The sequence below is a fragment of the Diceros bicornis genome, chromosome 36, assembly GCF_020826845.1.
Source record: "Diceros bicornis minor isolate mBicDic1 chromosome 36, mDicBic1.mat.cur, whole genome shotgun sequence".
Classification (NCBI taxonomy): domain Eukaryota; kingdom Metazoa; phylum Chordata; class Mammalia; order Perissodactyla; family Rhinocerotidae; genus Diceros; species Diceros bicornis.
This window is the reverse complement of record NC_080775.1, coordinates 6,549,914-6,694,092: the sequence shown is the minus strand read 5'-3', so window position 1 is coordinate 6,694,092 and position 144,179 is coordinate 6,549,914. Positions and strand designations below refer to the sequence as shown.

The 144,179-nt window shown below is 41.3% G+C and overlaps 3 protein-coding genes across 4 annotated transcripts in view; 2 read left to right on the top strand and 1 right to left on the bottom strand.

Moving 5' to 3' along the window:
- The first annotated feature begins 18,526 nt into the window (after positions 1-18,526).
- On the top strand, positions 18,527-18,976 carry LOC131398887 (calmodulin-A-like). The gene has a single exon (XM_058532816.1). The coding sequence runs from the start codon at positions 18,527-18,529 to the stop codon at positions 18,974-18,976; it is 450 nt and encodes a 149-aa protein (XP_058388799.1).
- Positions 18,977-46,117: 27,141 nt separating this feature from the next.
- On the bottom strand, positions 46,118-119,523 carry NET1 (neuroepithelial cell transforming 1). Of its 2 annotated transcripts, XM_058532354.1 has the most exons (12): positions 119,281-119,523; positions 92,836-92,902; positions 88,410-88,469; positions 53,062-53,169; positions 52,467-52,634; positions 52,008-52,070; positions 51,576-51,672; positions 51,362-51,438; positions 50,407-50,664; positions 49,539-49,709; positions 48,369-48,555; positions 46,118-48,026 (listed from the first exon to the last, which is right to left on the bottom strand). In XM_058532354.1, exons 1-12 carry the CDS (start codon positions 119,406-119,408, stop codon positions 47,620-47,622), a joined length of 1,791 nt encoding a protein of 596 aa, XP_058388337.1. In that variant the 5' UTR covers positions 119,409-119,523; the 3' UTR covers positions 46,118-47,619. The 2 variants fall into 2 exon arrangements, with proteins under 2 accessions (XP_058388337.1, XP_058388338.1); XM_058532355.1 differs by lacking the exons at positions 88,410-88,469; positions 92,836-92,902; positions 119,281-119,523 and adding an exon at positions 58,439-58,666.
- An 11,665-nt stretch (positions 119,524-131,188) lies between these two features.
- The window catches only part of TUBAL3 (tubulin alpha like 3), a 14,212-nt gene continuing 1,221 nt past the window's right edge, over positions 131,189-144,179 (top strand). Inside the window, 5 exon segments of the mRNA XM_058532815.1 lie at positions 131,189-131,236; positions 134,999-135,278; positions 142,074-142,126; positions 142,128-142,230; positions 143,612-144,179. The exon segment at positions 143,612-144,179 is cut by the window's right edge and continues 1,221 nt beyond it. Coding sequence (XP_058388798.1) covers positions 131,189-131,236; positions 134,999-135,278; positions 142,074-142,126; positions 142,128-142,230; positions 143,612-144,179 — 1,052 coding nt within the window.

Genomic DNA, 144,179 nt, shown 5'->3' with positions numbered 1-144,179 from the left:
AGATGGACTTATGCCCCCAACTCCCTGCAGCCTGTCTGGTCACGTGGCACTTGTATCTAACTCGCTGTTTATTATGGTCACCACCCTGGGACTCTGGCACGGGCTTCTTAGAGAGAGGCCAGAGCACAGTCGAAGTGATGAGGGCCAGCAGATCTAGGGGTGAGCTGGGACTTCTCTCCTCAAAGCCAAATGTGAAAGTTAGGCAGACAGTCTGACCAGCAGCAGTCTGTAGGGACCAGGCAGAGGGACAGAGCAGAGGATTCAGAGTAGAGGTGGGAGGGGTCCTGGGAAGGACTGGAGCGTGGCCAGAGGACCTGTGGTTGGGCCTTCAACGTCTCCCCTTGGGGGTGGGCTCTGCTCGTGTGGCTCTAAGGCCACTTTGGGAAACATTCAAAAGGAAGAGTTAAAATAGACCCTTGGAATCCCCCTGCTCCAACCACACGTCCCAGGATAAGCTCTGGCTGTCTCTTGTCCCAGGCTGTCTTTGGGGTCTTTGGTCTCAGCAGCTAAAGTTTCCATCAGGACCTCCCTAAAGTCTCCTGGGAAGGTCCAGATGCCTGAGTTTGCAGGGGGTCCACGGCTTATGTTGTCCTTCTGGGATCTTTGCAGTTCACAGTCTAAGAAACAACAGCAATGATGCAGAAAATCAAGGGCCATAATGATGAGACATTGATGATGAGAATAACAGTGTTGTTCAACCTCATCTGGGACAGCAGTGGCATTTGAACTGTGCACATGGTATCGACCAGCTACTTCTGCTGTTTCTTGCTTTCCAAGGCCCGCATAGACTGATAGTAAATGTGTCTTGCTCTCTGTTCCAACTTATATTGACCGTGGAGCAAAATAACACCTTCTTAGTCACCCCCGTTGCTAGGAGAGAGTCTTCTCAACAAATGGCAGACTTTCTGTGGGAACCAGGGGTCCTGGGCCTTCCCCTCTCACTTCCCCACCAAAGGCTGTTCCAGATTCAGTGCATGACCCAACTCTTGGAATGACGTTGGTCAGTCTTGTGTGAATCATCAAGATTCCTCCAGGGCTGTCCTGGGCTGCGCTGGAGTTTAAGTTCAAGGAGGAGATTTTTGTTCTAGATCAGAGAAGTGAGTTGCTTCATTGAAATCTGATAAATAACCAGATACGTCATCATTTAGGGGGCTGGTGCACGAAAACGCCTTTCCCTGAGCACACAGGGCCATTGCACGTTGCCTCCTCCTCAGTCGTAAAGTGCAGGAGTGGTTCACTTTTATGATTCGAGGCCTCACCTGCAGAATGAAGTCCACCAAGTGTGGAGGAAGCTGAACAATCAGAAACAGTCAGGTCCCACTGCTCAGCAGGTGGCTGGTTTATGAGGTCAGCCCCCGGGGTGCCCCACCCTGTGCCAAGGCCGCCTTTTAAGTACCAACAAGCTCCTTAGCTACTCAACTGCTGGGGCTAGCGCCTTTGTGTCCTTGAGCACTTCAGTCAGTGCATTTACGAAGAGGCAACACGAGGGACATGAAAATGGCCTGTGTTTAATTCCTGACAGCCATTTTGATTAAATCGGGATTAAATTAAATGACCACCCAAACCAAAGCACACTGGTAATAAATCTCACAATAAAAGCAGCCAAACAAGTAAAAATCTCTTCTGGGACTTCCCACTTTCCTGGGAAAAGGGCGATTTTTCGCGCTACGTGCTGGCACTGGTGACTTTTCCCAAGTAGCTTACCTGCACCCACTCGTTGCCTCCCCTGGTCTGCGAGCAGGTGAAGGGGTTCTGGGGTGGCCTTGGGGGGCAGAAGGGGAAGGTGGAGGGCAGGGTGGTGGAGGGCAGAGTGGGGAGCAGAGTGTGCTGGTTCTGGAAGGGCTCATTTGTATGACCCACTGGTCTTTCAAATTGCATATTTGTTGTTTTGAAAATGATTGACAAACAGAGAAAATATTAAAGGGGGTAATGTTGCTGAGGGGCGGGGGTCACATGCTCTAGGTCTTCTGACACCAAGATACATTTGATAATTGGCTCAGAAGCCTCGTCTGCTTCGTTAAGCCCCATAACCACAGGGGTGTGGTAATTATCATCTGAGAACTTCCCTGAGGGGCATGGAGCTCACCGACAGGCAGCAGAAGCTTTGGTTCCAAGTTCCAAGCTTTGAAGTTTATGATTGTGAGGAAAAGCCTTGCATTTAATACAGGAAGACCTGTGTGTGTGTGTGTGTGTGTGTGTGTGTGTGCATGTGGCTCAAGTGTCCCTGTGTGCACGGGTGTGCCTGCTGGTAAGCACATGAGGTATGGAGAAAGCAGGAGGGTTTGGGGTGTGAGCTCGGTACCTGGATGAGTGACTTGAGGGAGGCGAAGAGGTTCGGCAAAGGCAGTTCTGGTTTCACCAGAGCTCACCTTGGAGTCATTCATCCAGTGGTTTTGAACTTGCTCTTTGAAACCCTTGGACTCTGCAAAGGTCCTTCCAGAGCTGCACAGAGAGAGAGGGAAGGTGAAGGGAGGCCCGGGGGGCCCAGCCTCCTTCTTTCCCCCACCACCAACTGGTAAAGCTCGCTTTTAACTGCTTCATACGTGTAGGGCGAGTTGCAACTCTTATGGCTCAGTGTCCTCGTCTGTAAAATGGGCACACACGTAGCAGAGGGCACTATGAATTAAGACATGAGAAGGTTCAGAAGGGCAGGTGGGACAGTAAGAGCTCAGTAAATATAAACTATTATTTATCATACAAGTCAGTAAGATTTCATTTGAAAAATGGCTTCCACTGCTAAAGAAATTCCGAAAGCTACCATCCGGTCGAATCCCTCATTTTCCAGACAGTGTAAGCCATCAAATTTAAGCATTTACCCAGGACTTTACATCTACTTAGTGAGGGACAAAAATGGGCCGAGCAGAAGGATCTCCTGGCTCCAGTCAGGCCCTCTGTGTGCTGCCCAGGACAGGCCACCCAGGAACGGGGCCTGGGGTGCATTTCCAGCTGCTGAGGGAGTCTCTCGTCAGCCTCAAGCCCCTTGAAGGCAGGGAGAGTGTCTTGTTCATCAGAGGTTCTCCAGGTCCAGCATAGCCCCCGGCACACTACAGGTGTTCAAGAAACATCTGTTGAATGGATGATGAAGGCTTTGACCAAGGTCACATGGCTGAGTGCAGACCCAGCAGGGATAGAACTCCAGTTTCCTGGGATGAACGAGATTAGTGAAATTGGCTGAAGACAATGGAGGGCCTGGTGCCCAGAAGTGGTGCTGTGTGGTAGGGGACTGGCAGGATGGCTCACGACCCTGGTGCCATTGACCACATGGTCCAGCATCCTAGCGCGAATCAGGAGTCTTGAGGTCCAGTCCCAACTCTGAGATTGCCACCAACAGAAAACCCTGTGGCGTTTCTGCATCTGCATTTCTGCATTTGTACAAGGAAGAGAACAGACAACCCCTGACCTCATCTCTAAAGGAATACGTTGATGATCAAAAGAATCTCACCTGAGACGAAGCGTCGCATGCGGAGAAGAGGCCAAATGTGGTGATTCAGAAAAGGGACGCCCCTGGGAAACGTGGCAATGTCCAGGAGGTGGAAGGGTGTGGTGTGGGCCAAGAGGACACAGTGAGGAGGTACCGGGGAGTGGCAGTCAGCGAGGGAAGGAGGGAACTGGTGTGTGCTGGGTTCTGCGAGTTCTCCTTCTCTCTCTAGTCAAGGACGTGCCCTGGGTGAGCATCAGCTGCCAGTGGAGCTTGCTGGATGCAGGAAGAAGAAGAAACAGGCCAAAGAACTAGAATGAAAGAAGGAAGGAAAAAAACGAAAAGATCTGACAGGTGTGGCTTCTCCTAAGAGCTACTTGTGCTTACTGCAATGCCTATTCGCGAGAGTCCTTAAGAAATGAAGAGTGAAGACGTGCCGCAGAGGATGGAGGAGGAAACCAGAGAAAACACACGCTTCCTTCTTTGAGGAGCAAGGACGTGGTGTTGTGAGGCTGTGTGTCACAGGCCCCAAGGGAGAAAAGACTCCTCGGGGACCCTGAATATGAATTGCGTTGGGATGGATCCAAGCGCATATCTGAAGGCCTCCAAGTCCCTTGGATAGGAGAAGTTTGATGCGCATGTCTGATGGACAGAGAAGTGGATTTTGATTTGCAGAATGGATCAGGAGAAAGAAAGAACTTTAAGTGTTGGCAGAGCTTTGTATCTCATTCATTCATTCAGCCATCCATTCATTCATCAAATTACTGTGCTATTGTGAGTACTTTCTGCTGGGCCATGCCCGGCCTGAGGACACAGGATGGTTATGACAGTGCCCCCACTGTGAAGGGGCTCGTGGTCCAGCTACACACATTAGGAACAAACACCATGGGTGCTTAGAGGATGGGGCGATGGACTCCATGGAGGAACGAGAAAGGCTTCGCCCAAGGGGAGCTGATGCTTGAGCTCCATGAAGTAAGTAGGAGTGAGGATAGAGCATGCACTGGGGGTGGTGGGGAAGGGCTGCCTTTACTGTCAGGCCTCAGAGGCACAGAGCATTTGGGTGGACCGGCAGGGTGGGCTCACAGAACTGCCAGCATGATGCCTGAGGAGGTTTCCATGAGAGACCACGGATGTGTCCAATAATACTGCCGACTCTGAGAGAAAGGAGGGCTGAGCCCTGCGCAGGGTCTGCCCCGTAGAGCTGACTTCCACTCCCCACCTTCACCTGCCACCCTACAGTTCCTCAGCCAGATCCAAAGGCTTCGTGCCTGATCTGAGTTCTTGGGAGAGAAGGGATTAGAAGCTGGAACCGCCATTTTTGCTAATAAGATGCTAGCAGGAATCAGCATCTGTGTGGTCTCTATGTAATCAAGTGGAATGCACAAGAGACGTTCCTCCTTTCGCCTGCTGGAAGCATGGTGTGTGTCTATCACCAGCTCTGGAGAGCAGCCACTTTGCTCCCTGAGAAGTTGGGGTATGAGCAGCTGACCCCTAGACCTGACAGGGGTGAGGCTGGTAGCAGCCTTTGCAGAGGGAAGGCTCTGGAACAGAAAACCCTTGGTGGGCACCATTTTCATACGAGAAAGGAAATGGAAGATGTGTGACATGTAAAGGGCTGGGTGGGGCTTTTTGTGCTGGCCGATAGGGAAAGGCCCCCAACGCTGCTCTCCCCAATTCCCACCCCAACATCTTTTTAAAAATACAATAGGGAGTTACAAAACTATGGCATATATACATGCCTGGAGGAAGGAATTGCAAATGCATCTTAGGGGAAAGTGGTATGGCTTGAGGAAACAATCAAAATGACTGTGAACTCAAATATTTAGAAATGGTTTAGAAGACTTTAGCTCTAAAAGAAAGTTATTTCACTGTAAATGATAACAGCTTGGAATATACTTAAAAAAGGGAAATGGGCCAGTATAAGTGATAGGATTTATGTGCAGGAAAACGGAGAGTAAGCTGTAAAAATATCGGCCCTTCTGATTCTGCACAGTAAGAGGATGGAGGCCCTGTGCTGGGAGGAGTTAGGGAGGTGAGGAGGGGGGAACTCCTGCTACAATAGCAGAGAAAGATATTAAAACTCTAATAAAAGGGAGGATCAGGGTGGGGAAGAAGCTCTGCTCTCTTTTCAAGATGCCAGAAAGTGGTCAGACATGGTGAAAAAAATGTGAAAAAAGCTCTTAAGGAAGAGTTCAAGGCAAGAGATCTTTAAAAAAACAGATCGTTGTCTCCACGTGTTTAATGGTGAGCACTGACATTAAAAACACAGGTGAGGAAATTGGAAGAAAAATAGGGAAAAACCAAAGCTCAAATAAAGAGATTTGCATAAACAGAGACAAGGATATCAAGTAAGAGAGAAGGTCAAGCGAGACTCAGAGGGTGGCTTGTCACAGAATGTTCCAGAAGATAGGAGGATAATGGTCGACTTAAGTAAATACAGACTGATGAAGGTGATACTGAAAGGATAATGCAAATGATAGCATTCTCGGTGAAATTGTTTCCAAGGATTTCATAGAAATGTATTGAGAACTGTCTATGGACCAAGTACATTTACCGAGTTATCTGATTTAAAATTTAAAACTGACTGTAGGGGCTGGCACGGTGGCATAATGGTTAAGTTCACGTGCTCCACTTCTGCAGCCCAGGGTTTGTGGATTTGGGTCCTGGGCGCACACCTATGCATCGCTTATCAAGCCATGCTGTGGCGGCATCCCACATACAAAGTGGAGGAAGATTGGCACAGATGTTAGCTCAGGGACAATCTTCCTCAAGCAAAAAGAGGAGGATTGGCAGGGGCTGGCCCTGTGGCTTAGCGGTTAAGTGTGTGTGCTCCGTTATTGGCTGCCCGGGTTCGGATCCCGGGCACGCACCGATGCACCACTTGTCCTGCCATGCTGAGGCGGCATCCCACATACAGCAACTAGAAGGATGTGTGACTATGACATACAACTATCTACTGGGGCTTTGGGGGAGAAAAGGGGGAAAAATAAAGAGGAGGACTGGCAATAGATGTCAGCTTAGGGTCGGTCTTCCTCAGCAAAAAGAGGAGGATTGGCATGGATGTTAGCTCAGGGCCAATCTTCCTCACAAAAAACAAAAACAAAAAAACTGACTCTAGTCAGTTAAGAGTGTTGCCAAAGCCAGGTAGTTGGTGAGAGGCAGAGCAATGATTGAAACACCACCTCCTTCTGGTACACCCTGTGGTCCCACTGTCATTCCGCAGCCCTCTGCCCTTCTGCCAGATCAAAGACAGGTCCCTGACCAGTGCTGGGCATCGACTGATGCCAGGACTGTGCTTTGTCACAGGGTGCACTGTGAGGTTGTGGCCGCATGGCGGAAGCCTTTGCTGCCAGCTCTCACCAGGCCCCCAAGTGTTGCTTGAGTTGTGCTTTGGCCGTCTTCAAAGGTGTAGGAAGGACACTTGAAGTTATCAGATATGGAGAGGCACTATGATGCCTGGGCTCTGGAGCAAGGTGACCTAGATTCAAATTCTAGGCTCTCCCGTGAACGAGTTACGTGACATCTCTAAGCCTCAGTTGCTTCATCCACAATGTAGGAATCAACAGTGAGGACAAGACGAGGTCACACATCGAAGCCCTTACTTAGCAGAGCACCCGGCACACAGAAGGAGCTCAGTATGTTAATATGAATATCACCCCTCTCCCTCAGGTAAATGGGGCAGAGGCATCGGTGTGGCTCTACCCAGGTTAGGCAAGGAGGTGTGGTCAGGCTGGAATGGATAACTAAGTGAAAGATAAGGCTAGGGTCAACTGATGTGATTGGACACTGATGCAAAAGGTTTTCAGAAATCCCATCACCAAAGGCGGCAGGAATACCAGGGGCCAGGTTATGTCAGGCACAGAATTGTGCTGCGACCAGGGGACTTCAGACAATAACATAAATACACCACCGTCACTTATTCACCACGGACCAGTTAAAGCCAGTGTGAGGCTCCAGAGCAGGAAAGAACGACCTCCCTGAAGAAGGAAGCAGGATGAGAAGGAAGCTCTGGTTCTAAGAAATGCAGTTGGCTGGACAAGATGGTGGGAAAGAGAGAGAAGGCCGGTTAGTGTGGTACTCAAAGGGCCTCTAGAGCCTTATCCTAAGGAAAGAGGAGACACAACAAGTCATGTCAATGAGACTGAAAATCCTCTGGGCCAGTGGACACATGAGCGCTTCTTAGAGTGTAAAAGAGGTAAGAGAAGTGAGTATAGGCGTGGAGCCTGTCAGAGGGAGAAAAGACTGAGATTAGAGGGAGGTGTGAAAAGTACAGGACATCTGGATTTGCAAGAAAGTCGTATATATCCATTCGGAAAATTTTAGTGGTGGATAAAAATTGCAAATATGTACATATCTTTTACAATGAAACATGTATCCAACAACAGGGAGATCCAAGAAGAGACCTGAAAAAATGTCTGTGGCTTAGAGTCTTGGCAATAAGATGTTAAACCCAGGGCAGTGGTGCTCACACCCTGGGTAGCAATAAGGGGTGGGTGGGTTTTAAGAACTATGGGACATCTGGTTAGGACCCGGAGCCAAATGCACGTGGAAAGTGATTAATTCGTAGGGCCGTGAGGCTGTGATAAATGCCAAGTCATGGGGTCACATATTTTTCTTCCAGCTTCCCATCTGAGGGCTCAGTTCCTTCCCTCTGTTCCTCAGTATCTCAGTTTCTGAAATGGGGTTAACTGTGGCCACTGTCACTGCCACTGGCCACAGGAGTGGGAGGAAAGGGTCATTAATAAAGGAGTGGTAAGCATTGTTCACACGAGATGAGGGAATGTTGAGCAGGAAAGCACATTTCTTCTCCTCAACCCAATCATTTCATAGTCTGAAAATCCAAGGACCAAAGAAGGGGCTGGGGTCTTTGCAGACCACTGGCATGGTGTCTCAAGTCAGCGGAGATGGGCAGCGGCTCTGGGACACATTCAGTAATTGATGGAGGAGGTGGAGTGGGACACCCCACCCTGGAAGTGAGGGCACCTAGCGCGCTGAACGCACACGTCTTGCTCCTGAGTCAGGAGCATCAGTACTCAGCCTGACTGGCTCATGTGCAACGACGCTGAGGAATCCTGGCCACGGGTAAGATGTGGGCCTGGAATCAGCCAGCAGAGGGTGAGTCTCGACTCTGCTATTGACCTGATTGTGTTACTTAGTCAATTTCCTTGACCCCCCTCCCCCGGAAGCTTCATCCGTGACATGAGAGTTGAAAACAAACCCTGACCATCTCCAGGGATTGTAGCAAGGACGACCCATTGATCGTTGATCCCTTGCCCATTCTTTGAATGGGTACCCAGCTCCCACCATGTGATGAAGGAAACAGACCACCTCATCTTGGGCCTGGTCAGGGAGACAGGAATTAAACAGAAGCCCACACTATGACATGACAAAGGCTACTGAGGTCATGTACCAAGTGCTACGTGTGAAGGAGGGCAGAAAATGGCCTGAGAAAGGCCTGGACACGGGATAGGTGTTCAAACCCAGAGGCGGAGGGGCCCGGCCCACCCTAGGAGGACAGCAGAGGGGGCAGTGTGGGGAGGGCAGCCTGTGCTGGACTTTACTCTGAAGGCAGCAGGGTGGTTTTTGGGGGCAGTGGTCTTCCTACCCTCTGCCCCCAGGCTGTTCCAGGCTCTGCCTCCACAGTTGACCTCTTGTTGGGACATGTCTTGGCACCTCTTCCTTTCGACTGCAGACGTCTGGCTAGAGCTGCTAGCAAACCCCAGCTTCCCTCCCTGGGCTCTGCTGGGAGAGGAATCTTCAAGGGCAGGACCACATCCTTCTTTCCTCCGCTCCTCTCCCAGGAACACAGCACTATCCTATTGGAGCTCAGTGCCTGCTCTTACTCCCCCCCCGGATCCCTGGGTGGGGGGCAGGCACAGCTCCCCAAGGAGGGAGCATTTGGCAATTCCTGCTGCGTGGGATTTCTCTGCAGGCAATGGGCATCTCTGCGGAAACAGCTCCAGATGAGGCAGTAGGAGTGGTCTGTGCTGGTCCACCTCTCCCCCAGGAACTGGCACGTCAAGGACTTCTCCTAGAGGATGACTGAGCCTTTCCATGGGTCACCAGGAGTCACTCCTGTCCCTCAGGTAATGGGGCAGCAGCACATCGTTGGGCCCTGTCCAGGTTAGGCAATGATCTTGTCAGGCTAGAGAGGAGCTGGTCGGTCCTGCTCTCCCAGTTCCAGGCTCCGACCTAGTTTAAGCCAGTGCCCTCTGCTGTGCCATACCAGTGTTCCCCAGGACAAGCACGGAGGAGACCAAGTGTCAGTGGTCTTTTCACTCCTCATCCTCTGTTCTGTTAGGATCATGGGTTTGTTAGTCCACGGGGCCCATGGTCCTCCCGTCACAGAAGGCACCCTGTGTCCCTTCCTCTCCGACCACACATCTCATGGTCTTTCTCTCTTCTCTGGGCCTGTGTCAGATTCCAGGATCATTATCTTCTTCCTTCACACCATCTGTGTCAAGAAGAACCTCATGTGCCAGCCCAGGGTTTGGAGGTAATGAACATGTGAGGCCTCTGAGAGTCATTCATTTACTGATGGTCGTCTGGCCCAGGGCCCGTTGGCTCCTGTGAGGAAGAAGAGAAATATAAAGAGGATTAAACTGAGGATGACAATGGGAAAACCAACCTTTCACCTCTATAGGCTGTGTCACAGGCTGCAAAGCATGGCCACGAGCACTTTTCCACTTAATTCTCAGCTTTCTTTTTTTTTTTTTTTTTGGTGAGGGAGATCAGCCCTGAGCTAAATCCGTGCTAATCCTCCTCTTCCTCAGAGGAAGACCGGCTCTGAGCTAACATCTGTTGCCAATCCTCCTCCTTTTTTTTTTCTTCCCCAAAGCCCCAGTAGATAGTTGTATGTCATAGTTGCACATCCTTCTAGTTGCTGTATGTGGGACACGGCCTCAGCATGGCCGGAGAAGCGGATCGTCGGTGGGCACCCGGGATCTGAACTCGGGCCGCCAGTAGCTGTGTGCGTGCACTTAACCGCTAAGCCATGGGGCTGGCCCTCCACTTAATTCTTACACGGTCTCGCAAGGTGTGAGGTTGCATACATTCACATCTTTTAAAGTTGATGATACTGAAGCTCTTCATAAACTTCAGGAATGCTGTGCTTTCTCTTGAGCTCTGTTCCTCTTTCTAGGCCATCTCCTGACCCAAGATGGCTGACTGAGCATTAGCCACCAAGTCTACATTCGGCTCAGCAAGGTGGAGATCAGGATGAAGAAAGTCCCACATCTCTCCCAGATGCCATAGAAAATTCTTTTGCTTACATCTTATTGGCCAGAAATTATTCACATAATTATACTAACAGGGGAAGTTGGAAATTCATACTTTATTCTTGGAAGTCTCCAGGTGGCCATGTTTCTTGTTAAAAATAATGGGTTTTATGATGTTAATATTTTACCGAAGAACAGCTGTTAGTGTAAACAATTGGTTGTTTTTGCCACAAAATTCCAAAGAAACTATTGCATTCTCAGCACTACCTAGTGTTTAAATGAAATGTTCAATTTTTTCTTCTAAGTTCTTACAATAAAAATGTGATTGTTAACAAAGACATCAATTTTTCTTTCTTTCTAGGCACTTTTTCTCACTCACATATAAGTTTTTTATTTTTAACATAGTCAAATATGTCCACCTTTTCTTTCATTACTTCTAGGTTTCCAGAATTATTTAAATATATTTCTGCTATCTTACTTCTCACTTTGCATGTAGTTATTTACATCTAAGCTCCCCTGAAGGATTTTTCTTTTTTAGAGGTTGTGTTTTTTCTTTTTGCTGGGAAAGAGTCACCCTGAGCTAACATCTGTTGCCAATCTTCCTCTCTTTTTTTTCCCCTCCTCAAAGCCCCAGTACATAGTTGTATATTCTAGTTGTAGGTCCTTCTAGTTCTTCTATGTGAGGTGCCACCACAGCATGGCTACTGACAGATAGGTGGTATGGTTTCATGACTGGGAACTGAACTGGGGCCACCAAAGCAGAGCATGCCAAACTTTAACTACTAGGCCATCAGGGCTGGCTCCCGAAGGATTTTTGTACACGTGTGTCATGGCAGTTAATATGATTGTGATGAGCACGTTGCTTATGTCTTTGTGTAACAGGTGGATTATTTCTTTGTGTCCTGGAACCTCTGGAAAAATGGTAAAGAAGCCATAGTTAGCTTTTGGCAACCTCTACTTCTTGGGGGTCCCCCTTCCCTACCACCTGCCTCTCCAGGGACCCTGAGACCCTGCTCTTCCCACCTCATAGGAATCCTGGCTCCCCACTGTCCCCTCGACTGCCCCAGGCTCTAGCAGCCATGCTCCCCTTCTTTCTAGTCCCTTGTTCTGTACCTGCCTGTTCTGAAAGTCAGTGCCTGGTCAGGTGCCCAGCCATGATGAAAGGTTCACCTTCCCAGTGCGAAGTGAGTATATACAAACTTGACAACTGTTTTTTCTGGAGAAGGTCCTTTCTTAACTCTTTGTATCTTTTATAAAAATGATGGATGATGGTAAAATAAAAGGTAGTCACTTTTTTAAATGGCCTTAACTTGGCAAAATAAAATGTGGGCATTTGTGTTGTTTTAATTGTGAGTGTGAGTGTGCATGTGTTCAAGCGAGTATAAGAGACAGAGGAGAGGGAGAGGGAGAGAGAGAGAGAGATGCACTAGATATTGCCAGGTTCTATGGGCTGAAGGGTTGTCACACAAACACTCTGGAAATGTTCTGTTCACCAACACAGGATGTTCTGACCCGCCTCGTGTGGTCACTTACACAGTGAGGGGGGCATATTTCTATAGAGACCCCATTACCCTCTTGCCTGGTTCTCCTTAGGGCAAAAGGAAGGGTGGATTTCCAGGGTGAAGGGGTGGAGGGATGGTGGAAAAGACGTCTTGGGTTCTCCAAGCGAACCTCAGTTAATAGGGAGAGAGACCCCACGCCCAGCTTTGTGAGCATTGTGCCCTAACTCACTCTGTCCGAGCAGCACATCGGGACACCTGGGTGTGTCACTGTCACTCCTTTAGTCAGCAGCAGTGTCTTGGGTTTGCTCCCTTCCTTTACTTATTTATTACTAGGTGGTTGGAACTAGTAGAGACCAGAGCAGAGATAAGGGGTGAGATGCTGATACGCACGTGTCTGTGTGGGAATCCCTGCTTTGATCCAGTGTTCAGGCTTACAGCAACGTCAATGCTTTAGGATCTCATCCTCAATCCAGAAATATATTAGAAACACCACCCTCACAGCAATTGATTTACACTGTTTTTAGATTAAAATTGATTTACAAGCTTAGTTAACTTATTTTTTTTCCTGGGGAACTTTGGGTTCTTCCTTGAGTTTTGTCAATAATAGCTGAGAAATGAAGAGACGACCTCTGCAAGACTAACAGCTGGCCCAAGACAGGAGGTGGGAATGATCAACTAGAAAAATTACAGCAAACCAGGACTGTCTAGTGAGTGAGAAACACATGGCATGAGTCCCTCTGGGCAGTGGTACATTATGACAAGACTGGCAGTCTTACTGATCATCTCCAACCACTGGAGTTATATTTCACCTAATTTGTTTAAAATGACGGGAAGTAAAACACATAATACACCTTAGAAAGATTTCCACCAAATATGGTTAAAATGAAAACGCTTGGTGCTTACAGGGATAAGTTTCAGTATCTGGGAAAACACTTTACTCAAAGCACATCATGCAGAAAGTGCCCATAACTAGTGCCATTGTCATTGGGGCCGGGTACGTGTGTGGACGATGAATAGAGAGCAATGTGTGTCCTGCCAAGTTCCCAGGTGTGTCATTGATGGAACAAAGGAGGAAGGACTGCTCTTGCCAACCATCCTGACACGTCTAGACGAATCGTGGACACTGAATACACAGCAGCCCAGGCCAGCAAGCAGTTCTGAGTGCCAAGCAACCAAACACACAAACCCTAGAACTCACAGACTTGTGATGTATCTCTTTTGAACATAATCTCTATGAGAGTAGGGTCGCTGCCCTTTCCCAGGTGACCCCCTGGAAGCCCAAGAATCACACCTTTTCTTGGACAGAGATCTAAAATGGAAAGATGACCTCCAGCTTCTGCGTCATCCAAACATGATCATTTCCTGTAGAATGATGTTCACCTATCGAATACCCTCCACAGCCAGGACGCCGCTCTGCGGCAGGCACCAGGAATAGCAGTGGTGAGCAGGACAGACCCTGTCCCTAGTATCAGTGTGATCAGGTGTTTAACTCGGCTTAAGACTTTCTGAGAACTTAGAAGAGCCACCTGGTCGGCTTCAAGCATGCTTGTCCTTTGACCTGGAAGAAGACGCCTGGAGGAAATGGAAGTGTGATGTGGTACCCAGCAGAGAGCTGGCACTTGGGTGAATGAGTGACAGGAATAGCTACCATTCACTAAGTGTTTACTCTGTGCCAGGCACTGAGCTGATGCTTTCTCTCAGCTCCTGTAATCCTCTCAACACCTTCAAAGCAGGTACTAGCGTTTTCTCCTTTACCAGACAGGCAGCTGATGCTGGGGCGGTGGAGTCACCTGCTCCAGGCTACACAGCCTGTGATGTGGGAAGCCAGAACTCTACCCCACAGCCGCCGGGTTCCAAAGCCAGTGATGTAACCACATGCTGTGTGGCCTCCGTGGGGAACGTGGGCTGTGTTTAGGGGTACGGGCACACGGGGGCTCTGTGAAGGCAGAACCATCACTTGCCATTTCTACTGCTCACTACTGAAGAAAGGCCTGATGGAGGGGGTTCTGTGGAGCCGGTGTCACAGCTCTGTGCTGTGATATGCAGGGATTCCCACCCAGGCTCCTTTCTCGTGTCCCACCGGTGGGATTTCCCTGGGCAAGGTCGGGGTGGTGCCAACAGCGGGACTGGCTCAGGGGTGGGGGACAAGCAGGTTGTAGCAAGTCAGAGGACCCGGAGTCTCCCCGACCCGTCTGACGGGTTCCCACAAGTGTTTCACCCACAGAGCCAAACAGCAGTGGGAGGGCTGGAGTGTGTTTTGTTCTGGGGAAAGCTGGAGCTGGCTTCAGCGCTGGTTCCACAGCACTGGTTCTAAACCCTGAACAGAGGGATGGCCACCTGCACACCTCCTCCCAACACACACACTCACATGCACTCACACACACACACGCACACACAGCACACTCGCTCTCACACACATACACACACTCACAGACACATCACACTCATACACCCCTACCAGCACACATTCACGCTCACTTGCACACCTCCTCCCAGCACACATTCTCACACAGCACACTCACTCTCACACACACAACTCATGTACACGTGCATGCACTCGCTCACATGCTCTCACATACATCACACTCACATGCTCACACACTCTCACACTCAGACTGTCTCTCACACCTCCTCCCAACGCCCCTTCACACTCATTCGCACATCTCCTCCCAACACACACAACTCACTCACAATTTATATACCATACAGTCACACATACACACTCTCACACACACTTACACATCTTCTCCCAATACACACACACACACACACACCACACTCCCACATGCTCACTCACACATCCACACACTCTTACACTCTTTCTCCCGCACTCCCACAAACCCACACTCACTCACTCACAACACACGCTCACACACACACTCACGACTACTGCATGAGGCTGTCGATGAGTGATCACTCCCCTTCCTCGAGCAGCGGTGGCCTGCTGACTCTGTAAGCGCCCTCAAGGACTCTCCTAGCCCACCTTGGAGAGGGTTTCATCCTTCCTGTAATAGCTGCAGGCGTCTCAACCCCCCTCAATGAAGGGGACCCTCTTCACCTCTGAGACCATGGCCATTCTCACTAGGAAGAGTCAGAGTTTCCCTGGCAACAGTGTCAGGGAGATAAACTGAGAGGGGGCAGGAGACAGAATGTGTCCTGAGTGGGAGAGTGGACCTCCAACAGGTAACACCAAAAAGGCTCAAGTCTTTCTCCAGCAAATCTGCCCACTTCTCCTCTCTCAGCCAAACCACATCCTTCTCCTTTCTTGTTGGTTCCAGGTGCTCCTTTCTCAGCAAACCTGTCTCCCCATTCAGGTGCGGTTATTCTGTGCCCCATGACAGCTTTCCTTTTTCTCCCTCACACACAGCTCAGGGAGATAGCTGCCTCACTGGAGCCCATGTGGGGCATTCTTCTCTCCTCTCACTTGTCTTCTTGTGCATGCTTCTTACGTGGCCCCCAGTGTGGGGGGGCTGAGCACGTGAGAGTCTCCCAGCCTGGGGCTTCCTGGGTGATGCACACCCTTGCTCCCATCACATACAGCGAGCTCAGCAGGAGGTGCAGCCCATCGATGCACCTTAGCTATGAAGATGCCATGAATTTGAGGAATTTCTAGTTCTTGCCCACTCCCTCCAAAGAGCTGGGCTGGGATCTGCACCGAGGCTGCTGTATATTAAACCAGCAGGGGAAGAAAGGGGCTTGATTAAGCTTAATTAGGTTTTGGCAACAAATGCCATGTTGTCCCCCTTTTCCCAGCCCTGAGTTGGACTGTCAGACGCCCTGTGGTGTTGGTTACCCATGAGCGGCTATCCCTGAAGCTGGCCCAATGTGGCTGACTGCTTGCCACAAAACGATTTCTCTGTTATTCATGCTCTGAAAACAGAAAGCACTGCATTGGAGAGGAAGCAGGATCCAAAATGCTGGGGTGAGGATGGGGACGTAACCAACCAGAAGTGTGGCTCTCTCCCCAGATTTGTGGGGGGCCTTGGGCATAGGACTTTACCTCCTGAGACCCCATCATGAATAATAATCATCTTCCTGTCCCGTGACGACACTTCACTAGATGCTCTTTCTAAATAGAAGCCTCTGCTCTCTGCGGAAATGCGTCTTAGGGCTGACTTCCAAAGCCAACAACGTTCAGAGCCTTGGACTGTTTGATGTCACTAAAACCTCCAGGCAGACAAGTTCATCAGTTCAATCAAGAAAGATACACTAACAAAATCGAGAGCAAGGTCTCCCTTCAAGTGGATATTCTCTTGAGTGTTGGCTTACATCAAACACGGACCAGCTTGCTACCGAACATGAGGTTGATCATAGAATAATAACACCTTCCGTTGATGAAAGATACGTTGATCCTAAGTGCCCTGATTAGATATGGTAGGTGTATTATCCTATTTTATAGATGAAGATATTGAGACACAATTTAAGTTCCCAAATCAGCGATGGAGCTAGAACCCAGCTCAAGTCTCCTGATAGTGTCTGAAAACTTCTCTGTTGTTTACAGTGTATTACTTAATACCAAGGGAAAATAAGAAATGTATTAAGCATTTTGGATTTTTAATCACCAGTCCTGCTAATACGACGAGAAGAAAAGGAAATTTAAAATATAGATTTATATCTTCAAATAATCTTTAAAAAAATAAATAAATGATCTGGGTTGGTCCTAGTAATTAGGAGTTCCACCCTTTCCTTGTCGCTTATGAAGTAGGAGCTTCCCCATGCCCATTTCCAGGCGGACCCACATTCTCCACCAGATACTGGTCATCAGTTTCATTGAGAAATCGATTGCCCAATATTTATTGAGGTCTCTGTACTATTCCAGCACAAAGATGAAATAGCAATCCTTCTTTAAGACGTCTTCATAAAAGGAGTTAGATACCTGGAATGTTTTCCTTGGTGTCTCTCTCTGCATCTGGGTCCCCTGGACTCGGGGTGGGCTGGGGGGTAGGTGTGTAATGCCGAGGGTAGGGGGAGGTGTTTGCCTGGCTGCCTTCTAAGGAAGGAGAGAATCTTTGGTCTGTTTGATGGGCTGAACCAGAAAGAAATGGAATTTATAAAATTTCTCAGGAGAAGAGTGAAGGAGTTTATTCCTTACATGCAGGTAGAGGTGAGGGGAAGTCATGGGAATTTATAGGGATTAAGAGAGGACTTGCTTGAGAAAGTCAGTGTGGGGACTCCAATGCTAATGTCCCTTCACAGCCTTGGGTCTCACTTGCTAAGCAGTTGGGGACAGTCCCCAAGGGCTGAGCTGTTGGTCTAAACTCTGCCACTCAGAGCAGTGGGCAGAGATGATGGCCTTCCAGAGAGCAGAAAGACTGGGCCTGGGGGGTTCCCAGCCTGGGTTTCTGTGCTTAGGGCTGACTCTTAGTAAACTTGCAAGCAAGGCCAAGTTCACAGTTTCAGCCACCTCTTTCTATATCCTTCTACCCCCGGCATCTTCAGGGGCCACCCGGTGCTCTCCAGTCTCCCCAGTTCTCGGGCAATACTCCTCTGTGAATGTAAACGAATCCCCCACTCCTTCCCCAGTGTCTACATGGAAAGCCTTGGACTAAACCATAGAATGGAATCGAAGGAGTCATGGAGCTGGAGGAAAAGTATTCTGTGGGGCAGGAAGCCTTTTCCTCACCTCTGAAACCACACTTGGAACATTCATTTAATAAACAATTCTCAGCACCACCTGTGCACTGGGTTCTGAATTCATCCGGCTCCTTGTTCTCTCGAAGCTAAAGGCAGCTAGCTGCATCCTCCATCTGCTGATCCGTTGACAGCCCTGGACTGGGAATTTGACAATGCCCTTGGTTCCACCCTGGTAGAATTCCGCTCAGTTCTACCACCATCTGCCCCCCACCAGCCCCACCCTGTGGGGCAAGAGTTGGCTATCAGCCCCAAGAGAGGAGAACAGGAGCACCAGACACAGCTGTCTGGGGCCTGCTGTGTCTGCTGAGGGAGGCTTCCTTCTCCTTCCAGCCTTAGGATCTGTAAATTGGGGAAGTGGTCTTGAACCCCTCAGCTTGGCCAGGGTCTCTGTGACGGTCACCTGGGTAAAAAGCTTCTGGAGCAGCGTGGTTTGCCGTGGGGGCCGGGAGAGGGTGGCAAGCTTCAAGGGCCCCCACGCTGCTTCCCTCCAGGCTCTCTTGGGCGGGCCCTGCCTGCCCAATTCCTGCATTTCTTGTCTGCAGCTGGCCTGTCCCTCCCTGGGTGAGGATTTCGCCTGAGGACGTGGGGAGGGCGGGGAGTCTTCCCCCTCCCTTTGCTTGGGTTGTAGAAAAGGAGGGGTTCCCATCCATGGCAAGGCTGCCGCTGGTGTTCTGCCCTCACACAGACGCAGCCTCACGTCCTAGCCGGTCCCCAGCTCTGAAGCGAGCCCTTTGAGCTGGTTGGCAGCAAGCGACATGGCCAAGAAGCTGTCTAAAGAGCAGGAGGCCGAGTTCAAGGACGCCTTCTCCAAGTTTGACAAGAATGGGGACGGCACCATCAACACCCAGGAGCTGGGCGCCGTGATGCAGACCCTGGGCCACAGTCTCTCGGAGGCTGAGCTGAAGGAGCTCATCGCCATGGTGGACACGGATGGCGACGGCGTCATCAGCTATCAAGAGTTCCTGGTGGAGATGGTCCGGAGGATGAAGGCCTGGGGCAGCGAGCAGGACATGCGGGGGGTCTTCAATGCCTTCGACCTGGATGGCGATGGCTATATCAGCGTGGACGAGCTCAAGCAGGCCACTGGCAAGCTGGGGGAACAGCTTTCCGAGGAGGAGCTGGACGTCATGATCCGCGAGGCTGACGTGGACCAGGACGGGAGGGTGAACTATGAGGAGTTCGTGCGCATCCTCACCCATCATTGATGCCCTGCCCTGGCCTGGCTCCTCCCTGACTCTGGTTCTAGTGCCTTTTCAAGGCCCTGCTTTGGTAGTGGGGATGTGAAGAGAAAGTCTGGGTGGTGGACGGGAAGTTACCAGACTGGTGGGAAAGCCTTCTCTTTCTTGGGTCTGGGTTCTGTGCTGTCGGGGGCTCCCCAGGAGCCCCTCTCTGCTGCTGAGACCCAGGCCTGTTCCTGCTGCTTCTCCCCACAGCGAAATGGGGTGCTTCCTACCTCACAGGGCTGTTGTGAGGAACCCCAAAGTGACATGGTGGTTGAAATAAAAGAACATGAGCTCCAAGGATGGTTCGCGCTGGTGCTTGAATGTTTGATGGGGAGTGGAGAGTCAAGGGCTCCAAACGGTGGCATTTGGGATTCTTGGAACTTCTACCCCTTTACTTGGCCTAGTGAGAGAACCAACCTTAGCGGGCTGGGTGGTCCTGCTCTTCCTCCCCTCTGAGGACGGCACAAGAGGGAAGGTGCAGGAGTGGGATGGCTCGGGATGCGGAGGCAAGAGGCGCGTTTCTCTGGCTCAGGGTCTGCCTGAGCTTCTGGATCAGGACCAGAGGCCAGAGCCCAGACCTCAGGCCTGGGACACCACCTATGCCAGCAACAATAAAGTTTATCGTCCTTCGCATGTAGCCAACTATTTTTTAGGCTCAAATTTTTAAAAAAAGTGTGTGTGTGTGTGTGTGTGTCCTGTATTTGAGGTGCGGGGTCTCGTAGATTTGAAACAACACGGGTGGGGGCCCTGGAGGACCAGGCCTACCTCACTTGAATGCAGGTGGGACAGTCGGGAAGTGGGAAGACCAGAGGGCTGTGATGGGGGATGGCAGGGTTGGGTGGCACTTGAGTTAGGGGCTGCTTGCCGGTCAGATGCCAGGGGACACGGCTTAGGGTGGAAGGTGTTTCCAGGCTGAGAGCGGGTCACCTGTGAGAAGTTCCCTTCCTCTGCTGCCCCTGAGGCCCTAGTACCCTGCTGCAGCCCCTTCATGCCCCCTCTGTGAGTTGGGGGCTCTGAGGTTCTCTCCAGCCTGCGGATGCGCCCCACGGAGGAGCTGGGAAGAATCAAGAAGACAGAACTGGGAGGTAAGGGTCGGCCAACCACCGCCCTGCCCACCCTGATGTCAAGCAGAGCTGCCATTTGAACTTGGGTCTGTGCTATCCCATGTGGTTTTAAAAAATTAGACCCATTGAAGGCTGCTTATCACAACCCTGAGTCTCTGAGGCTCCCTCATCCTGGTTCTCAGAGATGGTTTAATCTGAGCTCCTCATCTTGCAGGTGAGGAAACCGAGGCCCAGGAGGTCAAGGGACCAGTCAGACTTACAAGTAAGAAGCTGACTTATCGGTGGCATCGGATTGAAATCAGAGGCAGCAGGGGAGACAGAACGAGCACTTGGACTTGGAATTCAGAAAACATACATTATTTTTCCAGCGTTATCTGCCACCAACTGTGCGATTCTGGGGATCATTTAATGATGGGCTGCTGCTTCCTCCTTCGTGAAATAAACTCTTTTGTTTTTGTTTGACTGAATGAAATTTTAGCTCAACCTCTCAGTGATGGCTGGTATCTTGTCCTAGCTTGTGCCGAGTCAGTGGTTCTCAGCTCAAGATGGGGAGAAGCAGAGCCAGCTTTCCTGGGGGGTTATTGCAAAATACCGGTGCCCCGCCATTTACCATTGCCCCCTCTTTCTGGCACATGTGCTGGGTAAGTGACAGAGCCTGTCCCAGTTTATCCCCAGAGGAGTGGGAGCAGGGCCAGGCCACCAAGGTGGGGCTGCTGCATTCATGACTTTTTCTTTTATTTCCCCCCATTCGATGTTTTCAGTGTGTCACTCCGGTCTCCTGGGACCCTCATACGCTGCTGCCTCGTTCATCCTAGCCCCATCCTCAGAGCCTGGCTGGATGCAGTCCCCTTGGCTATATACAGTGAGGGGAGGTTCTGGGTTTGAGGGCTGGGTGGTGGCCCGTGGGCTAGGGGGAGACTGTGAGAGAAGAAGAGAAGGGATTCCATGGTCCCTAAGGGTCCTGAGGGATGGCAGGGGAACGGGTTGGGGAGGAAGATGACTCAGGTATGGGATCTAGGGCAGATGAAGACTGGAGATAGGGAGATGGGGCAGAGGCAGCTGCCAGACCTGCTGTGGTGACCTGAGGAGGGGTGGGATGGCAAAAGTACTCCCTGCGTCCAGGATGAGGGTGGTTCCCTCCAGAAAGTCCCCATCCTCTTAGGGACATAGGTCACAGAAGTCTGAGTCTCTAAATTAGTGATTCCTAATGCCAAGCTGGTCCAAGATGTTGTTTTCCAGGCTCTGTGTGGAAATGAGAAAAATAAAGACTTTTTTGATTAACTCAAATGTATTCAGTTTTTTAAAGTCTGAGAATATGCTCGTTTTATATTTTCTGTGTTAAATGTCCTTTCTCTCATGAAGCTACTGTGATGGCAGATGATACTTTTGTGGAGTTATTTTTTCTCTCTTGTTCTTACTCTGAAAAATGGTGAGTCCTACAAGTGCCCCAAATTAAGTTTTCCTGTCCCCTAAGGTTCAAATGTCTGAGAACAACTGCTAGAGTGTAAGAGCAATTTTCTTGTCTTTAAAAAAATGCTTTTTTTCCTTGACTTTGAAGAAATATGTGGCACATACAATGGGAACAGTAAACTGCAAGTCCAAGACTGATGGTGCCTCTGGAGGAGGAGGAAGGGATCAGGCAGCACAAGAGGCCCTCCATTGACGCCTTGATGTTTTGTTTCTTAAGCTGGCTGATTGCTACATGGATGCTAGATATTTCATTCTCCGTATTTTTATATATCTAAAATACTTTATACTAAAAATAATGCATACAATACCTGGAAGATTAGAACTTGCAGAGGGCAGGAGAGAAATGAAGCCACTGGCGGCCCAGGGAGGTGGGAGATCTGGCTGGTATTAGAGATGGGACGTTGGAGGCTTGTCACTGATGGGCTGTTCCTGCAAAGGGCTTAATGGGGCCACAATGCAAGAAGAAAGCAGAAGAAACTTCTCTTTATCTATTGCCGCAGCAGAACAAAAAGGGAATATGAGGGTCTGGGAGAGGAAGTGACTCACTTCAGTTCTCGAATGAGAGAAGGACCTGGAATGGGAGCCATCTGCCCAGCAGGGCTTCATATAGCCTGCTGAGGTCTTTCAAGCAGAGATTCCTGGGCTGCTGGCTCCGCCCCAGGAGGAACAGCCCTGGGAGGGGGCTGGTGGAGAGGGTTGATCGGGACCCACAGGGCGGAATGTCTTCTGGAAGCTGGCAATGCTGAGTTGTAGTGACTTTCTCCTCGCACCTGGCTCTCTGCAGATACATAGAAATGGCTTTAGCGTTGACTCCATCGCCTAGAAGACCTTGGCGTGTGGAGCCCAGGTTACACTTCCCCCGTGAGGTTCACGAAGCAGAAGCAGCCCTGCCCCAATCTAGGACACTGAGCAGAGCTGGCGAGTGCATGAGAAGTGTCTGAGGAACCGCTGCCTCTTCAGGTCACTTTGGGCAAGCCCAGTTCTCTGAAAGCCACTTCTCTGAAAATCAATTTGCCAAGACTAGTTCCGCAAACGGTCAATTTGCTGGTATTTCCCAATGTACCAAAAAATTATTTTTGAAAGCACTTTATAAGGATTACAGAGATGCATATCGGATGAGATGTTTCAACCGTTTTTGAACATTTCTCTGAAGTTTTCTTTGTCCAGTTTAAAATTTTAGTGTCGTGTAGCTTGACGTGTGGCTTGGTAAATCATTTTAGTTACAGTCAGATCACCTAAACATTGCTCCACAACGTGACAAAAATGAAAGTTCTCTGTTTCTTTTTAGTACGTTGGGTCTATGATTTTGGGGAAGGAGGACTGATTCGTTTCAAAATTAAGTAGTTGTACACGCTTTGAATGTCAAGGATTTTATGAATTATAGATAGAGCAGATTTTTCTCTTCTGGTAGATTTTCAATATAGACTACTGCTTTAGTACTTCTTTTAATTCACAGATTTATTAACTGGCTCAGTCAAATAGATATTTTGCATGCGTTTTAAATATTTGGTCAATGCTTAGTGTCTGAAATATGAACTGCACACAAAGCTGACGCTCAGCTGAGCACAACTGAACTGATAAAGCTATTGGAACTGGTTGGGGTGAAACAGCTTTGATGAAAACAAAACTAATCTAAACTAAAGCAAAATTCCCCCTATATCCTTGAAAAAGATATTAATTAGTACATTGACTTTAGATGAATTATTCTACTTCTGGTCAAAACAGATGTTTCAAATTCCGTATAATAAATAATACATTTTCTTCATTGAATTGCCACTGGATCTTTTAACTCCTAATCTATATCTATTCCTGACAGATCTTTTAAGGTCCCTATCCAAAGCCTCCTCCTCCAGGAAGCTTTCCAGAACAGGAAATGGCACATGGTAGATCCTCAATACATTCTCTCAGGATGAAAGGCAAGTCTCTCTCTCTTTGTACAATTCTTGTCAAGGTGCATCTTGTATTATAATTCCTTGTGAACAAGGCCTAGTGTCCTTCCTCAGAACCCCAAATGATAAAATAAAACCCATCAACATTTACACGAGATTGTGAACTCCTTGAGTGCAGCGTGTGTAGACTCCTGGAGTGTGGTCCATTTAGTACAAACCCTCCCACCATCTACACTAAGATGCCAGTGGGCTCCTTCCCCCGTGAGGCAGCACCTCTACTCCAGTAAAGATAGCTTCTATGGTGCCAACAGGATTAAAATGAATCTCTACAATGTCATACTCAGTAGGAAGAGGGAAGCTCCGAGGTGTGACTGAAGAGAAATGGTGCCTCTCTTATGCCCTATCTTCTAAGAACCATGAAACCAGTCCATGTATGATCATAATATTCCCAAAGTTCTGCATTAGTCAGGGTTCTTCAGAGAAACAGAACCAACAGGATGTATAGAGGTATATAAGAGGAGATTTGTTATAGGAATTGGCTCACACAATTTATGGAGGCTGAGAAGTCCCATGATCTGCCATCTGTGAGCAGGAGAACCAGGAGAGCTGGTGGTGTAATTGAGTTTGAGTTGAAAGGCCTGAGAATCGAAGGCTGATGGTGTAAGTGTAGATCTGAGTCTGAAAGCCCTAAACCAGGAGCACTGATGTCAGAGGGCAGGAGAAGATGGCTGTCTCAGCTCAACAGAGAGAGTGAATTCACTCTTCCTCTGCCTTTTTGTTGTATTTGGGCCCAGAATACATTGGATGATGGCCACTCATATTGGGGAGGGCCATCTGCTTTGCTCAATTCACCAGTTCAAGTGCTAATCTCTACTGGAAACATCCTCACAGACACACCCAGAAATAATCTTTCACCAACTCTCTGGACATCCCTTAGCCCAGCCAAATTGACACGTAAAATTACCCATCACAAGTTCATTCCCTCTTGGTGTAGAAATACGGAGATTCTAGGGCATGTAACTCATAGGACAAAGATTTAGATGTCAGGCCACTTGTACCAGTTTATGAGATTTCAGGTCAATGCTTCTCCCTTCACAGTGCACCCTACCTGTCCCACCCCGAAAAGTCATAAAGAGCAGATTCTCAATAGATACGGAGACTGTCTATTCCAGATTCTCAGGAACAATCTACGTAAATTATTGTGTCCTATTTTCTCTGTAAACTAGTCCAGGTTCTGAGTTTTAGGGTCATCGAACATGGCCGCCCTCCCCCTTGATCACTGGGACTGCCCTCTAGGGGGCGCAGAGGCGGCCTTTCCTAGCCTCACACCTATGAAGTCAGGCCTGCCCTTACCTCAGCCCACAGATGACCTCACCTGCTCCTCCCTGCACTTCTCTCTGGCTTTACTATAATCTGGGAAAGGGCCCAGACACCTCATCCTGCAAGCTCCTTCTTGCTTATCTGCAGTTGTTTACTGTCTTGGGTGCTCTCTTTCCCCACTGCAGATGCTATTCACCCCCCGTGGCATTGGCATGAACTTTCCACTTCATCTCTGCCTTTCCAGCCTGCATCCACCATATGCTACAATCCAGTGATTACTGGTCCTGGCTGCACAATTAAAGCACCAGAGAGCTTTTGAAAAAGGCCAGGTGTGGGCCCCCTGATATTCTGACCCGCCAGTTGGTCTGGTGGGCCCCCTGATGTTCTGACCCCCCAGTTGGTCTGGTGGGCCCCCTGATGTTCTGATCCCCTGGTTTATCTGGGGGGGTCCCCTGATGTTCTAACTCCCCAGTTGGTCTGGGGGCCCAGGCTTGGTCATCCGTTTTATGCTCCCTGGTGCCTGTGCGGCCAAGGTTGAGAAGCCCAAAGTAAGAAGCACTGTTCCAACCTGTCCCTGGAAACCATGCTCTACCAGGTGCCCCCATGCCCGGCCCCTCTTTTGCCCCATTGGACAGATGGGCACAGCCTGTAGGGAGGAACTGGGGAGAAGGAGCCCAGCTTTACAGGTTTCCACTGTGGGAGGCTGCTGGTTGCACAAGTCGAGTCTGAATCACTGTTTGGGAACAGATGGTGCTCTGCTTGGTGACCTGCCAGCCCCAATACCCACTCTGCCACCCAGAGACACTTGGTGCCAGGAACTTTGCTAACCCAGGAGTTCCTTCCTTTCTGCTTGGTTGACTTTTTGACCCAGAAAGAAGTCAAATCTTGGGGAAGGGGATGTCAATGCTCTTGAGGAATCGTATTTTCCTGCATCCAGAGCCTTGTGGTCATGACAGCATGGTGGAGGTGCCACCAGCAGTGATAGTGACATTCATTCATTCATTCATTGCACAAGTGTTTTCTTGAGTGACCCACCTCATTATAGGTCTATGAGAACAGGGAGGGAGGTGTCACACCAGTCTCTGTCCTCGAAGGGAGATGAGACATAGATATAAATGACCATATGCAAAGATGGTGGGTGTCAAGTGCCTCATTGAGGGATTCCAGTGTCATGAGCTTGCACAGTGAAGGGCAGAGACTCTGAGGAGTTGGCACCAGGCTGTGTATTGGAGGTGGGGGAAGATTTCAACAGGTGAGAGGACGTTCTTGGCAGAGAGACCCACGAGAGTGAAAGTTTAGAAATGGGGACGTGCACTGCCTGTCTGGGGCATCCACACTGCCTGGGAGATAAGGGAGACACGGAAGCCTGAGTGTCAGGAGTGTGGAATTATTTTCAAATCCTGGCTGAGCCATTTACTAGCCATGTGACCTTGGGCAAGTCAATTACAGTCTCTGTGCCTCAGTTTCCTCACCTGTAAAGTGGGGGAAAATAATAATATGTCCCTCAATGTTGTTGTGAGGCCAAATGAGTGATAGGGATAAAGTGCTAAGAGTAGCGCTCAGAACAGCATGAGTGTTTTACATAAGTTTCACCATTATTAGTGCATTATTTTTTTTTCCAGAAGATGAAATGGAGACTCACTGAAGGTTTTAAGGCAGAGAAGTTATATGGTCAGATCTGTGCTTTAGGAAGATTGTGTCTGCAAGATGAGCTAGAGCAGGGAGACAGGGCCTGGAGGAGACTAATTTGCTGACCTGAGCCTGGGCTGTAAATGGGATAGGCAGGACAGAGCAAGACGGAGGGGAAGGCGGCTGCTGGTGTGAACAGCTGTGGACTGAGAAAGCCCAGGGCTTGGGAATGGGCTGACGGCCTCACCTGAGCCTGAGGGAGGCCTGTGGGAGGGAGAGAGGTGGGCAGGGAGCAGGGAGAAGGTGTGTGTGCTCATGGGACCACGCCCCCATCACCCCGCCTAAGGGGTTACCCCTGCTCTTGTCACGTCAGAGGACAGGCTACCTTTGGCCACATCTGGCCTCTTGCCACGTCAAATGGCGAAAACATGTTCAGTTCTCAGAATCCTGGAACCACAGGGAGCCCGAGGGGCCTCAGCCTCTGGTAGGAACAGGGCAGAGTGTGCTGCCCAGAGCCCAGAGGCCCAGCTCCAGAAAGGGAGGGGACAGGACTGTGCTGGCCCAAAGGCAGAAGCTCCTGGGAGGAGAGTGACCAGGACTTCCTTCCCTCCCTCTGAAACCTGCTTCCTGGGGAGGGTCTGAGCCCTGCATCCTACCCCAACTCCAACATCTTCAGTTGGGGGGATGGGGGATTCTGAGCTCCCTCAGGCATAAGCTCGTGGGAGATGAGGAAGAGGAGACGGGAGCTGTCCCAAGTGTGCAGACAGGAACCAACACCCACTCCCGAGAGCCGGGCTCTGCAGGGAGGAGTGAGGAAGGAACTCAGGACTCCTTTCTTTCTCATCTGTCCCTCCTTCCCTCCCTTCTTTTCTCCCTTCAACAAACGTGTGTAGAGCGTGGTTATTTCCAGGCACAGAGCCAGACACTGGTGATGCAGGAAAGCGCCCAGCTTGAAAGTGCTCTCCACTGGGGATGTGGACACAGCACAGATGATTGCGTTGGAGGAGGGGCTGTCCACCGGGAGAGCTGTCACCACATGGGATTTGGGGCTGATCCTGCAGAGGGCAGAGGCTGCTGGACGGTTCAGCTGGGTCTGACAGCATCTGGGGGGGCTTTGAAGACCACTTGGGCAGTGGGTATTGTGGGCTCAGGGGAAAGTTTTGGGTTCGCTGGAGACTGGGCTGCAGAGCACCCCCATTTCAGGAACCCTCTCTGCCTGACTTTTGGATCATGGTTCCTTCTGCTCAGAAGCAGACTTTTGAGAAGGGCACCCAACGGCCAGACCCCCGTGTCTGTGGGGAGAGGGCTGGGCTGCCTGAACTGCCACTGAATCCCCTTTTCTCTTCTCAATGTCACTGAATTCTATCCTGGAATTTCAGTGCCATTACCTTGGGTGGCGGCCCCCACACTGTCCGAGCTGCCCCGGGGCCCACTCTTCCGGCTCTGGCCTTGCTTGGGGGATGCCTGTGATTTGGAGAAAGACAGGTGCCAGGGGAGGGTGGGAGGGTGGGAAGGTAGTGGGGCCTTAGGAAAGAAGGGGTGAACAAGGGGGTCTGCTGGTGCATTGGGGACTTTGCTTTAGCTGTTCTTCTTGTCATTCGGACCTCGGCATAAATACAGCCCCTCAGAGAGGCTACTTGATTACTGGTCATGCTTTATCGTAGACGCCTGCTTCAGCTCTCCAAGGAGCCTCTCTCACTCTCTGATATTTTCCTTATTTGTTTCTTTCCATCCCCCATTCCTTCAGCTAGAGGAGGAGCTTCAGGACAGCTGGACCCTGTCTGTCTTGCTCATTGCTGTTATCCCATCATTGGATTCCGTTTTGTAGGATGAATAGCACGGAGACAGCCATCGTTTGCATTTCTGGGCACCCCACTTCTAAATGAAGGGGTGGAGACAAACTGGAACCTGCCCAGAGAAGGATGACTAGGAAGACCTTGTCCTGTGGAGTCTTCCTCAGCCCTGCAATGGTGGGCTGTAGCGGGTGTTCAACCAAGCTGGGAAGACCAGAACAGTGGTTGCTGAATATCTGAAGAGCTGCCCCCTGGAAAAGGGATGGGGACCTGCTCCAAATGGCCCAAGAACTAAAATTGGGGCTTGGGGTGGGAGCTGCAGGATGCTGGACTGTAACTCAGCAGGACAATGTTCCTCCGTGGTAGGGCTACCCAAGAACCCTGTGGTTGCCTCAGGAGATGGTGGGTGGAGGTGTTCAGAGACACACTAGGAAAATATCTGGGAGGGGCCCTGGAGGAGATTCATCCATCCCACAGGAGCTTAGTTGGACGGAAATTGATATTCTTTCCTTTTCTGAAGTTCAGTGGTTCTCTAGTTTGAGAATCACCTCCAAAGATGAGTCTAAAGATCCTTGTCTTATTGGAAATAATGAGTGTGATGGACCTCGTGTTTGTGTCCGCCCACAATGTATATGTTGAAATCTAACAACGTATGAATTTTTCTCTGGGAAACAGACCTCGAAACGGACTAGGGCAGGCCATGTGTATGGAGGCAGAGACTGCAGTGATGCTGCTACGAGCCAAAGCATGCCAAGGATTGTTGACCGTCACCGGAAGCTAGAGAGGCACGGATGAGCTTCTCCCTCAGAGCCTCCGGCAGGAACCAACCCTGCCAGCACCTTGGGCCAGACTTCTGGCCTCCAGAACTATGAGAGGATAAATGCCTGTTGTTTCAAGCCCCCCAGTTGGTGGTAATTTGTTACAGCAGTCATAGGAAACAAATACGAGTGGGCAAAAAATGCCAAACCATGACTTGCAAATGAGTGTGGAGAAAGGGGACGCACAGGCTCCTGTGGGCGTCTGCAGAGCAGAACATGGCACAGGTCGTCCTCATTGCCCAGGGGTCTGATGGGCTTGCACACCCTTTGTCAGCAGAAACTCGGAAAACAAAGGAGCGTTACACAGCAATTGTGGTTTGTTTGGTAAAAACACAGTTTAGGGATTAAAGGGGTCCTCGGTAGGGAAAGAGTTGGGAGCCATTGGACTAGAGGTTCCTAAAGCCACCTCCACTGTGAGGTCAGCACAGAAGTGAGGACGGAAGCTTCCCAGGCCACAGAGGCAGCTAGGCCTCAGGGATCTTGGCCAGCCATAAGGTTCCATCTGGAGCCCAGCTCTGCCTGTTGCTTTGGGTCAGACAGGGCGAGGCTTGGAGCAGGGCCTCCTGATTTCACCTGGTCTCTGAGAAGTTCTAGGAAAGCGCCACAGCAGAAGACGCCTGCTCGAGTCAGCACTCAGCGTCCTTTGGGTCTCCACTGACGACCTGCCGCCCCCGAGCAGGGCTCGTTCTCCCCAGCAGCGGTGGAGTGGGACGGGTTGGGTGGTGGCCTGGCTCAAGGTGGGCTTGGTGTGAGCACCCGACTCTGTCGCCGGGGCTCAGTGGCACTCTGGGGCTGTGGCACAAGCAAGGACTCGAGTCATGGTCCTTGAGGGTAGAAAAGGCAGGACAGAGTGCACCACCCACGCCAGGAGAGGAAGCCCTGGGCAGACTGTGTTGCACCAGGGGAGGGGTGGGATGGGCTGGGAGCACCAAGGCAGAAGTAGACCGGCCTTTAACACACCCAGGTTCTCCTCCTCCTTCTCACTCCAGGCGCTCAGGCCAAGCTTACTAGTGGCCTTGGAGGGCTTAGCTTTATGAGTTCCAGAAGGAATGGGGCAATAAATTTGGGGAGGCCTTATTCATGCCAACTGTGGGTGGGGAAGTAAGTGGTGGGGAAGGGAACAAAGCTGACCTTGGCTCTGACCTTGAGTCTGATCTTGGGCAGAGCCTCTTGGCCATGGTTTTCTTGTTTGCAAAACAGAGGTAGCGATACCTGATCCTTTGCAGACTTCACCAAGTTGTTGTAAAGAGTCAAAACCACTGTGGACCTGATAAGATATGGTGCAGATGCAACCATAAGAGGCGTAGCAGTCTGTGTGTGTCTCCTCACAGGCTTTTGTGTCCCTGCGAGTGTGGTCAGATCCCGTGGGCTTCCAGACCCTGGGCCTGAGATGATGGACTTTTTTTACTTCTACAGCTCTGGGTGGAGCCTAGTGGTCCATGGGGGCTGCTCTGCTTCCTTCTCTGGGTTTTCCATGAGGCAGAAGAGGATTTCCTGTCAGGAACCACCGTGGTATCTGTGAGGGCCAGTGGAGAGGGATGTTGGAAACAGCCCGTTATCTCTCCTGAAACAATGCTGGTCCCTTGTTCTGTGGGCTGGCGGGGGCCAAAAAAAAAAAGTCTTTGTAAGCATGCACTTGTCGAGCAGAGTATTGTATTTCCGTGTATGTTATGGTTATTACAGGGAGATATGAAAAGCAGCTGGGAAGGAGGGGGAGAAAGAAACAGAAACATAATTAATTAACTGGATCCCAGAGATCTTGAAACTCTGGTTGGCCAAAGTTTGGGATCTGCCCCACTGATGGTACCCGAGATAATTATGGGACTTAAACTGGCAACATGACAAAGGAGAGGGTAGACCACCCTTTTGGAGGTAAAAGTGTCTCGGTGGGACTTACGAACATTATTTTGTTTTCAGGACACGGATTGTTATTGTTTCCTTCTATTTATAGCAAGGGAAGCTGGTTTTCCACTTACAATCATGACATAAAGTGATCATTGAAAACACATTTACCAAATGCAGAACGTGTAGATTAAAAAATATCAAGTGGAGAATAGTACAAAAAATGCAAAATTGTGATGGGGCTCTCAATGGGCGGGCCATTTGGAAACACGGATGTAACCCAAATCTGCCATTATGCTGAGGAAGGACTGAGGCCACAGAAGGGATGGGCCTGACCACAGTCCCCAGAGAGAAAAAGTGTGTGATGGGGACGGGTGTAGTGAGTTGGAGAATGGGAGAGACAGAGAATAGAAACCAGGAGGGACACAGGAGGAGAACTTGCCCCGCAAAGACTCTCCCAGGGAGAAGCCAAGGCAGAGAAGACAAGTGTAAGTGGAGGAAGAGGGGCCTTCTCTTCCCTGTCTTGGTCCTTGAATCTCAGGAAGGGGCCTAGCACCAATGGCCTCCTGTCCCTTTCTCAAGCCCAGGGGGAGCTTAAGATGCAAGCCTGAGGCCAAAATCTGGCCACAGCCACAGAAGGGACCTTTTAGAGATACAGCTTCCAGATCTTCTGATTCGTTTCACCAAAGGTTTTCAAAAATTCCTGGAGGCCTCGAAACTTCTGTTTTTGCTCATCGAGAAAAGAACTGCATGCCCCCTTCTGTCTGGTGACGTGTGGATTTCCATCCAACCCCCAGGGAGGCAGAGAAGCAGGGGATTGTTAGGGGGAAGTAAGGAGAACCTGAAGTAAGGAGAGAAGAGAGAGCACTTATTGTCCTTCAGGTCCAGGAAAGTGGAGGATAAAGGTCCAGTTCAACAACTTCAGGAGGGATTTACGGCAGACATTGGGGAAGTGTTCTCAACATGAATAGATGACAGCAGACAGCTCATCTGGTAAACCAGCATAGGCTGTGAAGCCAGGGGCTCTGGCTAAGTCACTTCTGGATGTGTACTTCCAGGAGGGGTCGTGTAGTTCAGTGCCCAGGCTGGGCGTGTAGCTTCTAGTGTAGACAGAAGTCTAGAAAGAAGTCTAGTGTGGAGGTGCGGAGGGAGAGTGCTCTTCCTAAATTCTCTGCAGAGCAGCCTCCTCTGCATCTCAATCTCCAGCTGTGCTCCCAGCATGCAGAAGGAAGCACGGTTGTCAGAGGCTGGCAGGCAACACTGGTTCTGAGGAAGCCCTCTCTCTGGAAACTGGAGCAGGAGAAAGGCACATCTCCAAGGACTGGGTGGTGGGAGTCCTGCCCAGGCCCTGGGGTAGGGTGAGAAGGCGTGTAGTTGAGTTTAGAGGTGCCCTGGGGACCACCAGGTAAAACCTGGGGAAGATTACAGGGCTGCCCAGGCTGTGAGGCTGATGTCACCCAGCCTGGACCTTGAGTCGGCTCCTCAATGAAATGCAAGAGCCACCAGAAGGGAGCCAAGGACAGGCCCCTGGGGGAGCAGCCAGGATCCTGAGACTCAGGGTCACCAGGTGACAGGAGCCTCTCATTGGGGACAGCATTTCCCAGACCTGCACTTAGTTGAGTGAATTAACATTTCTAAAGACAGAGAGGTCTCCACATCCAGGAGGTGAGGGTAGGTGGGAGTAGGACGGGGCTGTGGGTGAGGGAGTCAGTCAGCCTGGAAGCCAGTCTGAGGCATGGAGGTAATTATTGCACAGGAAAAGGGAGTCGTGACTAAAATATTTTCAGGTCCCAGGGCCTACGCTTTCTCACACTGTTTTAGCCGAGTTGCTGGGGAACTTTCGTTAAATTAAGTTCATGTAAATTCTTTTAGTTTTGGTTGTACAGCTTGTCACTTCAGCAGCCTTCAAACATTTTATTGGTGAAATACTTTAAAAATAAAATCCTGCGTGGAAGTCCACGAAGTGATTATTGATTCGTATAGATTTATCTCCTCAGTTCAGATTTATAAGATGAGTTGAGGAAGAGATGGCCGCCCCAGCACTTCCCGGAGGAATCCTTCAACACAGTTCACTAAGTCAATCCCAAAGCTTCTCCCCTCAGAAGTGTGCTGTCTGTGCGACAGGGCTGTCATAGACCTGTGCCTGCCACTTTGAGCGCGGCATCTGGGATCATGACTTCCGATCCGCGGCTAACATTTGAAGCTCCCATTTGTTGTCTCTGTCTGTGGCATCTTGACATGCACAGCACATGTGTCCCCTCATGGTCCCTTTGGTGAGCGGATCAGCTGCTGAGGGTCACCGTCAGTCTCTTTGAGATGCCTGCCACGCTCCCCAAAGTAAATTTCAGGAATACCGAGCCTATGAGTTTAGGTCGGGCCATTTCAACCCCTACCCCGAAAGTCAGTGAAAAGACTTCTCTGGCCACTTTCTTGAGAGGCAGTAACAGATAGGTGCTCAATTACATTTGTGAAAGTAAAGTTAATAAATGGGAGCAATGAGGCATTTGGGGGCATGCACAGGGGTAAAACTGGGAGCCATGCAGGATTACCGCAGGCTCCCGCGAGCCGTCAGCACATCCCTGACATCTGAACCAAACGTTTGTGGGTCTTCCAGAGCACAGGCCCGGTGGAGGCCACTTCACAGCCACTCACTACAGTGGCCTTCCGCGTGTGACCTGGCTCCCGTGTCCCTTGACTATGGGAAGATAAGGATGTCCTGGCAAATGGGGGTCTCCACTAGGGATCCTCTGCAGAATGGAAGGCTCCAGTTGAGTCCCGGGCTTGATGACAGCGGACGGTGACTGTCTGAAGCCTATCGAGCTAGGCCAGCAGCAAGCAGGACTCAGGACACCCCAAGATGACGCCCTTCTATCGCTTCCAGGAAGCCCACCTCTAACTTCAGCAAGCACATGGGGAGACTGGAAGTCTAGAGAGGAAGCCAGGAAGGCCTCAGTGGGAGACAGCCTTGCAGTCTTCTGACGGCTCTCCCTGCACCCTGAGCCGGAATCTACAGGGCACTGGATGCGTGGCAAGGCTGGGTGGGGGTGCTGGGCTGGCCCCTGTCTGGTCCCTCCTGGGCTTCCTCTGCCCTGGCCCAGGCCCTGCCTTGGGACCCTTTATCTTGACCCTCGCGGGGACTCTGGCCTTCAGCTTGGCACAACGCTCGATGCACGTTAGTTCTCCACCAGTGACTCCACTGTGGTCACTGGGCTTCTCCTCACTCTCCCACCCCGTGCACTGGCCAGGCTGCCACCGCACTGCTAGCCGGAGCTCCTGGACACTCAGGAATTGGGTCTGTGAGTGAGAGCCCTGTGAGTGAGAGAGAGCTACGTGCAGCCTTGGTTCTGCCGCTGGGTGAACTTGAGCAAACCTCCATACTCTATCAGTCATGAGGATTAAATTAATAACAAGTCGTGTTTCAAGTGCCTGGAAAGGCACTGCCCTCAGGCCTAGGAAATTGGGGCTCTGCTCTGGGCTTCTCACTTTGGAGGCCGCTGGGGCCTCTCCCACCTGCTTCATGCCTGAGGCCAGGGGCAGAGCCCCTACCCCCCAACTTCTAGATCACATTCCTGGGGTGGAGAACCCTGGAGTTCCCTCCCAAAAGGTCCCCCACCCACTTCCAGTGCCTATGTTTGCTTCTGACTGAGGCCTGGACCCCTGCCATTCACACACCTAGGCCCACGGGCCCAGGGACCGGCTGTTGGGGGGGTTGGGGGTGGAGGGGTGGGTGGTGTCGGGGGATGTGAACAGAATGTGAATGGTGGGCTGGGCACATGGAGGGCCTTCTCAGTGCAGGTCAAAGCTCAGATGCAAAGCAAAGGGGACAGACTTTTCTTTTTTGAGGCTAGAGGCCTCAGTTTATAGTGTTTTTCCCGATAGTTGGGCTGGGCTGTATGCAGATGGTGGGTCCCTAATAAATGGTAGTCCTTATTGGTGGTGTTAGTGAACCATGATATTCCTGTGTCTGGTCCATCTTGCATTGTTGCTATGCATCCAGGATTAAGACGATCAGGAATATTCTGTGTAGGAGAGAGAGGTAGGGGGAAGAAGGAAGAAGAGAGTGGGGAGAGAAGAGAGAAGGAGAGGAGGAGGAGATGGGGAGTTAGACGGAGAGAGGGGACAACGAGAGAGCACCCTGTTCTTTCAACTGCCTGGGGCAGTGCAGCCAGAAATGGACTGAGCATGAGCCAGAGGAACTGGGCCCAGTTTTCGACTCTATGGCCACATATCAGCTGTACGGCCACCCACAAGTGGCCATTCCCTGCTGTAAAATCAAGAGACACTGAGTAAGACTGGCACATTCAAGGTCAGCTTATTTGCTTTGTCCACCCGTACGTAGGATCTGGGGACAAAGGGCAGCAGGCCTCAGGCCTGAGACCATAGCTACGCCTGACCAATGTTTATGTGACCTACTCTGCTTTGGGTCTCGGGGGATGAGCCTTGGTTTCTCTTCCTGAAATTTACTTCTTATTTGTTCCTTCTGGTTTGGTCCAAATCCCAAATCCCAGGCCAATGATGACCTCCTGCTGGCTGGGCTCACCCATAATTCTCCCTACAATAGCTACAACCCAGTTGAGCTTTTAGGACTTGAATTAATTATCTATTGCTGCTTAACAAATTATATAAAAATCTTGTGGCTTAAAATAATAATAAATACGCATTATCTCACAGTTTTTCTGGGGCCAGCTTAGCTAATGGTTCTGGCTCGGCATCCTTCACGAGGCTGCAGTCAAGAAGCCAGGGGGTGAGGCTGCAGCATCTGAGGGCTCGATCTAGGGCTGTAGTGTCTGCTCCCCACGAGGTCCCCTCCCACAGTAGGCAAGCTGGTGCTGGCTGTGGGCAGCAAGCCTCACCTCCTCCTCGAGGACCTCTCCACAGGCCAGCTTGAGTGTCCTTACAACATGGTGTCTGGCTTCCTTCAGAGTGAGTGACCCAAGACAGAGCCAGGCAAGAGTGGCCTGGAAGCCGCACGTTGTCACGTCCACCTCGTTCCGTTGGTCACACAGACCAGCCCTGATACATAGTGGGAAGGGACTGGAGAGGGTATGAATTCCAGGAGGGGGCATCATCAGAGGCCATCTGAAGGGTTGGCTGCCACAGGGCCCCCACAGTTCTGAAAGTCTGTGAGTCTTTGACCAGCTAGTTCCCTGCGCTGTTGACTCTTGCTAAGACAGACCTGAAATAATTTAGCCTTTCTAGTTCGTTCAGCAAACATGTTTGAGTACATTCTCTATGTCAGGAGAAGTGGTAGGTACTGAGGACACTAAAACCAATAAACTTAGTAGCAGAGAAGGCGACACTCAAACACTCAAAGTGTTAAGAGTCACAGGGGTAGAAATAGATACTTGGGTGGGACAGGTGGGGACCCAGCAGGGGATGGGTCTCCAGGGAGTCAGAGAAGGCTGCCTAGAACAGGTGAGGCCTGGCTGGGTCTTGAAGGATGAGTAGGAGGTCACCAGGCAGAGGGAGGAGAGAGGAGAGAGGAACAGCATTCCAGGTGGGGAACTGTGTGGGCAAAAGTGCAGAGCTGGGGCCAGCCTGGCTTGTCGGGGGGACTCAAGACCCTGGGCATTGCCGGGACTGGATATCACCTCTCTCTCGTGCTCTGATCTCAGAACCTCCTGGAAGAAATGGAAAGTTTCGCATCCTTTGAACGTGCGCTGTTAAGCAGGCAGATGCCAACGGCTGCTTGTTTATCTTTTACCGCAACAAAGAATCTCGTTGGAAAATTCTTGGGAGAGTCAGCCCTGCAGGACCCGGCTAAGTTAGAACAGCAGAGAATGACAGAAATAGTTTCCATTTGTGGAAAAGATGGTTTCCTGCTCCTTGCCTGTAGGCAAACATAATTTCATGGTTTCAGGGGCCCCTCCCCAGATGCTCTCAGATAGGGTGTGCAGGAGCGTGTTTTTATACGCCTGTGTTATTTTCCTTTGTTTTGGAAAAGTGCGCTGCCCACAGGGATCAGCCTGCATGCGCAGGTCTGAAAGGCCACGCGTGGCTCACAGGCCTGCCGGTACCTGGAGAGTTCAAAGACCGTGTTGAGTTTTCAGCTACCTCTGCCCCCCACTGTAAAATGCACTCTACCTTTGATGCTGTGGAGAAGGAAGAAGCTAGCTATTTATCTATACTCGTAGCTTGTGAGGTTTGTCCTGTGGTTGGCTTCGTTGTGTCTGTCTTAGGTTAATATTCCTTTGGGGTCCCTCCCTCCTGTCCTGCGCATACACTGGTGCTACAAATGACCGTTTGAAACATAACCGAAAACAGGAGAAGGAAGCGGGGGCTACAGTTCCACCTCAAGCCTTGTTCCCCCATATCTACGGAGTTGACCTGCGGTACTTCCTGACTTTCCCTCTTATCCCTCTCCACAGCCCTCATGGTGGTGTGTTCTCTCCCTTCCCTCCCTTCCCCTGCTTTCCCTTCCCTTCCCTTCCCCTCCCATCCCTTTCCCTCTCCTCCCCTGCCCTGCCCTGCTCTGCCCTCTCCTCCTCTCACTTCTCTCCTCCTCTCCCCTCTCCCTTCCTCTCCCCACCCCTCCCCTCCCTCCCCTCCTCTACCCTCCCTTTCCCTCCCCTCCCTTGCCCTGCCCTCTCCTGCCCTCCTGTCCCTTCCCCTCCCCCTCCACTTCCCTCCTCTGCCTTCCCCTTCCCTTCTCTTCCCCCAATCACCACAGATTCTGTGTGGTTTCTTGTACAGTTGGGTGGGGAGCTGAGGGCTGAGCTCACACCTGGAAATCACCCAAGATGAACAGAACCATGCGGGCTGGGCGGGCGGGGTGTGTTGGGGGCTGGGGAGGAGTCTTCGGGGAGAAGACAGGCAAGGTCTGTGCTTCACAGTTGGCAAAGGTCAGTGATGTCAGATAAGAGCCTCTTTTCCAGCCCTGGAGCAGTTTCCAGGAGTGGAGGGAGGCATGACACCAAGCTCTCAAGTCCTGTTCAACTGACAGTTGTGGTTTGAACCGTAGAGAATGGAGCCTGCGGAGGAGAGAGAAATCCAGCTGGAAGGGTGCAGCTCGATCCTTCACGAGCTCGATCCTTCACGAGCTGGCTCCTCAGCCATGCTGGGGAGGAGGGCTGGAGCTGTGGCCCTACGGACTTCGTGCTGGGTGGGGGAGAGGGCTTTGCTTCTGACTGTGGGGAGGCCGCCTGCCTCCCTCGCCCACCAGAAGGCAGAGAAGAGAAGGGAGAGCCCCAAAGGCAGTGGGCCCCTGCTCCCAAGTTGGTCGACCCCAGGTTAGCTGAAAACAGAGTCCAGTCCCGGTCCCAGACTCAATGGGGCTAGGACAGAAAGAAGTCAGGAGCCCCTTCCCCACTCAGACTAGGGGTGCTGCTGCCGACACTGTCACCCTCCTCCCCTGCTTTGTCCCAGCTTGTGGAGGATGGGCCCACCGTCACACTGATGCCTTAGAGTTGGGGGTGCGGGCTGCTCTGGGCAGGCAGCCTGGGGTTAGAGCCTGAGATCCTGGCCTGAGATTGCAGAATTTCCCTAAGCAGCTGTGGTCTGAGCGAGGGTTTGTGGCCCACACCAGACAGGCAGGCCCAGGTCACTTTGCTAAGGGTTTACATTTAGCGTTTGTCTGTAGATTATGTACAAAATTACTCCAGTTTGGTCTCTATAGATATGACTTAAAGGATGTGTTTTCCTAATGGCTCATTTTTTTCTGGGTCTGGGTGATTTCTTTCTTTTCTTTTTTTTTAAATAGACATTTTTTTAGAGCAGCTTTAGGTTCACAGCTAAATTGGGCAGAAAGTACAGAGATTCCCATACACCCCCTGCCTCCACACACCCACAGCTTCCCCTACCATGAACATCCTCCACCAGATGGTACATTTGTTACAGTTGATGAGCCCACATTGACACGTCATCATCAGCCAGAGTCCATAGTCCATATTAAGGTTCGCTCTTGGTGTTGTACAGTCTATGAGTTTGGACAAACATATAACGACATGCATGTATCATTATAGCATCATACAGAGTATTTTCACTGCCCTAAAAATCCTCTGTGCACCACTTATTCATCCCTCCTTCTCCCCAAACCTCTGGTACCACTGATCTTTTTACTGTCTCCATAGTTTTGCCTTTTCTAGGATGTTAGAACCTTGGAATCACACAGTGTGGAAGCTTTTCAGATTGGCTTTTTTCATTTAGTAATATGTATTTAAGTTTCCTCCATGTCTTTTCATGGCTCGATGGCTCATTTCTTTTTAGCACTGAATAGAATTCCATTGTCTCGATGTAACAGAGTTTATTTATCCATTCACCTACTGAAGGACATCTTGGTTGCTTCCAAGTTTTGGCAACTATGAATAAAATTGCTATAAACATCTTGCGCAGGTTTTTGGGTGGACATAAGTTTTCAACTCCTTTGAGTAAATACCAAGGAGCATGTTTGCTAGATCATATGGTAGGTTTTGTAGTTTGTAGTTTGGCAAGAGACTGTCAAACTGTCTTCCAGAGTGGCTGCACCATTTTGCATTCCCATCAGTAATGAATGAGCATTCCTGTCGCTCCACATCCTCCCAGCATTTGGTGTTGTCAGTGTTTTGGATTTTTGACATTCTAGTAGGTGTGTAGTGGTATCTCATTGTTGTTTTAATTTTCAATTCCCTAATGACGTATGATGTTGAGTATCTTTCCATACGCTTATTTGCCATCTGTATATCTTCTTTGGTGAGGTGTCTGTTCACATGTGTTGCTCATTTTTTAACTGGTTTGTTCATTTTCTTATTGTTGAGTTTTAGGAGTTTTTATATATTTTGGATAATAGTCCTTTGTCAGATGTGTCTTTTACAAATATTTTCTCTGAGTCTGTGGAGTCTGAGTTGAGGGTCTTCTCATTCTCTTGAGTCCATTTCTTTTTTATACTTTCTGGAGTTTTCCAAATTTTCCATAATTTTTAGCATCAGAAAAAATTATTTTTAAAGCTCTAATGTTTTATTTTGACATTTTATCATGGTCTAATCTTTGCTTTAGAAAGATCATCTGGATGCCATATGGAGGGCAGAGTGTAGAGTGGTGAGAGTGGGGTGTAGGGACCAGTTAGGAGGCTGTTGCTGTTCTTCAGACTGGAGCTTACTGCAGCTAATACTATGCTGGAACAATGAAGGTGGTGGGCAGTGGTAGGTTCTGGATATATTGTAGAAGTGACATGGCTTATAGATGGAGTGGTCATGGAGTGTGAGTGAATTAGAGGCATCAAGGATGGACGGTTGGTGGTGTCACTTACTGAGATGGGGGAAGATTAAGGGAGGAGAGGATTAGGGATGGACAAGCAGTAGTTCTCTTGGGTCAGGTCAAGTGTGAGATATATCAGACTTTCAAGTGAGCATGTCAGATTAGGCTGCTGGGTAGTGAATCTGGAGCTCAGGGGAGGGGTGAGAACTGGAGATGTAAATTTGGGAGTTGTTGGGTATGGGTGATGTTAAAGTCCTGAGAATGGATCAGATTCCCCAGGAGCATCAAAGAAGCCTGGGGACTGAGCCCTGTGGGTTTCCAACATTTAGAGGTCTGGAAGAGGAGAAGGGCCTGAAAGAGAGAAGATGCTAGGGAGGTAGAAAGAGAATGTGCCAGACAGGAGCTGGAGGAGAAGGTGTTTCAAGAAGGAAGGAGGCATATGCTGCTGGGAGATTGAATCTGGTGAATTAACATGGGAAGGTGTAGGCCACTGGAGATGGGAGGCATCGTGGGTTTAGTCAACTTTTCTTAGAGGAAGTGAAGCGTTATGGTGCAGAATGAGCTGGGACACCTGGGCAGTAGTGCAGTAGTAGTGTAGCAGTGTAAGCTCAAGATGCTCAGGGCCAGGGTGAAAGACAATCTCTTCCACCAGAGGCTGATCCCTGAATGGTGGCAGCCTGCGGGGGGCATGCTGGGGTGACAGGCATGCTTGGTTGAAAACTGGGGCCAGCTGGTCTGCCCCTGGGCACGGGGCTGACTTGGTCTGCCCCTGGGCACGGGGCTGACTTAGCGGAGCATTTGGAGGACAGCAAGAATGAAGAGTCTCAAGTCTCCTATTTGGGATAGGGCAGCGTGGGGTGGGAGAGGCAAGGAAGGCACCCTTCCAACAGGAGTGGCTTGTGTCCTGGAGAGAAACCTGGAGGAGGCTCCGTACACCAGGGTTGAGGGAGGGTAGGCTGGTCACAGGGTAGAGGCTTGTATGAGGCAGGGTGGGCGTGGGGTGGGGACCAGGCAGCAGAATCATTTGGCCTGAATCTCTAGAGATGAAGCTGGGCCTCAGTGTTCAGTGGCTAGTTGTGTCATGGAATTAGGGAGCCACTTTATCTCACAGGTTGAGTGTCACTGAGAGCGAATGACACCAGGCACTAGACAAACCTGAGGGTGCAGGGTCTCTCTCAAATTCCCAGAGACACCGGGTGTTTAAGGAGAAGGAAACAGCAGGCAATAGAATGTCTAGTGAAGCCTTTGCTTTCTGGTTTAGGCGGGCGAGTGCCCTGGTTTGAGGGCTGGGACCTGCTGGTCACTAAGGTCAACGCAAGCTGGAGAGCTCGGGGGCATCCTTTCAGCAGGAGGTTGTAGAGCCCAGGTCAAATCTCCGGTTATCTGAACCAGGGGATGAGGAGTCCGAGTTTTTTTCCATTCACTCTCACTGCTTCTGCCAACCTTGCGCCACTCTGCTCCATTTCAAACTGGATGAGCACCTACTTCCAGCTGCTCTGGGAGGGGCGGTGCAGTCAGCAACACCACGGGGTACACTGACGCTGCCCTCTGCCAACTCTCCCACTCAGGGCAGCAGGGATCCAGCTTTAAACGCTCCTCCTCTCCTCTTAGACCTCCTGGGACTGGAAGTCGTGAACACAGTGAGCGTAGAAACAGCACCAGGAGTTTGAGCCTGCCTTCTAGTTCCATCTCTGTCACCTGCTGGCTATGTGGCCTTGGGTGAGGGCTTAAACTCTGAGTCTGCATTTGCATAACAAGGAAGATGGCACCCATTCTGCCTTTCTCAGAGTCCCTGTAAATGACATACTTGCTTTGGGGAGCATAAGGTGTCAAAGGGAGGGAAAGGGCTCTGATTTTTGTTTCCAATTTGAGAATAGTGTTTAACTCCTGGAAACAGAATGAAATCAGTTTCTGTAGAGCTGTCCAAATAAGTAAATTGATCAGCGTAGTACCGGCTGCCTATTCGATGGAAACCAGACATGAACTTCCCCCATATTCTCCATTCATAATATACTCATTTCCAAAGTCTGTCTGCAGAAGTCCAACAACAGGCAGGTGAGCTAAGATCAGCTTTATGGTGGGCTGGTAGCAGATAGAGTCTTCAGTGGAACAAATACAAGACTGGCACATAGCTGCCTTTAATCTCAGCTTTGTCACACACCAGCTGTGTGATCTCGGGCAAGTCACTTGACGCTTTTAAATTTCAGATGCCTCAGCCGGTAAAGAGGGGATCAGACTAAAAACTCTGCCTGGGTTTCCAGGCCTAATGTGATCAATCTGTCTCTGCTTGTCCTGCCCAGTGAAGGAGGGAAACAAAAACCCTTTCCCCGAGCCCCCAGCAGCTGCTCTGGAGAAATCTGAATTCTACTGGAAACTATCTGAATTCTTTGAATGTGGCTAATTTTGCCTTACTTTCTGGTCTACTCAACAGCACAAACATTACCAGATATTATAATGTTCTCTCCTTTCTAAAGAGGAAGGACTGAAGTTAACAAAGTAGCCCTTGCTAGAAATTCTCAGCGTCGAGCTGTACGGACTTGCTTCACTAGGGGAGCTGGACTCACCTGCTTTCTCATTGCCTCAGCTCACAGAGTGTGGTATACATGTTTGTGTGTCAGAGCAAAAGAGTGGGCCAAGGAAGCAAACAGTGGTAGAGGGAGAGAGAGAGACAGGGACAAGGAGAGTAGACCGGGAAAGGGCCGCATGAACTAAGCCTGAAGTCAGATTAGTTTAACACCCTTGCCGAGCCGTCATGGAGAGGGCAGAGTATGGAATGTAGGCAAGAGGTTTGAGTTTCTGTGAGAGGGCAGACAGCAAATGCAGCTGTATTTGATGAACATCTGCCTTTATTTGAAAAGTGAAGGCTGGGGGTCCAGAGAGGGTTAAGAGGTTGAGAAGTTGAAAACTTACTAGATACCTGGAATTCCCTAAATTCTTTTTAACTTTTGCTTTTTTTAGTGAAAAATTTCAAACATATACAAAAAGATATGCAAGAATTATGATGAATTCTCATTATCTCCCCCTCAGCTTCAGCATTCTCAATTCATGAATCTTGTTTCATTTTTATTCCCAACCACACTCCTAATTTTGAAGGAAATCCCAGACGTCATACAATTTTATCCATAAATATTTCAGTATGTATCTCTAAAGGGACTGTAATCACAGTACCACTATTAAACACGAAAACATAGTAACTACTGGACTTCAAATACCCAGCCTTATTTTATTTAAAATGTTTCTTCGATTTAGGATCCAAGTAAGTCCATACATTGCAATTGTTTGATATGTCTCAGAGATTCCTCTATCTTTCTCTTTTTTTCAATTTTATTTTGTTGAAGAAACTGTCGTTTGCTTTATAGTTTAATGCAGATCCAATTCAGGCTGATTTTCTTGGCAAGACACCTTAGGTCGTGGGGCACACTTCCATCAGGAGGCACGCTGTGTCGGGAGGTCTTTGTTAACGATCGACATCTAGAGCCATTAATACACGAGGGCTTATGAAATGGTGATATTTTCTCTTTCCTTCTTCCTTGATTAGCTGGGCTACTGCTATAAAGAAAATCTTCCCTTCTTCAGCTATTTGTTTACCCGGAGGTATAGTTCTTAAAGGACAGGGTGGAATAAATGCTTGACTCTTTTCGTTTATTTATCAGTAGTAAGATGGTTTCCTGAGATACTCCAAAGGGGATTTTTTTTTTTTTTTACAGAATCATTATGAAGCTATGGATTTAAATATATTTGTTTATTATCCTAACTGATGCTCCCACTGTCTCAGGTACTTCTAAGTCAATATCCCTTCATTATGAGACACCTGTGGATCTATAGTTACTTAATAGTGTCTCTTCATGCTGGGAAAGGAATTTTATCCCAGTCCACATTCATACATCTCATGAGTAACCCATCTTCTGGGAAAGCAGAGAGGGATATTTCTGGAGAGAAAAGGGCTGAGAAAGGGGAAGCAATTTGTAGTACTACGTGATATCAAATTGAAAGTACTTACAAAAACATACTCAACATTTATATATTATCTCAGAAGAAAATTATATTCAGAACAGTCAAATGTGTCAGAAGTGTGAGAAGAGTGGCTAGAAGTGTAGAAGATGATAGTTTTCACCTATTATTTATAAAACAGGCTTTGGGAATCCGTAGGAAAAAAGTGAATCCTTGCTCTCCAGCACGTTTCCCTAAAAACAAGTTCTGGTCAGAACAGACTTGAGCAAATCTTAACTTGGTGTCCATAGATAGGCTTTGGGAACTTCCCTGAATCTCCTAATTTGTGTGGATGTGTATATACATATACACATTTTTCTGGGGAGCGGATCCATAGCTTTTATTACAGTGTCAAAGTATTCATGCTGTAAATAAGATTACATATCACCAGACCTGAGAAACCACCCATATCTGAGACTCCTCAGACTTGCGGTTGGTTCTGGCGTTGCTCAAATGTGTGGGCAAAACCCACCACTCCCACTGACCTAGGAAGTTCCAGCCTCCTGTGGACTGAGGGAGATTTTTTTCGCTAGGATATTCCTCTTGTGGGAATTAGGTTTAATGGACAAAGGGATAGTATTCTTTCATAGGTGTTCTCTAACGTCAATTAAGAAAAGTCCAAGTGTGTAGGTTGAAATATCACCTACTTTGAATCCCTACGACTTCTAAACATAACGAAGACAATACTAGGGTTTCATCTCTAGGGACAGGCAGGAATTTGAAGTGAGGAGTCTGATGAAGACAAACTATAAGATATCCACTTTACGTCTTTCTGCATCTCAGTCATCAAGATTGACAGATGGAATCTTTGTAAAAGTAACTTAGTAACATTACAGTTAGCCATACATATTTAAAAATGTATATACATATAACAAAGGTACTAAGCTGGATCTGCATATTCAGAAAAGCATTAAACATAAAGTAGACCTAGCTAGCACAAGAATAGCTGGTCACCTCCTGGGTCAGGCTTGATAGATTCAAGAGTGATTCAGTGACACAGGCATCCCCCTGATTGCTCGAGGATGCCTTAGCTTCCCTTACCACCTGTGTGCACAGATCCTGAGACTAAGCACTAGGTTTAAAAAGACCTTCCCAGATAGAGACTACCCTGTGCTGAAAATATACAAGCAAATTCACTGAAAGAGGTTAAAAAAGAAAAGAAAAACCAGACTTACTTCAGCTCAGACTCTGACTAGTTTAAGGCAAACTGAGAAGATAGGAGATATATGTCAATACTCTGTCATTTACATAATGGCTATTGGCTAGATCAGTGATTACTAAGTGCTGTGTCAGAATTACTAGGAGGGAGTGTCTACAAATATAAATTATCAGCCCTCTACTCCCTCTCCCCCACTCCCCCAGATATTGATTCAGTGAAATGGGTGTGTGTAGGGGGGGAAGGTAGGTGGTGAGGCCCAGTTACCTTTCTTTTTTTTAAAGCACTCCTGGTGATTCTGATGCCCAAACAGGTTTGAGAACTACTGGGCTAGATCATCAAATGCTCTCAAATACAGACGCAATTTCTGAAGAGTGTTCATTCTATATAATTACTCAGTTTCTAGGTCTTATTTTCTCCCTTGAGTGAACCAAAGGAAGATAAGAGTTTTTGGTAAAATATCATTCTATTAATAATTTCCGAACTACCACTTGTTTCTATAACTTCAGAAGCTGATCAAGGTAATTCAGGAAGGAATGATATTCTATATAGCATCTCTAGAAATGATTAGAAATCTTGCTTTCTGATTTTTCAGATCACAACTATCAGTGTAATCTACACTTTCGATTTTAAATTTCCTAAGTTAGAAACCTGAGATACCTAAATTAAAATATGAAATTAATCAAATTAATCCAGATGCTTTGCTATTAGCTTTACTACCATTTCCAGAAAGTGGCCATATGTTCAGCTGTCTTCAATCCAATTGCTATTTCTGATTATACTGCATTCTAAATGGTTTTAATAAGATTCACAAAACTTGACCTAATTGAATCTTTCTCTTACTCATCAATGAATTTCGAAGATTTAAGTATTGATGATTTTTTAAAACTTTTGTGAGGCTTGCCATTACCTCGTTTGACATACCAACATATTCTGGCAAATGTCCCCAAATATCCACAGCCAAGAAACCTTTAAGGGTAATTATGTGTGTGCTTTTTTTTTAATTATATAATTCATTTATACAGAGAAATCATTTGATCTATTTACAGTCTTTTTCAATTTTCATTTCCACTGGCCAAATAGAGTTCACAGAACAGTCAATGTTTACTGGAACTGATCACCGTTATAAATCTGCCACGACACAGGGCTGGTAGTCCTCCTCCCCTAAAGACACGGTCTCACTGGAACAGGAACATTTCACAGGAAAAGATGCATCAGTCTTTTTTCTCTCAAGAATAAATCCACCAAAATTTATCTAATATGGATTTTCAATACATTTCATTGTTTCTTTTCAAACCCATTATTTGCAGGTATTATAAACCAAGGCAAATAAAGCTCACGTCCCCCCAGCCTTCTACAACTTACTACACACCATCAAGTTTAGCTTTTACTATCTCCTTTCACGTTCTGGCACAACCAGACATTTTTACTTTAAGACAAAACTACTCTCTTTTTCCCTCTTTTTTTTCTACTTATTACCAGTCAATTGCCTTCCTTTTGCTTTTCAGACAACACTAAAACTTTCAACAAAATCCTTAAGGTGGTTTTCTTTCAGTAGTCCAGAATGCACTGAGTCATTTCATGTGTGTTCACCACCCTGAAATGCTACACTTTTTTAAAAACTGCAATTTTCTCAATTGGCTCAAAAACAGTATGGCTTGGTTTCACTTGGTAAAGTTAATATGATTAAAAAAATTATATATATATATATATACACACATACACACACACATACACACACATTTTTAATCAAGGAAGAAAAATACTTTAAAGACATGCCAATTTGAAAAGGTATCAAAGTAAAAAAATAAAGCAAATACTAAAAGCTACTTTACAATAAAAAAAAATTAAATAATTGGCAGGTTAAATGAATGAAAAATGAGGAATGTGCAGTGAAAAACAAACTAATATAAAGCATTCCAGTTAATAAAATGGAAAACCTATTAAGTTTTATGCTTTGTTTTCCAAGGAACATTATGTGTCAACGTAAATTCCAAAATACCACAAACACATATTCCATGTAGATTTTAGGTGCCAATGTTAAAATTTCAAATTCTGCACGCAGAGTTTATTAAAGAAACACTGGTAAAATCCCAGCACCTGCAAAATTTTAAGTTTTGGCAAAAACTGTAACTATCACAATTGGTTGATATTGGAAAGTCATGATGAATGTAGAATGAGGAGAAATTTCATAAATATTTGATTACAAATACCAGGCTTGCATGTTCTAAATAATCAGAGGAAATATCTAAAAAAAATATAAAAAAAAAAAAGGATTTTAACAGTAATCTGTATATATATCTTTAGCTGCCATTAAAAAAAAAAAAAAAGAACAACAACCAAAACCAACCAAAAACATAGAAAATGTTACGACTGGTATTAAGCAACCCTGCAACGCTCCCATGCTCACATTACAAGAAACAACAACCTGTACACATTTATAAATAAACAGTCTCTCCACCAGTTAACGCACAGAGCTTCCTTTACACCAGAGTCTCTTTCCGTTTGCCACTCAGCTGGGCTTTGTCCCTTGCTTTACGGAAGCTAGACTGTGTTCGGGGCGCTTTTACACTCTTAATGTCATCTGCTGTGTGTCCTGGGGAGCCACATTCTGAAGCATCTCCATCAACTTCGACCTGAGTCACACTAGACGCTGTGGACATCCTTCTCTGGGCTCTGACGTTCCCAGCAGAGGGGTTGTTCTCTGTGTACTCCTCATGAAGCTCTGGCAAACCCTGCAGCTCAGAGGGACTGGCGGCCTGCTGGAAAGGGGCAATGGCGGTTCGAATACAATTGAACCACTGCTGCTTGTGGAATACATCATTGGCTTGCAGAGTGTGAGACTGGCCTGGAGACGGGTCTTGGAAGCGAACTCTAAAGATATTTTTAGCTGGAAAAACAAAAATTGAAAAAATAGGAAATCAGTCTTGAAAAAAAGTTTATTCTAGATAAAGTGGTCATACAATCTTAGTATAGGGGCTGGTATTGATATACTGTGCACTCTATTAGGTAGGTACATTAAATAAAGGCTATACATTACTTATTAGACACACCTGCTGACGTTATAGCAGCAAAGCACCTGACAACTCAATGGGTGTAAGAGGTAGAAGACAACGGAACCTATTTCATTAGTTTTTTATGTAGGGATAGAATTCTTAAAGATTTCAAAACTAAATTCATTTATGTTCTGAGTTTATGTTTTTTTAAACTATTTTAAAGCTTGTATTTTTACCTTTATCTGAGTTGCTGAAAGCCCCTCGAAAGGACCCTCCCATTCTCACATCTCCATCCTGCAGGTCTTCCAAGACCAGCTCTTGGACTGGGATCGGTTGCCGGTAAACCTGGTAAGAGTGACGCTCATTTCGTGTAACAGGCCGAGTCAAAACCAAGATGTCTTGAAACAGGAAAATGTAAAGTTTCTGGAGAAACAGGAAACAAATGCTTCCTAGCTATGGAACTTTGTGATTTTAAGGGATTGAAATCCATTGTTAAAATAACTTGATTTGACATTAATTTCATCAAATTTATTTATTAAGATGCCCCTTACAAATGACCCCATAAAGATGTGATTTCAAGGCTGTGCATGCTCTAGTTTGAGAGCTTTTCTAATTTCAGACTATATAACACTTTTTTTACTGGTGTGTAACATTAGATTAAGCAGTAGCTGAGTAAAAGCTATGTACCACAAAGACCTGGCTATCAGCAGTAACATGATGGAAACACCAGTACTGTATACTACAGTTTTCTAACAAAGTAAGGATTAAAAAGTGCAAGCTGGTAAAAATTTGAATGGTGCTATTCTGTCCCACACAAATTTAAGCCTTTATAGAATAATTAGACCTCATGATAGAAATCAGAGATTTCAACTTTTTCCAAAAAGAACCCCTCAAGCTATAAATTGGGCTTCTGAAAAGTACATAATGAAACAAAAATACCATTCCATGATTATGCTTAGTTCTAGCTGGTAATTTTGTAATTAAGATTTTAAAAATAAGTTTGCTTTCATTCAATCTGCTGCAGAAATTTGTTTAGTAGTGCTAAAAACTACTTCCATCACTATAAAGTAAACTCTTCACACTTTTTGAAGGACAGGCTTTTTTATTAAACATTATGGAACCAAGGATTTATTTAGAAAGGAATCCCTAGCCAAACAAGTTGATTTATGCTTCAAAACTAAGAAATAAAGTATTACAGATTCTCCAGAGACATTTAAGTCATTCTGTAAAGACAGCAACCAAATGTGTGCTTTATCAAAGCTGATAACATAAAACCAGTAACCTTTCATTATGTGATGAATTTATTTTATAAATCTACCTCAAAATTTATGTGGAAAAATTTGAACAGGATAGGAAAAGGAAAGCAATAGCTTACTTCACATTAGTATCCAAATAAATATACTTACATGTCCACTTTTATTCTTCAGTTCTCCATGGCAAAGCAATACCTTGCTTGCTTCAATTCTAGGATCCTTCTGCTTTTCATCCAGATACTCCAGTTTGTCAATGTAATACTGGCATTCTGATTCGCCTTTCTTCAAGTTGATGTCAGAGAGAACTTCTTGTATTATCAAAATCTAAAAATTATCAAGAAATTGATAGAGCATTTTCAGCATATTAACTTATCCTGTTTCCCTACAAAGCTAAAACGTCACATTAAAGTGATAGAATTTTTTTTTTTTTTTTGTGAGAAGATCAGCCCTGAGCTAACATCCATGCCAATCCTCTTCTTTTTGCTGAGGAAGACTGGCCCTGGGCTAACATCTGTGCCCATCTTCCTCCACTTTATATGGGACGCCGCCACAGCATGGCTTGACAAGCGGTGCGTCGGTGTGTGCCTGGGATCCGAACCCAGGCCGCCAGCAGTAGAGTGCGTGCACTTAACCGCTATGCCATGAGGCCAGCCCCTAAAGTGATAGAATTTTAAAGCTTGAAGGGACTCTAGAAATCAGTTAATTCAGTCAGTCCCTCCATTTTACAGATGAAGAAAAACCCTCAGCCAAATTGGGTGATTTGCCCAAAGTCACACAAAATTAGCTAGTAGAGAGATCATATTTGAATCGAGCCTTTTGATTAAAATGTAAACATAAAATGTGTTACATCTCTTTATTGCTTAGTGCACAGGGCACTAACGTATTGGGAACTTAAAACAAGAGAACACTTCACTATGCAGATTCAATATGCATAAGATTTGAGAGTATCATTGTATACCTTTCCAAGGCAAGCTAATAGATAAACTTGAAAAACACAAGAATCATTTATTGGACAACTTACAGCTTTCTCCAGCAGCTGAACATCAGGGTGGTCTTTTGGAGTGTGTCTAAGAATTTCTTTCAACAGTAAAGGGTATTTGACTAGGCGACTTCGAGGAATATCCAGGAAGCTCCAAAGATCTAGTTTTCGACTGAAGGGAGACTCAAGACATCGCTGGAGGAAGTCTTGGACTCTTGGATCCTGTTTCTTTTGATCAAGAAGAGCTTTGGCTGCCAGCTGGTTACTACAGTAGCCTTTGTAGGCATTCAAGCCCGGCAACTGAAGAATAATGAGAGAAAACAAAGTACGATAAGAGCCTCTTAACAGTTGAGTCCATTAGTAAGCCTGTGAACTTGAAAACAAAACTTACAGCTATTCTTGAACATTTTAACAAGCTGTGAAAATTTTCTTGCAGGTGATAATGGGTGTAGGAGAGTATTCTGGGCCAACATCAGTATGCCTTTTTCCAATTTCCCTAATTTGGCTAAATCCAGTCAAAAATCCACGACTTCTACTTCCCCCAACCTCAGTTGGATGCTTGTCTTCTGTATTCCCAGCACCCCTGAGCATTCCTCTATCCCATTCACTACGACCTTGAGACTGTTTATTAACTTGACTATTCTCTCACTAGATTATAGAGACTGTCGTACATCACTGAATCTCCAGTGATCTCTCCTAGAACAGTGCCTAGCATCTGGCAGGCACTCAGATGTTAACTGAAAGGATGAAACAGATAATTAACAGCATATAATGTGGGAATTCTGTCCAAGGAGGAACATATTTTTATAACAAAACTGTATCATTCATGAAGTATTTTTTAAAACAGACTGTAACTTCTTATAGCTATGTAAACTTAATCCCTTGGTTATCTGTTTTTAGGACCAGTTACTGGATCAAATGCATCTGATATTCATCACAAACGGCACGTATAGCATATCTGTAAGAAACCATCTGGAGTAAACAACTCGCTACATACCCAGTTCACAAGAATGTGACCAATCTGCTCCACTGTTCCACCAGGCTTAGTTGCTTCTCCTATTCTTGCCAATAAATCTGAAGTGTAAAAAAGCAGAAATACCAATAACAGGTTTTTTAAAAAAACAATTCAGCACTAAATTAGAAGTTTAGATTTAAAATTACTTGTGTTACTGCTGTTAAGATACCAATGAAAATTATGTAGCATATGTTACCTTCATGCAGAGGTATGTAAGCGTCCAAATCACCAAATATATGTGTGAGTTCCTCTTCTGACATAATAGACAACTTTAACATGGGGTCATGGTAGGCCTGTCAGAGGGGGAGAAATGTGTCACACAAAGAGATCAAGCAAATAAAACAGGATGAGAGATCTGTTTGAATGCAAGCATGACTAACTATATAAAAGCTAGCCTGGATTCTATTTGTGACACATAAAAGAAATTAAAGTATATGTTAATCCCGAAATAGACTCTCTTACTGATATTCATATTTGAAGATATGTCTAATAAACCTAATCTGAAAAAAGTATTCACCAGTAGATATCTTCTACTCTTCTACTTCTAAAGGTAGGAAAACTATCCTTTAGAATTTGTGAAATATAATTTTTAAAAACTAGAGTATATGATAAAAAGTTATTTACTGACCTTTCTTGCAAGCTTGAGATCCTCAATTAAATCCTGTTCACCTCGGGACATTTCATATATTGCCTAAAAAAAAATCCAGCAAACATCATTGGTCATTTCTTCCTTTGAGAAAGGAAAATTATATACAACTGATGTTTACCATTATTTAACTGATGTTCTGAACAGCACTTTTTAAAGTGACTCAGTCTGAAAACTATAATTCAGAATGGAATCTCAAATAAAAGGTTGCCATATGTTTTATAATTTTACCCATTTGAGTTGTTAAATTTGACGACTACCACCCATCACAAAATATTGCCCAGCATGTGTTATGAATTACCACTCAAATACAAAAATGCAAGTTGATTTTGCCATAGGCATTAGTTTGCTATTCTTCTGGCAAAACATATGTTTAAAAAACAGGGACTATTTTTTTTAGTATAAGCCAATAAATATGGTCTTGCTATTGGATGACAGCACCTCTTGCCGTTTGATTTCCTTGGTAGTTAGAGACTCCTTCATACTGACGTCTAGCATCTCCGACCACAGCACACTGCTTCTCCTCTTGGCAGGCGTGGGGACTGTCGATCTGCTTGATAACTTCTGGGCAGAAGCTGGGGATCTGCTGTCACCACGAAGGGTAAATGACTTAAAGGAAAAAACAAAGAGGTGAACAAAAGAGAAAAGATTTGGAGGATACAGTAATTATTCCCTCTTTTTCTTAAAAAATTAGAAAGACAAATTAAGAACAAAGTTCTGAGAATTTCTCAATGCATAAAACAATCATCTATCCAAGCTTCAATTTATCATTCTAAAATATTTACCTGCCAAAATTACTTTTTGGGAATAAAAACTATCCAAGACTATGCTTTGATATAAGATGCAAACTAATATAATGAGGCCGTATAAACATTATTCTGGTAACAGTATTCCTTACCAGCATATTCCAAAAAGGAAAGTTATATTTAGGTATAATAGGGCAAATCTGTTTGTACAACTCAAGGAAAAATACAAATTTTAGGCTTCTATAAAAAGCCCCTTTACTACATTACCCACCCTTCCCCCAACCCCTTACCTGTATTGTTTGACCAAAGCGTCTGACTGCTCCATTTCTTACAGGAGAGATTAAATTTGCCAAGGATGTGACCCGAGCTAGAGAGCGAACTCTTTTATTGCTTGGCTCCTGAAAAAACAAAAACAAGTTATACTAAGTGTGTATTTAGGTGTAATGATTTCAAACAAGTTTGGACAAGGTTGAGCTCTCTCAAAAACCAATTTGTACATTACAAAATACAGAAACATGGAACTCTGAAAAGGAATGTTGTTCTTCATCATTAAAAAACTAAGAACACTACTGAGTTGCAGTAATTTATTAAAAAACTAAGAACACTATTGAGTTGCAGTAATTTATTAAAAAATAAATGGTATAAAAAAGGTCAGTCAAATATCTGAATAGCACTCTGAGAACATAACAAATATTATCAGTAAACAGAAGAAAAACTAAAATTAAAAGAAAGGAGATTCTAAAATCCTATAGAACTTTTTACTTTAATATAGAGTAACTTTAATAAAAACACATTATTATTATGAAAAATTTCAAATATACACGAAAGTGGACAAGAGCATAATGGACTCCACATACTCAGCTTCAACACTTTTTGGTGTAACAATTTGTTTCATCTTTGCCCCTAGTGGGATATTTTAAAGCAAATCCCAGACATTATATTATTTCATTCTTAAATACTTCAGTTAGAGGACAGCTTTTAAGGAACATGTTTGACATTGGAATGGGTCAACTCTGAAGGCAGTGAGGTCCCTGTTATGGAAGGTGTTCATGCAGAGGCAGGACAGTGGTTAAAGAGAGCACTCAGGCTCTGGACTCAGACTGACTGGGCCCAAATTCTGGCTCTAGCACTTGCTAGGGAATACCCGGGGTCTCAGTTTCCTCATCTGTAAAATGGGGTTAATATTATAACTTCTCTTATAAAGTTGTTATGAAGATTAAGTAAGATACTTTTAGAAGTCTCAGAACAGTGCTTGGAACATATTAAGTTTTAGCAATTACTAAGATTCATTCTTAGGAATATTTCCACTTTATGCAAATGTTGGTATTTATAAATAATTTAGATCTTCTCTCATACATTTAACGTGTTAACTTAAAGGAAAAATATATATAAACTCAGAAGAAATAGTTATTATTCTACATATATTGTTTTTAAAATAATAATAGTATAACAAACACATCACTTAATCATTCAAGGATCTCAAAACTTTAAAAATTGCATTATTCTAATTTTATTGCTAGGAAAATGGAGGCATACCATTAGGTGACTCACACAGCTATTGAAATGAAGAAGGGCAGATCATAAACCAGGCCTATCTCTTCTAATGTCTATGTAGTATAACTGTTTGTTTGTATTTAGTGCCTTTGATAATTGTGGCATAGTTGACAAATTAATTTTGCTAAGAATTCAGAAGGATATATAATTAAAAATTAAATTAAAATTACCACTTAAAAATAAAAATTATCATTTAAAAATGAGATGAAAGATTTTTTCTAAAAATTCTTTGATATGACTAAAGTCATATAAAAAAGAGGTGAAGAAATTGAGTAAAAATAATCCCCTTGGAATAACTGAGGAATTTTGTGGCAGAAAGAGTTAAAATTCTCTGGAAAGAAACTTAAATGATTCGAATAGTCAAAGAAGCAATGGGACTTATTAAAGCTCCTAAAGGTCTACATACACATCAGAAAGGAATGTGACCTACTCCAGCAAGGAGGAGACTTTGTAGATAACCAAGGAGAATTCAGGCCTTTGAAGGCCTTAAAAGGTGGTTGTAGACCAACCCTGCTCCACCAAAATAATTAACTCTAAAGTAAAACTTTGAATATAAAGCCACTAAGGTGCAAATGTTAAATGAACTGAAAAAGAAACCTTCAAGAGATGTAGTAAAATGACATATTGTGTGGTCAAGGACACGTGTGAATGCCTTTACAATATACATCTGTGCAAGACTGAAGTGACACATGCACGGCAGAAGGTCCAGCATAAGGCATTCCTTTCTATTTAGTAAAGACAGTACAAAGAGTCTTCTGTTTGAACGGAGATATAATTACCTCACAAAGTAAGATATGGCAACGTTAACTAGAACAAAGCAGTTGTCAGAAAATTCTGTTTCACTTTTTGGAAACAGAGGTTAATTCCTCTTCTTTGTTTAAAGCCTAACAAATTTGACTTCCTAGTAAATCACAAAATATTTAATTTCAATTTAAAAGTCTTTGGAAAGGTGCTCTTTCCAGTAAATTTGAAAGGAAAAGTTAGTTTAGCTGGGAGGAAAGGAATTTTTGATATCTATTTTATTACACAAAATCAAATTAATGATAAAAAAATTCTTATCTTTATAGGATCAGTTACTCTACAACTACTGATTTCCTGGTAACTCAAAATTATGTGACATTTAAAATTAAAATTATAGAATTTAGATTTAGATAACTAAATGTATATCTAAAGCATCTTCCTGAAACTAATGTGGATTTTGTTTATGGTGTCTCTTTAGGGTGGCAGGATATTATGCTAAGCAGTATTTGGTGGTTATATGTTCCATAGTCTTTTAGAAACCCATCTATAATCCCACTTCTTCACAAAGAATATGTTAGTCTTAAGAGCTGATCTAATCTGTCTTGGTAAGAGCGCCCGCTAGCTTAGTCAGTACAGCATGAGACTCTTAAAATCTCTTGGTAAGACAGTATGGCGCTAACTCAGGAAATATGGGTGGCAGGTGGATGGCAGGACACCTTTGTATTTTTCACACATGCTTTTGGGGATCCAATAGAACTTTCCTGCCTTACTAAAAAGACATATGTGAAGAATGTTTGGCAGACACAACACAAACTTTTAGCATATGTATTTCAAAAGTATAAAAAAATTTAATGAATAAAATCACTTAAGTGTGATTGAAATGCAAAGGCATTATACTGAATATGGTTTACTACTAATTTCAGGACACATACACTATTTGAAAAAAAAAATCAAACAGAAAACTTCTATGGAAAAGTGATATGGAGTAGGCATTCATGGATCATCTATAAGGTTGGGACAAAAATTTGTCTCTTTTAAAATACAGGTTAGGATTTGGTCCACATGAGCTCCAACCAAAAGCAGTTTTTCTTTAGAGGTCCAGATGAACCATTTTAGTTATCTTGGTTTGGTTATTAAGAACCTAAAAATTTGCACTGTCATAAAACATATTTCTAAGATAAAATTTTTCAAGAACTGGTATTACACCCATATGTACAGTGTTTGGAGGTGAGGAAGGAAGAGGGGTAGGAGTCTACCTATCTTACCACCACCCAAAATAAGGCTTACATAATGCTTTTGTTGCTGTTGTTTATTTTTGTTTTGGAGTGTTGTTAACAGCATTACGCTTATTACAAGAAGCTAAAGAATGGGTACAGACATTGAAATTATACACTGTCTTCAAAACACAATCTGAAAATCTGTGGGAATAAACAAAGAATACCAACAAGTTTTACATGCTCAAGGAACTTTCCACTGTAGGCAACCTTTCACCTGGGCTAAAGTTCACTTAGATGGGAAAAAAGTCCCAACACCCTCTAACATAAATGTATGTTGTTTATTTACGTTAGCTTTTAACCCAACTATCTAGATTAGCTAGGCAATCACATGCATTATTATAGGGAATCTGCCTTGAGACTGAGTTTTTAATCAATCCATTTGTTTTACTAATCCACTTGTAGTCAAATTTTATGCCTTAAAATATTTCCTGGATATCCACAAACAGAAAATTGCTAAGATCAATTCAAAGTCTTTCATTGGGATGTACCTTACACATTAAAGGAACAACATGGAAAAATTCTGTTGTAAACTCAGTTTTTTTAATAAAGTTTTTTTTCTACTAACGATGTCATGTAAGAGGATATATGTTAGGATAGTATCTTCTACAGTCAACCAAATCAAGACACTTAAAAAAAAAATCAGTATGTATCTGGGTTTATTCGTTTGGGTTACTGGATAAATAATCTTCTGTATCTGGCAAAAACTTAAAGACTGAAAAGACAAAGTTATTTATAAAAATATAAAAGTGAGTTATCATGACATAGTATTTCTTCCTTTTCTATTTAGTAACACAAATAGTCAAATCTAATTATTTATTTAAGGCTGTGTTGCTAGTACTAAAAACCTGACAACATTCCTGGTGTTTTTAATCTTCAGAATATAGGTATGCCAGAAACACAGCTAGCATTTGATATCAAACAAGAAAGACTAGTTCTTGATGGTCCAAAAGATGATCAGTTTCAGTATTTACACTGATGACCACATATGACTTGCAACTCAAAGTGCTTACACATTTTGAGAAAACTGAAACATATAAGCAAAACCCAAAACCTAACAAACAGAAAAACAAAAACCAAAGCCAAACCACACCAAATGAAAGCATATCTCCTAATGATGGCAGCTATTTTAACTACCAAAAGGTGTGTATATGTATGATACACAGCTTTGCTGAGGTATACAACAAACTGCACATATCTCAAACACAGTTAGATACGTTTGATATATGTATATAAGCCACAAAACCATCACCATGATCAAGAAAAGAAGTATATAGTTAATTGAGTACAGGAACACTATTTCTATCACATAAGTGATAATATAGTTATACCATAAAGTATATACATTGTAGTATGCAGTATAAATAGAATACCCATATAGTATTAAATCAACTGTTAAAATTAAATAAAAATAGCCTAAAAATCACTTGACCTATTTTGATAAATGTTCATAAAGACTTTTAAAAACCACCATGACTTCAGACAAAGCAAGGAAGGTAGAAGTACCTAAATAATGATTCATTGGTTTAAATATTTTAACATATTTTTCTTTCGGAAGAAACAAAGTTGCACATGATAATCTTATTAGATGTGGAAAGAAAAGATAAAAATGAGCACTAGGTCAGAGAGCATTTTAGTTGCAATTTGTTCACTAGCATTCCCTTACAAGGAAGGGATTCTTCTTTTTCTCCTACTCCACAAAGCAGTTACTAAGACTAGGTAATATAAATGCAAGTTAAAAAAAAACAACTGTATCAAGCATCAGAAACATGACCAATTTAACCAAATTGAGCAGCATATACATTTCAAATCTTTTTCTTTCTCTATAAAAAGTTTGTGTACACTCAAGCTATGCTGTGTATAAACTGTACACTCAAGCTATGCTGTGTATAAACCTATCTATCATAGTTCCTAAACTAATACCATAGTTCCTAAACACATTTCAAACTTGCATATAAATCAAAGTCATGCATTTTAACACTCAATAACTTCAAAAGTTAAGTTTAGAATTATACTGTTAAAAAACTGTTAAAAATCTTAAAAGTTTCGTGGAGTTAGAAAACATTCCTTTGGCTTAATTTTTCTCTTAAAGTCTTACCTCTTGTTCTCTGAAGGACTGATTATTAACATCTAGGACTCGTATAGTCCTTTTAATAGGTAGGAGACCTCCAATCTCATCATGCGCCACCATGCTTTACCAAGTATCCCTTAAAAGTCTGTAGGATCAATCCACATCCGACTCAGCCCTATAACGAAGCACTAAACAGGCACACAAGCTTTTCTGCTGAGTGCTCAGCCACCCTGGGCAGCCATTTACCCATGCCTCTTCCCCGTGGTGGGGCCGCTTCTGCAAGCAGCAGTGAAAAAGCACAGACCTCAAGCTCTGTGGGCGGGCCAACTGCAGGCCAGGCTCTAGTGGGCGGGCACCTAAGGGACATGTGACTCCAGTTAACTGACAGCTGGGCACACCTAGGCTTCTCAGTTTTCGCTGTGCAAGAGAAAGCTCTTTATCAAGAGGTTTGGAATTTCTATAGCAAGAAGAGAAGGGAAAAGGAAACTGGGTTAATGTAAGGCTTTTCCTGATTTAAAAGGCATTCCCAAAGGGAAACTAATTGCTTATCCAGGTAACCTACTCTAGCAGTTAGTCACAGACAGGAATACTTTTCCTATAAATCCCTATTACCAAGAAAGGAATTTAGTATGGACAACTTGACAACTTTAAGTAAGAAAGTCGTAATTCAGAGTCAAATAACTGTATATACCAAAGAAAAGCCTAATTATCCAGGGACTTCGCTCTTATTTTACCTAAGTGCAAGCATATTCACAACTGTAAAATCAGCTAAGTCTTTATAAACTGGTTCCCGCTATTTTTTCGTAAGACTAGCAGAATAGGTACAGGAGGCACACATCAGTTCACTCTATTCCTAAAGTAAATCTCCCACAGGGCTATGGGTAAAATATAATTGGGCTACCTCAGATTTTAAAGTATTTCTTAGACTTAAAGGCAGATATTTTTTCTATGTTTTAAAAACTTGATATCTGTGTAAGAGATGTTTTATAACATAAATACATAAAAGGTGATTTCTGTTCTAAAAGGTCCTTCTCTATTCTGAATTAACCAATCTTGATATAGTCCTAACAGGGTCAAAAGACCTGCTTAAAAAGCCTTGCATTTTACAGACGAAAAAATGAGGTTCACAGAGGTGAAGTCACCCGCCTAAAGTCACGTACTAGTGACAGTCTCTAAATTTCTAGTCTAAATCCTTTCCCCTATGGAAAAGCACTATCTATGTCTTGGTTTGGTAGGCCTGCTATGAAGTAGATTTTCTTTCGCAGAAAGTACTGTAATCTCTTTTGAAAGGTAGGATTTTATCTTAACTGTATACTACTATGAATAATATGATGCTGGTAATTTGGAAAAACATTTCTATTCTTAGGATTTATTAGGATCAGAGAAATCTGAGAAATCCTCTATGTGGAAGGCACTATTCTAGATACTATGGGTGATACAAAAAAATAGGTTTCATATCTGCTGCTAAAGTGCTAAAAGACCATTGAGTAAAGGTAGGCCACACAAAGAGATAACTAATACAAGACAGCTTTTGAAAAATCCAAAATCAGTTGTATAGCTAGTAAGTGATACAGTATAGAGGAGAAACCACTTCTGGTAGTCTTCTGAGCTGAGGTGGGGTTGGGAAAGATGCTAGGGAAGAGGCTGTAAGACGTTATTTCAGTAATGCCTTGAAGGCCATGTTATGATTTTTGTAGGTCTAAGCAAGGAAAAAGTGCAATGCTTTCCCAAAGGAGTATGAGAGACTGAACTCGCAGTGTCCGGTCACAGGCTGTGGGTCAAGACAGAGGAGCAGATGCTTTTATTGAGCAGGTGAGAGAGATAATGAAAGTTATGTCATAAGCTGGTGTTTAAGATGGTCTGAAAGATGACTGGAAACATAATGCAAAAATCACAATCAGGTATCAAGAACTTTGCCTAAAGTAGGGACAGTAGGAAAGGAAAAGGATATATGCAAGAGACAACATATGCGAGAAGTCAAAGATGCCTATGATTTTAAAGCTAGGATGGGTAACTGTTAATGCAAATAAAGAAACAAGGAAGAACCAGCTTTGAAAGAAAATTCTGAGCTTCATTTTAGATAAACTAGTCTGAGGTGGTAGAAGAACACGCAAATGAAAACACTGAGCTAGAACTTGGAAATGTTGGACAAGGAATTAGAAGAGGCCACAGGGTAGATTTAGGCTGGCGAGTCAGATACACAGAGATCAGAGTTGAAGCTCTCGGAGTAAATGAGATGCCTGGGAGAGAAAATCTGGATAAAAAGAACAGGAGTCCAAGGATCTAACTTAGGAGAAATGCAAGGGAAAAAGAATTTTGCAAAAGGAACAGTCAGAAGGAAAGAAACAAAGCAAGATGCCAAGGGAAGAAAAGGTGTTAAAGAGGCAAAAAGGTTAAGAGGGTAAGAAAAGATTCATGGATTTAGCAATTACAAATTTAATGAGGACCTCAAGTGTGCTAGTTCAGTGGAATCAAGACAGAAGAGAAGTTACAAAGGTTGAAGAGTGAATAAAGCAGAATCAACAGTGGGCACAGACTATTTATAATGACAATCTATAAGAAAAACAATTTACTAAGACTTGCAGGACAGTGTTACTTCTTGCAGGAAGGACCAACACTACCCTTTTGTAAATACCAGTGTGTTTTATATTCACAATGATGTTAATAACTCGTCTTTCTGCTTTGAAACCTTTTAAAAAAATAATGGTGATTGGTTATACTTCATCTATCTATCCTTTATTACCCGGTCACATTTGGGCAATATGTGTGATGTGGTTGGCTTTAAGAGGGGCTGACTGTTTGTAGAAGATAGTTCTATACAGCATTCAAGTGGAAACACCTTAGAGATCACGGAATCTGGATTCCTAATTTTACAGGTAAGAACACTGATCTACATAAGCCTTCAGAACTAGTCAGAGGCTAGGATAGAACCCAGCAGTCTGGTTCAGTTAGTGTCATCAATTAAAAATGGTGCAAGTGAGCCCAGCCCTGTGGCCTAGTGGTTAAAGTTCTGCATGCTCTGCTTCAGACCCGGATCCCGGGTGCAGACCTACTCCACTCACCGGTCATGCTGTGGCGGTGTCCCATATACAAAAAAATAGAGGAAGATCGGCACAGACGTCAGCTCAGGGCTAATCTTTCTCAAGCAAAAAAAGAGGAGAATTGGCAACGGATGTTAACTCCAGGCAAAGCTTCCTCAGAAAAATAAAAAAAAAAGGTGCAAGGTCAATACTTTATGGCCACTAGTTTCATAAGGGAAGAAAGGACTTATGCACAGTGAGAGTTAGGAAAGAAGCTGCTAGGGCATTCTTATGGGTCTCCTACCTGACATCTTTCCCCAAACTATGTTTTTCTATTCAGTTGTCACAGAGGTGAAGCCAAGATAATGAGGGGAGGAGAGATATCTCATTTCTGTCCTTTAGCTGAGGATCCAAGAGGTAAAGGCAGAAGTCTTTATATGTAAAAATAGAAAGCCTACAGGAGCCAAATAGGATCTAATGGTGATAGTCACAGCATAAAAATCCCAGCTCATCAACCCTAAAAATCTTAGTTTCATTTTGAATGTTTACGTTTGTGGTCTAAATATAATTTAGACAACTGTTGATAGCATCTGAAAAAGCAACAGTGAACATGGGATGTTCAGTTAGCACTCTGAGTGATGAGCCTGAGAGACTTTTCAGTCTTAGCAAATGCTCCATAAAACCAGAGGACTGAAAAGGTCCTTGGAGATCATTAACTCATCCTCCTCAGTTTTCTCAGGAGGAAACTGAAGGACAGCGGTGAAAAGAAAAGAGAAATTTGAGTCCTTACTCTGTGCTAGGAGCTTTATGTATGTTATCTTATTTAACCAACCTTTTTATTTATTTATTTTTTTTTGAGAAAGATTGGCCCTGAGCTAACATCTATTGCCAGTCTTCCTCCTTTTTCCCTTTTCTCTCCAAAGCAGTAGATAGTTATATGTCATAGTTGTACATCCTTCTAGTTGCTCTATATGGGATACCACCTCAGCATGGCTTGATGAGTGGTGTGTAGGTCCGTGCCCAGGATGCACACCAGCGAAGCCCGGGCCACTGAAGCGGAGCGCATGAACTTAACCACTATGCCACCAGGATGGTCCCTAACCAGCTTTATGAAGTATGTACTATTATCTCCATTTACAGATGGAGGAAACCAGGACTCAGAAAGTTTAAGAAACTTGTCCAAAATTGCATGGTTAATCAATGGCTGGATAGGTTTGAATCTGGGCTGCTCAACCCCTATTACAATATGCTTTCCAGAAAAGACAATACATGTAACACCTTTAGCACATACTCAGTACATACTCAGGGCTCAGACAGTGCTAGCTGTCATTCCGTGAGTTAGGAGCAGAGCTAGGGTTAAAAGTCTCCTTAGAGCTTTTAAGGTGTTTCAAATTTATAAATTTAAAAATTAAATTGAGTTGACTAAAAATAATAATGCAGCTTTGTAAAAGATACCAAGTCTTTGGTAAATTACTGGTTTCCAAAGACCAAAGGTGTAGTTATAGCCTCTGTTCTTCTGCTTTTATGAAGCCTTTAATGCTTTTTTTCCTAAAATATGAATAAGGTAAAGAGAAAGATAACCTTGCTTCCCTTCTCTATAGAAAAAGGACTGTTAGGCTATTTCCTTTCTTTTCTTTTCTTTCTTCTTTTTTTGAAGATTTATTTTATTTATTTTCCCCCCAAAGCCCCAGTAGATAGTTGTATGTCATCTACACATCCTTCTAGTTGCTGTATGTGGGACGCGGCCTCAACATGGCCAGAGAAGCGGTGCGTCGGTGCACGCCCGGGATCCGAACTCGGGCCGCCAGCAGCGGAGCACGCGCACTTAACCGCTAAGCCACGGGGCTGGCCCTCCTTTTTTTCTTTTAATGTGAAATTAGAATTCTGCAATTTAGAAATAAATTAGAGCTGAAGAATAATCATTACTTTTTTTGGTCTAGATACTATTTGTTTTTATTTACTTTTGTCTGGAACAAAAACAACCAATTGGAAATTAGGCTAGGAAAGCCATATAATAGGTAAAGAGAAAAGAAAATCTAAGTTCTCTGCTGCCCTCTACATGGGATATTGTGAAACGCAACTGCCAACCTGCTTTTTTCAAAGTTGTAAGGACCTTATATAGATGACTACATAAACAGTCTTTAATATGTAGAGAAATATGGATGACAGTAAAATTTGTATCTTCAGCCCTTGTATAGCACTCATGTTTTATATTACTAAATTAAACATATATTTAAAAATCACACAAGTATATGAAAAGATTCTACAGTTCATAAGAAGTATTTTAGGACTTTTTCTAAATATAAGAAAACTATGTTCCATTTTAAAACTCTAGAGTTCAAAATTACAAATAACTACTATGAATCTCACTAGAAGTAGATTAAAAATAGAATTTCAAATCTTACTAAAAAAGGAAGGATTGAAATATTAACAAAATAGAACTTCTGAGAAACCAGAGTTCCAAAATGTCTAGTAATGAGTTAAAAACAACAACAAAAAAAGGCAGTTACAGTTGGATGAGTACGAAAGAAGTCAGTGGATTTGAGTTTTTAATATCATTTAGATTAAAAATTTGAGTGTCTCCAAGCTTTACTAAATTTGGTTTGGGAAAAGATCAATTCAGATCAGTTAAATACTACTAGAAAGACTGTAAACAGAATAGGTGACAGGTTGAGAAGTTTGGTATTATCAAACCCCAAAACCATGGTTCTTTTTACGACAATACAAACAGCAAATAAAATGGAGTATTGGTGCTGTCAGTGGTGACTTTCAATCTCAAGTACACAGGATAACAAATAATTTCCAGTATAATGTAAGATCACTTATGCTTATGTAACAGGATGTTGAGTGGGCTTTTTCCCTGAAACTCAGCTAAGGCCAAAACATGAAGACAAACGATATTGGGTCTTGTGTCCAGCCTCCTATTTTCTCAGCCCACTTTTTACTTCAGTCGTTGCCACAGCACCAGCTCCAGGACAGCAGCTTGCCTCAGCTGCACTGTCTCTCTTGCTTTCCACCCAGGGCTTCTTGGACGCCGGAGTGTGGGATTTACATGCATAGCCTGGTAGCGTGAGGGATTATTACCCGCCGGGGCAACAGCTGACTAGTGGAGCACCGGAGCTGGTGGATAAAAGCTCCTTCTTCAGTCCCTTGAGAAGACAATTCTGCAGTGTATTTTACATGGCTCTTCAGAAGGTCCCAGCAAGATCAAGCCCCAGTTGCTCACAGTGGTGACCAGCCTAATTAAAGACACTTGCATTAGCTGCCTCCTTCTTCTGTTTCACTTCCCAATTCCTGTTTCCTGGGACCAAACCTCAAAACAGACTATCTGCCTATTAGCTCACATCTCAGGCTCTGATTTCTGGAGGGAACCCTGGCTAAGACATTGACACTGAGACTGGCCCTAGAGATTAGACACACAGGATGGGATTGTGGAACTGGGTCACTCGGTAAAACGGTGATAAGGACTATAGGTATGGGTTGGGTACAGATGGAGTGGTGGCAGTGGCGGCAAATGAACATGGGGGAAATGGTAGTTATAAGGATTGTCGAGCTGGCTGGCTTTTGTTAATTGCCTTAAAAGCCTTGAAAAAGCAGCTGGTAACCTTTATAATATTCTCAGAGTCATTATGACAGGAAGGGCCAAGTGGGAGCCCCTGAAATATCACCTCCTACACCTGGGCCAAATTAATAAATAGAAGCAATATTTCACACCAACAGAAAATGCAGAGATAGCCATCAAAGTTATAGCAGGCAGCAGTGGTAGTCTCCACTATATCTCCATTCAAATAATCTGTATGCTTCCTACCATGAGATGGACTGTGATGGCTAACAGTGGACTATTGTAAACTTAACTCAAGTGGTAGCTTTAAGTCTCAGCTGTTGTGCAAGATGTAGAATCTTTACTGGAATAGATCAACACATCCTCTAGCTTTTGGTATATGGCTACTGATCTGGCCCTTGTGTTCTTTTCAATTCCCGTTAGTAAGGAGGATCAAAAGTAGTTAGCTTTTATGTGGGAAGAACGGTACTCTATATTGCATGTCTTGAGGCTAACTTTTCTGATCTCTGTCGTAGAGTCCACAAGGACCTCGATATCCACAGAACATCATGCTATCCAGTATACTGATGACATTATACTAACAGGGCCCGGTGAACAGGAAATGGCAAGTATTCTAGACACCCCAGTAAGTCAAATGCACGCCATGAAAATTCAAGGGCTGCCACATTAGAAAAGTTTTAATAGGTCCAATGGCCTGAGGATTTCTGGGATCTCCCCTCCAAGGTAAAGGACAAGTTGTTGCACCTTGCATTCTCTAGCACTAAGACAGAGGCACAGCACTACGTAGGACTCCTTACCTGTTGCAGGGAGCATGTATTGCATTTGGAAATTCTGCTCTGACTCTTTAATGGAATAATCTGAAACGCTCAGTTTTGAGTGGGACCCAGAGCAAGAGAAGTCTCTGTAGCAGCTTCAGGCTGTGGTGCAAGCTGCCCTGCTGCTCAGGCCACGTGACTCAACATATCTCATCAACCTTGAGGTATCTATGGTAGACAAGGGTGCTGTGTGATGTCTCTGGCAAGGCCAGGAAGAGAATTGCAATGAGGATCCCTAGGCTTCTGAAGCTAGGCTATACTTTCCATGGGAGGAGACTACTTGCTGTTTGAACAGCAGCTCCTGGTGTGCTAGCAGTCCTAGTAAAGACTGAGGACCTGCTCATGGGACATCATGTGACTAATGTAAGCAGAGCTGCCCAAAATGAACAGTGTCAGGTCTACTGAATTACAAGGTTGGGCAGGTATGGTGACAATCTATTATACAATGGAAATGGTCTATCTGGAATCAGGCTTGAGCAAGACCAAGGGGCATAAGTAACTTAAATGAACAGATGTCCCAGAATGCCATGTTACCTCATACATTACCCTGATATTTCCCCTTCAACTCCTCATTTGGTGGTCCGGGTAGGGATGGTTCTCAATAACCAACTGACAGAGGAGAAAAACTTGGCCCTAGTACATGGGTGGATTAGCTTCATCTGTTGTTATGAGCACTACTATGGACCACTACTGCATTGCAATCCATTTAGGGATAATCCTGAAGAAGAGTGGTAAAGGGAAACACTTCCAGCTGGCAGAGCTGTAAGCAGTATGCTTGGTCGTTCACTTTGCATGGAGGGAGACAGGGCACGAAGTACAGATACATACAGGCTCCTGAGAAAGTAGGGAATGGCTTGGCTGACTGTTCAGGGGCTTGGAAGGAGCAAGATTGGAAAGGTTGAGACAAGAAATTTTGGAAAAGAGGCATATAGATGAACCCATGCAGTGTGCACAAAATGGGAGGATCTTTGTCTCATGCTAATACTTATCAAGAGTATAAAGGTACTAGTACCTAAGAGGCACTACAGAATGATTTATCCTGTGCATATCAGCAAGTCTCTCTCCTGGACCATTCCAGCCCTTATGCAATAGGCCCACGAAGAGAGTAGCTATGACGGCAGGTACGGAGGTTATGTGTGGGTCCACCAGCAGGTCTCTCACAAAGGCTGATCTAGCCATTGCCACTGATGAATGCCCAACCTGCCAGCAGTTGAGAAATGATGTTGAAACCTGGACACATAGATCTGAGTAGACCTGGTGACCCTCTGCTTCTATAGTGGACAATGATTCATCCTTCCTGGAACAGACATCTCTCCTGGATGTTGAATTTCCTTCTCTATCTTCAGGGCCTCTGCCAGCACCATCACGTGAGGGGCTTGTATAGTGCCTGCTTTACTTGCATGAGATCCCACTCAACCCTGCCTCAGACTTAGGGATCCATTTTATAGCAAAGCAGTTACAACAATGGAAAGATAATCACTTGGTCTACTGGTTCTTCCATACACTCCCTTATCCAGAAGCAGACAGCTTAACAGAATGACAGAATTGTATATTTAAGGTTTAGCTATTGCACTAGCTCAGGGACAAAATTGTGAAGGGTTGGAGCACTGTCCTTCAGAATGTGATACATGTGAAACAGCCTATATATGGTGCCTTGCCCTCAACAGCTATAATACTTGGTACCAGGAATCAAGCAGTGGAAGTAGAATTGGTCCTTCTCACCATCGTTCCCAGATGTGGTGTTTCCATTGCTACAACCTGGCTCTGTTGCAAAGGGACAACTGTAGTTATCACTGCTCAACAAAGATAAAGAAACTAAGAGCTCAGACCTCTCAAGGACGAAGGTGGAGCAAGCAACTTAGATCCCACTGAAGTGCTGGCCAGGGGTGAGGGAAATCTATTATGGAGGTAGAGGAGTGAGATGTTTATCAATTATGGCTTCATGCAGGAGCAGAGATTGTAGCTCGTTCCCTGTATTAAAACTTGCAGAGATTGCGGCTAGCCACTACCCGAAAGCCTCTGTGACAGACTGGATTTAATAGAGTGCATGGGCACATCTGAATAGTGCAAGGAGTGTACGGTACCAAACATCACTTGTATCCTCCTCCTCACGTGCCCTCACCTTATCTTTTAATCAGTTGCATTACAAATCACTCACTTTCTGCTCTAGGGCTTCTTTAATGCTTCATCAATGTACAACTTGAAAATACTAGGGAGTATATACCCACCCTATGGGGCAACCCTGAACCAAAAGGGGATGGGGGCCAGTAAGGGAAACCTCTCCTCCTCCACCTGTGAGGACATTCTACATGAGTGCTCAGAGGGGCCCAGCGGTCAAGTCAACAACATACCCTGGTATTGGCTTTTCTTTCTTCCTTGTTTCATTCTCTTCAGTCCCTTATTTCTCCAAATAAACTACCTGCATGCCAGCCTTGCCTCAGGTTCTACTTTCTGGGGGAAACCTTGGATAAGACACCCACATTTTTAATTCAAAGGAGGCTTTAGCAAGTGGCACCAGCTGAGGGTGAGAGAACTCTACTACGGGTGGTGGAGGAGTAAGATAAAGTGTTTCAATTATGGCTTCCCCGCAGCTCTCACTCCTAAGAGCTTGATCAGGGAATGAACCATTCATACCAGCTATAGACATCTTTACTTCATCCCTCTAGGAAAAATAAGAAAAGGCAGAGAAATAAAGTTGTTGGTCTTTGGGGGCCTGTAGTTTTCTTGGAAAGAGACTATTCTCTCAACTCGAGTTTTCCTTCCCTTAGGGACTCTCAAGAGGAGAGAGGGCCAAGGTGGCACTGACCCCACATGAGATTCTGGTTCCACTAGTACAAGGAATCGAGATAAGATTGGGGATCTGATCTTACGGGGATGGTTGTACCAGGGTACGCAAAGAGCAGCATGTATTGGAAGGGTACACAGTATGCTACCTGCTAGAGGTCATTCAAAACATGTAGCTAAATCTTACAAGAGACTACCAATACCTAGGGGAGTTTCACAGAAATGGATCCCTCATTCGCAGGGTGTGATGGAGTCACCACTCATTCTCATTGATCCTATAGAGGACAAGTTAGAACAGAAGTTACAGCCAACAATGAAAAGGATTGTAATCTCATCCAGTAAGGTAAAGAGACTTTACCCTAGTTTTACTCCTTTCTTCTTGCTTAACATCCTGGAGAAGGCTGGGTCTCAAGGATGTGGGAAGCAGAGGTATGCAAAAATTTGTTTCCCCTGCAAATTTCTAGAGTTGTAGACAGATATAATCTATACCCCCACTTGAATGTAAGCTCCATGAGGGCAAAGACTTTCTTTTGTTCTCTGTGTCAGGCACATTGTAGGAGCTCAGTAATATAGGAATGAATGAAGACCAAACGTGCTGGGGAGTGGAGAAGAGCTATAAATCAAGTTTGAGATTAAAATTTTATCATAAAATACAGAAAACTGAGGCTTAGAATGGTTATATAATTTACACAAAGCCACACAACTAGTAACACACAACTGTAAGTCCAAAAGTTAGAGTTTGTAACGTCTAAGTAATCTTTACTAGCCCTAGCATAATTTCATTTGAAGCAAACAGAAGATGTTAAAAGAAACATAATTAATACCCCCAGAAAGGTAATAGAGGATAATACATTAATTAAAATAAAGACTATTATAATAAAACAGAACAAAGACACAGAGATCTTGGAAAAAAAATTGTTAAAATAAAAATGTCAAGGGTTAGCCTAAATAGCAGAATAGACACTAATTGAGAAATTAGCAAGCTAGATGAAGTTGAGGAATTCTCCCAGAGAACAGCATAAAAGACTGAAGAGATAGAATAAAAGAGAGTTAATAAATTATAAAATAATTCCAGGTGTTCCAAAATCTTCCTGATAGGAGTTCTAGAAGCAAAGACTAGAGAATAGGAGGGTACAAATAATCTAAAAAACAAGAAAATTTCACAAGGCTGAAATAAATATGAATCTTTAGATGAAGAGAGTCTAAAGAATGTGAAACAGGATGAACAAAAAACTTAACAAAAACCTCAAACTATAAAAATATTAGACAAATGATCCTATAAAGAGACAAAAATAATTTGCAACATACATAATAGACCATACTACATAAAGAGCTCTACCTTTTTCCTGTGTGAAATATACAACATAAAATATACCATTTTAACCATTTTTAAAGGTACAGTACGGTAGGGGCATTAAGTACATTCACCTTGTTGTGCAACCATCACCACCATCCATCTCTAGAACTTTTGTCATCTTCCCAAACTGAAACTCTCTACACATTAAACAGTAACTCCCTATTCCCCCTCTCCCCAGCTCCTGTAACCACTATTCTACTTTCTGTCTCTATGAATTTGACTATTCTAGGTACTTCATATAAGTGAAATCACACAACATTTGTCCTTTTGTGTCTGGCTTATTTCACTTAGCATAGTGTTTACAAGGTTCATCCACGTTGTGGCATGTATCAGAATTTCATTCTGTTTTAAGGCTGAATAATATTCCATTGTACGTTTAGACCACATCTTGTTTACCCATGAGGAAGTTTCTTTCTTTTCATGGTTTGTCAAGCGTTTTTCTTTAAAATCATGAGAGGGTGTTGGAATTTGTCTAATGCTTTTTCTGCATCAATTGAGATGATCATGTGGCCTTCCCCCCTTATTTCTGTTAATATGGTGTTATTAAATTGACTGATTTTCATTTGTTGAACCATCTTTGCATTCCAGGAATAAATTTCATTTAGTCATAGTGTATGATCCTATTATGCTGCTGAATCCATTTTGCTAGTATTTTCTTGAGGATTTTTGCATCAATATTCATAAGGGATATTGGTCTATAGCTTTCTTTTCTTGTAGTGTCTTTCTCTGGCTTTGGTATCAGGGTAATGCTGGCCTCACAGAATGAGTTAGGAAGTGTTCCCTCCTCTTCAACTTTTTGGAAGAATTTGAGAAGAATTCATGTTAATTTTTCTTTAAATATTTGGCAGAATTCTGGTCCAGGGTTTTTCTTTGTTGGGAGGTTTTTGATTACTTATTCAATCTTTTTGCTATAGGTCTATTCAGATTTTATCCATGATTCAGTCTTCGTAGGTTGTGTGTTTCTAGGAATTTGTCCACTTCATCTAGGTTATCCAATCTGTTAGTGTACAATTGTTCACAGTACTCTCATAATCTTTTTTATTTCTGTAAATTGGTAGTAATGTCTCCACTTTCATTGCTGATTTTAGTAATTTGAGTCTTTTTTTCTTAGTCAATTTACCTAAAGGTTTATCAATTTTGTTTATCTTTTCAAAGAACCATTTTGGTTTCATTGAGTTTTCTCTATTGTTCTATTCCCTATTTTATTTACATCCACTCTAATCTTTATTACTGCCTTCCTTCTGCTAGCTTGAGTTTAGCTTGCTTGTCTTTTTCTAGTTCCTTAAAGTGTGAAGTTAGGTTGTTGATTTCAGATCTTTCTTCCTTTTTTAATGTGTTTAAAGCTATAAATTTCCCTCTTAGCGCTACTTTTGCTGCATCCCATTCACTTTGGTATGTCACATTTTCATTTTCATTTGTCTCAAGGTATTTTCTAATTTCCCTTGTGATTTCTTCTTTGACCCATTGGTTGTTTAACAGTGTGTTGTTTAATTTCTACATACTTGTGAATTTTCCAGCTTTCCTTCTGTTAGTGATTTCTAGTTTCATTCCATTGTGATAAAAAAATACAAAGTATTTTTTTTGTATTGTATAATTTCAATCTTTTCAAATTTATTACGACTTGTTTTGTCATCGAATATATGGTCTATCCTGGAGAATGTTCTACATGCACTTGAGAAAAATGTATATTCTACTGTTGTTGGGTAGAGTGTTCTGTGTATGTCTGTTAGGTCCAATTGGTTTATAGCGTTGTTCAAGTCCTCTATTTTCCTATTAATTTTCTGTCTGGTTCTCTATGACAACAATTGGAAAAAATTTAAAAGACTGATAAAATCTAGGGTTGACAAGAGTGTAGGGATATGTCTATTATTACAAACTGATGGAGAAGTATAAATTTATCAAACTTTTTGGAAGGCAAATGAACAGTATTATTAAAACTTAAAACTTTCAACCCAGCAATTCCACTTCTAGGTTATCTACATCAGAAATATAAAAATGGTCCCTCCTTGTGCATATGGAAGAAGTACACCACAGCATTATTTTTAACTGAAAAAAGGGAAAATATACTAAAGAGCTATTCCTAAAGGACTGGTTAAGTAGATAATGGTACTTTAATACTATGAAATACTATATGGCAACCAAAAAGAATGAGGTAGCCTTATATATACTGATAAGATAGAAAGAAAAAAGCAAGCTATAGCACACATATAGTATGACCATATAGAGGTCATCATTATGCACATTGTATGAAAGTATGTAAATAAACAGAAATGGACCTGGAACACATCAAATAATAACTCATTATTTCAGAGGATGGAGGCAGTAAAAGGGGACTTAAAAAATAATTTTGTACAAGGACAATGCACTTGTGTATTACTTTTACAATTAAAAAGCTGACACAAGTATTTAAATGCAATAGCAATCTAGGAGTGATCAAGCTTAAGGATAAATAGCTCTGGATACTTCAGTGGCTTCTCAAAGCATTATCAGGAATAATTGTTTTATATTTAACTTTTATATTTTTGGCTAAGAAGAACCATTTTCTTATATCTATCTTTGGTTTCTCTTAACCTTCATCACCTGTACCAGTAGTTGCTTTTATTTTCTGGGGCTTTGTCACAGAGAAACAATGTTTTATTATTTTACAGAGCAACTAGTAGAGATCATAAGTTACATCAATATGCCAGATAAAGGGCAGTAAGCTATCCTTATTCATAAGTCACTAGCTTTAGTATGCCAGCTAGCTTCAAACTATTCAAATCTGTGCCTTAGGAAAATTACCAATTACCTGTCATGGTTCTAAGAGGCGGTTTCTCAAAAGTGATATTTTGAATGTTAAATCAGGAACTGCCAAAAGACTATTATAACTCTAAACAATTAATCATAAATGCTTTTAAAATCATTAATTTTATTAGGAATAAAATACACAATTCATTATTATATTTAATCTAAAATTGCAGAGTACACCAATACTCAAAATATAACCCTTCAATATACTATTTAGCTTTCAAGAAAATGAGATCCCCAAATCTGAACATTTGGAAAAAAGAACCAACCATTTATATATTTAAACATTTCTTTTGAAGTGTTCTGGCTTGTTTTTTGATTAGTGACTATCAGAATTAAAGAACTTCAGTCATAAGAATATGATTCAGGGGGCTGACCCTGTGGCTTAGCAGTTAAGTGCGTGCGCTCTGCTACTGGCGGCCCGGGTTCGGATCCCAGCGTGCACCGACGCACTGCTTGTCTGGCCACGCTGAGGTAGCGTCCCACATACAGCAACTAGAAGGATGTGCAACTATGACATACAACTACCTACTGGGGCCTTGGAGAGAAAAAGGGGGAAAAAAAAGGAGGGGGATCGGCAATAGATGTGAGCTCAGGGCCGGTCTTCCTCAGCAAAAAGAGGAGGATTGGCATGGATGTTAGCTCAGGGCTGATCTTCCTCACAAAAAGAAAAAAAAAAAAAAGAATATGACTCAGTATTACTCATCCCAGTATTATTTCACATTAATAAACAGTCACTTTAGACTCTTCCTATCAGAAGAAAAAGGCAAGGTTATGGTTGCTAACAGAGCTGAGAAACACCTTTGGAAAACAAATTCTGTGTTCTTTTTAAAATGAATAATTTTATACATAATATAGTAGTAAGGCAATCTGATAAAAGATAGTTCTGAAATTTTACTTAGAGACAAATTTGATAAGCAATCACAGCTTCAAGACTAAATAGCCAATGATCCATTACATGACAATTCAATTAACATCAACATTAAATTCTTAGTATGAGATATTCAAACTCAAAATATGTAACACAATGCTCATGTTACATGCTTACCTAAGTACAAGGTCGTATTTCATTCATTTGACCTATATTACTTCATCTGTTCATTCATCAAATATTTACTGAGTACCTATTATGTGGCCATGTGGCTAGGTGAATGAAATACAGAGGTAAATAAAGGAGAATGGTTCCCAGTAACAGGCATCAAATGATCATACAAACTGATTATATTTAGTTTATTATATAATAACTGTTGTACTTAGATGAAAGTCCATGCAAAAAACAGAGGTAGGGGAGTTGGCAGAGTATCTGTTTTCAGCATATGTTTTTAGGGGAGGAATAACTTTAAGAATGTCAAATTCTAATCCAGTGGTTTTCAACTCTGGCTTTACATAAGAATCACTGGGGCATCTTAAAAAACAAAACAAAAAAAAAACAAAACCAAGATGTTCCTAGATCCCAATGTTACCCGTCCTAATTCCCCACTCCATCTCCCCACATTCACATAGTCTGGGATAGGGCCCAGCAGCACGTTTCCTCCCCTAAAATCTCCCCAGGTGACTCTGATCTGCAGCCAGGGTTGAGTACCTGTTTTAACCAGTCATTATTTTCAAGGTATAAATATAGCTTAATGCTAATGTGATTATTAGAACTTCACTGCTGATTTCTTCCCTTCTCATGAAACCCTAATTTGCTCCCTCCCCATTCAATTCTCCTTACCTAAATGGCATATAGGAGGGGTGACCAGCCCAGGTTGGTGAGGGGTGGGATACAGGGAGAGGGGTAAGACCCTGGGAAGGGTTGCTGGAGATAATGCCTGAGTGGAGGATAAAGAGGCATTAGCCAGGTAAAGAAAAAGTATAAGGATGTGCAAAGCAAAGGGAACAGAAAGTATGATAAGAGAGAAATTTTGGAGAAATGGAGTAGTGAAGCTCATTATAAAGGGGTTTATACGTTAAGTAAAAGATATTTGGATTTTATTCTTTAGCGCAATGAGTAGCTCTTAAGAGAACTTAAGCAAGGTGCTGAAAAGACCCAGTTGTGAAGAAAGATCAATATGGCATCATAAAGAGGCTACAGGCAGAGGCCAGTTACAAGGGTGTATCTCCAGAATCAAGTGGTTAAAAGGATCTGAAAATCAGGACGGTGATACGGCTTAAAGACTCAGATTAGGGAGTCATCAGTTATAGGCAGATGAATCCATTGAGTGACTAGTTCTCCAAAGAAAGGTATTAAGTAAGAAGAAAAGACTGATGAAGTTGGAACCTTAAGAATGCTCTTTTCATTTCCACAGCCATTATTCTAATTCAAGGCCTCTAGACTCTATACTAGGCCCTCACTAACCGATACTTTCTACATAGACAGAAGGACTATACTTTAGAAAATCAACTCAAGAACGCAGAATGTTATCTCTGTTGATTTTCATAGATCAATAAATTCTACAGCCTATCATTTATAACCTTCAATTAAGTGGCCAATGAACATTCCGTACTACTTCATTTCTTAGTTCTTCCTCAAATATTTCTTTGACTTTTTCCAAATAATTTATCATTCCTCACACATAACCGATTTTAATTCTTGGTATTTGTAGATGCCCCTTCTCTATCAGGGTAGGTTTTCCCCAGTTCATGTTCACTTTCATAAAAACCTAACTCCAAATCAAGACTTCCAAAAAATCTTCTGTTACTCTCATTCCTCGTTTTAATACCAACTGGTACTTTTGCACAGTCTATTGTAATCTATGCAGGTATGATTTTTGTCAGAGGATCTTGTTTCCTGTTTGTATAGAGTCTTATCTCTAACGTCTAATATAGTACCTGGAACATTGTGGGTGCTCCATAAATGTCTGTGGAATTAAAAAACAGGAATAAAAGAAAGAATTTGGACCTCACCCTAGTGAAGTTTTGAGTATACAGAGATGATACTCAATAAATAATTATTTCAAATTCATTCTTTTCTTATCATACTTTTACATAATTCCTTAGCTTTGGAAGAAATGGAGACTACATATATATGTTATATATATCACAGCATTATTCTCTTTGCAGTTGAGCATGTGTTTACTGTAATCAAAATTTTATAAGGATTTCCTTCTTGAATATAATTCCTCAATTTAAAGAAGTTAACAATAGTATATGCAAATGTATGACCATTGCCCCAAACTTACTAAATTTTGAAAGAGAACAGAAGTCTATCTTTGGCTAGTTGATGAGTATTAGGATTAGTTCATAATATAATATGTACCTCAAAAATTATAGTAACTCAAGTAATTCCAGTAAATTCAATGTCAATAAAATCTGCTAAAATGACATTAGGTTTAGAAGAAAGCTGAATTTGCCTTTCACCCTATTGGGAATAAAATAACACAAGGCAGAATTCTGGGAATAAGGTGGTGACAGTGGCATAGTTTTATAATTTTTCCAAATTCTTCCATAAAAACATATAGAAAAAAGGCAGCAAAGCTAAAAACCCGAAGTCAATATGTACAGAACTATGTATTAAGGTACACATCCCCATGAATCCAAAAATACAAGTTAATATGGATAAACTACCAGCGACTGTAAAACCTACTATATGGCATTAGAAGAGACAGCAGAGAAAAATAACAAAGGACCTGCCAGATCTGAGTAGAGAAGAATCGCACAAGAATCAGAGTGAGGCAGGCCATTCTGAGAATAGTAAATGAAACTAGGAAGCATTTTATATACTTAAGGGTAACAGTAAGGGGTTCATAGCTGGAACACCTGAGCCTTAGTAACTTTCAAAGCTCATTCCAGGACAAAGTCCTATATACTGTGGAGAAAGTTCTGGGAACCAACTTCAAATAGAGTAGAAGAGGAGTGACAGATATAGGAAAAAGAAAGTTCAGATAAAAGTTGAGGAGGTAATCAGGTGCTGTAGAACTCAAAGTATACCTATATTTCTCATTTCTTATAGACAACAGAAGAGGGAGCTTTAGAGTCATGAAGGTAGAAAAACTCTCCTGATTCATTCCTCCCTTCTAAAACTATTTTCATATAATAATGACCAATAGAAAAGAAGCATAGTCAAATCCCAAAGATTTTATAAGAAAAAAAGTATAAGGGAAAAAAATAACATCTCTATAAAAAATAAAAGCATAGTAGAAAAACATGCTCACAAAAACTATAATATTCCACAATTTCTCCCAGAAATTAGAAGACAAAGGAACACTTCACAACTCACTCTGAGGCCAGTATTATTACCCAGATACTAAAACCAGACAAAGAAATTATTTAAAAAGAAAACTATGGAGTGATGTCAGCGTCATGGCAGAGTGAGCTTTCCCATGAACTCTTCCCCGGACAAGATACAACAAAAGGAACAGTCACAGACCAACAACTGAATCCCAGACAGTGAAAAGCTAGATCGGAAAGATCCACACTGCTGCACATGTGAGAGTGGAATGTGCGGGGCCCCCGAGGAAGCGGGGAGAGGTAAGAACTCCTCTCCCTCCGCATCAGATCAGCCATCCCGGTCTGCGCGGCTCCCAGAGAGGGCGGAGGGGCGGCCCTCGGCAGGGAAACCATAGCGCTTCGGGCTCTCTCAGCCAGTGGGAAACTCCCGCACAGAGGACTCAGAAGAGCCACAGGGCTACCATCAACATCTGAGCACCCCAGAGAGCGGATAAAGAGGGCCGAACGAGAAGCCCCCCACGTCAGGGACCCAGAGGGCAAGAGAGAGAGCTTCCCCCTCCCTGCAAACCGGACCCTGCAGCTCAACCGACCAGACCAGACCAGACAAAGCAACCCGCGGCAGACCAGACCAAGAGATCCGCGGCAGACCAGATCAAACGACTGGACCTGCGGATCGCAGTGAAAAAAAAACCAAAAAAACTGCGGATCGCAGCAGAAAAACCGGGGCAGAGTGCAGGGGGCTTAGACTACACAGCCCTTTACCATCACACAGTGGCAGCGGGTGGAAACTGCAACCAGAGATTTCCAGGATGAGGAAAAATAAAACCAACACAGGAACCACAATGCAAAGATACATGAAATCACCAGACCAGAAACAAAATGACAAGCACCCAGAAATCAACCCCAAAGACACAGAAATCTATAATCTAAATGACAGAGATTTCAAAATAGCTATCATAAAAACACTCAACGAAATACCAGACAACACAGACAAACAATTCAATGAGATTAGGAGTTTCTTCACAAAAGAGATTGAAATCATAAAGAAAAACCAATCAGTGCTGATGGAGATGAAGAACACAATGGAGGAGATAAAGGAGAATCTGGAATCTTTAAAGAACAGAGCTGACAATATGGAGGAAAGAATTAGCACTTTAGAGGATAGGAATACAGATATACTCCATGTGGAAGAGGAGAGAGAACTAAGACTAAAAAGAAATGAAGAAAGACTCCAAGAAATATCTGACTCTATTAGAAAATGTAACATAAGAATTATAGGTATTCCTGAGGGAGAGGAGAGGGAAAGAGGAACAGAGAGCCTATTCAAGGAAATAATAGCTGAGAATTTCCCAAATCTGGGGAAGGAGCAGGAAATACCAGTAAGCGAAGCCAACAGGTCACCTAAATATATTAACAGACAAAGGCCCTCCCCACGACACCTAGTGGTAAGGCTAGCCAGGGTCAATGACAAAGAAACAATATTAAGGGCAGCTAGACAAAAACAAAAAATAACGTACAAAGGAACTCCCATCAGGCTCTCGGCGGATTTCTCAACAGAAACTTTACAGGCTAGGAGAGACTGGAATGAAATATTCAAAATACTGAAAGACAAAAACTTTCAGCCAAGAATACTCTATCCAGCAAAAATATCCTTTAAATATAATGGAGAAATAGTAACTCTCCCAGATAAACAAAAGCTAAGGGAGTTTATGGCCACGAGACCCCCACTACAAGAAATACTCAAGAAGGCCCTCAGGCCTGAAAAGGAGAGAAAGGGAATACAAAGCTTGGAGCAAGGAGAAACATAGGTAGATAAACTCAGAAAAATAGTAGATCTTTACAGGAATAGGTTAGCAACCACTTAAATACTAAATTCAAAGATCAAAGAAAGAAACTCACCAAAAATAAATTTAACCTCATCACTGTAAACACGCAGCCACAACACAAGATAGAATAAGGTATAACAAGAGCAACTTAGAAGGGGAAGAGGAAAGTGACTGAATTGACTTAGTATAAGGAAATAGGAGGCTATCAGATAATGGACTATCTCATACACAAGATTTTTTGCCCAAACCTCAAGGTAACCACTAAACAAATAATCAAAACAAAATCACATATGATAAACAAAGAGAAAACTAGAAGAGTCATAAGACAACAACCAAACTGAATTGACAGTCTGAAACAAATGGGAGAAGAAACAAAGGAAATGAAAAAAACCAGAAAATAAGTGACAAAACAGCAACATTAAGCCCTCATATATCAATAATTACCCTAAATGTAAATGGATTGAACTTTCCAATCAAAAGATACAGAGTGGCAGGATGGATTAAAAAGCAAGACCCAACAATATGCTGCCTTCAGGAAACACATCTTAGCACTAAAGACAAGCACAGGCTCAGAGTGAAAGGATGGAAGACAATACTCCAAGCTAATGGCAAACAAAAGAAAGCAGGTGTTGCCATACTCATATCAGACAAAATAGACGTCAAGATAAAACAGGTTAAGAAAGACAAAGAAGGGAAATATATAATGATAAAAGGGACACTCCATCAAGAAGACATATCACTTATAAATATATATGCACCCAACATAGGAGCACCGATGTACATAAAGCAACTATTAACAAACCTAAAAGGAGAAATCAACAACAACACAATAATAGTAGGGGATCTTAACACCCCACTTACAGCAATGGATAGATCATCCAGACAAAAAGTTAATAAAGAAATATTAGACTTAAATGAAAAACTGGACGAGATGGACCTAGTAGACATATACAGAGCACTCCACCCAAAAACAGCTGACTACACATTCTTCTCAAGCGCGCATGGAACATTCTCTAGGATAGACCATATGTTGGGAAACAAAGCAAGCCTCAATAAATTTAAGAAGATTGAAATCATAACAAGCATCTTTTCAGACCATAAGGCTATGAAACTGGAAATGAACCATGAAAAAAAAACTGGGAAAGTGACAAAAATGTGAAGATTAAACAACATGCTACTGAACAACCAATGGATCATTGATGAAATTAAAGGAGAAATCAAAAACTATCTGGAAACAAACGAAAATGATAATATGCCATATCAAACCATATGGGATGCAGCAAAAGCGGTCCTGAGAGGGAAACTCATAGCGATACAAGCCCACCTTAACAAACAAGAAAAAGCCCAAATAGGCAACCTTAAATTACACCTAACAGAACTAGAAAAAGAAGAACAAACAAAGCCCAAAGCCAGCAGGAGAGAAATAATAAAAATCAGAGCAGAAATAAATGAAATTGAGACCAAAAAAACAGTAGAAAGGATTAATGAAACAAAGAGTTGGTTCTTTGAGAAGATAAACAAAATTGACAAACCCTTAGCCAGGCTTACTAAGAAAAAAAGAGAAAAGGCTCAAGTAAATAAAATTAGAAGTGAAAGAGGAGAAATTACAACGGATACCACGGAAATACAGAGGATTATAAGAGAATACTATGAGAAATTACATGCCAACAAATTGGACAATCTAGAAGAAATGGATAAATTCTTACTTATACCATCTCCCAAAACTGAACCAAGAAGAAATGGAGAATCTGAATAGACCAATAACAAGTAAAGAGATTGAAATAGTAATCAAAAACCTCCCAAAAAATAAACGTCCAGGACCAGATGGCTTCTCCAGTGAATTTTACCAAACATTCAAAGAAGATTCAATACTCATCCTTCTCAAACTATTCCAAAAAATAAAGGAAGATGGAACACTTCCTAAATCATTCTACGAGGCCAACATCACCCTGATACCAAAGCCAGACAAAGACAATACAAAGAAAGAAAATTACAGGCCAATATTGCTGATGAACATTGAGGCAAAAATCCTCAACAAAATATTGGCAAACCGAATACAACAATACATTAAAAAGATCATACACCATGATCAAGTGGGATTTATACCAGGGACGCAGGGATGGTTCAACATCCGCAAATCAATCAACGTGATACATCACATCAACAAAACAAAGAATAAAAACCACATGATCATCTCAATCGACGCAGAGAAGGCATTTGACAAGATACAACATCCATTTATGATAAAAACTCTCAATAAAATGGGAATAGAAGGAAAGTACCTCAACATAATAAAGGCTATTTATGACAAACCCACAGCCAACATCATACTCAACGGGGAAAGACTGAAAGCCATTCCTCTGAGAACAGGAATTAGGCAGGGCTGCCCACTCTCACCACTCCTGTTTAACATAGTACTGGAGGTTTTGGCCAGAGCAATTAGGCAAGAAAAAGGAATAAAAGGAATCCAAACAGGCAACGAAGAAGTGAAACTCTCACTATTTGCAGATGACATGATTGTATATATAGAAAACCCTAAAGAATCTGTTGGAAAACTATTAGAAACAATCAACAACTACAGCAAAGTTGCAGGGTACAAAATCAATCTACAAAAATCAGTTGCATTTCTGTATGCTAATAATGAACTAACAGAAAGAGAGCTCAAAAAGATAATACCATTTACAATTGTATCAAAAAGAATAAAATACCTAGGAATAAATCTTACCAAGGAGGTGAAGGACCTATACAATGAGAACTACAAGACATTATTGAAAGAAATCCATGATGACATAAAGAAATGGAAAGATATCCCATGCACGTGGATTGGAAGAATAAACATAGTTAAAATGTCTATATTACCTAAAGCAAACTACAGATTCAATGCAATCCCAATCAGAATCCCAATGACATTCTTCACAGAAATAGAAAAAAGAATACTAAAATTTATATGGGGCAACAAAAGACCCTGAATAGCTAAAGAAATTCTAAGAAAAAAGAACAAAGCCGGAGGCATCACAATCCCTGACTTCAAAACATACTACAAAGCAATAGTAATCAAAACAGCATGGTATTGGTACAAAAACAGACACACAGATCAATGGAACAGAACTGAAAGCCCAGAAATAAAACCACACATATACGGACAGCTAATTTTTGACAAAGGTGCTAAGAACATACAATGGAGAAAGGAAAGTCTCTTCAATAAATGGTGTTGGGAAAACTGGAAAGCCACATGCAAAAGAATGAAAGTGGACCATGTGCTATCGCCATTCACAAAAATTAACTCAAAATGGATCAAAGACCTGAAGGTGAGACCTGAAACTACAAAACTCATAAAAGAAAATATAGTCAACACACTATTTGACATTGGTTTTAAAGGAATCTTTTCGGATGACATGCCTACCCAGACTAGGGAAACTAAAGAAAAAATAAACAAGTGGGACTTTATCAGATTAAAGAGCTTTTATAAGACAAATGAAACCAGAATCAAGATGCACAGACAACCAACGAGCTGGGAGAGAATATTTGCAAAACATACATCTGACAAGGGGTTGATCTCCATAATATATAAAGAACTCACACAACTGAACAACAAAAAAAACAAACCACCCAATCAAAAAATGGGCAGAGGAAATGAACAGACACTTCTCCAAAGAAGATATACAGATGGCCAATAGGCACATGAAAAGATGCTCAACATCACTAATCATCAGGGAAATGCAAATCAAAACAACACTAAGATACCACCTCACGCCTATTAGAATGGCTATAATCACCAAGACAAAAAACAACAAGTGTTGGAGAGGATGTGGAGAAACAGGAACACTCACACACAGCTGGTGGGAATGCAAACTGGTGCAGTCTCTATGGAAAACTGGAAGGGAGATTCCTCAAAGAATTAAAAATAGAAATACCCTATGACCCAGCCATCCCACTACTGGGAATCTATCCAACGAACCTGAAATCAACAATCCAAAGAGGCTTATGCACGCCTATGTTCATTGCAGCATTATTCACCATAGCCAAGAAGTGGAAGCAACCTAAGTGTCCCTCGAGTGATGACTGGATTAAGAAAATGTGGTGTATATATACAATGGAATACTACTCAGCCATAAAAAAAGACAAAATCGTCCCATTTGCAACAACATGGATGGGTCTGGAGCGTATTATGTTAAGTGAAATAAGCCAGAAAGAGAAAGACAAACACTGTATGATCTCACTCATATGTGGAATATAAACCAACACATGGACAGAGAAAACTGCATTGTGGTTACCAGGGGCAGTGGGGGTGGGGGGGTGGGCACAAGGGGTGAAGGGAGTCATATATGGTGATGGACAAACAAAAATGCACAACCCAAAATTTCACAATGTTAAAAACCATTAAAACATCAAAAAAAAAAAAAAAGCATAAAAATAAAAACTATAATATTCCAAAATTAGCTATGAAAAGAATATAAATCAGAATTATAAAGGTGATAAAATTAAGGAAAGAATTAGAAATAAAGAAAATATCCAAAACTTGATATCATACAAAAAGGATGCCTGAATTCCCTTCCATGGATTATCTCATTTTCTAGGGCTATGTACCTTTTGTATGATTCACTATTTGTCACTGATTAGGATTTTTTACAACTCCATAAGGGTACATGTTAACTCGATAGAAAACTCATAGCAACGCAAATACATTTCGTAGGCAGAGATGTAGATGAGGATATTAACTTGTTTTCCATCTTATTTAGCAATCTTATTCCACCTTTCTTTCAGTAGTTAGAATACTTCAATGTTTCCTGTAGTCCTTTGACCAGCTTTACACAATTCTGTTGGTTCACTCAATATGTTAATTAAATCTTTGATAGGTCTTCACTCTTTAAAGAAAAAAAAAAAAGCAGATAGAGCAACCTGCATAGCAAAACAGAAAACCCAATCTACAACAAAATGAAGAGAGAATGTTTTCCCCAAAACTTTTTGTTTGCCAGATAGTGACAAACCAGACATCTATGAGACCTACATGATAGCAGCAGTTGTGCACAAGGAAGCAGAGGGAAGGCAACTGGATTCTCTGATGGCCCTGAGAATAGAGGAGGCCTCCCACCCCCGGCAATAGCCTAACTTGAGAAGGACTCCAAGGATCGAATTCTTAGGCTGAGAGCAAGAACACTGCCATGCAATAAGGTTTATTGGTGCTGAAGAAGTCTGGGTCATATAAACTCTCCAAACTAACACTGCTCTGCGAAAAACTGCTAGGAGTAGGACCCAAATTGAGCAGAACAGGGCAATAGAAGCAAAGATAAGAAAAAGTCCAGATAAAAGAGAAAGGGAGCAGAAAAGAAAGGTCTCAGAAAACATGAGGCTGTATTTTTTAAAATCACTTTGTGAAAACAGTAGAAGAGAAAGCTCTAGAGTTATGAAGCTGCAAACAGGCTATCTTGGCCCACTCCTTTCACTTGAAAATAGAAGAAAACTTACTGCACTTAAAAAATGAGCAACAGACAAGAATCATGAATCTTTTTTAAAACTATTATAAGAAAACAGAAAATGTGGAGTAGAATAATGTCTCTATAGCATAGTACAAATTAAGAAAATTATAGAAGCTATGAAAGAACATAAAACTCAGAAATTAGGTGAGTGGAAAAAGGAAGATTTGAAATGAGGTGACAGAACTACAGAAAGAATTAAAAAGAAAAGAAAAATTATTTCAGAATGAAAAAAACAATGACTAATGCGTTAAGAGAAAAAGTCAAAAAGGAAGGTGAGTTTCAAAATAAGAAAGAGAAAGAGATTTATCACTTTTGAGAGAAAGTGATAGATATAAAAGATAAAGATCCAACCTAAGTATAAAGGGCAGGCAGAGGAAACAAAAAAATAGAACAGTAAAAATACCAACAACTATTATTCAAGAAAAAATGTTTCCAAAATAAAAGATGACTCAAAACTACGTATTTATTCTAACTTTTCAACAGTGGCACTTTATGCCATAAAACAATGGAATATATTCTAGGAAAGAAAATGTGAGCCATGGATTTCATATCTATCCAAACTAACCTTCAAGTATAAAGGTTGCAATCAAATTGACATGAACATTCAACAAATCAGAGAATATTGTTCCCACAACACTTCCTCTGAATTTACTCAACTGTAGAGTAGGGGTCAGCAAACGTTTTCTGTAAAAGGCCAAATAGTAAATATTTTAGTCTTTGCAGGTCATATGGTCTCTGTCACAATTACTCAACTTAGGCCACAGCAGTACTTATAAAAGCAGCGATAAACACCATGGGCAGGTCAGATATGGCCTGTGGGCCACAGTTTGCTGATCCCTGTGCTAGAGAATGAGCTTCAGAAAACCAAAATCCTAGGAAGGTATCAACACAAGGCCTGGTGCTGAGCATTAAATATATATTTACCTGTAGAACTAAGAATAAATGACGTTAGCAGGGTACATAGCATAGTTTATAATGGCTAAATGCTCTAACCCTGTAGATACAGCAAAACTATTAAAAAAAAAAAAAGAATGGTGAGTGCACATGAAAAGTAAAATAAGCACTTATTACTTAAATGTACTAATTAAGAACAAAGAGACATTACTTCAATCAGGGGAGAAAGAGGAGCTAGTTAATTAAAATAATGCTTATAGGAATGAACCAATTTACAATAGCCAAAAGGAGGGAACTGAAGGCATTATATAAAGATAACCAACAGAACAAAAACACGAACTTTCCTAAATATTGAAAGATATACAAAGCAAAAACACACAAGCAAAACTAAAAGGGGAGAATAAAATAGGACACATAATGAAAGACAGCATGCTATTGTTTATCCAAGAAAGTGGGATATACAGATATATGTGCAACTGCTTATATTTTTAAAAAGTAGAAGGATAAACCATAAAATTTAAAAAAGAAAGAAAAGATTTTGTATGGAAGCAAGAAGGAGCAGGGTAGAAGAGCCAGGGATAGAAATAAGAATCTTGCAGAACTGACTTTGAAATTCTACACAATTTTGTTACATGATTATAAGAAAAATTAAATTTAAAAAGTAGTAATTCTTAAAAATTGAAAATAAAAACAAGTGAGTTGTTGGCATAATTACACACAGAAAAGAACTAGTTCAATAATCTAAAAACATAGTAATTTGTACATCCTTACTATGACCTATATGTAAAAACAAAACAAAAAACCTAAAAAATAAAACATGAAATGTTTTCAGTAATCCTATCATTTATAGTAATGCAGTACTACCTTACTACAGTTTGTAGTAAGGTAGACTGTTGTTTTTGAACCGTAGGTAAATCAAGTGAGTAAAATGTCAGTGTCCCCGAGAACCCAGATTTTTGGTGTGGGTAAAAGAGATCTAGATAGTATGAGTGACGAGATTAAGTAAAAAAACCCTTTAGGCTTGAATTTGAAATAATTTATTGTATCTTAAAAAAATTATATATAGTTCCTAGCTCTGTCCATTAAAAAGGCCTAGAAACAATGATCAATCCAGTAGCAAGGAGTGTTCATAATGCCCAGATTTTAGTCTCCACCATTTCCTAAGGAAATCAGGGCTTTTAGAAATGACTGATTCCAGATGTGGAGCAGGAAAAAAAAAAAGTACAAGTACAAAGTACAATAACTTGTCATCTTGGAAGAAAAGGAGGCTATTAAGCCTGTAGATATGAGACAAGGGTCATGTCAAAAGGACACAGGAAATCAACACATTGTATACCTTAAATTTACACTATATTGTATGTCAATTATATCTTAATAAAGCTAGGGGGGAAGAAAAGACAAAAGAGCCATCCTGAAACAGCATCCACTAGCCAAAGGTGGGATAATTTGAGCATAGTAAGAGTAATAACTGAAATCGATCAAAACACAAGAAATGTGTTCATATCCATGAGTTTATCATAATGTTAAAAAAGAAAAAAAGTTCATTAGTTACTTTTAGAGAATTTTAATGAATAAAACTTATTATTCTTGAAAACTGATAATGGAAAGGAATAAAGCCCTTGTCCTGCCTTTATTATAAATGAGTACCTCAGAATAACCCACTGTTTGATGAGGAGAATTTTTCTTTATAGAAGTATTCCAGTTAATAAACAGAGGACTGATAAAGGCACAAGATCACCATTTTGCAACTTCCAATGAGTAAATGGATCTAAACAATGATAGTTAATTGTGAGAACATCACAGAAAGACATATACCTCCTGCGGGAAGTACATAGTCCCAAACAATCTGTAACTACCAATTTATCAGAAATACAGGGAATAGAGGAACACAGAAAATGATACCATGGGGATACAATCATGAATAGCTAGGCTATGGAAAGATCTACAGAAACAAAGACACGGTTTCTTCAACAACAATAAAAAATTGCAAGAAAAAAAGAGCTAGAGAGGGAACCTATAGATTAAAAGATACTACAAAGATATAATCAATCACAATGTATGGACCTTATATGAATTCCAATTCAAACAGACAAAATGAACAAAAACAAAAACAAAAAAATGTATAAGACAATCAAGGAAAGTGTGAACATTAAATCTGATGATATAGATGAAATGATACAATGTCCAGGATTTGCTTCAAAATAATGCAGGGGAGGGTTGGAGAGTGGACAGATGAAATGAGACTGGTCTGATCATATATTGATAATTGCTGAAGCTGGGGTGAAGAAAAGGAGGATTGCCATGGATTTTAATGTGGCAAACTACAAATTCTGTCTTATTTCTGTATATGATTTGATTTGAAGCATACCTAAAAATACTCAGGGTTGCCATTTCATACTTTACCCTTTCTTTGAATACAAGATTTTTAAAATGTAACTAAAACTGTTTTTCAAAAAGTCTAACACCTAAAACATAATTTTTCTATAAAGACAATATGTACACACACAAACTGGCTTGCTGAATTTGCTAAAATGTTGATGGGCAGATCTATAAAAATTTAATCTTTAGGAAATACCTTGTCTTTAAAAAGAAGCAGCAGCCACCATTATTAAATATGATGTCAAACATTTGTTAAAACCTCACTTAAAAAATGTATAACCTTTTCATAATCTTTAAAAAAGCTTTCTTAAAACCAAGATGGTTCTGTAAAATCTGCCAACTGACAAAAATGGAATAAGTATTCCAAAGATACCAGGTTTTTGGACTTAACTATAATTTTAACTTTTTAACTAAATTTTTACTTAAGCAACATAAAAGGATATATAATTATTTTTAAGTGTGCACTGAGCTTTAGTTTATCACAGGTCACAACATTGGAAACCCCTGGGCCATATCTGACTTGTAGACGAGTTGTTTGGCTTGCATGGCTTTTTAGAAAAAATTTGGTCTGATGTTTAAAATTCAGGAGATAGTACATAAAAATCCAGATTTCCACAGGCCTACACGCAGCAATGGGCTACAGCACAGTAGCAGCTGCCTCTTACAGGAGGGGCACAGCGCTCTCCTTTTCACCACAGTCCCTATATGTTACCTCCTTTCTTTGCATATATTATTAGGCTTGGTCTCCTTAGGCATTTCAGTTTGTGATACTAGTTACGGCCTAACATTGTTTCTCCTCATTCTTGAAGTAGAAGAGAAAAAAGAGGATATCTGTAAGAGCCAATACTATTCAGTTTTCCATTAAAAAAAATCAGCATTCATTATTATTGCAGTACAGAAGTAAAATGCTATCTGCAATGCTTTCCTGGACAGAGCAGTAAGGCTTACCTTCAGATCAAGGCTGCTAAGGCTTACGACATCATCATCTTTCTCTCTTCGTTTTCTTTTCTGTAAGAAAAAAAGATTTCATTCTTATATGGAAAGAATGCGTGTTACTCCATTAAACAAAGATCCCATGCAACAGAAAAATTGCTTCTCAAAAGTGAAGCCTTTGGCTGTATTCATAAAAAAATTATTTTTACGAAGGATGCTCCTAAATTATCCCTAGCATATATACTGTCTAAATAGTATCCCCTGACTAAATCATCTCTTGTTGTGAAGTGATTCCACTCTACTAAAAAACTTACTTATTTAACTTTTTCAGAAGAGAACACTCATGTAAGTCAAGGGCTGTCTGTACTTAGAGAAAAAGTAAAATATGTTTTATATATAAAGGTAACAAGTTTTTTTTAAAAAGCAACACATTATTTATCCTATGAGGGGGAGGGGCCCTCACTAGAAAAACGTATATCCTTTTCTCATGGTTTAAAGTAATTAAGATTTGTTGCTTGAAGCAGGATTTATCAGCTGGAAGATGAACATACAGGTCCGTGGTGTACCTTCCAGTAATCATTCATCACCTTCATTCAGCCCTACTGGCGCCAATAGCAGGCAAAACTGCATAGATAGCTTTAATTTTTGGTCCTTAATCAATACTGAAGAAGACTCCTTAAGTAACACTTCCTTCTCCCACATCTCAAAATAACTTTTCAGATTACTTGTGATACAGGCTAGTTCTTCTGAACTCTCAAAATAGACCAGCCAGGGCTCCCTTCCAGTACCTGGTCCCACCCCAAGGAGAAACTGGTGGGAACAGAACCAAAATCGAGCAGGATAGGGACAATAGAGAAAAGGAAAGATAAAGTCCAGATAGAAGTGGGAAAAATATATGGGGCCTGAAAGTCTCAAAAGCAAGCTACCATGAAAACAACAAAAGAGGGGGCTCTGTAAAGTTAGAAAAGCTATCTGAACCAAGCCTCTTTGTAAAAGTTCAGGAAAACTAAATTCATATGAAAATGAACAGAAAATTTTCCAAGTCAAATCCTACACAAAATAACTCTAAGAAAAAAGAGAATAAGGGGCAGAAGAACAGCTCTACAGGGAATGAAGGCACCTCAGAAGAAAATGCTCAAAGAAGCAGAGCAAAAACTAAAACATACTATTTCAAATTTAGCTAAAAGACATTAAGAAAACGTACAAGACATGAAAGAACACTATAAGCCAGAATTGGAAAAACTAAAAAATGAGGTGACAGAACTCAAGAAATCTTTATTGATCCTAAGGTCACATCTAGAAGATGCAGAAAATATGAATAATATGATCCTAATTTTGAAAAGCAAACTAAGCAAAAATCCTGCATATGTGTATCTTATGTGTGAGGCTGTATGTGTATTCGTAAATAATTATATTAGCAAAATATAGAGGGATACATACAGTGTTGTTGACATGGGTTAGAGTGGAGGTTGGGGGACAGAAGGACTTACAGGGGGAGAAGAGAGGAAAGGGGGAGAAAACTGCCAAGCAAAAAGATTGTACTGAGGGAAAAAGGCATGTACATGAACATACTTACGCATGTATATAAAATCGTATGTGTGGGGGCATATGTATAAAGAAATTTAACACATTTTAAAACATTCTACTGTTATTTTCTTTTAAATGTTTTAAAGTTTTGCTTTTCATATTTATCTATTCAATCCATCTAGAATTTATTTTTGTATATATGTGGTATGAGGTAACAGCCAACTGCCCTCACCCCTGACGCCATTTGTTGAGAGCACCATTCCTTCATAATGCCTATGATATAGCAGGTTATCATACACATATGTGGGTCAGTTTCGGGGTTCTCTATTTTGTTCCATCTATTTATCTATAGCTGCACCCATATTATGCTGTGTAATTACTGTACCTTTGTAGTAAGTCTTATTAGCTAATGTTTCCTGACTTGTACAGTACTTTTGTTGTTCTGGGCTTTCTACTTTTCTGCATGAATTATGGAATCAGATCTAATACACTCTCATGGGATTTCTATCAAAACTGCACTGAGTTTATAAATTAATTTGGGGAGAACTGGCATTTTTAACTAATGACTCTTTCCTTGCATGAATATGGTATATTTCTCCATTTAATTAGGTGTTCTATGTTCTTTTTATTAATGCTTTCCAATTTTTTGTGTGTGTGTGAGGAAGATTAGCCCTGAGCTAATATCCGTTGCCAATCCTCCTCTTTTTTTACTGAGGAAGATTGGCCCTGGGCTAACATCCATGCCCATCTTCCTCTACTTTTTATATGGGACACCACCACAGCATGGCTTGACAAGTGGTACATCAGTCCGTGCCTGGGATCCAAACCTGCGAACCCTGGGCCGCTGAAGTGGAGCGCGCGGACCTAACCGCTACGCCACTGGGTTGGCCCCTAATGCTTTCCAATTTTGCCCATACAAGTCTCCAGATCTTTTCATAGATTTATTCCTAGTTTTTAAAATTGTTTTATTTCAATAAAAGCATCTTTAATAATTACATTTATTGCTAATATATATACATTCTATTGGTTTCTTTTTATAACTTTTATAGACAGTAACCTTGTTTGAACTCTTATTAGTTCTAAGAGCTGCTATTAATATTCTCTTGGCTATTCTACGTAGACAATAAGTAATGAAATCATACTGTCTCTTCCTTTCTAATTTGTATTCCACTTGTCTTCCTGTCTTACTGTTTTCACTAGGAGCACTAGTATAATGCTAAATAGACATGGTGACAGTAGGCTTTTTTCTAAATTTAAAGGAATGTTTCTAACATTTTATCATTATGTATGTTGTTTGCAGCAGGTCTAGGTTAAGGAAGTTCTATTCTATTCCTGGTTTGCCAAGAATTTTACCATGATTGGGTAATGATTTTATTTTTTTTCACTCTTACTTTTCCTTCTATTTTCTTTGGTTTACTCTATTGTTCTTTTTCTACCCTCTTGAGTTAGATGCTTAATTTTTGTTATTTTCCTTTCTTAAACTATGTATTTAAAAGTTATAAATCTCCCTCTTAGTGCTCCTTAATTAAGGCATTCCAAAAGTTTTAAGACATGAACCATGAGGTATTTCTTTCGTCACAGGAGACGTCTACAAAAGTGCTTTCTCAAGTGGGATGCACTCATCCTGGAGCATATGGAGTGCAAGAGGAAAATGGTAGAACTTTTGTTTTTATGTATTTTTTAATCCTTAAAAATAAGCTTTACTAATATTTAATATACAGACGATGAGCTCATCATTACTCACATTACAAGGTTAAAGACAATGGTGATCTAATCAGATCCAATAAGAAGTCAGCCCCAACTGGGAAATTATCATGACTATTTGAAATACAGATTTATGTCCACTATCATTAACCTTACCCTAAGTGAGTATTGCACTTTGACATATTAGCTAATAATGGTGGTACATACATAAAAATTATAAATAAATATATATGGGGTATATGCTCAAAATATTTTTGCTGATAGGTTTGGCAAAATCAGTTTTGGAGACACTTTTCTACTAAAGTTTTTCTGTTTAAGTTTATGCTTGGCAACTAGTAAGGGAAAGGGATCAAGATGAAAAAAGTTTCAAAGGGAAATGCAGAATTGCATTAAAATCAGGAGATTCTTGCTATGAATGCTTTACTGACCAATTAATGTATGTAATCAGTAAAGAGTACAGAAATCTTGAACAGCAGTCCCCAACAGAAATATAAATTAAATACAAAAGAACAGAATACAAATTAAATATGTAATGCTAAACCCATCAGCACATCATCAATACATCCACATAAGTTGGGCAAACTAGAAACAGAACCATTTTTGTTACTTCCCTCAAATAAGAAAAACATAAGAATCATGCTCTATTTGTACATACTTTATTTATATGAGTATTATAAGGTAATGAGTTTTTAATTACAAAAAGAATCAATTTTCTGGTGTCACTTTGTACAAAGTTAGATGCTTCTGTAAAGTTTCATTCTCAAAATAATGAAATAGTCCCTCTACACTAAGATGATTAATAATAGAAAATAATTCACTCATTATATAATTATCTGCAATTACTTTTATATTTTTCAATCAAGAAAAAAAGCTGTTAGAGTATGCACATAAAAGTAACTTCATGTTTCATTATATATTTTCTTAATTTTAACACTGGTAGGAATATGAGAAAGGATTGCATAGAGTTAAAGATGAATAGATCTGATACTTTTCAAAATATGTTTCATATTTAATTAAAATAAAAACTTCTTTCAGCTTGTTAGCAGAAAAGAAAATAATCAAATTAAGCTGCCAAAGATAATAATAGAAACTCTGTACCTTATGATATTCAGAGAAGTACAGACAACTGAACTATACATCAGACTGAAAGGCAACCCAGGCAGTAATTCTACCTACTGTCTTGAAATAAAAAACCCAAGTAGCTACTCACCAAAGTGAAGTCCCAATGGGGGCCAGGTGTTAAAAATGTGAAAGAGCTACCTCTCCGAAGGGAATATCTATTAATAGAAAATTCAAACAATAAATAAATAGAGAGTAACTTCAGTATAATAAAGCATGAGACAGATAAAAAGTTATCATTTTCATAGTTTCAAAACTGTTTTAAGTAGCCTTATTAGTCATTCAAGTGTAGAAATAAGAGGGAGGGTATGCAAAAACAAAAAAATCAGGGTATAGGTTCTGGTCATTTTCAGAATCTTTACAAAAGTTAAAGAGCCTTCATAAAATTAGTGAACAGATTTAGAGTATTAAAAAAATAATAATTCACCAACTCGAGCAGAGTTTATTTTAGGAATATATACATGGTTCAATAATATGAAATGTATTTATATATTGCTCTAATAGGTTAAATAAAAAACAGTAAATGATGCAAAAAATTATTTGATAAAATTCAACATTCATGCCTAATGTTTTCAAAATAAGAAAAGGATACTCTTAACATGATGAACAAAACCTAAATGCATTTAATTTGTATTTCATGTTTAAGTCTCTTCCATGTACTGATTTTTTTTAAAATTATGACTTAATAAACCAAATAAAAAGCTTTAAATAACTACATCTGAGACTTTGACTAGGATTTTATTCCTTACTATTAAGTGATAGATTTTTCTTCCATGTCATCTTTCCTTTCAATGTAAAGAAATAAAGCAAGAGAATTCTTGTCACAAAAACCTGTCTTTACTTTTAAACTTCTATATTTATAAAAAGTAGAAAATCAGAAAACATAGCTAGCACAGGAAATAATGATAGTTTATAAACTATACTTATTGTTAATCACTTCAGATGTAAATAAATAGGTGTTTTCCCCCCTTGTGGAAACAAATCAAGACCAATCAAATGAAAAAAGCAATGGCTATTTGTCCAGAGCTTGCTATAGCAAAGGGAGTCAGCCATTATCACTCGTGTTTAGGCAAACGCAAAGGCAGGCTGAGGAGTGGGAAAGCTTTAGGAGGAAAAAAGTTGTGCCCTGACTGGAGGCTATTGGCACCAGGAAGCTGCAGGTAGGCGAACTAGGAGTGGGGCATCCTATGTGATTGGTTAGGGTGCATATTTGGCTTCCTATGTGATTGGTTAGGGTGCATATTTGGCTCTTTCTGGTTGGTTCTAATTTGGAAGCAAGGACAAAAATTAGGGAAGCTGGCAGTTACTATTCAAGTCCTGGCCATTTTGGGCTGATTGTTACAGAAATTATTGTTTAGTTTCCTGGACTGTCAGGCCATCATCCATTGACTGTCATGGTCTTTTTTCACTATAAGTTACAGAAATACCACAGATAGCTATTATTCCTACAAAAATTTACAAACTTAAATCAAATAGAAGGGTTTCTGTCATTTTCTAAGCTAAATATAAAGCAGGAGTTTGTTTATATTTTGACAAGGAACACAAGGGAAAATGGCTACAAGGAGAAAGAGAGTGTTAAAATGGCTTCATGGACGAATTAATTCTTAAGTAATACTAAAGCTGAATCAAAGAGAAATAGCAATTAGCAAAGCATACAAGAGCCAGGAAGGCTCTCTGGGCAAAAGGAATAGCACATGTTAACGGGGAGTGAAATGAAGTATTTTCAGGAAACTGCAAGTAGTTTCTTATGTTTGCGCATCAAAAGAAATAAGGGCTTGATCATGATAAAAAGCCTTCCGTACAACCCTTAAAGAGTATGGACTTGATCTTGAATATGTATGGCAGCTATCAGCTACTGAATAGAGAAGGATGCATTGGAACAAGGTAAGACTGGTCAGGAAGACCAGTTAGGAGGCAGCTCTGGTAGTGCTTACAATAGATGGTAAGGGCCTGAGGCAACAGCAGCAAGGTTAGAGAAGAGAAGCACATTAGAAAGAGGGCTCAACGACAAAATTGGTAGGAGATTTTCCCTTTTCCTCCCTATGCCTGCCTGTTCAGTTATTACCAAGGTTCCTGGCATAGTGAAATATGATGCCACTAACAGTAATTAGAAATAGAGAAAGATCTTAAGATATTTAAAGCAAACATTTCCTAAATAATTATTTGGGAAAGATTAAAACACAGTAAGCCTTTCATTACTCTTGGAGCTCAAAATTTTTGGGGGGAGCCTCTTTAGCGGAGCAAGATAACTTAAGGAACTGATTTTTCTTGCCGCTGTAGAAGTCAAGCAACAATGAAGAAAACAGTATGATTTTTGATAAAACATTGGAACAAGATATTTAAGTTAAACAAAAAAGACATTTGAAGTAAATTATAATTCATATAACTAAACAATACATATATAATAAATGCTATAAGATTATAGGGAAAACAGGACCTTCAGACCGTATAAGTCCATAGATCACACTTTTTAAAAACACTGCTCTAGGTAAGTGCTATCATATACTACATGGTTAAAAAGAGACATCAGTGGGGACTGGGTAGAGAAGCAGCAATTATAATTTCTCAGGTTATTTTTAATCTAATGTAAAAACTCATTACAAAGTAGGAATCATAGTGGCACTTAAAACAGTGAACAAACACATACTTTCAGGTATAAGACAAGTGTTAAGGAGAACACAAAACCAAAGCTATTCATTCCTTTATTCCCTAGAATCGACCACACTGACCCTTAGAATGAACTTGATGTCTGAAAGCTGGAAAGAAAAATAGCTCTTAGGAATTTTAAACAGGGCAACAAACGAAAAATATTTCCAATCGCATGGCAAGATTCTTTCCAGCACTAGCTGTAATCAGCTTTACACTAATTCTATTTTTTCCCATTTCAATAACAAGTACCTATTTATTTTGAATACTCATGGAAAAAAGGAACCCAAAAAACAAATTGTGCCCAGAAAGCATGCGAGACAGTGCCAACTTTCAAAAATCTTGGAAAGACATACAGTTATTTTTCACAGGGGTCAGACTCAAAATGTAACAGCTATTTTAAATCCTTGTGGGAAAAAAGTTTTAACTTCACAAGACATTAAGACTATAAGTGGCCTTTCTAGAAGATACCCAGTACAGTCTATTTAAAGGGAGTTTAAAGGCTAAAACAAGAAGTGACAGTCCATTTTTTCAAGATTTTTCGTTCAATCCCCTTTTCTCATATGTCCAAATAATTACAACATTTAAGGGATAAAACAAACTAATGCCCGAAGGAACTAGGTTGGTGTATTAAATTATGTTTCCTATTAACCCCATTGTGATTATTCCTTGGCATCTAAAATACTTCCTTTCATATCATTTGGTGTGTTTTTGAACAATGTAAATTATTTTTACTCTAATCTAGTTTTAGTCTCAACAAAGCATAATTACAATGGTAAAGTTGATGTTCAAAAAGATAATCATTCTGTTAATTCATTCTTTAGCTCAATTATATTTTCAGAGATTATGATTTGTGTCACTGCCTCCTCTATCGTGACAGATAATTAAGAGCTGAACTGGAATTATAAATGGCAGAAAGGTAGCTCAGTGAACATTTTCATAAGGTGTACCAGACAATATAAGTGAGCTAACTCTTCGAATCCAAAAGGAAAACAAACCACAAAATATAAAGATACTGGCTTATAATAAGGTAGATATTTAGAGGTTTACAATGAAAAACAACCAAAATGAGTTAGCAAAGTAATATTTTTAAAAAGCAAGTGAAATAGAAGGACTAATGATAGGAATATAGCAGAGTAGGTCATTGACATTAGCAAAAAAGAAGACTTGAAGCATAGGGATACCTGAAATACGACAAAGTGTAATTTAACATTGTTTGGGATTCCTCTGGATCTCATAAGAAGAATTACTTCCTATGTGAAAACAAGAATACAATAGTACTGAAATGTAGCTGCTGGGCTAAGGTCGTTGCTCCCACACACCAGCAGTACAACTCAAATAAATGCCTCAGCCTAATTATAAACTACTACATGTAACTCATAAATAGCCAAAATTAAAAATGTTAATCTGGGGGCTGGTCCGGTGGTGCAGCGGTTAAGTTTGCGTGCTCCACTTTGGCAGCCAGGGGTTCGCAGGTTCACATCCTGGGCTTAGACCTACACCACTCATCAAGCCATACTGTAGCAGGGTCCCATACAAAAACAGAGGAAGATGGGCACAGATGCTAGCCCAGGGCCACTCTTCCTCAAGCAAAAAGAGGAAGATTGGCAGCAGATATTAGCTCAGGGCCAATCTTCCTCTCACACACACAAAGTTAATCTGTAAATGCCAAGGGTACAACAAATGTAAAAAAAATGATGTAAATTATTCTCTGTGGTTAACATCTGTTGATATTTGGAGTGCTACACTACTCAGGTTCTCAATTTCTTTGCAAATTAGGCAAAAAACAATGAAAATCATTACAGAAACAATTTATTTATTTGTGTCAAATATCTGATGTCGTAGACATCTCCGACTGTTTTGACGGCTCAGCATTTTTGCTATAATTGCCTCTTCTTCTACTTCATAAAGATGGAGGAGCTGCTAATCAAGTAGACTGTATCCCCTACTATACTGGGGTTTTCTCACTTGTATGTGAGAGTTCCAAATAATAGACATATTTTAGAACATCTCTAGTCTAGAAAACAGCTGAACATCTAGAAACCAGCAGACACACACCATTCCAGATATCACAATGTCCTACACTAATACTCAGACCATCATTTAGTGCCTTTGAATTATGCAATTCTAATATACTTATCAGGTTGCCTTGCCCACAGCATCAAATTCAGGAGAAGGGGTACAGAGGATAGCAGCAGCAGCAAGTTAACAGTGAAGGAAGAGAGAAATATCTAAAAGCATACATCATTAAAAATCTAGTAGCCTTTGGAAAACAGTTTGGCAGGTCCTTAAAAAGTTAAACACAAGCTTACCATATTACCCAGCAATTCCACTCCTAGAAATCTACCCGAGAAATGAAAACATATGTCCACACAAAGACTTGTACGTAAATGTGCATAGCAGCATTATCCATAATAGCCCCAAACTGGAAAGAATTCAAATCTCCAACAGCTGGTAAATAGCATAACAAAATGTAGAATATTCATTTCATATAATGGAATACTATTCAGCAATAAAACGGAATGAAATATTGATGCATGCTATAATATGAATGAACTGCAAAAACACGCAGATGCAAAAGATTACATATTGTATGATTCCATTTATATGAGATATCCAGAAATAGAAATTTATAAAGATGGAAAGGAGATCAGTGGCTGCCCAGGCCTAGGGGGTAGGAGCGGGGACTGACTGTAAACAAACTTGAGGTAATATCTGGGGTGTTGAAATGTTCTAACAGTGGATTGTGGTGATAGTTTCATAATTATAAATTTGCTAGTAATCACTGAATTGCACACTTACAATGGGTGAATGTTATAAAAATTATACCTCAATTAACACTGTTAAAAAGTGTGGGAGCAAATAGCCTTAGGAGCTGACGTAGGCATCCTTTTATTTTTAGCAACTATCAATATAAATAGTAGTAACAATGACAATTTTGAGTTACCAAGAACTGGCTCAATTATTTGTGTTTATATGTTCTAATTTAGTTTAAGATACATTTTGAAAAATATCCCATCCAAAAAGTTAAATTCCGTTAAAGGGAACAGGAATCTTCAGATCTGAGTTTATACAACAGCTACCCTGGCTTAAGATTGTACCTTTAACCCTGGACAGCCATTCTACAAATTCATCGATTTTACTGGAAAAATAAACTTTAAAGAGTAAGTCCCTTTATTACTGATAGATCATAGGTCATAGTATTATCTTTCTACCAATGGACAGCATTACTTCAAATCTGTTAAAAGGAAAATATTATAAAATCCTTAAAAAGATCAGTATGTATTTATATTCCTGCCATACAGGTGATGTGTAATGTTCTTAAATGTGACTTACGTGATAGTAATTGTTTCATTGATCAATATTACTAATACATCTCTTTAGAGACATTCAGTGGAGGAAGCAAGGCAAATGGAACATTAAATTAAGAGTTAGGAAATACAGGACAAAATTCTTCCAGTATCTGGCTGTAGACATTTCATTGAACTTTAAATGCCTCATATTTAAAAGAAAAGGCTGTACTAATTTCGAAGGCCCTCTCTTTCAGCACTAAAATAGTTGTCAATGGTTTTTTATAATAATAGCAACAAAAACTTATTGAATGTTTATTATGCACCAGGCACTATTTATTCTAAGCATTTTAGATGCTTGTGAGTTATATGCATTAATTCATAATCCTCATAGCAACTTTATAAGGTAGGTACTATTATTATTCCCACTTTATAAATGAAGAAGCTGGGGGCAAGCATTAACTAACTTGGTCCAAGTATTGGAGCTGGGTACTTAAGGGTTACTGTAAATACTCAATAAGAACATGATTACCCTTCGACCTTGTTCCCAACACAGACACAGATGGAAAGAATTTAATCTTGTTAATTTGATGTTTTCTTGTTTAACCTGAGGGATGACTCAAGGGTCACAAGGACTTATGAGCTTGCTTTGCAGAAGAAAAAGAATGCCTCTGAAGAAGTTACAATCACCAGATAACCAGCACCTAGCTGCAGCTGATGTCCAGAAGTCTGATTGCCCAAGGGCTTACCTGGAAAGAAAGAAACATGGATTTCCCCTTTGCTTCTCTAAAACTCCCCCTCCTCAGCCCCTTAGCTCTATAAAGACCCCCTGCTTTCTTCTTTCATTAAGGCGGATTTGAGAGAACCTATCCTTCTGTGATGACTAGGTGCCTCAAAAAACTCAAAAGTGGGTTTGGAAGCAATTAACTGTTTTTCCAAGTTGTTTCTTTTCCTTTTGTATGTATTTTTTTTGTGAGGAAGTTTAGCCCTGAGCTAACATCTGTTACCAATCCTCCTCTTTTTGCTGAGGAAAATGGGTTCTGGGCTAACATTCGTGCCCATCTTCCTTTACTTTACATGGGACACCGCCACAGAATGGCTTGACAAGCAGTGCATTGGTCTGAGCCCAGGATCTGAACATGCGAAGCCCGGGCCACTGAAGCAGAGCGTGCGAACTTAACTGCTACGCCACCGGGCGAGCCCCTTTTACATTTTGTATGTTAAGGAGATGTAACCACCAGCTATCTTGAAACTGACCAAGCCTGACCACAAGACCTGTGCTCATGATCTTTGCCTTATTTTGAATGCAAAGATCTCTCTAGGAGGAGCTTAGGCCTCATTATGTGGAAGCATGTTCTCCAACTGAGCCTGTGCAAGCGAATACCCACCTCTCCCTTTTGAATATTCATTCCCCAACCAAAATAAAAGTTCCTGCTTCCCTTTGTTCGAAGATGCCATGACTTTGGAAACGATTCCTCATGGCCTCCTATTTGCTGCAAATACACTTTACTTTGTGAGACAACTTCCACTGGTGTAGTCTTATTTAACCAGGAGGTGAGCCCACTTGGTTCAGTAACACTCTCACCTTCTCGTTTTGGACAATCTGAATAAACCTTTCTCTATCTCCAAGCACTGGTGTCTCAGTGATTGACTTACTGTGCATTGGGCACAGAACTTGAGATTAAGAGGCTTGGTATCAACCTCAAAGCAGTCAATGAAAGAATCAGGATTCACATCCAGGCAGTCTGGCTCTAGCATTGTGCTGTTAATGGTTATACTATACCACCTCTACAAGAGCTGGCAATAGAGCTAATTGCTAAATATTCTTTGACAGAAGGTAAATACGTGATAACTCGAGTGTTTCCTGCAGAAAGCAAAAATAATGATACCTAATATTTATGGAGTATTTACCATGTTTATGTACTAACGCTTTATACAAATTATCTCATAATTTTCACAACCCTATGAAATAGATAATATGACATGAGATTTAAAGAGATTAAGTCCTCAACGGCCAGAGTTTGAACCCAGGAAGTCTGGTTGTAAAGCCTAAACACTTTAAACACTCAAGTTTTATTTGGCTGTGAGTCTCAGTCTAAAGGAATGTACATTCCCAGAGAAAATAATTAGTTGAATCAAAGCTGGGGCCAGAACAGACTCTGTCAGGAAAATGAGGCCAGAAAAGCAGGCCTTCTGAGCTCTGAATCATGTGGTGGGGCCCAGGGCTGTCTGTGGACAAGACCCTTGCCTACTATGCAGAACAAAAACAGAGAGAGGTAAGAGCAGAAAGGACTTGAGAGACCTGCCATATAACATGAAGCACTTACTTAGAAAGCTTACACCCCACTGGATTTCAGATGTTTCTACTTTTTTTTCCTCCTAATTATCTTTCCCGTGCCATATCCTTTAGCAATCAGCACACATATATTATGTTAAAAAAAACTTTTTTTTTACCTCAGTGTGAAACAATCCCAAGTATCAATATTTAGTAGAGACAAATCAGCTTCATAATCCTGTTTTTAACCTGGTACAGACTGACAAAAGATTTTCACATATTGAGATATATGGGGTAGCTATTCTGGTTCAAAACTAATTCAGCTTGAACTAAAGAAGGCTGACCTATGGCCAATCAAGCATACATTGTACATCTGCTTTAACCATTAAAGTAAAGAATGTACTCTCTTAAGATAAGAATGCATAATTCCCCATCTACAATGCCAGTATTGGTAATGCCCTCTTGGTAACACTTGTATTAGTACTCTTGAACATAAGTTCCCTTTCCTGGACATCAGGGTCATGTTGACCTGCTAATTTGCAACTGAATACCTCTTTGAAGCTTTGATGAATATGTATCCTGGGTGTGTTTAATGTATGTTCTTTGTTCTAAAAAGGTATAAAACTGTACTGAAAACCATGCTTTTCCAGAATGCTTTCTTCCTCTGTGGAAACTGCCTTCCTGGGTTACAATCCTCATCCTAGCTCAAGTAAACCTCATTTTATCTACAGAACGGTTATTGGTTATTTTTGGCACAGTGTGGCAAGATTTCAGAGAAACCCACCAGAGACCACCTGAAATCTACATTGAACTGGCACTTGGTCCATCACGAGCCCATTGTGCCCCCTCCAACCCCCCTGCCTTCACTGCACTCTGGGTGCCCTAGTGAGTTTCTCCTGAAGCCCGGACCTCCTTATTAAAGTTGTAAGTCCTGACTTTTACTTGAGCTGTTTCAAGCCTTAGGACTAGGTGTCTTAAGGGGGTACCGGTATATATCCCAGGTAAGAGAAACCTAGGGGGGAATTTCCCAGGCAAGAAGAACCTAGGGGGAATTTCCTCCTCCCCTAGGCCAGGGGAGCCTAGGGGGAACTTTGGAGTGAATGCTGCAGGCTGACCTTTTAATATGGTTTCAAATTGGAAAGAATTGTGTCTATAAAGTCTGAACACATTGTTTAATAGCAAAACGAGGGACTGAAAACTCATTCAGCTCCAAAGAGGTGGGACACCAGTACTGGCCTTTTTTAGGAAGTGACATTCACAACCAGCACACTTCTGACCCACTACATTGTCCTTAAAAGTTGTTCAGATTTTATAGTAAAATCAAACAAAAAGAAAACGGGAAACTGTGCTTCCAAAAGCCAACCAGTTCCCGAACGGGCAGCCTCCCCCTGGAACTCCAGCTGGCTTCACGAACAATACATACAGAGCTGATACTTGTAAGCGCTTAACAAAATGGGGCTAACTGTAAATGGCTGGATCTTTGGATTAGGATAAGCTGGGATAATTTAAAATTATAGTGGCCACTTTGGGGCTCCTTTGTGGTTCCAAAATTTGTCTCTTTTGTGCACTAGATTTACGAGCTGCCAAACAGAGATTAAATAAAATCTTTAATCCCTTAAGAGTCAAGCACACCACGTATCAGCACAATTGCTCAAAAACTAAAGGTTCCAGAAGCTGTAAATATTTACAGAGAACAGCAAAATCTTCCTGAGCTTGTGTTGTGTCCTGAGAGCTTGGCTTGATAATCCTCAGGCTGGGCGACCCCAAAATAGTCAGACAAAATAGAGTTGCACTCTATTGTAGTCAGAGTGCCAGAGATGGTTGGACTCCATTTGTGGCTAGAGTTCCACCAAACTGCTGCCAGCCTCAAGGGAATTATATTGGCCATTGGAAGGAACTTTCCAATTAGATAAGATCATTTTAAAAAGTGCACTTAGGGCCGGCCCCGTGGCTTAGCGGTGAAGTGCACATGCTCCGGGTTCGGATCCCGGGCGTGCACCAACACACCGCTGCTCCGGCCATGCTGAGGCCGCACCCCTCATACAGCAAGTAGAAGGATGTGCAACTATGACATACAACTATCTACTGGGGCTTTGGGGGGCAAAAAAAAAAAAGAAGTGCACTTAAAAGCAAAGTCTTCAAAATTCCAAAATAGCCTCATTGAAAGTTTTGTTGCAAAAAGCTAACAAAAAATTAAGTTATAAGAGGTACCTAAAAGAAGTCTATTAAGTCAAAGCTTTATAGACGCCCGTAATCTTCCTTAGAAGGAGGGTCCAATATGAGCCCTTCCCAGAGTTAACGAGACTCTGACTTTCCAGGAAACTGCTACCCTTAAACAGTCAAGGGAAAACGAATTAAAAATTATTAGAGTTGTTTAATGCTGCCAGGTACAGTTACTGTTCGTCCTGGCTGAAACCTAACAAGATTATTTGAAAGAATTTAGCAACTTATGATCAAAAATTTGGCCAAATTGGAAGCTGATATTCAAAGCCTGATAGGTATTTTTCAGGCTTTCTTCCTTGAATTAAGATAAAACTAAGTAACCAGAGGGAAAGAAGAAAATTGAGGATAATGTAATTGGGTGGGCATGTCAGTCCTTTCACAAGTAACTAACCTCCACTGTTTATCTCAAAAACTTGTAGCCTCTCCAGGAGATATTATCTAGAACATCCCAGACTCCTAAGACTGAAAGAAAAAAAAAGGGGGGGAAGAAGCTTTCAGAGATGCAGACTGCTATGAAAGCACCCTTGCCCAAAAATCTCAGGAAAATTTAAAATCGGAGGCTATAAACTCTATGTTGCATTTGTCTGTGTGTTTATGTGTGTATCTATATATGTATATTATAAATGTGATATTTTTCTACCTCCAGATAGTATTATTAAGACCAGTTTATAAGAGAGCGCTATTCAATTGGCTTATAGTAAGTGCTTATATAAATTATTTCTAAATGTAATAGAAACTAACCCAAAGATTTTTCAAGTTAACATGATATAAAATAATCTTTGGTAAATGAAAGCTTATTTAAGCTTTCTGGTTTGATTGAAATCAACATGTTTCCAGAGTTATCAGCATTGGATATGATACATACAAGTTACCTCTGTTACAAAATTTGTCAGCAAAAATAATAGTTTCGAATTATAGCTGGTTTTGTCTAAGTCTCATGAAGTTTTTGTAGGCAATCTAAACATAATTATTGGAAGCAAGTAAACTAAATAGATTTAAGTAAGAGAAAAGTTTTTGGGTGAACTTTTTAACAATAATTATGTGTTAGGGTATATGTATTTAAAATAACTTCAAAACCTTTTGATGACTTAAACCTTAGAGTTTGGTAAGTTAAACGACAGAAATTTATTGAGTATCTAGGTCATTTCCACAAAAGACAAGGTATTAGACATTAATTACTAAACATAGATTTATCTACCTTTGCCTTATTATAGAAAAACTAGAAAAATACTTGGGTTTATTAATAAACACGTTTTGTGCCACTCTATGAGGAAGTTTTCTATGAGTAAGCACATCTTTCTACACAGTATTTGTGGGTCTGCCAATCCACAGGATGCTAATGTAAAAAACAGGGACAACATCTTTGTATACAAGAAAAGAAAGATGTATGTTTCCAGTAAAGAAGGTAGGTATAAGGAAAGGAGATATTTTTGTCCTGGAGTAGTAGGAAGGAGGGAAGGTACGGGACAAATTCTGGATGTAAAAAGAAAGGTATAGAAGGACTGTGGAAGAGGAACCCTGAGGAAGGAGTTTTGTGCATGGTCAAGTTGGCTAATATGAAAATGAATTTAATTAAACGAATAAGTTTTAAAATCAAAAGTAAGCTGGTGCAAAAATTAGAATTTGGTTTTTCTTTCTCTTAAAAGGATAATTTTCTGAGACTTTAAGTCTGCTCTTGATTAAGAGATTCTGAAATGTATTTTGAGTAGTCTACCAGAAGGGTAGGGATTTTATATTTTATCAAAATGAAATTCCTGTATTGTTTTTATCAGGTCTTTAATCACAGGAGGTAAGGTTTTTCTTATAGCTATTTAGTTTTCTGCAGCTGCCTGAAAATCTTTAATTGCCACTATGGTGAAATGGATAACTAAGCATTTTTTCACAGCGACCTATGATCTTGTTTGACTAAGTGTTTTAAAAGCTTTTGATATTTTTGACAGGCTTCCCCAAAACTCAAATCCTAAATGACGTCTTTCTGTTGACCAGAGAGTAACTTTGAGAATTTCCAGCAGGCCCCTGGGATGTCTCAAAGGATTTGCTCTCTCTTCCTATAAAGATGTTCCCTCTTCCTATATGTCTCTTCCTATAGAGACACTAAACTAATTAGGCTTGTTTGGTACGTTAAATTACACGGGAAGCATTGTCAAATAAGTGATGCTAAGCCTCCCTTATAAATATCCTTGCATGTGTATATGTTATTAATGTGTTCTAGAAATCATATGAAACTTTTGAAAAAATTTCTAATATGTTCTGGTATAATGTTATCACTTGTAATTCTAGTCATTATCTTAACTCTGCCACCTTTCTTCCAGCACCACAGGAGGAAAACAACCATGACTGCATTTTATTATCCTATTTAGTTACAGATGAGTCTTACTTAAAGGACGAGCAGGGACATTACTGGGCTGGATATCCTGTCCAGCCTCAAGAATGCCCACTGTTCTCTGTTAGCCCTGATAACACAGTGAAAGATTTCCTTCTACAGGCTCAAGAAATTGCCAAGGAAGAAGAGAAACAAATATGGCAACGAAAAGAGGGAATTTTTGACACCACACACAGATGTGGTTTGGGCCTGATAAAAAACCATAGTATCTATTGGAGCACAATTGCCACTGCTCCAGCATATACTTCAATTAACCCATTAGGTACCTGAAAAGATGATTTTATGAGGAAAACAATATTTTTGGAAACTTTCTCCCATAGCAGCTCATAAAGCATATGCTCATTATACTATATGTCCTAAATATAATCCTGGGAAAACACTTCATGGGTTGCAAGGTCACTTTCCCTTTCCTAAGGGACCCTTTGAGGTATGGTAGTTGAACTTTGTTCAAATGCCACCATCTCGAGGATATAATTATATCTTAGTAATGATCTGTGTGTTCTCACATTGGGTTGAAGCCTTTCCTTGTGGAAGAGCAACAGCTTTAGCAGTAGGTAAATTATTATTGGAAAGGATAATTCTTGTCAGGAGAATTCCTACTGAGTTACACAGTGACTGGGGAACTCATTTCAACAGACAAGTAATTAAATCTACCTGTGACATTTGGCCAATAATGCAGCACTTTCACAGGGTTTATTATCCTGAGTCCTCAGGATTAATGGCAAGAACTAATGGCACTATCAAAACTCAACTGGCAAAACTGTCAGAAGCATTTAATCTCTCATGGCCAAAAGCTCTTCTGCTAGTACTTCTCAATCTTAGATCTACACCTTTTGGTAAACATTGGCTGTCTCCTTTCGAAAGAATAACAGGATGGCCTATGTAATTAGATGAAGGAATGTATGAACCAGCTTTCTTAACAGAGATATATTACATTGTTCTCAGGGTCTCACTGAGGTGCTTACAAGAAATGAAAGGTTGGTAGCTGATTCCTTTCACAGAGACCCCAGGAGACAAAGACCTTAAGGATCATGGACTACAACCTAGAGAATTTGTTTTTTGGAAGAGGCATCAAATAAAAGACTCTGCAGCCTCTTGGAAAGAATCATAACAGGTACTTTTAACCAATCCATGTGCCACAAAATTAAAGGGCACAGACTTATAGATTCAAGTTTCTCACTTAAAAAGGCCCCTTTGCCTGAGTGGATTTCAACTCGTTTCTGATACCTGACTTTGACTGTCCAAGACAAATACCTCCAAACCAGGATGAGAAAATGGCATCTGTTGTAGACAGCTGTCCCAAGATTCTGGACCAGGCCTGTATTTCCAACCTTATATCTCATTTAAACCCTTTGTTCTAAGACTGGAATGCAGGCTAGAGTGATGATAACTCTGGAGGAATTTCTTTTCCTGATAAAGACTATACCTACAACTCATTCTTCTAAACAATCATTTCAAATGTTAAATTTACTACCACTGTTATAAACAGTGTAATCATAAGTCATATAAAAGCACAGTACCATATTTGTGTGATAATCTAAGAATAATTGACAAATTACATAACCTATGAAATGCTTCCCCTGTCAATATATACCTCTATGCTTGTCCACTATGTCTATTTCTACCCAATGTGGATAGCTGGGCAAATCAATGAAATAAAAGCCTAGCACCAAGGGACATGATGGACCCAGGGCAGGCAGCAACCACCCTGGCACTGAGGGACGCTATCTTGATCATTAATGCTTGTTATCAAAAGATTATTGATCAAAAGGGGGAAATGACAAGAGACTCGCACGTATTAAGGAATAGGGGGTAGCTATTCTGGTTCAAAACTGATTCGGCTTGTACTAAAGAAGGCTGAAACTTATGGCCAATCAAACATACATTGTACATCTGCTTTAACCATTGAAGTAAAGAATGTACTCTCTTAAGATAAGAATGCATACTTCCCCTCCTGTGATGCCAGTATTGGTAACGCCCCATAGGTAATGCCTGTATTAGTACTCTTAAAGATAAGTTCCCTTTCCTGGACATCAGGGTCATGCTGACCTGCTAATTTGCAATTGAACACCTCTTTGAAACTTTGATGAATATGTATCCTGGGTGTGTTTAATGTATGTTCTTTGTTCTAAAAAGGTACAAAACTGTACTGAAAACCATGCTTCTCCAGAAAGCTTTCTTCCTTTGTGGAAACTGCCTTCCTGGGTTATAATCCTCACCCTGGCTCAAGTAAAACTCTCCCTATCTCTCTTATCTACAGAATGGTTATTGATTATTTTGCGTAGACAAGATTTAAAACAGTAATTCATCTCTTCTAGGTTCTACATATCCTAGTCATTTCTATTTCCTAGCTCATCCCTCTAGTCTAGCCCGTTTCTTGCTTTGATGGCCAGGATTAACTAGCAATGGGTGTGGCTGGAAATGAGCTCCAACCACGTGGGTCAAACTGATTAAAGGGCAGGCCCCATAAACAGTAGCATGAGAATACACATTTCTACTTGCATTTTTAATAGTTGAAGCTGGTGGCAGAACAGGTTGAACATATCCTAGGACTCTTACTCCTAATTCTGGCACTACTTATTCTAGTTTTAGATTTGAAGCAGCTGCCTGATACTCATATTTTGTAGATGTAGTATGACTATTCCTGTACGTATCTATCTATTGATGAGGGTCCGCTCATCAATAGTACGCTGACTAGCTTCACTTTAAATTCCTGACTACAAATTTCAAGAGTCTTCAGTTCTGCCCAGCAATGCTATTACATTTCCCTTGTCATTTCCTCTCCTACCCTACGAAATAACTATTTAAAATCTTTCTCTATTTACTCTTTCAATACTCCCTCCCCACACCTACCTCACTTTCAGCTTACGACTTTGCATCTCATTATACTATATCCCACATACTGACACTGTCCAATCTACCAACATACCATAAACTTTCCCTCCTCTCTTGTTATAACCGATAAGCTGTATTATCTAAGGCTAAACCCTCCATTTGTACACTGGGTCATATCCTCTCTTCCCTAACTCTTTAAAAGCAGCTGGAGACAAAACTCATTAACTTCAAAGGAATGAGAAGTAGGTAGTATGTGTAAATGTATCAAAAGTAACAATTTAAAGACACAAATTGCCAGGGAAGATCCTTTCTGAATAAGGAAACATGAGCAGTGAAATAAGGTTTTCATGAGGAAAAGCAGTTGTGCAACCAATCTACTTGTCAACTGCATTAGCTGTTCATTTTCGTAGAGCAATATTTTTATTTGAGACAAAGACTAACAGAGAAATTATCATTATTTGGACTTGGGTATTTTGCAGACATTTATTCTACAATGAAGTATCGCTGCCAAAGATAAAATCTGAGCTTTCAAATGAAAATTAGAATTTTTGAAAACCTGTATCCATCACTGTGAGCAGGACATCTTCCCAAGAATTAAAAGCTTTTCACATGAGGTTGGTGGTGATATTAATGATGGAGAAAACCTACACAGGTGCACAGAGGAAAGGTACCAAAAAAAAAAAAAAAAAAGAGAGAGCGAGCCAGCCTTCACGGCCTAGTGGTTAAACTTCAGTGTGCCCCTCTTTGGCGGCCTAGGTTCAGTTACTGAGCATAGCACCACACCACTTGTCTGTTAGTAGCCGTGCTGTGCTGGTGGCTCACATAGAAGAACGAGAAGGACTTACAACTAGAATATACAACTATGTACTGGGGCTTTGAGGAGGAAAAAAAAAAAAAGATAGGAAGAGATAGGAAGACTGGCAACAGATGTTAGCTTGGTGAATTCTTCCCAGAAAAAAAAAAAGAAAGAAAGAAAACGCAAGTTTTCTTAAAAAAAAAAAAAAGAAAAAAAAAGGCTTTCTTTAAAAAAAAAAAATAAATAAATAAATCAAAACCCAAATATACCTTACATAATATACCAAATCAACTCCATCTGAATTATGGAAAAAGATTTTAAAAACTATTATAGTTATGATATTTCACTGTATAAAAGTACCATGGACTTGAATGTCCTCCCACTATTTTTCTAAACCGTCTACTATAAAAATGTGTTGTGACAGGGGGCCAGCCCGGTGGCACAAGCGGTTCAGTGCTCACGCTCCACTGCAGTGGCCCGGGGTTCACCGGTTCGGATCCCGGGCGTGCACCAATGCACTGCTTGGCAAGCCATGCTGTGGCAGTGTGCCATATAAAGTGAAGGAAGATGGGCATGGATGTTAGCCCAGGGCCACTCTTCCTCAGCAAAAAGAGGAGGATTGGCAGATGTTAGCTCAGGGCCCATCTCCACACAAAACAAACAAACAAAAAAAAGTGTTGTGATATATTTCTTGTACAACCACCCACATATGCTCGAGCAATTACTTTTTGAAGATAAACTTCTATAAGGAGAATTGTTTGGTTTAAATATATGCATTGTTAAAATTTTTTTTTATCTGCCAGATTTCCCTCCAACATACATGTAACGGGAGTACTAAAAGGAGAGGTGAAAAAGGAAAAAAAAAACAAATTCCAAGAAACAATGGCTGAAAACTTCTAAAATTCACTGAAAAACGATAACCTACACATCCAGAAAGCACAATGAACTGCACGATAAAGTCAAAGAGATCTCAGACATTTCACAGTAAAAATGGTCAAAGATAAGAGGAAATCTTAAAAGCAGCAAGAGAAACATGACTTTCTACTTACACAGGAATCCCAACAAGACTAATGGCTGACTTATCAGCAGAAACAACGGAAACGAGAAAGCAGTGGGATAACATTTTCAAACTGCTCAAAGAAAAACACTATCAGCCAAGAATTCTAAATCCAGCAAAACTATCTTTCAAATATGAAGGTGAAATAGTTTCCCAGATAAATAAGAACTGAGAAAATGTGCTGCTAGTAGACCTGTCTTACAAGAAGTACTAAAGGAAGTACTTCAGGCTAAAAGCAAGTGAGCCAAGACGATAATGTGAATCCAAAGGAAAAAAAAAAAGCACCAATAAAATCAGTTGAAGTGAAAAAAAAGAAATTAAAATTCTATAAATTAGAAAACATTCACTTAATGTAAAAGCAAGCAACAAAGGAGGAATAGAGAAACAAAAGACATATATAAAACAAAAGGTAAAATAACAGACATAAATAAAACCACGTCAATAAATGACATTAAATATGAGTGCAGTAAACAACCCAATAAAAAGATAGAGATTGTTAGAATAGATTAAAACAAGAAACATGATCCAGCTATATGCTGTCTATAGGAGACATACATTAGCTTCAAAGATACAAAAGTCTTGAAAGTAAAAGGATAGAGAAATAAATCATGCAAACAGCAAAGCACAAGAAAGCTAGAGTGGCTATATTAATATCAGACAAAACTGACTTTAAAACAAAAAAAATGTTATCAAAGATAAACAGGGACATTTTATAATGATAAAAAGATCAATCCATCAGAAAGATATAACAAACAAACATATATGCACCTAATAACAAAACAAAATACATGAAACAAAAACTGACAGAAATGAAGGGAAAAATAGACAATTCAACAATAACAGCTTTAATATCCCCTTTTCAATAATGGCAGAATAGCTAGACAGAAGATCAACAAGAAAATACAAGACCTGAACAACCCTATAAAAACACATCTATAGAACACTATATCCAACAACAGAGTATAAATTCTTTCCAAGTGTACATGGAACATTCTCCTTGATAGACCATATTCCAGCACATAAAACAAACCTTAACATATTTAAAAGGATATAAATAATACAAAATATGTTCTGCAACCATAATGGAATGAAATACAGAAAAAAATTAGGAAACTCATAAATATGTGGAAACTAAACAACATGCTCGTAAATAATCAATGGGTCAAAGCAGAAATCTAAAGGAAATCAGAGGGCCGGCCCCGTGGCTTAGCGGTTAAGTGCGCGTGCTCCGCTACTGGTGGCCCGGGTTTGGATCCTGGGCGCACACCGACGTGCCGCTTCTCCAGTCATGCTGAGGCCGCGTCCCACATATAGCAACTAGAAGGATGTGCAACTATGACATACAACTATCTACTAGGGCTTTGGGGAAAAAAAGGAGGAGGATTGGCAATAGATGTTAGCTCAGAGCTGGTCTTCCTCAGCAAAAAGAGGAGGATTGGCATGGATGTTAGCTCAAGGCTGATCTTCTTCACCAAAAAAAAAAAAAAAAAAGGAAATCAGAAAATAATTTGACATTAATGATAATGAAAACACAAAATATCAAAACTTACAGGATATAGCTAAAGCAGAGCTTAGAGGTAAATTTATAGCTATAACTGCCTATATTAAGAAAGAAAAAGATTTCAAACAACCATTGAAACACATAGCAGGCCAAACTACAAAAAAAAAAAAGTAACAAACTTGCATCTTAAGACACTGGAAAAAGAAGGGCAAAGTAAACCTAAAGCAAGCAGAAGGATGGAAATAATAAAAGGTAAAGTAGAAATTAATGAAATAGAGAATAGAAACAGTACAGAAAAATCAGTGAAGCCAGAAGATCAAGACTGACAGTCTTTCGATAGACTGACCAACATAAAAAGAAAGAATACTCAAATTACTATAATCAGAAATAAGAGGGGGACATTATTATTGACTTTACCAAAGTAAAAAGGATTATAAAGGAATACTATGAATAATCATATGCCAACAAATGAAATAACCTAGATGAAATTAACAAATTCTAAAAAAGACACAAACTACTGAAACTGACTTGAGAACAAACAGATCTATAACAAACGAAGAGTGAATTAGTAATCAAAAAAACTGCCCACAAAGAAAAACCCAGGCCAAGATGGCTTTACCCCTGAATCTTACTAAACATTTAAAGAAGAACTAATACCAATTCTTCATCAACTCTTCCAAAAAATGCAAGAGTAGGGAACACCATCCAATTAATTTTATGAGATTGGTATTACCCCAATACTAAAACCACATGAAGACATCAGAAGAAAACTACAGACCACTACCTCTTGCGAATAGGTGAAGCTGAGTTACTGTAAATATTCAATAAGAACAATGGTTACCATTTGACCCTGTTACCAACACAAGGACAGATGAAAACAACTTAATCTTGTTAATTTGCTGTTTTCTTGTTTAACCTGAGGGATGACTCAAGGGTCACAAGGATTTATGAGCTTGTTTTGCAGAAGAAAAAGAATGCCTTTAAGGAAGTTATGACCATCAGATAACCAGCCCCCAGCTCTCACTGATGTCCAGAATTCTGGCTGCCCAAGGGCTTACTGGAGTGAAAGAAACATGGATTTCCCCTTTGTTTCTCCAAAACTCCTCCTCTCAAGCCCTTTAGCACTATAAAGACCCCCTACTTTCTTCTTTCATTAAGGCGGATTTGAGAGAACCTATCCTCTGCCTTCTCATTTTGGCCAATTAGAATAAATCTTTCTCTATGTCCAAGCACTGGTGTTTGTGATTGGCTCACTGTGCATCAGGCACACGAATTTAAGATTAAGAGGTTAGATATCACATGGATGCAAAAATGCTCAATAAAATACTAGCAAACTGAATCCAGCAATATATACAAAGGATTATATACCATGACTAATTGGGATTTATATCAGTAAGGCAAAGTTGTTTTAATACCTAAAATATAATGTAATGCATTATATCAATAGAATAAAAAATAACAATCACACAATCATTTCAATAACCAAAGGGGAGGGGGGAAGCATTTGACAAGATCCAACACCTTTTCACAATAAAATCACTAAAAAAACTAGGAATAGAAGGGAACTTCCTCAACCTGATAAAGGGCACCTACAAAAATTACAGCTGATATGATAGTTAATGGTGAAAGACTGGATGCTTTCTCCCTAAGATGAGGAACAAAGTAGGAGGACTCATATATCTCAATTTCAAAACTTACTACAAAGCAAGAGTAATCAATGCACTGTGGTAGGGGCACAAAGATATACATATACATCAAGGGAATAGAACTGAAAGTCCAAAAATAAACTAAAATATGTATGGTCAACCAGTTTAAAGAGTGCCAAGACCACTCAATGGGGAAAGGACAGTCTTTTCAACAAATGGTGCCAGGACAACTGGATAGCCACAGGAAAAAGAAGCTGGACCCTCACCTTACAACATATATAAAAATTAACTCAGATCAAAGACCTAAATGTAAGAGCTAAAACTATAAAACTCTTAGAAAGAAACATGGGTAAACCATCATGACCTTAGATTTGGCAATGGACTCTTAGATGTGACACTAAAAGAAAAAGCAACAAATATAGATAAATTGGACTTTATCAAAATTAAAAACTTTTGTGCTTCAAAGAACATCAGGAAAGTGAAAAGACAACCCACAGAATGGGAAAATCATACATCTAGTAAGGGACTTGTATCCAGAATAAAGAACTCTTATAACTCAACAATAAAAAAGACAAATCAATTTAAAAATGGGCAAAGGATGGACCACCACATACGGCCATCAAAAATGGCCACATATGATTCCATTCACATGAAATGTCCAGAACAGGGAAATTCAGAGAGACAGAAAGTGGATTACTGCTTGGAGTCAAGAGGGGCAAGGGAGTTGGGGAGGGGGATGATATCTAAAGGGTGTGGGGTTTCTTTCTGAGGTGAAGAAAATGTTCTAAAATTGACTGTGGTGATGGTTACACATATCTGTGAATATACAGAAAAACACTGAATTGTACACTTTAAAAGGGTAAACTGTATGGTATGTGAACACTTAAAAAAAAAGACAATGATATTTTAATTTTCTTGTATGTTGTTTTTTGTCTTTCAAATTAGTGTACAGTGAGCTTGTCTACAAAAAGTTTTAATATTTACAGTCATATACATCAATCATTTTCCTTACGATTTCTGGATTTGATGTCATGCTTAAATTGTTGTTTCTTGCCCTATTATTAATTGTTACTATCTTGTCATATTTTATGCATTCTTGTAGATAATCTTACAACCTTTCTGGAAAACGGAAGATAGATTTGTTACTTCATTTCCTGTTTTCCCTCCAAGGTTCTTCTAAGTCCATTACTCTCCTCATGCTGCCTATGTTGCCACCCTTTTCTCAGCACACATCATTTCCAACCTCACACAAAAAACAGAAGACTGGCGGGAAAGCCCTCAAATTCCTGCTTACAACCTACACCATTGCCCAAACTTACCTAAAACTATACCATCCATAGCTCTTAGCTTAGCTAAATTCTCTATCCTTAATTTGGATCCCATCCTTTTCTGCCTTTTTGGAAGCTTGTTTAATCATCATTCTTCTCTCCTGTCTCTTCAACCTCTCCTTCTACTTGCTTATTCCCTCCAGCATATCAAGTTTATCCCTTCTTGTGACACAAATTTACCCTACAAACCTGTGTCACCCCCCTCTATTATTCTTTCTTGCTTTGCTGTTACAGTGAAACTTCTTGAAAGTGTAATCCACACTCAATGTTTCTTGTTCTCCAATCCCATTGCTAGGTATCAGATTCAAACACTCATCATTTTTCATCTAGGCTACTGCAGACTGACTTCTCACCAATTCATCAACTACATTTGGGATTTTTAATTTGGTATCTATAGTTGGGCTGCAAGGGTCCACAAATCTCCTAAAATTTTATGTATAAAAGCATTTTTTTCAGGAATAGTTTTCATAAGATTTAAAGAGTGCCATGACCCCCCAAAAGGATCTGTTTTTCTCATGGAAGACAGAGGGACCTTCCAGAATGCAATCATGATCATGTCATTTGGTTGTCTTTCAGTATTTCCCCATTGCCTCAAAGATAAACCCAAACTCTGTCATGGCATACAGGGCCGCTTCATGATGTGGCCCTTACTTCTTCAGTATAATCTCTCATCACTACTTCCTCTCTATCCCTATCTTAGTCCCCTCCTCTACACAACTAGCATCTAGCCACAGTGAACTAACTAGTTATGATACCTAGAATCCATCATGCTCATTTGCCTCAGGGCCTTGAAACATGCTTCTCCGCTACATGAAATCACCCATTTACACCTACTCTCTACGTAGGTCCTCCAAAACTCAGGGATTACAACAAAGAATTATTTCCTGTTGTCTCTAGTCAAGATTACTTGCATTATGCCATCCTGTGTATACCTCTATAGTAACTTTTATCACACACTATTATAATTATTAACTTATCTTTCTTTCCTGTAGGATTATAAGCTCTTGTAGAGTAAGGACAGTATTTTCCATCTCCATATTCCTAGTGTCTGGCATTCGCATATTTTCTGAATAAATCATACCTTATTCTCCTCTCAACCCACTGTAAACACTCTAATTCAATATTTTAACTATTCTATACACACTACCTAAAATAAATATGCTTTTCTCATTACCAGATGTAATGGTCTTTTCATTCCTTATCTATCTTAAACTTTCCACTCCTTTACTCATCAGTAACACTTGACATTGCTTACCATGTCCTCTTTTTTGAAATTCTTTCTTCATTTGGCCTCCTGGATACTGTTCTCACTTGGTTCTTTTCTTCACCAGCTGTTCCTTCTGAGCATCCTCAGTATTCTGCCTTAAAATTTAAATGTTGGGAGTGCCTCAGGGCTCAGTCCTCAAACTCCTCTTTATTTATACTATCTAGATGACTTCTCAGAACTGTGATTTCAAGTCTATTCGCTGACAACTCCCAAATTTGTATTTGGTTACACAGGTGAGTTCACGTCATGAAATTTCACTGAGCTAAACACTTGTGATTCACACACTCTTTTATTCGAGTGTTATATTTCAATAAAAGGTTTAAAGAAATAGAAAAAAGAAAAAAGAAAAATTGTTGCAATGAACTTGTTAATATGAGTCTCATTAATACATCCCAAAGCAAACTTCTCCCCTAGTCTTCCCTTTCTGAGAACATGGAGACCTATTCTTCTAGTGCCCAGGCCAAACTCTTGAGGTCATCCTTCATTCCTCTTTTTCTCTTAACTCCACACTTAATCCATATGCAAATCCTATCAGCTCTACTTTCAATACATCCCAAATATGAATATTTTCCACCACATCTACCACTCTCATACGATGTCTCAATTGCAATAATCTCCTAATTGGTCTCCCTGATTCTATCCTTGCCACATAACAGATTGATCCTTTAAAAATATAGATCACATCATTTCTTCTTGCTTCTCAACTCACTCATTCAAACTTAAAGTCCTTTCAGCGGTCTACCAGGTACTACATGATCTGGCCCCAGCCATTTCTGACTTCATCTTCTACCATTCTCCCTTTTATTTTATTCCACTCCAGTCATCTTGGATTCTTTGCAGTTCCTTAAACACATCAAATAGGATTCTACTTCAAAGCCTTTGCACTTGCTGCCCCTCTCTCCAAATATTTACACAGCTTAGTTCCTTAATTTCTTCAGATCTCTGCTCAAATGTCATCATTATCATCAGAGAGGCTTTTCCTTGTGATTTTTCCTAAAATAGCAACATCACTCTCTCCTTACTTCTGTCCCCCTTACCATGCCTTACTTCTATTCACAGCATGACCACCTGCTATTTTATATATTCACTTGATTATTATTTTTTCCCTCAACCAGAATTTAAGCTGCATGAGAACAGGGACTTCATCTTCCCTTGTTCACCAGAATTCCCAGTATCTACAACAATGCCTGGCACTAGGCAGGTGCTCAATAGCATTACTGAATGAATGTAGAATGAATTTAACACTGCCTTTGTCTGACGTTTTTGAAATTCTGTTTTCATTTTCTCTTAACTAGTCTTTCCTGGTTCTCCTGCTTCTCAATCTCAGAAATGAAGACTTCTTTCTCTCTGCTCTTCCATCTACCTCTTAAATTTAGGCTGTAGTCTGTATAAAGGCTTCATGAAGGTATATTCAGGCAAGGATTACCCTAAGCAGAGTAACTCACAATGGGTTTATAAATGCCTTGTTGATGAAAGTAAGGTGTTTTCCTATCTCTCTCTCAAAAAGGGATCAGCACATCCAGCCATGACTGCAAAGTAAATTGTGTAAGGGACTGTAGTTTATCTAAAGCAATAATGTGAAATGGACCACAGGGACTTTTGAAAAGATAAAGCAGAGGTGGAAATATTCTTACAAAAACCAACAAATAACAGTTTAACATTTATTGAGAACTCTCTGTGTACAGCTACTAGGTATACACCTTACATGTATTATCTCACTGAATTTCACAACAACTTAGAGGAAGTGGAAACTATTATAAGGCCCACTTTACAGATGAAGACAGCCTTGGAGATGCAAGGTCCAACAACCAGTCATTGGAACCTACCACCTCCAATACTGTGATGGGAAAGCAACGTCTTCAGTACTTCCTCTTACAGCGCTCCTCCTCCAGACACAACCTTCTGAAACCCTCATCTAGTGTCCATCCTTTACTGTCACGGGAGACAGAACGGGAAATGTGTCAATAGTTAAAAAGTCAGTGACTGTCCTCTTCGATCTCTTCACCCAGGAGGCTAGAGGCGTGAACTGTGCTCTGTTCAGCGACTTGGCCAGTTCTCGAAAAGGATTCTGGCCTCGGAAAAACAGTTCATTTTAACGCTCGCTTTTAGGCTAAAAGTTTGGCGTCTGAAGTTATCGTGGCTGCGGTGACAATTCCTCTCCCCTAGCCCCGCAGGCTCCAGCACAGTTTCTGTGTTGTCATTTGCATTTAGGAACGCTCACATTCCAGCCCGGAGCCCACTGGGTGTGGATAACCAACCTCCACTGGCGACCCCGCGTCGCGCCCCCCAAGAAAGGGTCTGAGGAGAAGGAGGGGGAGCAGCCCGACTCCCCTTCTGAGGAAGGTCGGGGGGGGGAGAGTGACCCCCCCCACCGTCTCGAGAAAGGTCTGCAGGAGGGGGAAGGGTGACCTCCCCGCGCACCCACCTGAGGAAGTTCTGGATCAGGGGAGAGGGTGACCTCCCCGCACCCGCGCCTCAGGAAGGTCTGGAGGAGGGAGAGAGGGTGACCTCGCCGTGCCCCCGCCTGAGGAAGGTCCGGAGAAGGGGGGAGGGTGACCTCCCCGCGCCCCCGCCCGAGGAAGGTCCGGAGGAGGAGAGGGTGACCTCGCCGTGCCCCCGCCTGAGGAAGGTCCGGAGAAGGGGGGAGGGTGACCTCCCCGCGCCCCCGCCCGAGGAAGGTCCGGAAGAGGAGAGGGTGACCTCGCCGCGCCCCCGCCCGAGGAAGGTCTGGATCGGGGGGAGGGTGACCTCCCCGCGCCCCCGCCCGAGGAAGGTCCGGAGGAGGAGGGGGGAAGGTGACCTCCCCGCGCCCCCGCCCGAGGAGGGTCGGGAGGAGGGGGGGAGGGTGACCTCCCCGCGCCCCCGCCCGAGGAAGGTCTGGATTGGGGGGAGAGGGTGACCTCCCCGCGCCCCCGCCCGAGGAGGGACCGGAGGAGGGGGGGGGAGGGTGACCTCCCCGCGCCCCCGCCCGAGGAGGGTCGGGGGGGGAGGGTGACCTCCCCGCGCCCCCGCCCGAGGGTCCGGAGGAGGGGGGGGAGGGTGATCTTCCGGCGCCCCGCCTGAAGAAGGTCCGGAGGAGGAGGTGAGTGACCAGCCCGTGCCGCCCGCCTAAAAGAAGGGGGTGGGTAGGAAGGAGGAGGAGCCCGCGCCCCGCCTGAGGAAGGGCCGGAGGAGGAGGGTGAGCAGCCCGCCCCTCCCCGCTCCCCTCACCCCCCTCTCCCATTACCCCCCGGCCCGGGCCTCGGACCGGACGCCCGGGTCCCCAGTCGCTGCCGACCCCCGCGCTCACCTGCCGTCCAGCTCCGGCCTGGGGTTGTCGGCCGAAGGCCCCGCGGCGCCGTCCGCGCTGAGCCCGGAGGCCCGGCGGCTTCGCCTCCGCGGCCGGGGCTGCTTTGGGGCCGCCAGCTCGGGCTCCATGGCGCGGAGGGGTGGGGAGGTGGCCGGGTGCCCGGGAGGCCCGCGGGGACCGGCACGGCGCCCGACCACTTCTGCCCAAAGAGCAGTTTCTGTCACGAAGTCGCCGCCGCCGCCGCCATCTTCCGGGGTTTGAAAATGGCGGCCGCAGGAGATCAGCCAATCAGGGGACAGGGGACGGTTGCTAGGAAACGTGAGTCCCGCCCCTCTCCACCTCCACGCCTTCCAGGCGCTTAAGTGGAGGCAGGAAAGGGAGGGTGGTCAGAGCGGCCAGCCATGCAGATAAGTGAGTGGCCTTGGACTGAATTCTGGCTCCATTCCTAAATCCCCAAAGCCTGCTGCCTACTGCATTGTTTATTAGGACTTTCACCATAGGCCAATGAAATTGGAAGCATTTTAGATCTTTCTCAGCATTTGGTGAGAAGAGAGGCTGAAAGTAATGACTTATAATGAGGTTTGGTTATTAGCCACATATACGCTAAATTATTCACGTGAGATAAATCCCCGTTTACCAAAGGGAGTGGAAATGTGTTCTTAAGGCTGTCTGTAGGAAACCAGTGGTATCTAATTGTGAGCCCTCCTGTCTCCCAGTTCCAAAGAGACAGTCTCTCCTTAGCAAAAGAAAGTGAAAGTGCCTTCATCCTCTGATTATTAAAAAGGCAGCCGAAGTAACAACATCAAATAAAGGACCTTCTCAAATAAAAAGACAGTTGTTAAATGAGCACATTCTTTGATTTTAAATATTGCTTTTTATGTGTCAAAGGCTTTAAAAATAATCTCTCCTTTGACACTATGATTCCATTTCTGGGAATCTATCCTAAGAAATAAAATTATATTTACATTGAGGAGTGGCAGAATATGCCACTTTGGCACGAGGATTATTTTGAGCTACAGGCACTTGAAAAACAGCAGGTGCAAGAAGGGCGCTCTGACCTCCCCTGTGCTTCCTGAGAGCAAGGGATGAAACTCCCATGTGAAAGATGCCCTCCCTGTACCAGGAGGAAAGAAAGTTCTTACCACAGGTGGGGAGTCAAGGCAGAGAGAATTCTGCACAAGCAGACCTTACTAAAACAATTCTTATCTTCTTTTGGTCTCCCCATATATTTTATTTACTTTTCCATTTTTCTAATTGCCTGTCTTCATTCCACCTAGTATATAAGCACTTTGGTTTTGCCGCTTCTTTGGGGGCTGTCATGTATATGTGAAAATCTGTATGCTTTTCTCCTGTTAATCTGGTTTCTGTCATTTTCATTCTTATGACCTGCCGGAGACCCTAAGAGGGTCAAAGTAAAGTTTTGTCTCCCCTACAACATGAAGCTATTAATGATGTTGTTTATAATATCAGAAAAAGTAAAGATAATCTAGATAAAAAATGATAGAGAAATAGTTAATTATGGTTGATCCACTGGAAAGAATGTTTTCAGATAATAAAAATTAACTATGTAATAGAATAGCATATTGTAATTTTTAAATAAAATCATGGACTATAGAGGTATATTCAGAGTTATGAATTACAAAATATTTAACAGAGAAAAAAGATGAAATGTATTAAAATGTCTCTAGGTGCCTGAAACTATAAAACTCATAGAAGAAAATATAGGCAACACACTATTTGACATTGGTCATAAAGGAATCTTTTCGGATGACATGCCTACCCAGACTAGGGAAACTAAAGAAAAAATAAACAAGTGGGACTTTATCAGATTAAAGAGATTCTACAAGACAAACAAACCAGAATCAAGATGAACAGACAACCCACCAGCTGGGAGAGAATATTTGCAAAACATACATCTGACAAAGTGTTGATCTCCATAATATATAAAGAACTCACACAACTGAACAACAACAAAAAAAACCACCCAATCAAAAAATGGGCAGAGGAAATGAACAGACACTTCTCCAAAGAAGATATACAGATGGCCAACAGGCACATGAAAAGATGTTCAACATCACTAATCATCAGGGAAATGCAAATCAAAACAACACTAAGATATCACCTCACGCCCGTTAGCATGGCTATAATCACCAAGAGAAAAACCAACAAATGTTGGAGAGGATGTGGAGAGACAGGAACCCTCATACACAGCTGGTGGGAATGCAAACTGGTGCAGTCTCTATGGAAAATGGTATGGAGATTCCTCAAAGAATTAAAAATAGAGATGCCATATGATCCAGCCCTCCCACTTCTAGGAATCTATCCAACGAACCTGAAATCAACAATCCAAAGAGGCTTATGCACGCCTATGTTCATTGCAGCATTATTCACCATAGCCAAGAAGTCAAGCAACCTAAGTGTCCCTCAACTGACGATTGGATCAAGAAAATGTGGTGTATACATACAATGGAATACTACTCAGCCATAAAAAAAGACAAAATCGTCCCATTTGCAACAACATGGATGTGCCTGGAAGGTATTATGTTAAGTGAAGTAAGCCAGAAGGAGAAAGACAAACACTGTATGATCTCACTCATATGTGGAATATAAACCAACACCCGGAGAGAGAAAACTGCATTGTGGTTACCAGGGGCAATGGGGGTGGGGGGTGGGCACAAGGGGTGAAGGGAGATATATATATGGTGATGGACAAACAAAAATGTACAACCCAAAATTTCACAATGTTAAAAACTATTAAAACATCAATAAAAAAAATGTCTCTAGGTGGTCAAACTTCAGGTATTTAAAAAATTTTCTTTACTTTCTTGTATTTTATATATATACATATATTTTTAATAGTGAGGTACTGAATTTGCATTACTTTTATAATACAAGGGAAAAAACGTTTTAGTTTTAAAAGGGGTAAGGAGTTAGAGAGTAACATCCCCTTAGTTAAGAAGTACCTCTATTCTACCTTATCCTACCCCTCCCAAAAAATAAAGAAGAAAGGACTGCTTTGTAGCAGTTAGAGTAAAATAATGCAGTAATGTCATGTGGGGGGTTAGTCTCCACCCAGACACAGCTTCATAGGATGCACGTATTTAGTTTGAAGCATATGAAATTGCCAACATTTAATATTTTCACCCACAGAAACAGCAATTTCATGGTGTCAACCTAATATTTTGGTGAGATCTGCAGAAGTTAGAGACTTCCCTTAGCTCTGCAGGCCCTGAAACTGGTTTTGATGGTGTAATTAGAGGTAGTCAGTCCTTTGGGAACTTGTAATAATCAATTACCACAGTGACAGATAATCCAGGAAGTTGGTGTGGGGATTCTCGGTGGAGAGGGATTTCTTTCCTTTGATCAGAATACTGTTGTTTTATGCAGATGTCAACAAATGAGAGGCATAAACTGCAAGAGAAGCAAAAAGTTTATTTGGGGTTTCAAGAATTGCAATTCGGGAGACACAGATTCGAGTAGAAACTCAAATGTGCTCCAGTCACAGGAGACAGGCTCAGGGTTCTTATGGGAGAAAAGGGAGGAAGATGAGATAAATTGTATTAAGGCAGAGTTCATTGGTGCTAGATAAGATAAGGCTAGGTTTGTATTTCATAGATTGGCTTGAGATTCAGTTATCAGGCAAAAGGCTAGACTTATACTTCAGTAATTGGTTAGCAATTTGGTCATCAGCAAAGTGCAGTTTTGTCAGTCCTTACAAACAGGATATTCTTGTCCTTACTGACTTCTTGGAATGTTAGTGGTTTGGTCCAGTTTGGAAGATAAAGCAAACAAGACATGCAAGGTAATTCCTCTGAAATGGCTGCTCCAGCTCTATTTTAATATGGCTCCACTCATGTCTTCTTTCACACAGAGCACCCTTTTCTAATTTTCAGACACTTGGGATCTTATTATCTTGTTCAATTATTCACATTTATTGAATTCCTACTATAATATGCCAGGCCCTGTGCTAGATACTAGGGAACAATGAATAGAAGACAAATTTTAATCAGAAAGTTGCTGGGTACCATAGAAGCAGAGCAAAGGAATGTGGACCATTTTGAGGGGTGGTTGTTCAGGACATGGAAAAGTCTGGGGAAGTGTGTTGATCCTACAAGAGATAAACTTTCTGGTGTCTGAATGCCCTGCCCCCAAATGCAATGTCTTACTCTGCCTGGGACAGTAGCAAATACATGATAAATGTTCCCTGAATCCTCTTTTTCCCAGCTTCATGTGAACTGTATCCCTCCATTACCGTATTCTTCAGGACAGGATTTGAGGAAATTGATTAGATTTCAGCTCTCATATATACGTATATATACATAAAAGAAGACGCAGATTTAGATCTCCATCCCTAAGAAGATATTCCTGTCACCTTTTTTTTTTTTTTGCTGAGGAAGATTAACTCTGAGCTAACATCTGCTGCCAATCTTCCTCTTTTGTATGTGAGCCACTGCCACAGCATGGCCACTGACAGATGAGTGGTGTAGGTCTGCACCTGGGAACCGAACCCGGGCTGTTCTGTGTTCAAGATAACTGTGGCTGGCCCATCCTGTTATCTTGTTTGTACTTATATGTTACCCAGATTTCTTCAATCATAGATTTACAACTATTCTGTTTGGGGGGGGTCTTCCTCAAAGATTATCTTCAAAATCATCAGTCATATACAATGACACCAATCAGTATGCAGGTTGATATTAAATATATTTGACAACCAGTATACTAATATAAATTAATATGTAAACCAGTAATTTTAAAATCTATTCTCTTACATTATCTAAATAAGTCAAACTCTATGTTTGTAAAACGGCTTACCAGTGATATATATTATGCTGGTGTTAGCAACCAGTAAGGTCACACTGCTATGTACCAGATGTATGTAACTCAGATTTTAGAGAAAAAAATGCTGTAAATGCACATTTCCTCTTGCCAGCTCTGTGTTCTTTTTTTTCTGCCACTTCCAACCATCTGGTTTACCACTCAGTGTCATAGATACTTCTGTTCTTTCATCAAGCCCTCAGACTCATGTTTTGCAGAAAAATCAGAAATAGAAGAATGCCTTAAAGATATTGAAGCTATGATTTCTTAAGCTACCAATGGGAAGCTTACTCTTATGGTAAACTTATTTTATGAAGAAACTTTCAATAATCTTATCTGACAAGCAGAAGAGTATTTATAGGCACAATGGGGCAGAATATTTGAAATCAGGTTTGTTGTTCCATATCTATTGTGTGTGTGTATGGGGGGAGGGGAAGTTGTTTCATTTTTTTTGCATCTATCTATCTAGCTATTAATCATCTATTTACTATATTGGTTTGCTTTCAGATATTGCAATGAGAAAAATAGAAAAATTAGAAACTAGAGTGTTAGCTGTAGGGTTTAAGAAGGAGAATAAAACTTGAGAAGAAAAATATGTGTCCAGAAAAGCACTATTAGTTAGAAGTAGATTGATACTAATTTCATTTATGCTTAGACTATCTTATGAAGAGGCCACTGAAGCTTTAAAATACTGAATCATGTTAGTAATGGGAGAGGAGGATGGGAGAGGAAAAGGGAGGGATGTGGGTATTGTGGGGTTGGGAGTAACAATGGAAAGTGACTTTGGTTATGGTGGGTCCTGGCTCCCAACAGAGAATTAGCAAAGATAACTTCAGAAATGTCAGAACATCAATCAGAATTATTTCTCAGAGCTGAATTTTTTTTTTTTTCATAATAAGAATTCCTTGCTTAGAAGGTTTTCTTTTTTTCATTACTTATCCAGTGAATTGACTGGCCTATATTAAAAAGCACTTAAGAAAGGAACTTTGAAAAGAAAGGAAATCCTAAGTGTAAACATCACACTTATATACTGGCATGTTTTTTCAGTCTCTTTCAAGACCTAGGGACAGCCATCCCATGTGTCAGTGAGGGTTCTACCACAGACACAGAATCAATAATATAGATACACATATTATATATATATATACACATATATATATGGAGATTTGTTTATATATTGATATATATATGAGGTAGTGGAATAGTATATTTGTATATATATATATATATATATATATACAAATATATATATTTGTGTATATATATATATATATATACAAAGATTTATTTCAGGGAATTGGTTTATGTGATTGTGGGTGCTGAAAAGTCTGAAACTGGTAGGGCAGACTGGAAACTCTTGGGTAGGAGTTGAAGGTGAAGCTGCTGTTTTGCTCTTAAGGCCTTTCAGCTGATAAAGTGAGTCCCACCCACAATATCTAGGGTAATCTTTACTTAAAGTCAACTGATTGTCAGTGTTAACCACATCTACAAAATACCTTCACAGCAATACCTAGATTAGTGTTTGATTGAATAACTGAGCACTATGGGCTAGCCAAGTTGACTCATAAAAAACTAACCATCACACCAGAAGACTTCTCTAGACTTGAAATCGCAATTATTATTACTTGAGGAAATTTTTTTCCTTTAAGACTTAGTTTTTCAAGGAAAAAAGAAATTACTAAAAAAATAAGATGCATTTCTTATATTACTAAAGAGATTTGTCTGATTTTCTTCTACTTCCTTTGCAAACCTAAGTTAATCATAGCTCTAAGTGAGATTGAGAATTTAAAAAATTAATGAAAAATACAGAGTATGTCAGTGGACCTGAAATGAGATGCTCAAATCACCTGATTTTTCCTTATGTTGTTTCAAACTAAAAATATCAAGGGCCAATGGGAGAAGTTTGATACAACTAGAAATAAATACAAATCTAATTTTATAAAATGGAACTAGCTTATCCATTCTCTTTATTATATAGCACTACCAGAACCCTAAAAATATGGGGAATTATTGTCAGGTAGAGACAAGCAGGATTAGCTTTATGAAGATCAAATTTGGAGAGACAAATATAACTCATAATAAGTTCAGAAGAAAACTGCTGAAGAACACTGTGATTAAGGGAACTCCCCATGCAGAATCAACAGATAAAAGATGCAGAAGTTTAGGCGATTGGTTGGAATGATTGAATAGGGAGGTACATTTGGAGCAGTTGAGCCAGTTAGCCTCTTCCCCCTCCTTTGCTTGTGTAGTATGCTTGCTCATAGGCTAAAGCAGTGAGTGGGGACCCAGGAGTTGGAGAAACAAAGCAGTGCCTCAGGAAGCTGAATATTCTATGAAGAATGGGGAACACTAAACCAGAAGACAGATACAAGCCACTCTGATTGGCAGTACGTTCCAGCCCTCCACCTTTGTTACTAGATACAGGCTGTAGATAATAGCACAGGCTGGGAAACAGAGGTCTAAAACAAAACAGGGATAAAAGACAATACCACAACTGTTAAAAGATTTAGGGAAACCCTTCACAGTAAGAGAGATATCAAACTCCTACAGGGGGAAGAATTAGCACCCAAGGAAAGAGAGTAAATAAAGCAAACAGAAGACGACTTCAAAGGGAGAAAAGTGATTCAAAAAAGATTAAATATAGACACATCATGAAATTTTCGTATTGTAAGAAATAAAGAGAAAAGTCATAAATGCTCTCAGAAAGAAAAATAGACTATTTACAAGGAACAAAGAATCAGATTAGTGTAATATTTTTCATTGGAAATAAGGAAAAGGACAAATATCTTCAAAGTTTAAAGAAATATGATTTGGGACCTAAAATCCTGTATTCCAACAAATTATTATTTAAGTGTGAAGGCAAAGTGAACACATTTTTGGATATGCAAGAACTTATCAACTGTACCACCCACACAATTGAAAGAATTACTTGCATGAATAATCCCAGCAACACAACTAATGAATCCAATAAGAAAGAAGTAGGACACAGAAAACAGTAGTGTGCAAAGAAGCCAGTACAATTTATATTTATGCCTAAATAATTTTTGATGGCTAGTGTAAAAAATTTTCTTTAATAACACTTTGGCACTAAAGTTCCGGATATTATCAATTTTGGAAGCAATGGGGCTAAGGTTGCAGATTAAAAAGGGAAGATTGAAAATGTGTTTGTGTGCATGTGTGTGTGTGTGCGTGTGTGTGTGTCCGTGTTTTGGGGGGAATATATTTCTAAAAGACTAATATATATAATATTAAAATAATATATATATAAATTAACATATATAATTAAATATACATATTAAAAATTTAAGGGTAACCGCTGGAACTACTGAAAAATGTCTTACAACTTCCAAATTGTGGTGCAAAGAAAATTCAATCTATATATCAAATAGGAGGAAAGTAAGAAAGGAAAAAAGAAAGCATAGTCAATAGAAAACATAAACTAAAGGAAGAATAAACCCAAACATATTATATTCACAATAAATGTGAATACATTACATTTTCCCATCGAAAGACAGAGACTCTCACCATTTTCAAGAGACACATCCAAAACAAATTTAAAAATAAACAAATGGAGTCCCATCTCCAGTAACATGATGTGATAAGTTATTTGGACCACTTCGATCATTAAGTAAAACAAAAAATGCTGACTAAAGTACAAAAGAACATCTTGAAAACATTGATGAATAAGATAGTAAAGAATTACTGGGCCAAATCCTGAGGAAATCAGAGAGGTAAGTGGAGGCCAGAAACTCCTTTTACATTAAAGGTACTTGCCAAACAGGGAAATTCAATTTTTGTGGGCTCAGTGGGCACAAGGGTGAGGAATCAATGCCCAGGGCCCAATCCAAGATAGTTTAATAGAAGACCCTTTTGTATACAGCTCAGCTCCCAAAAGGTTATACTTACAGAGTAAAGGGAAACCCACTCCAGCCCCTCAACACCCAGGAGACTACAAGGTGATTTTCCTTGGCGTCGGACAGAGCAGGACATCAGGAGGGACTGTCTCTCAGAAGCTATAACCACAGCTGGCCTTAAGACCAATAGGCAACCAAAATTCACATCGCTTGGATGGTCTGAAAAATAAAACTTTAATGAGTTACTTAAACAGATAACACCCCTAGGTGCCTTGCAGACATAAATGCAAATACACTTTCATCCCAGACCTCAAAGACTTCCCTCAAATAATGTTTCAAGGAAAATCAGAAGCTCAGAGCCAAAAACAAGCACACAAGGAAAAAAGTCACCATTGGTAAGAATCAGAAGAAATAACTGACAGAAGAGACAGACCTGCAAAGATTTTGTTTAGTGGAATAATCATATTAGAAAACACTTCAGATACTATGTCTAAAGAAATAAAAGACAAGATGGAAACTATCTTCAGGAATTGTCAATTACAAAAAAAAAAAAAAAATAAATAAAAAAAAAACTTGATATAGGAGATTTGAAAAAGAACTTAATAGAATTTCTAGAAATGAAAAAATACAATAAGTGAAATTGGAACCTCAGTGCATGACTTTAAAAGAAGATTAGGTAAAGCCAAAGGAGGACAGTGAATGAAGAGGAAGATAGTTGGAGAAATTAACCAGAATGTAGCACAGAGATACAAAGAGACTGAAAATATATGTTAAGAGATCTATAAGATACACTAAAAAGGAGAGTAAAGAGAAAATGGGAAGAAAGCAATATTCAAAAAGATAAGGGCCAAGACCTTTCCAGAACTTAAGACAGCCATGAATCTACAGATCATTAAGCCCAAAAAATCCAAAGCAGGACAAATGAAAAGAAACTCCATTAAGGAACCTTATGGTAAAACTAAAGAAACCAAAGACAAAGACAAAAATTGCAAAGCAGCCAGACAGACATGACCTTAAAAGGCACGACATTTATACTGACGGCTTCTCCTATGCAACAGTGAAAGCCAGAAGACAGTGGACTGAGGGCCAAATGCCAGCATGGAATTCTATACCCAGTGGACTACCTTTCAAGAACATGGGTGAAATAAAGACATCTTCAGAAAAAACTCAAAAAGAAAAAAAAAAAGAGTTGGTAACTAAAAGATTCCAAATCCAAGGAAATTCTAAAAGATTTACTTCAGGCAGAAGTAAGAAAAGTAAGGTCTGAAATGGGAGAAGGAATGAAAAACAAAGAAAGTGGTAAATATGTGGGTAAATCTAAAACCAACATGGATTGCATAACACAACAACAGCAACAATGCCTGCAGGCTCAAATACATATAACGTAAAAATCAGAAGAAGGATAAATGGAATTCGGTTACTCCAAGGTCCAAGAAGAGGGTGTTGTGCAAGAAGAGGGTAAAGATATTGATTAAATTTAGACGTGGTAATATCTTGGATAATTGCTAAAAATAGAAATGGAGTGTTTAGCTTCCAAATAGAGGAGGGAAGAATGGAGCAATGAAAACACTTTATTACCTGGAAGAAATGAGAACATATGTCCACACAAAACTTGTAAACAAATGTTCATAGCAGCATTATTTGTAAAATCAAAAAGTAGAAACAACCCAAATGTCCGTCACCTAGTGAATGGATAAATAAAATGTGGTGTATCTATCCAATGAATATTATTTGGCAATAAAAAGAAATGAAGTATTGATACATGGTACACCATGGATGAACTTTGAAAACATATGCTAAGTGAAAAAAGCCAAGTGCAAGGAACACATAGTATATGATTCCATTTATATGAAATGTCCAGAACAGGCAAAACTATGCAGATAGAAAGTAGATTAGTAGTTGCCTAGGGCTAGGGGATAGGGGATTGACAAGAGATGGCTACTGGGTACAGGTTTCTTCTTGGGATAATGAAAATGTTCCAAAATTGTGATGATGGTTGCAGAAATCTATGACTATACTAAAAGCCATTGAATTGTACACTTTAAATGGGTAAATTGTATGGTATGTGAATTATATCTCAATAAAGCTGTTTAAAAATGTATCACTCAGGAATTGGATTATGTATAAGCAGTTAGTCAGAACCTATTTTTAAAGGAACTATCCCAGTTATTTTTTATAATCTTACATATGCTCAATATGCACCCCTCATGTCACAAAGCACACGCTGATCCTAGAAGGTATTTATCCCAGACCTGGGTAGCATATTGCAATTGGGTAATTGAGATGGCAGCCATGATACATTTCTCCATTTTTAAAAGTTCTGAAGAAGAAGTGATGCAAACCATGATTCTTGAGTAATAAAAATTTTATGTTGATTACTGAATAATAAAATTATCATGCTAAAAAAACCATTTCATTAGTTCAAAAGAAGATCAGAAAGGACACAAAAGATAACCTAGAATATGGGGACAAACAGAAAGCACAAAATAATATATCTAAACCCAACTATATTAGTTATTGCATTAAATATAATGCACTAAATTCTCCAATTAAAAGACAAAAATAGAAGAAAAAATCAATTATTTTATGTTTACAGGGGATATATCAAAAATGTGAGAATACTGAAAGGGTTTTAAGTTACTAAGAATGTAAAAAGATGTCATTCAAACATTAACCAAGAAAACTACATTAAAGTAGTAAGGTTAATATTCAGTAATAAAGACTTTAAGGCAAAAATCATTAGTAGAGATAGTAATTTTAAAATGATAAAAAGTTTCAATTCCACAGAAAATATAACAATTTAAAATTTACATGCTCTTAATAACAGCTTCAAAGCATATAAACCAAAAATTGACAGAAAAAGAAATAACGGACAAATCAATAGTCATAATGAAAAATTTTAACACGTCTTAAATAATAAGTACTCTAAATTTAGGCTACAAAATAAATCAGTTTGACATATGGCTATATATATATATAAAATATATATATGTAATACTGTATCTAACAACTACAGAATACACACTCTTTTCAAGTATTCACAAAATATTTTCAAAAATTGACCATATAGTAGAATATAAAGGATGTCTTAACAAATATATAAAGAGAGAAATCATTTAGACTATGTTCTCTGATCTTAATTCAATTAACCAAAAAATAACAGTATAAATGTTTGTTATATATGATTTAAAATAAAACAAATAATAAAGTAGATAATAGTAAAAGCCTAGAAAATCCCCATGCATTTGGAAGTGGTGATGGTCGAGGTGTACGGGTGGGAAATGGAGGTAAAAAGGACAATTTATTGGTTTGCTCTATGTGTTTAGGGATTGTTTGAATCTTAAATTTAAGAAGATATTCATATAGTACTTATGCAGTAGAAAAAGCTGTTTGCTGTTGCAGCAAGTTTTACTCATACTCTTTCCTTTCCCCATCAATACTTAATACAATCTTCATATTTTTTTAAAAAAGACATTTGTTACTTTCAAAATAGGTATAAGTCAGAAGCAGATTTGGATAAACTCAGAGTAATTTGTCTATAGCTGTGCACAAACCTTATCTCAGGTGTTCAGGCCCACCAAGGCTGCTTTGAGACTAGAGAACTGAAAAGCTGGATAGAGGCTGTGCTGCTTTAAGTAAAGAAGCGTCTCAGCCCTCAGATGGATTCATTGCCTGCCCCATGATAAGGCTTACCTAGGCGCTCCATCCTCATTACCACGGGGCGGAGGGGGCATCTTCAGATCAGCATGGTAAGTGGCTACGGTACTTGTGCATTGTTGACAGTGTTGCTCTAGTGTCGTAGCAAATTTTGCTCATCATATTTGACCCTTTTCCCCACCAAACAATTCTTAATTAATTCTTAACACGAGAGAAGAAATTTTTAAAGAGACATTTGTTTCTTTCAATATCCGTGTTTAAAGGGGGTTTGGATGCGCGTCTGTGTTCACCTGTAGTTTGGCTGCTTTTAGTAAAAACTGTTGATTTGCAGTTGTCACCACCTTTAATTGAAGCGCTGAGGCAAACCCCTCTCCTTCCTTTAGTTTTACATTTGTTTTATACTTAGTTGTGCTCACTTTTCTGTAGAAATCAATTGCTTCACTTTTAGTTATGCTTTCAGCGTTCCTGGGGACTTCAGACCCAGGTTCCATTGCTAAGCTCATAAACGCATGGCAGGGTAAAGTGCACAGACATCTTAGTCCTGTCTTGAGTTTAGTTCTTTGGGGACGATAATGAATATAGTTACTTACAATAATTCTGTTTGGGTTCCACCTTTAAAGATCCACTTTCCCTTTAATCTCTTATGTGCCACTCATGGTAACTTTTAGTATCTTAGAATTTTTAATTCTTAAATGGAAGCCACCTCTCCAACTGCATTTTCGTCTTTGATCTTCTCACCCCGTTGGAGTCTCTCTCCAACATTTTAAGGATGTTTAAATTGAAAATTTATGCCTTGAAAATTATGCCTCCCTACCTGAGGGATCCTTGTGGTACAGAAATGTTGTGTCTTGACTGTATCAATTTTGGTATTCTGGCTGTGATATTGTACTAGAGTCTTACAAGATATTTCCGTTAGGGAAAATGGATAAGGGGAACATAAGATCTTTCTGTATTATTTCTTACAACTGCATATGAATTTACAATTGATATTTATCTCAAAATAAAAAATTAATTAGAAAATTATTCCTTCCTAGTAATTCAAATAAGCTTTGTAGCAGCATTTATTAACATGCTGTGACTTATCAATGTTGATATTCAGTGGGCATTTTACAATCTTATATTATTTTATAGTGTCACTAGTATTTTAACAGATAGTTGGGGAAGGAAGGAAAGGCTAAGAGAAGCATAAGGTGAAGATAGCCTTCTGTACTCTAGGACACAGTTATGTTATAAACTCAGTCGTTTCTCAAACCAGGAAGGGCAAGATTGGTCCTTCTTGGGCCAAGTATTCCTGCCCAGTTCAAAAAGGGCAGAGTCAATCACTCCTATGTCTGAATCACTTGGGTAACAGCTCATATGAAGAGCAGCAATTTTTTTTATGTTGGTGATTATTTTTGCTGTGAATATTGTGAACAAATGCCACGTGTGCATCCCACAGGGACTGGGTGGTAAACAGCTAAGAAAGGATGTTGTAAGGGAAATCTACTGTAAGTGGTTTTAATGATGTAGAAGCAATGAATTTCCCCCCTCTTTTAAATTTTTACCTAAATCTAGGGATTTAGGTAAGGTTTGATCTGATTATAGTAGCTAATGTACTGAGATCATTTTAAGTCCAACAGGAGGGGAGAGGAATGAAACTGTGCTTTGCAGATAAGGGTATTAGAATCCTATTTATGATGGAATGTGTTGATTTGATTTTTTTGTTCCTGATAGAGGTTGGAATATTTGTTGGTACTAAGTGAAGTGCTTTCTAAATTGGGTTCACAGCCTTTGTCATGAGACTGATAGTTGCACAGAGAAGAAACAAGAGGGCAGTTCTACTCAAGTAGTGAACTTGAATTCCTCATAATGCACAGAGGGCTGTGTTATGCCTTGCGAATCAAGGAGACAAAGTACAAGGGTTTGATGCATCTGAGCAGGAACAGAGTCCAAGTCAGATTGCAGGGGTGTGACCGGCCAGAACTCCCTCCTCCGCTCCCCCTGACAGTGATCTTTTGTAGTTGAATCTCAGACCTTGGGAAAGTGCAGCCATGGACAAGGGCAGCGTTGCCTATCAGCTTATTAGGCAGACAGCTTGAAGGGCCCTCATGATGCAGGAGACAGGCCCTTCCCCTACAAGACCCCCAGCACAGACTTGTTCCAGGACCACCGGGAGTCAAAACTCAACAATATTAATATCAGCGACTGCTGTCCCTTTAGATTTTTAGGATTTAACTTTTTCTTTCCTTTTCTTAGATGAGTAGATATTTGTGTCTGTTTAAATTATAAAAAAAATTGTTTGCCTTTTAAATAAGTGTGAATGGTGATTTAAAAGAGGGATAGAGAAGTGGAGGCTGATGAGGGTGAAGGAAAACAGTAAAGTTTAAACAAGAAAGAAAAATCGCTTACTAACCAGATATAACTAGAGTTAATATTTTGCTGCATTTAAAAAAATTTTTTTCTATGCTTATTTTTAAATGTATTTGATTGTATAGTTTATATACAATTATACAACTTATATACTTTTTACTTAATATTTTATCATAAGCATTTCCCATGTCATACATTTTTTTTTTTTTTGGTAAATATTTAAGGGTTGCATAACATGCCATTGTATTGCTGTACCTTCTTTTAAATGCCCAACAATAGGTGAATGGTTAAGTAGATTGGTTCTTGGTTTTCACTCATAAATAATACTATGAATGCCATTCTGCTTAAATCTTTGCATTTTAGATTCTTTCTTTCTTTTGTAATTCATTTGTTTATGTCATTTGCCTATTTATCTAGTAGATGTCTCGTGTTTTTTTTTTAAATTGATGTATATAAAATTTCCTTATATATAGCATTTATATATGAAAGTCTATATATACAATAATTTTTATATACATCAATATTTTTAGTATGGTATAGTGTTTTTACATTTGGGGGTTGTTAAATCTATTGCATGTTTCCTTGGTAAATTTTCCACTATTTTTAAGCTTAGAACATCTTCCCTTATTTAGAGCACATATGAATAGTAAAGATAAGATCTCAAGATATGAAAAGGTAACATTTTAAATGTATTAGCAATGGGTTTTAATATGGTCAAGGCTATGCATTTATTTTGGTTTTGTTTCTTTCCAATAACTAGCTAATTGTTTTCTGGGTGAGACAGCTTAATTATATATATAGTGTTAACTCATTCTTATCCCATTATACAATAGGTGCTTAATTGACATTGTTGGAAGAAACTTTTTGATGGAATTGGACTCCTTGGTTCAGTTGTTCCTAAAGCTTACCTGTACCCTTGTTTTTGGTTTCCATGAGACACTTGTAATTAGCCTTATAATAAATTTTTCTTGTTGGCTTAAGCTAGCTTGGTTGCTGTTAGTTGTTAGCAGAAGTGGTGAGTGACGCAGTTCACAATATCTAAGAAAGCCTGCTTAGTTCTAACTTACTACTGCTTATTTCAGAGGGAGTCCGTTTCCATTCACATTGGCCAAGCTGGCATCCAGATTGGAGATGCTTGTTGGGAACTCTATTGCCTGGAACATGGAATCCAGCCCGATGGTGTTCTCAACAGTAAAAAGGATCAGTTGGAAAATGCTAAAATGGAGCACATGGATGCATCTTTCACTACCTTCTTTTGTGAGACAAGAGCTGGGAAGCATGTGCCCAGAGCACGCTTCATGGACCTGGAGCCAACTGTTATAGGTAATGTAAGTTTTACATTCTACTTAACCAGGTCCACAATCAAAACAAATAAATCAAGTATCAGTGGGTGGGATTATCAGATCATATGAGTCTCTCTGACCAGGGTCACGTGGACCTTTTCCACATTAACAGGGTCACTCAATGGCCACTTAGGGTGATCAGCATGACAAATATACCCAAGGGGAAGATGAGCTTCGACTTCTTTTTCAGTGTAATGAAACGAAGTAAAACTTTGCTGATTTCTCCATGCACATCTATTGTAACAGAATATGAAATCTCTTCCTGAATTTGAAAGCCAGTTGCTAGAAGCTTCTGACAAAGAATCTGAAATTTGGTATTACCTGCTTAGAAAGAGCAGAATATTTGAAAATGATTCCAAAGAAGCAATGAGCCAAAAAGATCTTCAAATTGTGGGGAAAATCAGTACAATGTTATGATTATTAATGGCAGATTTTGTAGTATCTTGTGCAGAAACACTTGTAATGGAGCTAGAGAAATGCTAGGGAGAGAAGGGGTCTTACTGACTTAGAAAAGCTAGAAAGGAGGGGTAATTTGGGTTTGATACTATGTATCAGTTATTTATTGCTGTGTAATAAACTACCTCCAAATTTAGTGGTTTAAAACAATAACGATCATTATTTGGTTCATGAAGCTGCAATTTGGATGGGGCTCCAAGGGGACAGCTCTTCTCTGCTCCATGTAGTGTCAGCTAAGAAGGCTCAAGTGGGTGCTGGAGGATCCACTTTGAAAGTGGCTCGCTTGCGTGGCTGGCAAGTTGGTGCTGGCTGTTAGCTGAAAGCTAGATCAGGGCTGTGGGGGACGCGGGCCTCTTCATGGGCTGCTTGGGCTTCCTGACAGCATGGTGGCTGAGTGCCAAGAACAAGCATCTCATGAGAACAAGGTGGAAGTCCATGGCATTTTTATAACCTAGCCTTAGAAGTCACATAGTGTCACTTCAGCTGTTCTTAGTGGGTTGAGGCAGTTACAAGTATCCACCCAGGGAGGAGACATAGACCCAACCTCTTGATGTGGAAATAGCAAGGTTCTAGAAGCACATGTGAGATGGGAAATATTGTTGTGGCCATCTTTGGAAAATACAATCTGTGCATACTCGATTGGGGTTCGTTTCCTTATCAGAACAGAGTCAGAATCAAGAAGTAAACTGGTGGAGAAAATAGATTGATGGCAATGTGAAGGAAAAGACAGAAAGTTTTATTAAAAGGGGGAAGTTAAGAATTGTGGCAGCCAAGATGCCTATAAACAGATTCAGCATTACTCTTCTAGGTGTTGTAAAAGAATTAAAAATGAGGAGGTATTGATGGCTTCCAGAACAGGCGAGACTAGTATGGAGGCTAAGAGAGGCAATTATGTTGTATTCTAACTTGAGTCATAAGTGCCCAAAGAGAATATCTGAATTTTTGTTTCAGATAAATGGGAATTTGCAGCTGTGAGCTTTGGCTGGAGTCTGGTGTCCCAGGAACCTGGGCAGGTGGAATATATCCCCAGAAGACTTTGGTAAATGTAGCTGAAGGAGCAAGGTGAGAGGCCACATCCCAGTACTATGGATATTGTAGTAGATATTTTAACTTGTGCCGATCCAAAGATGCTAAGCAAATAGGAGGTTTAAGGCCCAAGATCAAAAGCTAAGCAAGTCAGGGGAGAGATAGATGTCAAGCAAAAACCAGAAGAAATTCCCCAATCCTCTAGAACACAGCCTGGAGGGAGGGTGATTTTGAGGGTTTTGAGCTGGTCCAAACAAAGAGACATAAGCTCCAGGACTGAGGGAGAAGGCACTGATTGTCCTTGTTTTATTCGACAAATAAGAGAGCCTCATATATGCTTGACATTCTTCTTGACGTTGGTCTTCATGGAGCCTACATTCTGGTGGGGTGTAGACCTAAAAAACCAAATAGTGTGCCTGATGGTAATCTGTGGCATGGAGAAAAATAAAGCAGGGCCATAGGAGTAGGGAATGTTATGTGTGGGTGGAGGGGGTTCTTTTTCTAAAGACGTGTCAAGGAATGCCTTACTGAGAAGGGGGCGTGTAGGGATCTGAAAGAAGTGAGGACACGAGCCTTACCTCTCTGGAAGAGATCAGAAAAGGCTTTATGGACAAGGTGATATTCCATCTGAGTCTTGGAGACTGGATAGGAGGATTTTAATAGTTCACAGGTGAGAGAGAATGGAAAACATGAACAAAGACACATTCAGACACCTGTGAATATTGTTTCAGCTTGAAAACAGGGAGGATGTTGATATAGGGGAGTCATAGAAGGCTTAAACTGGAAAGGAGGCAGACCATGGAACTTCCTCGAATAAGATGTTTGGTGTGAATATGATAGGAAATAGGGGGCCAGTAGTGATTTTAGAGCAGGGGAAAGGCAGATTTAGAACTATACTTTAGTAATTAATCACGGGGATTTATTCATTAATTTATTCAACAGTTATTTAGCACCTGCTATGTGGTAGGTACTGATCTAGAAAGATAGAGTGGATTGGAGAAAGTTATCAGATTGTTGTAATGTGTGGACTTCATCTAGGCTTGTGATATTGAGAATGGAAAAGAGAACACTAATTTTGAGAGATGTCTGTTTAAAATAGAGCAACTGATTACATGTCAGTCGATGTTCTACAGAGAAGTCAGACGTACCACCCAGATTTTACTGGTTCACTAATGGAATTGATAAATGAAATAGGAATTCCAGAGGGGAACCCAGTTCTGTAGGAGTTAAAATAAGTTCAGTTTTGGGCATGAGGAATTGAGAGTGTTAGCAGGCTGGTCCCAGTAGAAACTGTGGAACCAGAGGTGTTCAGTGAGAAGTTAACAGAGTTGCAGAGTTATCCAACAGAGATGATATTGAAAGCTGTGAAAGTGGATCATCTTCCTGACCAAAGTCAGCCTGAGTGGTTTTAGAATGAAGGAAAGGTGGTTTTGGGTTGTGTTTTTCAAGTAGAATTCTATTGAGGATGTTTGTAGGCAGAAGCAAAGGAGAGAGAGTGAGTGAGGGGCGAAAGTTTCAGAGAGGGTGGGAGGGATCAGAAGCACTGAGAGGGAGGGTGAGTTGCCTTGCACATCTCCCTTCTTTCTCTCTCTTCTCTGAAGTAGAGGACAAAGGGATTTTGTGGCAAGGAGGGAGGTGTTCATTCAGGAGTCTTGAGATTGGAATAATGAGGGTGATGGTGTGTGAGAACTTGAAGAGGTTTAGAACTCTCATTTTGAGAAATAGAATAGAGGGCCAAAGTGCAGAATGAAGGGTCTGCTGAGTGTGAGTTTGAAGGGGTCCCAGAGAGCAAAGTTCCTGCCTGTCTGCAGCAGCACTGGAGTGGATGGTGGTACTTAGGCTTGCATATGAGGTAGGGACAGGGCAAGGAGGGGTTCTGGGCTGGCAGTGCACCTGTGGCTCTCATCATGGGACCAGCTGTGTGAAGAGACAAATGGAAATAATGTGAGGGGCGGGGGGGGGGTGGAAAAAAGAAAAGGCTGAGAGATTCAAGGTGATGATGAGAGAGAATTGAACATAATCCAATGAACATTTATTTCAGCAAGGTGATGGGAGTATACAGATGAATAAATACTGATCCCTTCCCTCCTTCTGTCTTAGTTCAGGCTGTTTTAACCAAATATTGTAGACTGGGTGCCTTAAACAACAGAAATTTCTCACATTTCAGGAAGCTGGAAGTCCAAGATCAGGGTGGCACCATGGTCAGTTTCCAGTGAGAGCCCTCTTCCTGATTTGCAGATGGCCGCCTTCTTGCTGTGTCCTCACATGGTGCAGAGAGAGAGATCATCTCTCTGTCCTCTTATAAGGGCTCTAATCCCATCATGAAGGCACCACCCTCATGACATAATCAACTCCCAAAGGCCTCACCTCCAAATACCATCATATTGGGAATTAGGACTTCTACATGTGAATTTGGGGGAGACACAAACTTGCAGTCCATAGCAGCTACTATTTATTAGTTGAGGAACTGCACAAATATTTCCCTTTAATCCTTTCAGCAACTCCCTCAGGAAACATTATTGTCATCCTTAATTTATAGACGAAGAAACTGAGTCTTGGGGACGTTAAAGAACTTGCCTTAGGTCATTGAGTTATTGAGGGTAGAACTGGGTTTGATGCCAGGTTTGCCTTCTCCTAAAAGCCATTCTCTTTTAACAGAAAATCAGCATAATCTCATGGAGAAGAAAATGTAGGTACTTATAACAACATTAATAAATGTATTAAGTTGAGCCATATAAAATTGCCAATAGATGACCATTTTTTTATCCAAAAAGGTCAATTGCATATAATGCAATCTAATGATAATGGAAATTTCTGCAAAGTGCAGAGGGATTACCGAGGAAGGAATGACTGACTAGGAGTCATGAAAGGACTCCTTGCAAGGGAGCAGCATTAGTAAATTCGCAGAAGCATGGAGGAACGTGCAACAGAAGTTCCGTGAGGCTGGAGTGTGAGTAGGAGAGTGATGGGAGAGGAGGCTGGAAAGATTGTCAGGGCTGGTCATGGGCCCAGGTAAGGGGAAGTAAGGAAGTGTGCTCAGAGAAAGGATTTTGCAAGTTTAAGATTTTGTGATGGACAGTTGTGAGTGATGGTGTCTCAAGTGGAGTGGAGCTGAATGGCACTGGAGGCAAGAAGGCTAAGGAACTGTCAAATAATCATGTTTAAAAACCATTGAAGTCCCTGGAGATGCTGCTTAAGGACGCTGGGCCGGGTGCCAAAGTCTCTGAGCAAAGTGGGAAAGTGCCAGGAAAGTAGAGTGGACGGTTTGGGCGTGCTTATGAGTGGCAGTGCTATAATCACTGATCCCTGGGAAAGTGGATTTTACGGAAAGAATTTATGGACCTAACCACCCTCAAGGTCTCAACTGGACATTGTCATGAAGAAGCAGCTTCTGTAAATTCTATAAATTCCCTCCTTAGACTGAACTCAGCCTTATAGCTTCAGGTGAGAAGCAAGTTGTCCACCTAGAATTATATGCCCTCATATCTTGTTGTAAAATCCCAACCTGGGTTTTTGTTTATGATGTGTGTATATTAGTTAAAATTCATTTAAACTCAATATGAGTAAATTTAAACATTTGGGAGTGTATAAAATTGTAGTTTAGAAATTCATGGTCATATACTGGAGAGCAAGGTGAACTGAGAGAACCATCTTGCTTTTAGAAAATTAGTGCATTTTTCCTTAGGTAGTGAACTTCTAGAACTAACTATAGGCATCTGGTGCCAAGGCCAATGAAGTAAATCTGCATACGTACATGTCATGAGGCCAATTTTATCGTTGTTATTTGTAATTGTTGTTATATGTGCCATGCATCATGCCCTATGATCTCATTTAATCCTCATAATAGTTCAATGAGGTAGGTCTTGTTATTATCCTTACTTGTGAGATGAAATAACTGAGGCTTAGACATGCTAAGTAACTGTTCTATAGCTAAGTTGGGAAGGAAGATGTGAGCCCAGGAAACTAATTCTTGAACACATGCTCTTACCTACAGTGCAGTGTCACCAGGGCAACATTCCCAAAGCCTGCTTAGCCCTCAAACACCACTGTGTAATTCTTCAGGAATCATGCTATTTGGGTAATTCTAAGGTGGGGAGAGTGGGACATGGGCCTCAGACATGCTGTGTTTTAACGTTTTCTCATGGTGCCTGGGGTTTTAAAAGGCAGTGAGGGCCGGCCCCATGGCTTAGCGGTTAAGTGAGCGCGCTCCGCTGCTGGCGACCCAGGTTCGGATCCCGGGCGCGCACCAACGCGCTGCTTCTCCGGCCATGCTGAGGCCGCGTCCCACATACAGCAACTAGAAGGACGTGCAACTATGACATACAACTATCTACTGGGGCTTTGGGGGAAAAAAATAAATAAATAAAATTATAAAAAAAAAAAAAAAGGCAGTGAAACCAGGCAAGGGTCAGCACTTGGTTGTACTGAATACTGCTGACACCTGAACACCAATTTCCCTGCTTCATGCAGTTATGTTAACTGCATTTGAGTCGTCTGGGCATTTGGGTTTGCCACGCTGTCTTTGTTGAAGCCTCTTTTTAAACATACTACTAATAATTTGCATTGGGATGCTTCTCCAGCACACAGTTGGCTATTTGTAGATAGAAATACTGGTCTTAAAATGTCGAAGTGCCACAGGGTGTGTGGTGGGTTGAATAGTATCTCTCAAAAGTCTATGTCCACCTAGAACCCAGGAATATGATTTATTTATAAATAGGGTCTTTGCAGATGTACTTAGTTAAGATGAGGTCATACTGGATTAGGGTGGGCCCTAAATCCAATGATCTGTGTCCTTATAAGAAGAAGAGAGGACATATAGACAGGGAAAAAGGGCATGTGTGATGGAGGCAGAGACTGGAGTGATGCTGCTACAAGCCAAAGAATTCCAAGAAGTGTCAGCAGTCACCAGAAGCGGTCACCAGAGAGAGGCATGGAGCAGTTTCTCCCTCAGAGCCTCCAGAAGGATCCAACCCTGCCCACACCTTGATTTTGACCTTCTGAACTGTTAGAGAATAAATTTCTTTTGTTTTAAACCATGAGGTTTGTTGTAATTTGTTACAGCAGCCCTAAAAACTAATAAAGAGTATATGATAGAAAAACCTACTTTCAATTTATATGAAAATAATAATACCTCTTTCTAGACTAAGGAAGGCCAATTCAGCAGTTTAAATCCATTCCTTTACCACAACACTGGGGGAAGGTAGGGGCGTCAGAGTACAGGGCTGTGTGAGAATTAGCCAAGGGTGAGCAGTTGAATGGAGTGGAGCGCACTGACCTCCTTTCCCCTCTGCAGATGGGATTTGTACAGGCAAGTACCGCTCACCCTTTCACCCAGAGCAGCTCGTTCGTTAGCAGAAAGGAAGATGCTGCAGACAACTATGCCCGAGGTCACTACCCTGTGGGGTCAGAGATCACTGACCTTGTGCTAGAGAGGATTGGAAAGCTGGCAAGTGGCTCACTTTTCCTTCTACGGGGCCTGCCCGAGTGCCTGGCATCCTGCAGGACACCTCCCGAGCACCACCGGCATCGTCTACCACCAACATCATCACCACCCTCCTCTCACCTGGGAGCCTCCTGTGGGTGCTCAGAGCTGGGAAGTGTCCTGATGTTGGCTTTGATTACATTTTGTTAAGTAGGAAAGGCGAAAGAAGCCTTCACACTAACTGTATAGCCCTCATCCACTCCTTTTTTTTTAAATTTATGAGGAAATTAAAAAAAAAAACTTTATTGAGATACAATTGACATAAAATGTGTAAATTTAAGGTGTACAGCATGATGATTTGATACATGTATATATTGCAAAATGATTACCATAGTAAGGTTAGTTAACACTCTATCCCTTCACATAATTACGTTTTTCTTTTGTGGTGACAACATTTCAGGTCTACTCGCTTAGCAGCTTTCCAGTATGCAATACAGTGTTGTTAACTTTAGTCACCATGCTGTACATTACATGCCCAGAATTTGAATTCATCTTCTAACTGAAAGTTTCTGCCCTTTGACCAGCATCTCCCTATTTCCCCCACCACCCAGCCCCTGGCAACTACTATTCTACTCTCCGTTTCTATAAGTTTGGCTTTTTTAGAGTCCACATGTAAGAGAGATCAGACAGTATTTGTCTTTCTCTGTCTGACTTATTTCACTTAGCATAATGCCCTCAAAGTTCATCCATGTTGTTGAAAATGGCAGGATGTCCTTCTTTTAATGACTAGCCCCCATCTACTCTTGCTTCTGCTAACTCGTGGTTTATCTTGTTATCACAGACTTCCAAAGCACTCTACACTCCTCATTTTCTGATAGTAACCACTATTTGTGAAGAAGGAGCCTCATCCTACCTGGAGATTAGTTATTCTGTTTACTGATAGTTAATTCTTTAAGGACCTGCCTCTGGATATCCTTTGTCTCATCAGTGTTTTGGTCTTTGGCATAATCATTAGGTAACACACTGCTTTTTTACACCAGCACAGTGGATTGGATACTTCATCTGCAGTAGGGGGGAGATTATATTGCTTCAATATTTTGCTAGTCGTTTTCTTTGTTATTGATAAAGACCTTGCTTTAGACCACATACAGAAAAATTCATGGAGGGCAGCAAAAGACAGTTGAATATTTATGCTTTCTTTATAGTAAAACTCTAAAGTGCTTCCCCCACTCTAGAAGTAACCGCTCAAGTGTGTTTCAAAGTAGATAGGTTTGTTGTGGAGTTAATAATAAATCAGGGCTTTCTGAAAGTTTTTGCTTGTTTTTGGGAACTTGTTGTGTCCCACCATGACCACTGCTTCTGGGTTTATTTGGCTGAGTTCTCTCCTCTCGTTTACTTTCCTCAGGCAGAACAGTGCAGTGGACTTAAGGGATTTTTGATTTTCCGAAGCTTTGGAGGAGGCACTGGATCAGGATTTACATGTCTCTTAATGGAGCGGCTCTCGATAGGATATGACAAGAAGACTAAATTGGAGTTCTCTGTCTGTCCAGCCCCCAGGACCTCCACTGCTGTGGTAGAGCCTTACAACTCCATCCTCACCACCCATTCCACCATAGAGCACTCAGACTGTTCCTTCATGGTGGACAACGAGGCCATCTATGACATACGCCATCATAAACTTGGTGTGGACTGCCCCTCTTACACCAGCATTAATAGGTTGTTAGGTCAAGCTGTATCTTCCATTACTGCATCCCTCCGGTTTGAAGGGCCCTTGAATGTGGACCTAATCGAATTCCAGACCAACCTAGTACCTTATCTGAGAATACATTTCCCCATGACAACCTTTGCCCGCATCGTCTCTGCTGACAAAGCCTACCATGAGGGGCTCTCCGTGTCACACATCACCGCTGCTTGCTTTGAGTTCTCCAACCAGCTGGTCAAGTGTGATCCTCTACTGGGGAAATACATGGCCTGCTG

Coding starts and splice junctions, on each gene's coding strand:
- LOC131398887 (XM_058532816.1), top strand. CDS start 18,527: ATGGCCAAGAAGCTGTCTAAAGAGCAGGAGGCCGAGTTCAAGGACGCC.
- NET1 (XM_058532354.1), bottom strand. CDS start 119,408: ATGGAGCCCGAGCTGGCGGCCCCAAAGCAGCCCCGGCCGCGGAGGCGA. Junction 92,903..119,280: donor AGGCCGGAGCTGGACGGCAG/GTGAGCGCGGGG, acceptor TTCTATTAATAG/ATATTCCCTTCGGAGAGGTA. Junction 52,071..52,466: donor AGGAAATCAAACGGCAAGAG/GTGCTGTCATCC, acceptor ATTTTTTTTTAG/GCAATATATGAAATGTCCCG.